The sequence below is a fragment of the Macrotis lagotis genome, chromosome 2 (assembly GCF_037893015.1).
Source record: "Macrotis lagotis isolate mMagLag1 chromosome 2, bilby.v1.9.chrom.fasta, whole genome shotgun sequence".
NCBI classification, from domain to species: Eukaryota; Metazoa; Chordata; class Mammalia; order Peramelemorphia; family Peramelidae; genus Macrotis; species Macrotis lagotis.
The window spans coordinates 116905104-117049282 of NC_133659.1; the positions used below are offsets into that span (position 1 = coordinate 116905104).

General features: G+C 36.1%; 1 protein-coding gene and 1 pseudogene across 1 annotated transcript; one reads left to right on the plus strand and one right to left on the minus strand.

Annotated features, from left to right (window-relative positions):
- The first annotated feature begins 715 nt into the window (after positions 1–715).
- CENPF (centromere protein F) lies at positions 716–83126 on the plus strand. Its single transcript, XM_074222662.1, is given in 21 exon segments — positions 716–799; positions 5294–5497; positions 6708–6904; positions 8443–8558; positions 10413–10504; positions 17668–17941; positions 20223–20425; positions 28312–28437; positions 37986–38114; positions 41760–41882; positions 50700–50835; positions 52970–56331; positions 57653–63025; positions 63027–63521; positions 65365–65517; positions 66408–66584; positions 73515–73676; positions 75396–75558; positions 76778–77272; positions 78945–79126; positions 82319–83126. Coding segments are annotated over 20 exon segments (12327 nt in total). The 5' UTR covers positions 716–799; positions 5294–5335; the 3' UTR covers positions 82526–83126.
- A 27498-nt stretch (positions 83127–110624) lies between these two features.
- On the minus strand, positions 110625–110894 carry LOC141511157 (small nuclear ribonucleoprotein E-like; annotated as a pseudogene).
- Between the last annotated feature and the right edge of the window lie 33285 nt (positions 110895–144179).

The window sequence follows — 144179 nt, forward strand, 5'->3', positions numbered from 1 at the left end:
AAATGCTTTTTAATCCCATTTTCCCTTTCCACTACTTCACCCAACCTTCCCAAAGCTTGTTTTTTCCCACCAGCCAAAGAAGACATCATCTTTTTTTCAGTTCTAAGAGTTTACGATTTTGGAGCTATTATAAATATTAGGGATTTATTAATGTAATATTATATTAGTAAAATGGTTTGGCGCTTGGCTTCCTCTTTGCCTCAATGTTGCAGCTATTGATTGACAGGAAAATAATTTCCGACACGTTTGAATCCGGAGCAGCTGGGTCCAAAGGAGGGTTTTAAACCGGTCAGCAATGCTGAACAACAGCCTCGGCCACAGGAGAAAGCGGGGCTGCGCTACACCGCGATGCCCGAGGGCACCTGCCCGGGAGGGCACCTGCCCGGGAGGGCCCGGGGGCAACCGTGCGTCATCCTCCGCCCCGACCTCGGACTCGGTGCCGGCGGCGGAGCAGCAAACACCGGCACACAGGCGGCGGGTTCCAGCCGGCTCCAGCCGGCTCCAAGCACTGCCCCGCCCCCCGACAGCCGCAGGCTTGTCTTTTTTAAATCCATACAAATACGCTAATCAGCGCTCACGTTCCTGGAGAGCGGGCGCGGATTGGCCCTTCCGGCGGAGGCGCCGGACCAATGGGCTACGAGATTGCGCCGCGCACGGTGCGCGGCCGGGGGCGAGTGACGTAGCGGAGGCGGCGCCCGGTTTGAATCTGCGCGTCGCCGGGGCTCGCGGGGTAGTGGACGCCGCGCCGCCGCTTTCGGGGCCTTCGGGGGAGGTCGGACGCCTGTCGCTCCGGAGTCAGGTGAGGGCTTCGGCCAGACCCTCGTCCTGCGGGGGCTGGCGGCCGCTGGTTGTTTCCATGCGAACGTCTCCTTCCCGTCCCCGCACCCCGGGACCTCTTCCCTGCCCCCTCCCTGGGGGTGGCATCTACTCCCTCCCCTCCCCCCCCCCCCCCCCCCCCCCCGCCCTCACCATCTTCACTTCTTAGAATCGCTATCATTTCTTTTAGGTTATTTAAGCGACTCCCCTCCCCTCCCTCGCCGCCCGCTCCCCCCAAATTGGAATGAATTTGTTGACAATTCCAGGCCCCCCCCTCCTCAGGTTGACCTCTGACCCTTGACCCTGTCTTATTATTTTTTTTAGTTTTTTTTGCAAGGCACTGGGGTTAAGTGGCTTGCCGAAGGCCACACAGCCAGGTCATTATTAAGTGTCAGGGATTCTTGCTCTTAGGGCCAATCGGTGCCACCCCGTACTCTTAAGAATTTGAGTCCGGATTGAGAATGCCCCAGTCAAATCGTGCCATGTGAAGGGCTTTAAACTCCTAGAAACAAGGATGCATTATACCTTTGCGCCCCTTGAGGTAAAAGCGTATTATCACATGGTTTGGGATCTTTAAAAAAAAGCACAAAATATTTGCTGTTGACTATATCGAATTGTTTTGTAAAAAAAAAAAAAATTAAACATAATGTTGTTTCCCATCTCCTCCCCCAATAAAATAAAAGTTGAATAGAATCATTGTAACAAATATGCCCTGTCAGACAGAAAAGCAAGGTCAAGCAAAACAAATTCCCCCTTTGGCCGTGACCTCTGATGTTTGTCTATTGCTGCAGCTTGTGTCCATCACCGTTCAAAAAGCTTGCTACGGGCCCTGGAGTCAGGAGGACCTGAGTTCAATGACCTAGCTGTGTGGCTTTGGGCAAGCCACTTAACCCCATTGCCTTGCAAAAAAAAAAAAAGGAAGCGTGCTTCCTCATGGGTTCAGGAATTGTGTTGGTCACTCCACTCTATCAATCAGAGTGCTTCAATTTTTTCAAGTTGTTTGTCTTTATGGTATTGCTGTTCTTTTACGAATCACTTTATTGCATCAGTTCTTTTTAAGTTTTGCCATGTCAGTGCTCCTCCAGATAGGAGAATGGGATGATGGTTGAGGTTTTTGAGATCTAGAGAAGGGATCTGTTGCAAGTCGCCTCAATTTTCATTAAGGATGAAAACCTTCAGCTGATAAGGTAGAAGGAGGTTGCACTGTGGGCTGACTTGAGAAGACAATTGAATAAGATTATGTAGGGAGTGAGTAGTAGGATCAGTTTAGGCAGGGATAAAGGAATTGCTTCATTGCTATGAGGATCCATTTGCTGTTAGATAAACTTGTGCTGTACATTGCTCAGTTACATGATTTCCTTTTGCTCTGTTCAGCATGAGAATAGATAGTGGTGGTAATAATAATAATAACAATACATGTTTTGGATTTGGCAAAGAATGAGTGGCAGTAAGACTAGGGATTGAAAAACCAATATCTTGAACTTTTAGTGGGTTGGCTAATAGTGTTGAGATTGAGAAGAAGTGTGGGACTGGAGGATACAATATAGGCATAAACCTACTATGGGTAAGATATGGGAAGGAGAGATGAAATATGTTGTGGTCAGAGAGATGTCAGTTATTTCAGAAGTGGAGCGCTTGTGGGTGATGGTCATACATGGTGGAATAGAAGAGTAAGCCTTTAGATTGAACAACTGAAAAAGCATTGGAGGGAGAATCAATTTGAATGTTGAAGTCTCCTGATATAAGGATTGGAGTCAGGGAGAAAATGAGTTGGATACTGAAATCCTTGGGAAAGAACAAAGTGGAGAAGGGCTCTGTGTAAGCAGCAGTTGACCATGAGTGAGTCAGTTGGTCATGAGAGATAGGAGAATGATTTGGACCTAGATAAAATAACTACCATGAGCTGTATTGACTGAAAAATTTCAATATAGGGGCAGCTAGGTGGTGCAGTGGATATAGCATTGACCCTGTAGTCAGGAAGACCTGAGTTCAAATCTGGTCTCAGAACATATACTAATTACCAGCAGTGTGACCTTGGGTAAGTCACTTAACCCCACTGCCTTGCAAAAAACTAAAAAAAAACCCCCAACTTTAATATATGGGCACTACTCCAGACAAACAGTTTCATATCTTTGCTCCATGGTAGGCATGATCCAGAATTTGGATTTTGGAAAAGGGTATTTATAAGCCTCAAAGGGCCCTCCCTTAACCTTTTGTGCAGGGACTTCCCTTTACCCTAGACCTTAGGATCCTTACTTCTCATCATCCCTCCTGAGCAAAGGGCCATGCCTAATTACTCTTTTGGATCTTCCCACAAGAGAGTCTCTTCATCTATCTTTTACCTTCCTGAGCATCTGTTATGCTAGTCCTTTTCTGATAATTTTCTTGCAGGTCCTTTTTTTCAGGGTTTCTACATATCCTCAGGGTGGTGGTGGTGGTGGTGTTGGTGGTGTCCTCATGCCTTCATTGAAACACACAGACATCATACACTTTACCTCTGGAACACTTTTCAAGATACTTTCAGACATACATGCATACACATACATTAGATATACATACACATACAGAGGCATTATACACATTCCTCTATTCATTGCTGAGAGTGAACTGGGAAGGAGATCTGCCTGGGTGACTCCCCCAGCCTTCCATGGAGGTCCCTGAGAATCTCCTCAGAATAATATTGACTGGTTCTATCAAACTGGAGAGAAGTTCTCATATTTTGTGAGTAGATGTGAGTATGAATGTACGTGTATCACTTCCATGTATGAATTAGAAACTCATGAGGTGATCTTAGGTTTGATAATGATGCTAGGAAAAACTTAAGTCCTAATGTTCTAGAGGGATGGAGACATAAAATGAAATTTGCGTTATCTAGATTTGATTCAACCAAACTAAGCTGTATACTTCTTGTGATAGGTTCTTGTTGTTTATCTTCATGTCACTCATCTAGGAGGGGATGGCATGACATACAAGTGAACTGGATTTCAGTGAGAAAGGTCTATGCAAAGTCACCAACCTCACTTTCTCCTCTAGAGCCATCTGAGTCTAGTTGTCAGATATGACCTGGGACAAGTGGAGAATGGCTCTTGTTGCATGGGAAACCTTGGCCTTTTAAAACTAAGGTCTTTCCTAGGTCACAGTTTGAGTGATTGAGTGATTTAGGGTAGGTAAGTTAGTTGAAAAAAAAATTAATTGTAGGGGTAAGACTTTCATTATAGCAGGTAAGAAAGAAATGAAACAAAGAATAGCCTCTTTTGAAAGTCCAAAAAAAAAATCTAGATGGGGAAGACCTCAGGGTTTCTAACCTTAGCAGAAACAATTGCTATTTACATGACTGAAAAAAACTCAAACAGTGGACTTAGTCTGAGACCTACTGTTGACCAGTCTAGGAGATAAAGTGCTTTGGAGAATATACATCCCAAGAAATGGCTTTTGGACAGAGCGTTCACAAGTAGGAAGGAAGGATATGGAGAGAGAAGAGAAGAAAAGAGGATCTGTGTAGCCAATTTGGCAGTAGTGGGGCTGCTCCTTTTTACTTACAAATGTGGTTTGTTTATCTTCTCGAAGACAACCATGACATATGAAAGGTGATGGTGGCTCTTGCTATGAATTGGATTTAAGGGGATTCAGGGGATGCTGGTAAGGACCAGGGCAAGCTGGTGGCTGAGCTGTGCAAAATCATTAGCCTCACTTTTTGCCATAGATAAGAAGCTTGAAGATATTGTTACCTTTTCTGTCATGACTCTCATTGTCATGTATCTCAAATAATTGAAATATTTTCATCTCTACTGCTCATTCCCCAACCCCTCCCTCTCTGCCCCTCTCCAAGATAAAAAGATGGTCTTTACAGTGAGATGACTGAGAGGGAGACAGATCAATTTGGTGTAAAAACTGCTGACACCTATACAAAAGAAACACTCCACTGACCTTGGGAACATGTAGAGTTTCCATGTTCAGAACAGTAACATCATGTATTCTCTATCCCTTTCCTTGTATTCTCTATCCCTTTCCTTTGGGGGGAAAATCAAATTTCTTATTATAGTAGTAAATGCATAACATTATCTAATAAGTGCCTTGCATCATAAGTACTGGAAAAGCAGAATATGATATTGGAGGGCAAAATTAAGATCTAAGAAAAGACCCAAGCTAGAAGAATCAAGAACAAAAAAAGAGAGCTGTTAGCAACTTGTTATTGTACCCAGAGAAGGGTCTTTGTTCAGAGTTATTACTGTCCATTTGATTTAGTGGAAAGAAACAAAATAGCTCATGTTACAGCTTTGGAATCCCAAAGCTGGACAAAGTTTTATGCCTGTTCTGTCTGGACATAATTTTAATTTACCTCTACAGAACCTAAATGTGAAAAGATTATTTAGTCTCTAAAATGAATTCCTTTTTAATTTTTATTTGTTTTTGTCATTTTTTCCCTTAATATACCACAGGATCAATGATCGGATTCTTCTTTTCCACTTGTTTTTAGATTTGTAAATGTTGACTGAGTAATAAACAAGATAAGAACAAAATGAGTTGGGCCTTAGAGGAATGGAAAGAAGGTTTGTCTACCAGAGCCCTTCAAAAAATACAGGAGCTTGAAGGACAACTAGACAAACTAAAGAAAGAAAGACAACAGAGACAATTTCAGTTAGAATCCTTGGAGGCTGCCCTGCAGAAGCAGAAGCAGAAGGTAATATATTATTGGTTTTTAGTATGGGGTGGGCAATGGGGAATATTACAATTTTTGCTTTCATTTTAATTTTCATGTCTGAACACACATATAAATGAGTCAATCTAAGTTTCATGTTTTGAGGAAAATGTTTTCACTACTTTATTATACATCACTTACTGTTTTTTTAAATCTTTTGTTTTCTTCAACTTTCTTCAATTTTTCTTCAATTCTAAATCTCTCAGCTTCCCAGCAGCAGTTGGAAGTTCCTGAGTCCTGTTCAGTCTTCTCCTCCAGATGTCTTGACTAATAAGCCAGAAGTTCTTGGCTTAGACACTAGCATGGCAGATCAGTGTTAACAAATAATGGAAAGGGAGCTGATAGTATTCTGAAGTTAGTGGGTGGTGGTATCTTAGATTTTTTTTTACCTTGGAATAATTAAATAATTTAGGACTTGAAAATGGAAGTATGAATGATAATTTCCTAATTGCATATTTGATACTCTAATTGCTGACACAGTTATTCAGATTGCCAACTAGAAGTAAATATATTTTAAAATTTGTGACTAAAAATGTACTTGCCAAGTAATTGTGTGTTGTTCTAAAATCATATATCTCTAGATATTTAAAAATCTGCCTCCTAATTTTTTTTTTGCACCAGACACAATTTTTTGCTTTTCCATAATGCCTTTTTATATCTGTGGCACTAGGAGAATGTACTCATGGAGCTATTGAACATTGGAATAGATTTTCTTATGAAAGTTTGGAAAGTTTCTTTTACTGAAGAATATAAAAAAATACGATGCAATCTAATTTATCTGTAGTAGTATAGGTGCAACCTTGTCTTAAGGCAGTTAACCATGCCTGGATGATCTTAAATGAAAAAAAAAAAACAACCTTTTTTTTCAGAATTCAAAAAAATGTTGACTTGAAAATTTTCTTATTTGAAAGAAATAAAACCTAAATTATTAATTAGGAGTAAATAATTTTAGTAATTGCTTTTCCTAGATTGTAAGTTCTTTGAACCTTTATATTTCAGAGATAGAAAACTAATGATTTGTGTGTGTGTGTGTGTGTGTGTGTGTATATATATATATATATAAATATAAATTTGTGTTTAGTATGTTACTTATTGATTAACAAATGCTTTAACTTTGGCAGCAAATAGAGTAAATTTAGAAAGAAATTCCTTATTTTAAATTCCTTAAATTATTTCTGATGATTTAAATTAGGTTGAAGATCAGAAAAATGAAGGGGTCACCCTCAAAAGAGAAAATCAAAGCTTAATGGAAACATGTGATAATTTGGAGAAAATGAGGCAGAAGATTTCTCATGAGCTTCAAGTCAAAGAATCACAAGTGAATTTCCTGGAAGGGCAACTAAATTTAAGCAAAAAGCAAATAGAAAAACTGGAACAGGAACTTAAAAGGTAACTCTTTAATTTTTTTCAGGGCAATGGAGTTAAAGTGACTAGCCTGAGCTCACTCAGCTAAGCAAGTATTGACTATCTGAGGCTGAATTTGAACCATGACTGGTGCTCTATCCTGTGCCACCTACCTGCCACTCTCTGATAAGTGTTTTAGAAAGTTGTTGTGGCTTTTAATTAAATCCATTGTAGTTTTTAATTTTTATTTTTTTGTGGAGGCTAGAATATTTTAATTTGAGAGGAATGTAATAGTAAGTAAATAAGGTATTACAACAGAAAAACCATTGGCATACCCTGTACATTAGTTTATTACATAGATTGGGGAAGTGTCATGATGTCATATTTGTGAAGGCAATCATTAAATGACTTAGGTTGAATTTGAACTCAGGCCCTCCTTACTCCAGGCCATTGCTCTAGCCACTGTTCCACCTTAGTTGCCCCTCTTGACTGTAACTTGACTGGGGTCAGACTTGACTTACAAAGTCTCTCTCAACTCTAATCTGTAAACCTGACCTAGCATTGGATTTTAAGATCCTAGTTTTAGAGCTGGGAGTGGGCCTTAGAAATCTTGGAGGCTTAATTCCTCATTTTACATGTGAGGAAACTGGCCCAGGGAGATCTGGACATTTTACTTCACATTATCTGGGCCTTACTTCCATCATCTATCAAATGAAAGGGTTAAATTAAATGAACAGTATCCTAAATTGGTGCTTTTGTGACAACTATGTGATTTAGGATCCGAGATCAGAGGATCTTAAATTTTCCATTATCTGACTCACTCTAGCATTCTTCTCTAGTACCACCATTGGGCCATACATTTCTTTGGCACTTTCCAATTCTCCACCACTAAGTAAGTGGCAGTGAATAAAGGTTGTACCTGGAGTAAACAATACCTGAGTTCAAATCCTGTCTCAGATGTGCATTAGCTTTTATCCTGGACAAATCACTTCATCTTGGACTGACTCAGTTTCCTCATTTGGCTATGAGGATATGCCTCAGTACCTTGTAATACTAATTGACTTTTTAAGAATGAAGAAACTAAGTTTTTTGTCATTGTTGTTCAGTCTTTTACAACTCTTGATCTCATTTGGGATTTTCTTGGCAAAGAAATTGGAGTTGTTTGGGATTTCTGTCTCTTGCTCATTTTACAGATGGAAAAAACTGAGACAAATTGGATTAAGTGACTAGCCCAGGTTCACACAGTTGATAAGTGGTGAACAGATTTGAGCTCAGGAAGACAGTAACTCTAACTTTTGGCTCAGCATTCTATTCCTTTTCCTGTCCAACTACCCAGTTTAATATTAACTATGAAAAATTCAAATAATATGCTCCATTTTCTTTTCCTGTTCTGTTTGATGCTGTGGTGTAATTTTGTTTGTATTTTATAAATAATAACAAAATGTAGGACATCATATTGGAATTTTTAGTTTGAACTTTGGAATAGGTAAATGTGATTTGTAATCTTAGACTTTTTTAAGAGGAGAAATGTTTAGTTTTCAGCTGTTTTCTATAACTCCATTTAAAAATTCCTTTTCTAACAGGTGTAATTCTGAACTTGAAAGAAGCCAGCTGGCATTGTTACCAGGAGATATTTGCACCCTAAACAATTCGCCACAGAAGGGTTCTTGTGCTTCTGTGCTACCAAGTCATCAGAGCGGTATGGATTTGGCACTTGGGTTTTAAGAGCTTAGTGCAAGGACCTCAGACAAAGGGTAGAGGAGAGTGCAAGTGTTGTCCAGTCCTGCTGAGCTTTTCTTTCCTTACTTTACTCCATAATAGAATGTTACTTAGAGTTCTGAATTCTCATCTCTCCCCCTCTCAGTGTCTGGCGTGTGCATGTAAGTGTGTGTTTGGAGAGTGAATCAGACAGAAGAGTACATTTACACATGCATCAGTTTTGTTGCAGGCTCTTTTTCTTCTATGCCTTTCTTTGTTTAACAGGATGGAGGATTTTGATTGGCACAACTAACCTGTACTTGCTCCTACCTAAATTGTATCTTTTATGTTCAGAATGTTCATTTTAGAGAAACTAGCCTCTAATTATTCCCTTCCAAGGAACAGTTCTATCTTCTGTTATTTTTTAGGTCAGACCTGGTGCTTCTTACTGTCTTTCCACCAAGTTTTGGGATTAGAGTACATCTAGATCATATTATTTTCCCATTTGAATAATTGGTAAAGACTAACACTAATTGGTTTCTATAAAATATTTACATGTCTTCTCAGTTTGAATTATGGCTCCCATTTCCCATCCTGTTGATACCTGCCCTTGTTCTGAGTGTCTATCCAGAATCCCTATATGAATATAGCAATTAGAAAATGTCATTTCCAACAACATTTTGAGAATGATAATTTCATTACAATTTCCTCCAGCTTAGAAATACAGTGTATAGAAATTGTTGACTGATTTAGTTTGAGTTTATTTGTTTTTCTATGCTCAGTGTGAGGTTTCTCCAAACTATAGCATGCAGGAGTTTTAGAGATCTATTCCTACCACAACAAAGAACCTATCCTAAATGAAAAATGTTTCTCATTTATAGTAGATGTTTTGTACATCTCTTCTCACAAGCAATTATCAGCAGTTTATAATCTCATACTTTTAAGTATCTCTATCTGCAAGTTACATCCAAGATAAACTATCACTTCAATTTAGGGGAAAGGATTAAATATCACTATCATGCCTATTGTGTGCCAAACACTGTGCTAATCAGTTTTTACAAATGTTATTTTATTTGATCTTTACAACAACCCCTATGAGAGTAAGTGCTATTTATTATCTTCAATTTATCAGTGAGGAAACTGGAGGCCTGCTGGAAAGGACTTACTCAGGGTCACACAGTCAGTTCTCTGTACATTCATACCAACTACTTATCTTTATACTCTTTGTACTTTGCCCTGGAAGGAAGAATGTAAAACATTGATGTAGAAGCCTTAGACTTAAGACCAAAGTAGGCAAAAAGGAATAAAAAAATCCTGCAGTTACAAAAAGGACACAGGTTTCTCTATTTTTCTAATTCCAAGTACTCTTTCTGTGTGGTGAGTCAGGTTTGTGAAAGTGTAGTGCCAAGATCCTTGAATATGAATTCATAACTAATCCCAATCCTTACTTTGACAGTAGGAATTGGTTATATAATTTTGAAAAAGCATATTGTCATTTTATCTTTTTTTTAACCTGGTGTATTTAAATGTATAAGACTAAAAATAACTGTTTAAGAGATATGCAGCCAGCCCTTATAAAATAAAAAAAATTCAGAATTTTACATTGATATTTTTTCTGTGCAGCCCTTGAGAAGTTTTTCTGCAACCTATGTTTTTAGTATCTTTTATTCTATATATTTTTTTAAGTTCTCAAGTAATTTAACAGCTCTCTTATTATGACATAATCATTTTGTTTTTATTTGGAATTTGAAATATTAATTCTTAGATTATCAGATATTGAGATAGATACTTTGTGTATTTTACTTTGTTGAACTGAAATTTTATCCCTAAACTTGGTTGTATTTCATGTGTTCAGCTTCTAAGTATGATGAGCTACAAGAAAGATACAGTAAAGAAGTTGAGGAGCGAAAAAGGTTAGAGGAGGAGGTAAAAGCTTTACAAATTAAGGTAAGTTAATTCAAAATGACTGGTTTTTGTTATAGTCTAAATTAGATTAGAATGTATTTTTCTCCAATTGTTGACCATTTTTATTTAGATTATTACTTAGAAAAGTAAGTTATTTGCTGTTTGTAGTATGCATTATTTTACATAAAATATGGGAATTTAATTGCCAGGTGCAAAACGAGAAATTAAGGGTAATAACCAGAATGATTTGTTTGTCTTCATCCTCACATAAAAATTTCAATGGAAGCCTCCCCCCCAAACATAGTTTAGTTTAGAGACTTAAACTCAACTGTGGAGTTATTTTTTTGAGACAGTGAAAAAAAATGGAAGAATGTTTGAGAAGGCTAACAACTTGATTTGTTAACTTGAGTTAGTTGTTTTCCATTTTGTTACTTGTACAAAATGCTTCTCACATTTATTTCAGTTCATATTGCTTTCTTACAATGCCTCTTCCTACTTTTGGGAAGTTGATAAGTTGTACAAATGATGTTTTTTTATACATTACTAAAATATTCTTGTTTAAGAGTAAACATAATACCCTCTCCCTCCAAAAAATATAGACCCTCATGAGCAATCAAGTAAAGAAATAAAAATAAAAATAATAGTAATAATAGAGGTGGCTAGGTGGCGCAGTGGACAGAGCACTGGCTCTTGAGCCTGGAGCAGCCAGGCTCAAATTTGGCCTCAGACAACAACCACCTAGCTGTGTGGCCCTGGGCAAGCCACCCAACCCCATTTGCCCCGTAAACCCCCCCAACCCAAAATAATAATGATAATGATAATAATAACAGCAACAATAACAATAAATGTGCTTCAGTCTGTGTTCCAACACCTCCAGCTCTGTAGTGGGTGGATCACGTTCTTTAGGATAAGTCCATCACAAAAGCTACTTCTGTATTTTTCCACCTTTGCCATTGCTGATCGCAACTCCCTCAATTCGTACTTTCCCACTACCATACACTATATTTTCTCTCTCCTTTCACTCTGTCGCTCTCCTTAAACGTTCTGTAGGGTAGCTGAGTGGTGTGGCAGACTGATTACTGGCCCTGGGGCCAAGAGACCCCGAGCCCACATACCACTCCTAAGGCCCAGCAACCACCCAGCCCTGTGGTCCCAGACAGGCCATCCAATCCCAGCCTCTTGTAATAAGTACAAATGAAAATGTGTTATATCTGACCACTCTCCTCCATGGTCCACCCTCTCCTCCATCACTCACATCCCCCCCTTCCCCCGTCCCCCCCTTCTGTCCTTCTTACTCTAGATGTCTATACCCCATTGAGTATATATATGCTGTTTCCTCTCTGAGGCACCTCCATTGAGAGCAAAGGTTCCCTCATTCCCCATTGCCTTCCCCACTTCCATATCATTGTGATGGCTCATTGTAATAAAAAAAAAACTTATATGAAATAGCTTATTCAACCTCTCCTTTTTCTTACTCCTATTACATTTCCCTTTTAGCCATTGACTCCATTTTTACAATATATTATATCTTCAAATTCAGCTCTTCTGTGTTTCATCTATAAAAGCTCCTTCTACCTGCTCTATTAAATGAGAAGTTTTGGGTTTTTTTTTTTTATTTTTTTTTTTAGATTTTTCAAGGCAATGGGGTTAAGTGGTTTGCCCAAGGCCACACGGTTAGGTAATTATTAAGTGTCTGAGACTGGATTTGAACCCAGGTACTCCTGACTCCAAGGCTGGTGCTCTATCTACTGTGCCACCTAGCCGCTTCTAAATGAGAAGTTTCTTGTGAGTGTTACGAGTATCATTTTTCTATGCAGGAATACATGTAGTTCATCATCATTAAGTCCATCATATTTTACCCTTTTACTCTCTGTGTTTCACCTGAGTCCTGTATTTCAAGATTAAACTTTCTGTTCAGCTCTGGCCATTTTAACAGGAACATTTGAAATTTCCCTGATTCATTGAAAGTCCATCTTTTTCCCTGGAAGAGGATGTTCACTTTTGCTTGGTAATTGATTCTTGGTTGCATTTTGAGCTCTTTTGTCTAATGGAATATTATATTCCAAGCCCTATGAGTCTTTAATGTAGTTGCTGCTAAGTCCTGTGTGGTCCTGACTGCAGCTTCATAATATTTGAATTGTGTCCTTCTGGCTGCTTGTAATATTTTCTATTTGACTTGGGAGTTCTAGAACTTGGCTATAATATTCCTAGGGGTTGGTTTTTTTTTTTTTTTTGTTTTTGTTTTTGTTTTTTTGGATCTCTTTCCAGGGGAGATTGGTGGATTCTCTCAATTTCTGTTTTGCCCTCTGCTTCTAGGATATCTGGGCAGTTTTCCTGTAGGAATTTTTAAAAAATGATGTCAAGGCTCTTTTCTTGATCATGACTTTCAGATATTGCAATAATTTTAAAATTATCTTTCCTGAATCTGTTTTCCAGAACAGTTGTTTTTTTCAGTGAGATGTTTCACATTTTCTTCTAATTTTTCTTTCTTTTGGTTTTGAAGTATTGTGTTTGGACTTTTTGTAAAGTCAGCAGCTTCCTTTAGTTCCATTCTGTATCTGAAGGTTTTGTTTTCCTCAGGGAGTTTTCTTTTTCTTTTTCCATCTGGCCAGTTCTGCTTTTTAAAGCATTTTTCTCCTCAATAACTTTGAAATGTTTTATCCATTTAGCCTATGTTGGTTTTTGACATGTTATTTTCTCCAGCATTTTTTTGGATCTCCTTGGCTAAGCTGCTGTGACTTCTTTTTCATGTTTTTCCTGCATCTCTCTCTCTCTGTTCTTTTCCCAATTTTTCTTCTATCTCCCTCATTTGATTTTCAAAATCTTTTTTGAGCTCTGTCATAGCCTGAGCCCAATTTCTGTTTTTCTTGGAGTCTTTAGATGCAGGAGCTTGTACTTCCTGATCTTCTGACTGAGTATTTTAATCTTTCTTGGGCTCATATGCAAAATATTTCTCAATTTTGTTCCTCTTTTTTTTTTTTTTCTGTTTACTCATTTCCCCAGCCTGTGCCTGGTCTTGGGGTGCTTCCTGAGCTTTTGAGTATTATTGGGACCGCCCCCCCCCCAAGATCTCAGTGTATGAAGCTCTGTCTTCCCTCGTGGTCTGTGAATGACCACAAGCGCACCCCTCTGCCATGGGGCCGAGGTGGGGGGGCCTAGACTGTGATCAAGATTTGAATGTGGTCAGAGCCCCAGAGTCCTGTTCCAGGGACAGTGAACAAATCTCAGAAGTCTCTTTCCACTCCCCTTCCTTTGGTAAGCTGAGCACTCAAGGCTCTGTTGTTTGGGGGCTCTTGCTTACTGGCTGTGCCTGCTTCTGTTTCCTGGATCCTGGATCTGGGCTGCTAGGGCCTTGCTGCTCTCTGAATACTTTGAGGGCTGGGTTTCATGAGTCTGGTCTGGCAGAGGTCCCACAACCGATCTTCCAAGTTGTGCCTGGTGCTCCCCGGGGTTTAGGTCAGGAAACTGCCCCCGCTGCCATGAGCCAAAGCTCCCAGACACCCTGAGGCTGCCTCTGGGAGGCTGAAGTTCCTTCACTCTGGCTGGCCCCTCTAACCCCATGGAGCAGAGCCCTTCCACTATTTTCCAGGTACCTTGGGCTGGAGAATTGCCTCACTGGATCCCTCTGGGGTTCTGTCTCTTGAAAATTTAGTTAGAGTCCTTATTTTTATGAGTTTGCATTAATGGATGAGAGCACATAGACAAGTTGTGGACAGGGAGCTATTCACAGGTGGAGTTCATAGGAAAGTTGATCGACATTTCCTTTCCAGGAGTATTTAAAGTAGGAGGGAGCTTAGTAGAAGTGATAATATTTTCAGAAGATAGCCTGAGTGTATCAGGGTTGGTCCTAGATATGATGTACTTTTTTTTGATCATTATACTGCTAAGAAGAACAAAGGTGATGACACAGTGTTTCTGTTAAGGTCTATACTTCACTCAGCATCAATTCATGTAAATTTATACAGGTTTTTCTAAAAACTTCATTTATAGAGCAAATATATTCCATTATTTTTTTATACCACAATTTGTTCAGCCATTCCCCATTTAATGGGCATCCCTTCAATTTCCAAATCTTTGCCACAACAAAAAGAACTGCTGTGAATGTTCTTGTTCATTTTGTGATCTCTTTAGGATACAGATCTAGGAGTGGTATTTGTTGCAAGATCAAAGGAAATACACACACACACACACACACACACACACACACACACACAAAAACCAGTTTTATGGCCCTTGGAACATAGTTCCAAATTGCTTTCCAGAATGATTGAATCTGTTTACAACTCCACCAGCAATGCATTAGTGCCCCAGTGTTCCCATATTCCCTCTTGTTTTTTTTTTTTTTTTTTAAGGTTTTTGCAAGGCAAATGGGGTTAAAGTGGCTTGCCCAAGGCCACACAGCTAGGTAATTATTAAGTGTCTGTGACCAGATTTGAACTCAGGTACTCCTAACTCCACAGCTGGTGCTTTATCCACTGTGCCACCTAGCTGCCCCGCCACATCCCTTCTTAACATTTATCATTTCACTTTTCTGTCATCTTAGTCAATCTGATAGATGTGAGGTAATAACTCAGAATTGTTTTAATTAGCATTTCTCTAATCAATAATTTAGAATATTTTTAATATGACTATAGATTACTTAATTTTTTTCATTAGAAAACTTCCTGTTGATATCCTTTGACCCTTTGTCAGTTGGGGAATGACCTGTATTATAAACTTGATGTAATTTTCTATATATTTTTAGAAATGAGTCCTTTATCAGAAATACTGGCTGTAAAAATTACTTTTCAGCTTTCTGCTTTCCTTCTAATCTTGGTTGTATTGGTCTTGTTTGTGCAGAACTTTTCAATTTAATATTATTAAAATTATCCATATTGTATTTCATAATGTTCTCTATTTCTTGTTTGATCATAAATTCTTCTCTTCCTCATAGATGTCATAAGTGGTACTTTACTCTTAATTGACTTAAGATATCACCATATATGACTAAATTATATACCCATTTTGATCTTCTTGGCATTGCGTGTAGGATAATATGTCTATGCCTGGTTTTTGTCATACTATTTTTTTACTTATCAGTTTTTGTGAATTCTTATCCCATAAGCTATGGCCTTTGAGTTTATCTGACAGTAGATTATTATTGTTATTTATTATTGTATCTTGTAAATCTAATCTATTCCACTGATCTCACCTTTTTCTTAGTACCAAATAGTTTTGAAAATTTCTGCATTTAATTTTTAGGTCTCATATGGCTAGGCTACCTTCTTTTGCAGTTTTTCCATTAATTCTCTTGATATCCTTGATCAGAGGTATCTAACCTTTTAGCTCCTCTGGAGCCACTCATAAATATAATGCAACCCATACCACCTAGATGCACAACAACAAATATACCATATGAATATATCCTGAGACCTTTGGGGCAGGTTGACACACCAGTTCTTGACTTTTTGTTCCTCCAGATAAATTTTTTTACTTTTTTTTTTAATATTTCAATAAAATAACATTTATATGTTCGATTGGTATGGCACTGATTAAGTAGATTAATTTAGGTAGAATTGTCATTTTGATTGATAGATGTGACTTTACCTTTTTACCCAAGTGAGACAGACCTCTCCAAGATAGTTTGAGCTGAAAAATTATTTCACTGTTTTTTTTTCTTGATTCTCTTGTTCCAGAGTCTTTTTTTTAAATAGGGTTTTGCAAGGCGATGGGGTTAAGTGGCTTGCCAAAGGCCACACAGCTAGGTAATTATTAAATGTCTGAGGCCAGATTTGAACTCAGTTCCTCTTGACTCCAGGGCCAGTGCTCTACCCACTGTGCCACTTAGCCATCCCTCCAGAGTCTTTTTAAAAGAAACTTCATTTTAAGTTGTTTCATAGGGAAACTGGGAAAGAAAGGCTCAGGGAACTTCATAGCTTCTCTTCACCAGCTTGCCTCTGCCTGGGAAGTCCAGTATGGTAAACTATCACCGGACTTCTCTATAACAGGAACTGGTGGTGTTAGTCTGAGGAGAGTAAAGGGAAATGACATGGTACAAAGATAACTTTAGTGCATCAGTGGGTCTGAAAGCACAGATATGAGCAGCCCAATCAGATGGTCATGGGGGGGGTCAGGGGGGTCATTGGAGCAACATGGCAGGAATGTAACTGGTGGATAATTGTTATGTTTTCACTTTCATCTAGTTAATTTAGTTAATGGAGGGGAAACAGTGTTTGTACTACTTTGAATCCTAATTTGAAAACTGTAGTGCACATAGATGTTTCTTTTCCAGAGGAAATTAGGAGGGTCTTGTCTATTACTGTTTGGCCTGTCTTACATTGACAAAGCAAGTCTTTGTAATTGAGAACTCTGCCAAACTGCAGAGCCAAGTTTGCTCCAAGATATCTAGATTTAAGTCTATTGTCCTCATCCCACTACAGGATGAGAACCATGTCTTATGGAAAAAGTGAATATTGTCTCTTATTGCTTCCATTTTGTACTCCTTGTGTTTCTTCCTTATATTTTTTAGAAGGATTTCCTATCAGTTTTTGTCAAATAGTGAATTCTTATCCCAGTTGCTCATCTTTGAGTTTATCCAAATCTCTCTTCCATTTCATTTGCCAGGACTGGTGTACCTTGGTATGTTGAGTACTTTTGACCCACCTCCCCCCCTTCCACTTTTGAGGTCTCACTTTATAGTTACAGTGTATAAACCCCTACATGAATGAATATACTAAGAGTGCACATTACTTACTACCTTTAGATTGAACTCCAAAAGGAATGTTTATATATATAATATGTACACATATGTACATATGTATATATATATTCAGATATGTATATATACATATTTATAAAATCTACCTGTTAAAGAGAGTGATCTTTTGTGTGTCATGATACTGTTACTTGTTCAAATTGCATCTTTATGTATTTTTAAAAATTAAGTTTTTAATGGATTCCTTGCGCATTATACTTCGGTCTGATTAGATGCAGCTAATGTAGATTTGTGCTGTATAAATGTTTGGCTCCCAAATATTGATATGCTGATACAAGTACATCTGTAGAAAAGAAAATAGATACTGATGTTTTTGGTTTTTGTTGGTAATTCAAACCTGATTGTTTTTAGGAATTTGGTATACATCAGTGATTGTGATTTTTATCTATAAATAATCAGCCTTGAATGTGATGACTTATTTAAAAGAAGCTATTTTATTATCTTTTCACAGAAAGCAAGTAAGACAGTTCCCCCAAACACCCTGAGTCATAGGGAAATTGCTCGGCATCAGTCTTCTTCATCAGTATTTTCATGGCAACAAGAAAAGACACCTACTCATCATTCAGCTAATGCTCAAGAAGCTCCACTTAGGAGAGGTTTTACTGCCTTACATGTTCCTTGGGAACAGGAAACAACACCTAATAGGATGTCAGGTTGGCAAGCAAAAGATACTGAGAACCTTAGTAATACTCATCTGCTGGATCAGCTAAAAGCTCAGAACCAAGGTAATTATTGAGTTTTAAAGTTTAAATTGCAACATGATTCTTAGAAAACTTTTAAAAGTGATTTTGGAACTGGAAGTATCAAAAAGTTTCAGGTGTTAGTATAGGCCTTAGAAATAACCTTTAATGTTAATTTTTAATGTTAGAAATATCAATCCCTTCATTTTATGGACGAAGAAACAGACTTCTTAGGCTTCAAGTTTCCTCTATCTCCTAGACAGCAAAATTTCCACCATACAATGTATCTTGTTAATCCTTTGGAGAACTTGAAGAAATTTCATTTTTCTGAACTCAATTTTTTTCAAAAACAAGCATTTTTTCTTTCATTACTACTTCCCCATTTGAAAAAGAAGGAAAAATAAAATTGTACATAGTCAAATGAAACCGATCCCTTATTGACCATTTCCAAAATTAAATTTTTCATATTGATTCTTGAGTCTTATTTATCTGTTTGAACATTTGAGTAGGATGCTTCCTCTTTGGACTTCTGTAATCGTGGTAGGTCATTATGTTAATTAATTAAAATTCCTAATTCTTACACATGAGTTTTCTTTTGCTAGCACTTTCAAGTGCTAGTTATTAGTAATGATTTGAAGAACTTTTTTTTCATAATCTGTTAGATTAAATTTTATCCTTTGAGAATTGCTTGTTTGGAGACATAATTTCTTGTAATATCCACCTAAGCCAAATTCCTGATCTGTTGCTTTTGCTTTATTTTTATTATTTATTTTGGGGAATGTATTGTCTTCTGTTGTGGATCCTTTCAGAAAAGCAGGTATTAGAAAATTTTGGAATGGGAGCAAATATTTGACCAAGTCTTCATTGTCTCCACATTGTAGTTAACTATGTCATATGGCTCACATGTTGTTTTTTATATGATTTTGTTGATTATGGTTTTTAATAATTTTTAATAATTTTAAATTTAAATTTTAAAATAATTTTAATAATTTTTAATAATATAAATATAATAAACAGTAATCACTGTATTATCGAATTTCCATCTTAAAAAGCATTTTAAGTAATAGTTATCTCACTTGAACTGCGCAACTCTGTTGGTGTAGGTCCTTCAACTATTCATTTTTACAATGGAGGAAACTGAATGAATGAATTGTATGTGGAGTCATAGTTTGATAAGCAGCAGAGGATTTGATTTGGATTTGAACTCAGGTCCTATGAGCTTTGATGTCAGCTCTCCATCCTCTGAGCTAGTCTTCATAAAGCCAAGACATCAAGATATCAGCATTGTGTGGCCAGCGCTGTTAGACTCAAGACGTGTGTTCTTTGGTGGCATAGTTATTTCAGAACAGGGATAGGGCTTCTTGGTGGAGATGCTGCCAAGGAAAAGTTAGCCATCATTTATAATTCATGTTGTGGTGCAAACACCCAGCCAGTCTTGGCAGTGTAGTACTTGTACAAATAACAAGCATTGCCCCATGAGGCAGGTGCTGTTAGAATCCCATTTTACACTTAAGGAAACAGTGGGTTTAGCAGACTGGTAAGGAAGGGTCTGGGGCTTGTGTGGACTTGAGTCTACTTGACTCCAGGCCTGGCTCTCTCCTGTGGGTCACCTCACTGCCTCATATTTTCCTACTCTGCCCCTGCCACCAGGCAGGCTCTTTTCATTCCTCAGCCTGTCCTGCAGAGAGGCTTATGTTACCCTTCCCCCAAATAGGGCCTTGGATAAGGCAGATGGCATGTGGAGATATTTCCCTGGGTCCGTAAGGCTGGTGCTATGTTATTTTGATAATGGGATACTAACTAGCGCCACATAATGTGCAAGGTCCCCCATATGTGCTCAGATCATTTCTGACCACATCATTTCCCACAGGAATTGGAGTAGATCTTGTTTCCTCACTTCATCCAAGAGAAGTGGAGGAGTGGGGGCTACAACAGAGGAGAGTAAGGGCCATATGATCCCAAGGCCCATATGTAGGATGGTGTTCAATATATTTTAATTCTGCATTTCCTTCACAGTATAGAAACCCTGTGAAATGCTTTGGAGAAAAGCTGCATTTCAATTAAAAGTGTGAATTTAATTTTTAGCTTTTCTAAATGTTTTTCATTTATATAGAAAAAAAGAAATCTATTTTGTTTCCTTTATGGAGAAAATGGAGAAGAAAACATAACTTAAACCCATTTTAAAAATTTATATTGTATTCAGATTAAATGGTCTAAGTGGAAACTAATTGCAAACTCCTTAGTTGTAAAGTTCAAATGAAAGATGCATTGTTAAACTAAGTTTTCAGTGTTTTTTTTTGTGTGTTGGGTTTTTTCATTATTTAAGAGTTAAGGTGCAAACTTAATGAATTGGAACATCAACTACAAGGACAAGAAAAAGAGATGAAAGGATACCAGAATAAATGGCAAGAGACACAGCTTCAGCTAGAGAAAGCAAAATTGGAGTTAATGGAAAAAGAGAAAGTTGTGAACAAAACAAGGGATGAATTGATGAGATTAACACTTCAATTTGATCAGACAATGGCCAAGGTAATTCTAGATGTTTTATTTTAAGATTTCCACTCATCACTCTCCTGCAAAAGTGTTGTGTAACAAAGGACACTAAGTAAATAGTAGTAATTACACTGGATAAAGCTGAATTTTAAGAAAGCTTTAAAGCTTCAGGACATAGGAAATATAATTTTTTACACCTGCATAAAATTACACTGCTCATCTGATCTTCCACTGTTTAACAGAGATCATAAAATCTTGGAAATTGAAGGAAAACTTGAGGTTAACCTAATCTACCTTTCCACCCATCTCCTCTTTCATATCTTTACTTCTTGATTATATAGGTGATTTTTACCTTAAATACATAAATTTTTATTTGGTTAATTTTGTTTGTAATGTAGAGCTTCCATCGGAGGGGTGCCCAGTTGTCAAAGGGCCTTGAGAAAATGCCATAAGAAGATTGAAAAATTTAGGAATTCTTAGGTTGGAAATCAGAATATGATAGGTATCTTGTGGTAGTTGAAGGATAATCATTTGGAAAAGGGATTATCTTTGTTTTACTTGACACTAGATAGCAGCATAAGCAATCTTGACAAGTTTAGAGGGACTCTTTTCAGTTGAATGTAAGGAAGAATCTTAACAATTAGAACTCTCTGGAGGTAGTGATTTCCAAAGTTTGGATAAGTACTTTGATGTTAGAAAGGTGGTTTTTGTTTAAATATGCTTGGACTCAATAGTCAATGAACTTTTTTCCATCTCCATTTCTAGGATAAGGTGATTGAAGGCAGGTGAAAACCTGAATGGCAGTAGGTGAAAAGATAATAGATTGATGGTGATTGAAGTTAGGAAATTGAATGACTTGGTAATGATGATACAACAGAAATTAGGACCCTGAGTGACAGGTTATGGTGTACTTCTAATAGTAAAATGAGTATTTGGATCAGATTTGGAGCTAGGGTAGAGAAAATCTAATCTATTTTTATTTTATTTCATTTTTTATTTTATTTTTTGCAAGGCAGTAGGGTTAAGTGGCTTGCCCAAGGCCACACATCTAGGTAATTATTAAGTGTCTGAGGCCGGATTTGAACTCAGGTACTCCTGACTGCAGGGCTGGTGCTCTAGCCACTGTGCCACCTAACCGCCCCAATCTTATCTATTTTAGACATGTTGAATTTGAGGTCTTAGTGAGATGTGGAACAGTGAGTTGGTACTGGTGGTTTGAAGAGAGATTAGGGCTAGATAGATGGATTTGGGAGTTTTTGTGTAGATAGCTGAACATATGGAAGCAAGTGATTTCACCAGAGACTGAGAAAGGTAGAAAACCTTGGGTGGTAACTAGGTAAGAGGGGAATGCTGAGTCAGCAGATAAAACTGAGAAGGATTGGTTAAGCACTGGTACAGGGAGAGCCAGAATAGAGCATAAGATCCTGGGATTGTTAGGCCACCTAGTCCAACTCAGTTTTTTAGGTGAGGAAATAGAGCCATAGAGGTTAAATGATTAAGTGTTTAGAGGTAAGATTTTTAACTCAGGTCTTTAGTGGAGGAAGTGGGTAGGAATAGTAAAAAAGATGGAGAGATCACAGAGTAGATGTGGACTATTTTAACATTTAAGAATCATTGATAGCCCTTGAGAGGTTAATTTCAGTAGTGGAAGAAGTTGAAACAAGGTGTTACAGGAAGTTGAGAAGTGGGTGATGAAGTTAGGGAGTTGTAAAAAGAACACTTTCCAGCAAATTGACAGTGAAAAGAATGATATGGCATTATTTTGGAGCATGATAAAGTCATTTTAAGGATATGAGAGCTGACAGATTTATTATTGTTAAAGATGAATCCTGTACATGGGAAGCTTGTGAAGATGGCAGCTAGGTTACCCACTGGATAGAACACTGGATCTGGAATTAGATAGACCTAAGTTCTCATGAAGCCTCAGGTCCTTAATAGTTGTGACAGTGGACAAATCTTGACCTCTGCCTTGATTTCCTTGTCTATAAATGGGAAAATTGTATTTCCTTCCAGAATATAAAATAATATAATTATAAAATGCTTTTCAAACCCTAAAAGTGTTGTATAAATGTTAGCTGTGTTAGATAAGTGAGGGGGAATTATCAGTAGACTAGGTATAAGCTCTTGTTTGGCTTTGATGCTCTTTATTTTAAACCCTTAAATAGGTATTATTAATTTTTTTTTTCCTCCTGGAGATGGCATGGACTTGAACTGAAAGTGAGTAGAAGGATTTACTTGGTAAGGAAAACAGGCACCTCTCTTAGAGAAAGTAGTGGTTCAGTGCTAATAGTTGAGATTGAAGATATCAATTTCATAATACATATCTGACATGGTGCTTATTATTCTCTTTTTTTTAACCTTTTAACATTTTGTTTTCAATTATATACAATAGTAATATGTACCTATCATTTTTTGTAAGGTTTTGAATTTTACAGTTTTTCCCCACCCCCCTCCCCCCAGAAAACTGTCTGATTAGTCTCTACATTGTTTCCATGCTATAGATTGATGTAAATTGAATGTGTTATAACAGTAAACATAAGAGTAAACATAAACCCCCTCCCCTGCCAAGAAGATGAGAAACCTCAAGAATAGAGAGAGAGGAAAAAAAATTGTATTTCATTGTGTGTTCAGATTTCAATGACTCTCTCTGGGGTGAGTTGCTTTCTTTATCATAAGTCCACCAGAAAAGTTGCTTCAATATTTTTCCCACAGTTACTATTACTAGCTGTACCTCCACTCTATTCCTCTCCACTCTTGTTTATTCTATTCTCTCTCTCCTTGTCATCCTGGCCTTGTCCAAAAGTGTGTTGAATCTGAGTACCCTCTCCCTTGATCTTCCCTATCCCCCCCCCCCCTTCCCCTCCTGGCATTTCCCCTCATCCCATCCCTTTCCTTCCATCCTTCTCCAGGGCAAGATAGATTTCCTCACCCTATTAAGTGTGTATGTTATTTCCTCTCTGAGCCATTTTTGATGAGAATGAAGGCTCACTCATTCCCCCTTGCCTTCCCCCTTTCCACTCTATTGAAAAAGCTTTTTCTTGACTCTTATGTGAAATTTCTTAACTTTATCTCTTTTCCCTTCCTCCCAGTACTTTTCTTTATCACCCAGTGACTCTATATTTTTATTATATTTTACCATTATATTCTGCTCCTTCCTATGTCTTGTCTATATATGCTCCTTCTAACAGCTCTTATAAGTGAGAAAGTTCATATGAGTTATCAATATCTTCTTCCCATGCAGGAATACAAATAGTTCAATATCATCAATTTCCTCATAGTTAGTACTTCTCTTCCAATCCCTCTATGGTTCATCAGAGTCCTGTACTTGGAGGTCAAACTTTCTCTTCAGTTCTGGTTGCCTCAGTAAGAAAGTTTGAAAGTTCCCTGTTTCATTGAAAGTCCCATCTTTTCCCCTGAAAGAGGATGTTTAGTTTTGCTGGGTAGTTGATTCTTGGTTGTAAATCAAGACCTTTTGCCTTCTGGAATATCATATTCCAGTCCCTATGAGCCCTTAATTTAGATGCTGCCAGATCCTGTGCAATCCTGACTATGGAGCCTTGGTAGTTGAAGTGTTCGTTTCTGGCAGCTTTTAGAATTTTCTCTTTGGTTTAGGAGTTTTGGAATTTGACTAAAATATTCTTGGAAGTTTTTCTTTTGGGATCTCTCTCAAGAGGTGACCAGTGAATTCTCTTGATTTCTTCTTCTTCTTCTTTTTTTTTTTTCTTTTTAGGTTTTTTTGCAAGCAAATGGGGTTAAGTGGCTTGCCCAAAGCCACACAGCTAGGTAATTATTAAGTGTCTGAGGCCGGATTTGAACCCAGGTACTCCTGACTCCAGGGCCGGTCTTTATCCACTATGCCACCTAGCCGCCCTGAATTTTTTTGATTTCAATTTTACCCTCATCTTCTAGGATCTCAGGGCAATTTTTCTGTATTATTCTTTGAAAAATGAAGTCTAGGATCTTCTCCTGATTGTGCCTTTTAGATAGCCCAATAATTTTAAAATTATTTCTTCTGGATCTGTTTTCTAGGTCTGTTGTTTTTCCAATGAGATATTTCACACTTCTAATTTTTGCCTTTTTTGGTTCAGTTTTATTTCTTCCTGGGTTCTCACAAAGTCATCAGCTTCCTTTAGTTCCTTTCTGCATTTGAAGGAGGTATTTTCTTCAGAGAGCTTTTTATCTCCTTTTCCAGCTGGCCAGTTCTGCTTTTTAAGGCATTCTTTTCCTCATTTGACTTTTGTTTTGCTTTTTCCATTAGGCCTAAACTGGTTTTTAACATATTATTTTCTTCAGTATTTTTTTGTATATCTTTCACCAAGCTTTTGATTTGGTTTTCATGATTTTTCTGCATCTCTCTCATTTCTCCTCTCAATTTTTCCTCCACCTCCCTTAATTACTTTTTAAAGTCTTTTTTGAGCTCATCCATAGTCTTAGCCCATTTTCTATTTCTCTTGGAGGTTTTGGATATGGAAGCTTCAATTTTTGTTGTCATTTGAGTATGTGTTTTGATCTTCCAGGGGACTAAAGTATTTATGGTCAGATTCTTCTTTTACTGTTGTTTACTCATTTCCTCAGCCCAAGACTAATTTACAGCACTTCCAAGGCTTTGGGGTTTTCTTTTTTTTTTCTTTTTTTAAGGACACCCCAACTGCCACCTTTATTCCTCCAAGGTCTTATGCTCTCTAGTGTGTGCTTTGATATGTAGATGGCCCTGGTACTTCCTTTTGCTCTGGAGCTATAAGGAGGGATCCAGCTTGGTTACTTTAGTATGGAACCCCAAACTGCAACCTGGATTGGAGTGTAGGCTAGCAGCAGAGTCCTGTGAGGAAGAGAAATCTCTGCAGACTTCCCTTACTGTCTCTGGGAGTGCAGGTTGCTTTCTCTAGATTCTTCTGCAGGTTCTGCAGCTGGTGCTCCTCACTCCACACTCATTCTGGTGTAGCAGAGTTCTCTCTGCCCCTTCAAGCTGTTGCTGGTGATCTCTGGGCTGGGCTGGGCTGCACTGTGGCTGAAGCTTTTTTCCAACCCCTTGTCCTGGTGAAACATACCTTTCCCATGGAACTTCTAAGTTATCTTGGACTGGGAAAATATATCACTTGGTCTTTCTGTGGGTTCTGCCCCTCTAAATTTTGGCTAGAGTCATAATTTGTTTTTTTTGGAGTTTGTGGGGGGAAGGAGTTCCAGGGAAATGCTGCCTTCACGTGACCACCTCATTATTTTCAAATCAATTGTTTTCCAGTAATATATTCTGCACAATCAATTTTCTTCCAGTGCAAAATATGTGTAATTTCAATTATTTTTTAGCTAAATATAATTTTTTATCAATGCCTTTTATGAAGTAGAGAGGATATAAAATAAGAAAGCTGAAATGTTACTGACATCCTGCATCTACAAAACTAGTTTTTAATTTCAAATCTTAAATCCCAGATACATATAAACTTCATGAAATTTGATTTTATATTTTTTTATAATGAATTAATTTTCTTATAAAATAACTCCTGGGGAATTGAGACATTTGCAAATTGAACACTACAAATTTAAAACTAAAACTTTAATTAAAAATAAAACCTCTTTAAATATGACTTAAATATATGTTAATAAGAGCCATTCAACAAGCATGTATTAAAACACTGATGCCAAAAACTATTAACTTGATATATTAAGAAAGGCAAATGGCAGCACCTTTTCTTGAGGAATTCAGTCTTAATAAGGCAGATAATATCCAGACAATCATATATAAAAAAATATAGACAGGATAAGGTGGAAAGCTTATAGAAGGAAAGTACTGTGTCAGAGGACCTTGGAAAAATCTTTTGGGGGATGGTGAGATTTTAGAAACTTGACCAGGGAAACCAGGAGGCAGAGATTAGGAGAGAGAATTTCAGGTATGGAGTGCAATCAACAAAAATGCAGAGAAAAAAGGTAGAGTAACAGGCCATTGTCACTCGATGACAGTATTCTAGATTGAATAAGGTATAAGAAAATTGTTAAGGTCAAGCAGTCCCTGGGTTATGAAGCGCTTTGAATGCAACATAAAAGGATTTTGTATTTGATCCTGGAGGTAATAGGGTGCTGCTAAAGTTTATTAGGGAGGTGCTTTAGGAAGATCAGGTTAACAGCTTAGCGTAGGATACACTGGAGTGGGGAGAGGTTTGTGGCAGAGAGACCAATAAGCAGGCAATTGTAATATTCCTGTCTGAGGCCTGTGTTCTTGCCCAATAACACACTTTTGTTAGAGGCTTTTTAACTCTAAAAACTATTTCATCTCTTAATTATTTAGTTTTTGCATTGGGTCTGTGAAGTAAGGCAGAATGGGGTTTTTTTGTTTGCTGTAGTCTAGACCAGTACATGATTGACTTAGGTACTGTTATTTCCATTTTATAGTTGAAGATACTGAAGAATGGGGACACTGAGAACAGTGTTTTATTATGTGTTAATATGGCAGAACAAGATACTTTTCAGTCGGATCATTTTGCTAGTTTCTTTTTAATAGCTAATGGAATTTTTGATTTGAATCTAGACCAGTATTTTATAACTTTTGAAATACTACAATGCTTTGAATCGATTTATAAAAAGAGTTGTCATAAAAAAATGGCCTTTTCATGTTTTTCTGAATATTTCTGTCCTTAAGTTAATTATTTGCCACTACTGTTTAAATAAGGGAGCCCTAAATCTTGTTGTTAAATAAGATTCAAGAGTAACTAGCAACATTGAATGGAAAATTAATATTTTATGTTTAATATCTTTCAAAATAAGAATAATGAAGCATTTTGATTTTTAAAATCCCCTATAAAAACTTAAGTTTACCATATTAGACTATTGCTAAAATATCAGGCTCAAAAGTAGAAAAGGAAGGAAAGGAACCCCTGTATAAATCAACTTAAGAAACTATTGTACCATTACCCCTTTTTTTATCAATTCTTTTTATCATGCACTCTGCAGTAGGAATGTCCTGATCTTTAAAAAAAAATCTATCTTGCTTTAGTTGTAGATTTTAACTTGATTTCTTTAATAAACTTGAATACTGTACACTTTGATTTATATTTACTTGCTAATTGACATTGAAATTCTCAGTTTTTGGATTAAAAAGTAAGTTATTTTAGGTTTTTCTTTTAGGTTAAATTCAGATACTTCCTATTTTATGTAAATTTGTATTTTACAAATTTGACTTTACATAAAGAATTCTGAAAGAAATTCTCATTCCAAAAAACCCCATATATTAACTTTTATGATACTATGCTCTCTCCACTTCTGTCTCTCAAGTTGATGCACATGGACTTCTTTCCTCCTACTGTTACCCCCCCCCCCCCCCCCCCCCAGCAAAGCAAAACAAAATCTACAAAACCCTCCAGGGGAAATCAGGACAGGTGTAGAGACTACTACCACTGCATTTGAGACTTAGCTTGAGACCTCCATCACAGAGAAGAGATCTTTTGTATGTTTAATTCATCTATACTTGGTTACCTCATATCTGTATCTAACTGCTGCATGCCCCCCATCCTCTCCTGTGTGTGTTTCTCTGTGTCCTGCCCTTATATGATTGGCTCTGGATTCTCTTGTTTCCTTCTCTTCTTACTGCTTCTTCGGCTTCTCTATCCCTGGCTCCTCGATGTCCTTGAACCATGTGTAGATCCCTTCTCTACATAAAGGCAGCCCCCTTCCTTCTTCCCTTTCCTATGTCTGTGGACAAATTTTCATCACATAAAATCTCTTTATGTAGAAGTCTGCTTTTAACTCTCCATTTAACACAATGTTTGTATTTTATTTCATATTTAGATTAAATCTTCCAAAATTTGGTGGTAGGGTTTAAATCTCAGGGCAAATTATTATCAAGAAAAGGAAACCCAATTAAAACAATTTTTTTCTTTTTTCGATTTTGTTGAACTTTTTATATTTTAGTAAAGTATTTCATTTATTGGCAGTGCACAACACTGGAACAAAAGTTGAAAAAAATGTCTGAAGATTTGAGTTGTCAAAGACAAAATGCAGAAAGTACCCGATGCTCTTTGGAACAGAAAATCAAGGAGAAAGAAAAGGACTATCAGGAGGTAAGAAAGAAAGAATAAGCTCTTCAATATTCTTGGTGCTTTTTATGTGAAAATAGGTGTAGTTTTGTGCATCTCTCTGGAATATATTCTGGGTTTGATTATGTAGTTTTTAAAACATGTTATTCTGGCAAAAAACATGATTTGATAAACAAATGGTTTTGTGATTCTAATTATCTTTGTTATTTTTATCTTCATGTTCATATTTTCACATCTTTAATACAATTGCTTGTAGAATAGACAAGCAAAAATCCTTTTTTTTTTTTAGTTTTTTGCAAAGCAAATGGGGTTAAGTGGCTTGCTCAAGGCTATACAGCTAGGTAAATTATTAAGTGTCCGAGGCAGGATTTGAACTCAGGTACTCCTGACTCCAGGGCCTGGTGTTCTATGCTAACTAGCTGCCCTGTAAAAATCCTTTCTATTTGGTGTTTTCTGTCTTTGTTGAGATTTGTTAACTGGTAAGAGAAAGCTATATTGCCTGTGAGACCTGCTGTGAAATAAATTATAATGCATTTCCTAGCTTTTGTAACTTGAAGATTATTTATTGTAGTTACTGGTCCTGATGAAATTCCAGGATAATTCTGTCAAACTTTTAATGAATTGTTAATATCCAAAATTCACAAATTATTTTCAAAAATTGACAAAGAAGGCGATCTTCCAGAATCCTTTATTTTGTTTTTGTTAGGTAATGGAGTTAGGTGATTGTTCAAGGTCATGCAGCTAGTAAGTATGAAATGTGTGAGGCTGCATTTGAACTCAGGTCCTCTTGACTCTAGGGCTGGTGCTCAATTCACTTTGCCATCTAGCTGCACCCCAGAATCGCAATATTTTAAGAGATTAATGTAGTTCTAAATAGTTAATTCTGGGAAAGATAAAATAGAAGAAAACTATTGATAAAATTTTCCTTACAAAATTCTTGTTATAATTTGTGTATGTCTTATGTGTTTCTTTTAATTTGTTGGATTTTGTTTTCTTATTTAATTTCACTTCTTTTTTAAAATTTTTTTTAATTTTTAATTTTTTTTAAGTTTTTTGCAAGGCAAATGGGGTTAAGTGGCTTGCCCAAGGCCACACAGCTAGGTAATTATTAAGTGTCTGAGGCTGGATTTGAACTCAGGTACTCCTGACTCCAGGGCCTGTGCTTTATCCACTGTGCGCCTCCTAGCTGCCCCTCAATTTCACTTCTTTTGTTTTATTGGATTGTTTGTTAACACTCGTGCTTAAAGTTTGTTTGCCAAATTATGATTTTTTTCACCCTTCTTCAATGCTGTAAATAGTTTTATGTTCCTTGAAGTTATTTTACTTTAATCTTTTTTTTTTTTAAGTTGCTACTTTTTCTACTGCACTCTCCTTTTTCTCCCTAGCTCTCCTCTTCCTGTTTGTTGCCCTTTCCCCTTCAGGATTTTTATTTTATTTTTTTTTATTCTCATTTTGTACAAATGTTTTTTTTACATTAATAAAATATTCTTGTTTAAGAGTAAATGAAATACCCCCTCCCCCCATAAATGTAGACTTGCTTGAGTGATAAAGTAAAGGGGAGACAAAAAAAAATTAAAATTAAAAAAAATAGTAATAATTGTAGGTATGGCCAGGTGGCGCAATGGAAGAAGCACCAGCCCTGGAGCCACGAGCACCCGAGCCCACATCCAGCCCCGTAGACCCAACAATTACCCAGCTGTGTGACATGCAAGCCACCTGATCCCTACTGCTCTGCAAAAACCAAAAAGAAGAAAAAAAAAGACCCAAAATAAAATAAAATAGTAATAATAGTAGGGGTGGCTGGGTGGTGGACAGAGCATTGGCCCTTGAGCCAAGAGCACCTGGGTCCAAATCCGGCCTCAGACAACCAATGATCACCCTGCTATGCGGCCCCAGGCAGGCCACCCAGCCCCATTTGCCCTGCACCCTCTCCCAAATAATAATAAAAAATGTGCTTCCGTCTTTGTTCCAACCCCAACAACTCTTGTCATGGGTGGATCACATTCTTTATGTAAGTTAATCGCAAAAGTTACTTCCATATTTTTCCAGCGTTGCCATTGCTGATCGCAACTCCCTCCTTTCATATTTCTCCACTACTGTGTACTATATTTTCTCTCTCCTTTCACTCTGACTCTGCTGTAGGGTCGCTGAGTGGCACAGCAGACAGATCCCTGGTCCTGGGGCCAAGAAGCCCTGAGCCCCCATACCACCCCTTAGGCCCAGCATCCACCTGGCCCTATGGTCCTGGGCAGATCTTCCAATCCCAGCCCCTTGCAAGAAGTAAAAAAGAAAATGTGTTATATCTGACCACTCTTCCCCCCCAAGGTCCATCCTCTCCTCCTTTATTCACATCCCCACCCCTTCCCCCTGCTCTCTGATTCTTACTCCAGATGCCTATATGGGGTCATTGAGTATATATGCTGTTTCCTCTCCTAGCCACCTCTGATGAGAACAAAGGTTCCCTCATTCCTTGCCTCCCCTCTTCCATAGTATTGCACTAGCCTCATTGTAATAAAGAAAAATCTTATTATATGAAATATCTTGGCCTATTCCCCCTTTCCTTTTTCTTTCTCACATTACATTTCCCTTTTTTCTATTGACTCGATTTTCTAGCATATTTTATCGTCAAATTCAGCTTTCTCCTGTGCTTCAACTATAAAAGCTTCTTCTACCTGCTCTATTAACTGAGAAGGTTCATATGAGTATTATCAGTGTCATTTTTCTACACAGGAATACATGCAGTTCATCTTTAAGTCCCTCATATTTTCCCCTTCTCCTCCACTCTCTATGCTTCACCTGAGTCCTGTATCTGAAGATCAAACTCTGGCCATTCCAAAAGGAACATTTGAAATTCCCCTGGTTCATTGAAAGTCCATCTTTTTCCCTGGAAGAGAACATTCAGTTTTGCTGGGTAGTTGATTCTAGGTTGCATTCTAAGCTCTTTTGCCTTCCGGTATATTATATTCCAAGTCCTACGAGCTTTTAATGTAGTTGCTGTTAATTCCTGTGTGATCCTGACTGCAGCTCCACGATATTTGAACTGTGTCCTGGCTGCTTGTAATATTTTCTTTTTGACTTGGGAGTTCTGGAACTTGGCTATAATATTCCTAGGGGTTGGTCTTTTGGGATCTCTTTCTCGGGGGGATCGGTGGATTCTCTCCATTTCTATTTTGCCCTCTGCTTCTAGAATATCAGGGCAATTTTCCTGTAGTAATTCTTTGAAAATGATGTCAAGGCTCTTTTCCTGATCATGACTTTCAGGTATTCCAATAATTTTTAAATTATCTTTTCTAAGTCTGTTTTCCATATCAGTTGTTTTTTCAATGAGATATTTCACATTTCTAATTTTTCATGTTTTGGGTTTTTGAAGTATTGATTCCTGATTTCTGGTAAATTCATCAATCTCCCTGAATTCTATTCTTTGTCTGATGGATTTGTTCTCCTCAGAGAGTTTTCTTATCTATTTTCCATCTGGCCAATTTTGCTTTTTAAAGTATTCTTCTCCTCAGTAACTATTCGAACTGTTTTATCCATTTGACCTAAGCTGGTTTTTAGCTTGCTATTTTCTTCAACATTTTTTTGGATTTCCTTGACTAGGCTGCTGACTTCATTTTCATGTTTTTCCTGCATCTCCTTTCTTTTCCCAGTTTTTCTTCTAACTCCCTCATTTGATTTTCAAAGTCTTTTTTTGAGCTCTGTAATAGCCTAAGCCCAATTTCTGTTTTTCTTGGAGTCTTTAGATGCAGGAGCTTGTGCTTCCTCATCTTCAGACTGAATATTTTGATCCTTCTTGGGCTCATTTGCAAAATAATTCTCAGTGGTCTTCCTCTTATTTCTCTGCTTGCTCATTTTCCCAGCCTTAGCCTGTTTTGAGGTTGCTTCCTGAGCTTTTGGGACACTCCCACAAGTATCTCAGTGTGTCAGGCTCTGTCCTCCCTCCTGGCCTGAATGACCATAAGCGCCCCCCTCTGCCACAGGGCTGAGGTGGGGGGGCCCTGCTGTTCTATGGGGGGGCCTAGACTGCGATCAGGATCTGAATGTGGTCAGAGCTCCAGAGTCCTGTTCCAGGGGCAGAGGACAGAGCTTGGCAGTGTCTCTCTCTTCACTCCCCTCCCTCAGCTCAATGGGCTCATGCCCTGGGGGCTCCTGCTTACGGGCTCCTCTTGCTTCTGTTTTCTGGTCTGGGCTGCAGAAAGACCAAGCTGCTGGCTGTGTGCCCTGAGGGCTGGGCTCCATGTGCTCCCTCTGGCAGAGGTCCCCCGCTGGTCCCCCACTTTGTGCCTGGTGCTCCCTGGGGTGTAGCTCTGGAGACTCCCACGCTGCTGTGAGCTCGGGCTCCAAGCACCCTGGGGGCTGCCTCTGGGAGGTTGAAGTTATTTTGCTCTTCCAGGCTGCCCCTCCAACCCCGGGGAGCAGAGCCTTTCTGCTCTTTTCCAGGTTACCTTGAGTAGGAGAACTGCCGCACTGGGTCCCTCTATGGGTTCTGTCTCTAAAGTTTAGTTAGAGTCCTTAGTTTATAAGTTTTATCAGAGAGCACCTAAGACCTGATCCTTTCTTGTTGCCATCTTGGCTCCACACCCCTCCCCTTCAGGATTTTGTTGTTACCTCTCTTCTGCTTTTATCTAGCAATAGATCTTGTCCTCCTTTTTTCCTTCTCTGTCAAGTAGATTGCCACTTTTCTCTTTCTCTTTTACAAGTTCTGTTCATTAGTTTAATTTCTTTTTCTTTTTTTAGGTTTTTTTTTTTTTTTTTGCAAGGCAAACAGGGTTAAGTGGCTTGCCCAAGGCCACACAGCTAGGTAATTATTAAGCGTCTGAGACCAGATTTGAACCCAGGTACTCCTGACTCCAAGGCCGGTGCTTTATCCACTACACCACCTAGCCGCCCCTCTGTGCCTCTTTTCAAAAAGAATTTCTTTTTTTTGGGGGTTCTCTTTTTGTTTACTTTAGATGATTCATGACCCTTATAAGTATTTGGCCTTTCTCTTTTAGCATTCTTTTCACCATCAAGGCTTCTAAGATGTCTGTTCTAGGTTCTACCCTCTAGGAACTTTTTCTGTCATTGAGTCCAGTGGACTTAAGAGTTGAGTCCATTGGATTTAACTCATGGATTTCCATTTTCTGTTGTTCCTCATTTTTAGATATCAGTTTTGCAGTTGTAATAGAGAATACTGTCCCATGATAGAATCCCCCTCCATTTTTCCCCCTTCTTGTTGAGCCTGCCTCCCTTCCTTTCACTCCATCATTTGCCTAGAAATCTCCTTTCTGTGTCTGTATAGGCTCTCCTGCTTCTTCAGGTGCCAGTTGCCTTTGGGGGTTTTACCTTTTCTCCTGGCCTCAAGAAATTAAGATCCTCATCTACTTTCACCCATAGGAGCATTCATTTGTGGATCCTTCTCCCCTCTTCAGTGTAATAATGCCTTCTACTTTCTCTATCCCTTTCTCTTTCTCAGTCTTTTTTAAAGTCCGTGAGGGTTATGTCTTTGCTAGCTTTTGTTTGGACTCAAGTTTACATTACACATTCTTTCTATATTCCTGCTTCCCTCTACTACTAAAAGAAACATTTCCATGTAGACATGAGGTTGCCAGTTCTGCACATGGTGCTTCTTGGTACTGCTTAATTGTTACTCCTGTTTCCTTGTGTACCTTTAAAAAGAAGTCTTTTGTCACTCTGCTGTTGTTGGTGTTCACTCCTTCTATTCTGTTGTTTGGAATGTTTAAGAAGTAAATAATCTGTTTAGGTCTGGTTTTCTTTCTGAAAATATTTTAAACTCTTCTTTATTATTGAATATTCATCTTTTATTCTCTATAATTAAGTTCAGATTTTAGGATAGCTCACCCTGGGCCCAATCCTGAACTCAATTGTCTTTTAGCACAATTATTCCATTTCCACTTTGTTTTTCTTGAACAATATTGTATTATTTAATGTTTTTTTCCTGATGGCTTGTGGCATTTGTTTCTGAATTGAATTGTTGGAGTTTGCAGCTTGTGGATTCTTTCAGTTGGAATTTCATTTCCATGTGCAAAAGTTGTGGAAATACTCTTTTATAAAGATTTCATTTTACCTTCTGGAAGACCTATAAACCTTAGGTTTCTTTGCATTGTCTTTGAGATCCATATATTTTGCTTGCAATAAATAGTGAAGAAGTTTTCTTCTAATGTTTTTAACTTTTGCTTCTCTTCTTTTAAGTTGTCCTTCATTTCTGTGTATTTGTATTCTCAATCTTTTTGTCTGCTCTTTTGTTTCTTTGATGAGACTTATAGATTCAACTTTTTTGTTGCTGGTCCTTATTTTTAGTGTGCAGGACATAAATTTTGTTTTCAAACCACTCAACAGCATGTTGTAATTCCAGGTTCTCCTCAAATTTCACATAAAGTATTGGATTATTTTCCTTCATTTTGCTGTATTTATAGATAACTGGTTTTCCCCCCTACAATCTGGATGTCATATTTGTTTCTGATACCGTTTTTTTTTTTTCTGTTTATGTTCAAGGATTTTGAGATTTCTTCCTAAAATCTTTGGTATTCTCAGTCATTCGCCTGCTGCTCTCCTATTTTTTTTATTACTCACTTCCTGACTCTGCTTTCTGATCATAGTTTCCTTGAAGATGGATCTCAAAGCTTCTTCACCTCTTCCTCATTGGGCAATTAAACATTCCAAGTCCCAGCTGAATGGTGGGTAGTCCAAACTGGCTCTGTCTGTGCTCTTTTCTCCGGGTTGGTGGAATGTTATACAACACCCACAGACAGTGTCCTGTCCAGTGACTGGGACTTCTGGGTTGTAGCTCCCAATTAGGCTTTTGTTGTTGGAGACTTTGGCAAATGGAGTTCTAAGCAAACTTAAGCAGCCTGGATCTGGGGAGGGCTTGTAAAGAGGGAAGAGATATTGCATTCAGCGATGGGTTTTGTGATATAAGCTGGTGTCTTGGATCTGCTAGTATAATTTTGCTACCCTAGTATGGGAGATGAACAAGGGATGCTGGCTGACCTTGGGGTCCGTAAGCATTAGTCTCGGTCTTTTTTCCCATTTTGGGGGGGGGAGTCTTGGGTATCCTCAACCATGGAAAGCGCTGAAGTTGCTTTAACTTTGTTGCACAGCGGGGCAGTTGGGTGGCATAGTGAATAGAGAACCAGCCCCAGAGTCAGGAGGACTGGAGTTCAAATTTGATCTCAGACACATAATTACTTAGCTGTGTGACCTTGGACTAGTCACTTAAACCCATTGTGTTGCTAAAAAACCGAACTTTGTTGCACAGGTTCTCTTTTGGAGATATTTTTCCCCCTAGGGTTTTTTATTTTATTTTATTTTTTTATTTTATTTTATTTTGTATTTTATTTTATTTTGGATTTTACAATTTTCCCCCTAATATTATTTCCCTCCCCCCACCCCCCACAGAAGGCAATTTGCCAGTCTTTACATTGTTTCCCATGGTATACATTAATCCAAATTGAATGTGATGAGAAAGAAATCATATCCTTAAGGAAGAAAAATAAAGTATAAGAGATAGTTTTTTTTTTTCTAAGTTAAAGGTAATAGTCTTTCGTCTTTGTTTAAACTCCACAATTCTTTCTTTGGATACAGATGGTATTGTCCATCTCAGATAGCCCAAGATTGTCCCTGGTTGTTGCACTGATGGAATGAGTGAGTCCATCAAGGCTGATCATTGTCCCCTGTTGCTGTTAGGGTGGACAGTGGTTTTCTGGTTCTGCTCATATCGCTCAGCATCAGTTCATGCAAATCCCTCCAGGCTCCCCTGAATTCCCTTCCCTCCTGGTTTTTAGTAGAACATTAGTGTTCCATGACATACACATACCACAGTTTGCTTAGCTTTTTCCCCCACTTGAAGGACATTTACTTGATTGCCAATTCTTTGCCACCACAAACCAGGATGCTATGAATATTTTGTACAAGTGAAGTTTTTACCCTTTTTCAGCATCACTCCAGGGTATAGGTCCACTAGTGGTATTGCTGGATCAAAGGATATGCACATTTTTGTTGCCCTTTGGGCATAATACCAAATTGCTCTCCAGAAAGATTAGATGAGTTCACAGCTCCACCAATAATTTATACTAGTGTTCAGATTTTCCACATCACTTTCTACACTGATCATTGTCCTTTCTGGTCATATTGGCTAGTCTGAGAGATGTGAAGTGGTATACCCCAGAGATGCTTTAATTTGTATTTCTCTAATAAATAATAATTTAGAGTAGGTTTTCATATAACTTGGATTATTTTGATTTCCTCATCTGTAAATTGCCTTTGCATTTCCTTAGACTATTTGTCAATTTGGGAATGGCTTGTTTTTTTTTTTAAATTTGACCCAGTTCTCTGTATATTTTAGAAAGGAGTCCATTTCAGAAATACTAGTTGTAAAATTACTTCCCAATTTACTACATTTCTTTTGATCTGGATTACAGTGGTTTTGTCTGTGGAAAAGCTTTGTTTTTAATGATATTCTCCATCTCTTCCTTGGTCATAAACTGCTTCCCTTATAGATCTGACAGGTAAATGATTCCTTGATCTTCTAGTTTGCTTATAATATTGTTTTTTATGTCTAAATCCTGTATCCATTTTGATCTTATCCTTGTATAGGGTGTGAGGTGTTGGTCTAATTCAAGTTTCTGCCATACTTACTGTTTTGGAGATGTTTTATGAGGTCATTGGGATCAGAGAAAATGTCTAGTTTGCTATATTCTTGTTTTTGAGATAGATGCTCCTAGTATGTATTCTTTTCAGAAATTTTGGATTTCATAGGTTCTGCAGTATTCAATAACTTGTATTCACTAATACAAAATCATTCAGAAACAGGAACATAAGGAGAATTAGCTCATTTCCATTCTAGAAGTCTTTTATAATCTGGCTCCAACCTACATTTCCAGATTGACTACTTTCCTTCATAATGGCTGCCTTTTTGTTTCTCATAAGTTCAGGATTGTAATTAATTTATCTTGTTTCATCTTTCAATTAATTCTATGTGATATTAATATGCACAGGAAGAGGAATCTCTAATGTTATGGTTTAGAACCTCCAAATCAAATGAATTTTTTAGTATTAAATTATATATTAGGTAAATTCTTTGAACCCTTTATAGTCAATTTTCTGACTGTAAAGTAAACTAATATAGACTGTTTTCCCAAGCCCCTCTGTTCTCTCCTCATATTTTCATTAAATATATTTTCAATATGTATGCTACATATGAGTTTTAAAGATTTTTATTTCTTCTTTTTGAACTGAATTGTTAGTATTCGTTATCTCAGTTGTATTCATGTATTCGAACTCCTTTTTGCATACAGTTCCAAAAATAAAATAAAATAAAATTAATACTCCAGTAGATTGTGTTAACAGAATACTTCCTGTCTATAGAATATTAGTACTTGTCTATTCCCTACCCAAGCAGTCCTATATTGATTACCAGAGCAGTACTAGTGTTAATTATATTTTCTTTAAAAATTGATGGTGAGTCTGGCTTTCTGATGTCTACAGCTCTTTCAGTGTACTGGTTGAATAATCGTTTTTTATTTAGCTCCCTCTTCCCTGGAACAGTAGCTATTATTTTTTTTCTTAATTTTTAGGAACTCTCTCATCAACAACGTACCCTCCAGTTGCTGGATCAGGAAAGCTCTCAGATAAAAGCCAAACTAAGCCAAGAGTTACAACAAGCCAAAAGTACTCAAAACATGTTGCAGTCTGAACTTGATAAAGTAAGTTGATCTTCACATTTCTGTTGCGCTACAACCCCACTTCTATTCTGTATACTAGCTTTAAAAAAAAAGTGCTTTTCATCCTCAAACACTTTAAAAAAAACTGGTTACTTGCTTTCCTCAACATCTGTCCTTTGAGTAAAATTGGAAGTGAATTATTTTGGTTTAATCTCTCTGGAACTTAGTTTCTTGTTTTTTAAAATTACCATTTTGTTTTCTGTTGTAAATTATTTTTCTTCTTTCTTCCCTTTCAAACTGTACTAAGTGTTTTACAAACATTTTCTCTTGTAAGGGATCCTGTGGGGTCTTTTTTCATTTCTTCCCCTCTTAAACATTTTATTATACATTTTTCTCAATTAAATATTTTTTTCTCCCTCTCCTTTTCAGTACCCTCCTCTAAATGAATAAACAAAACCTTATTTTATTTATTTATTTTTAGTTTTTTGCAAGGCAATGGGGTTAAGTGGCTTGCCCAAGGCCACACAGCTAAGTAATTATTAAGTGTCTGAGGCTGGATTTGAACTCACCGTACTCCTGACTCCAAGGCCAGTGCTCTATCCACTGCGCCACCTAGCCGCCCCAACAAAACCTTATTAAGAAGAAATTCTCCTAGTTATGCAAACCAAATTTCTGCATTAGTCATGTTCAAAAATGAATCTCTATCCTTTGATTTGCTTCATCATAAATTACTAGTGTCCTGTTTGGTTTTTGTAGGAATCAGAATTCTCAAGTCTTTCAAAGTTATTTTTCTTGGGATAGTTTTAAAAATTAAATAGTTAACATAATTATATAGTTCCCACTTTATTCTGTATCAGTTGATATTAGTCTTCTTTGCTGTCTCTTAACTGTTCCTGTTATTTCCTATGGTATAATGTTGTGTTACATACACTTGCCATAGTTTATTCAGCCATTCACCTGTTAATGAGTGATATCTTCCAATTATTTATTAAGGCAAAAGAGGTACTATAAATATTTTATGTATAAGTAAATCCTTTCTGTCTTTCTTTTATCACATGTTGGGAATGATGTTATCTCTAGATGTACACTTTTACAATTTTTGATGCATTCTAAAAAATGTCTATGGTTTTCGTGCTTGATTTCTTGAAATATAGTATCTCTTCTTGATTCTGACTTTTAAGTTTTATTATGTTTTTAAGTTATTAAAATTGTTTTAATAATCTTTATTATCTTGTATAATTAGTAACAATTGTTTGAGCTATTCTGATTTTCAGAGTCTGTTATTTGGATAAGGTTTTGCAAATATTGTTTTGAATGTTAATTCTTCTTTCTAGTTTTACTAGTAATATTATTTCTAATTCTTTTCTATTCTAATTTAATATAAAATGTGATTTTTAAATTCTTGCTCTTTTTCTTACAGGAATTCTAATTGATTTAATGACCAAACTGTTGTTCTTATTCTTTTCCCCTTTCCTTTTTCCTTTTCTTTGTATTTGTCTTATCTCTTGCAGATATGGGGAGATACTTGCTTCCTTTGGATTTTGTCTTGGTTATCCTGGCTCCATTATAGCTTGAATCATTAGTGTCATGTTTTGTTTGGGACATTTATTTTTTGGTGATAGGGTCAACCTCTGCACATTTCTGGATGGATTGCTTAGGGCCCTCTCTAATCATAATTTTTATTAATCTGGAGTACTTCCAGGACTTTCTCTGGCTACTGAATGTTCCCTCCAGGTTGTCTTAGGCATTGTGTGGCTCAATCAGACATCACCCAGTATTATTCCCTGTTCTGTAAGTGGTTGGGTTTACAAGCTCAGCATATTTATATCTTAATGAGGCATATAGTAAGTACATAAAAATTCAAAGAATAAATAAAAAGTGAATGTCAATAACAAATAACCAAATATAAAGTAGTTTGATATAGGGAAGGCTAATTTTTGGGACAGGCTGTGGAATAGATTTCAGAAAATGATGATTGAGTTTTAAATTGAAGGAAGAGAAGGATTTATATGAATTTGAAGAATGTAGGATAACAGTAATGATACTAATACTCCTCATAAGTTTTACATGACCCTTAGTATGTGCCAGGCACTACAGGTTAAGTGCTTTTATTATTTTCTTATTTATTATTATAATATCTCATTTGAGGGAGAGTAATATGTAACATAATTACAAAGATATTTGAAAAGGGATTTTAAAAATTAAACATGGGAGTTTCTTGTTTATTTTAAGAGAGAAAAGATTGTCAGTGGCATTGATTTCCTATGGAAATAACATGGTCAAATGGAACCGAAGGAAAATTACTTTTTTTTTTAGCATTATGTAGGTAAAATCTGGAGTAGAGAGAGACCATATATGAGGCTTTTAAAGACAAGGGAGCTATGTGTCAAGCAAAAAAAGGTTGAATTAAGAATATTTGTATAATATAAATTATATAATTGCATAACATGTTTTAACGGAGATTTGACAACTGATTGGATTTTTGGAATGAAGTAGAGTAAGGTAAACTTTTGTTTTTGTGGGGGTTTGATTCTTAAACTATATAGTTTGTAAGGTCTGTTTTATAGAAATGTTTGATGGTGTATACCTTAGTTTTTTGTTTTTTTTTTTAAGTTTTTGCAAGGCAGTGGGGTTAAAAGTGGCTTGCCCCAAGGCCACCTGTCTAGGTGATTACTAACTGCATGAGACTGGATTTGAACTTAGAACCTCCTGACTCCAGGGCTGATGCACTATCCACTGCATCACCTAGCAGCCCCTAAACCTTACCTTTTAATATTTTTTTTTTAGTCTTTTAATTTTTTCCCTAATCCTGCCCTATGCAGTATTTTTTGTTCTGATTAATTCATTTTTTAATAGTTCACTACTTAGGTAAGGTTTTCCACCTGTGTAGTAAACTATCTTTCCTTCATTATTTTCATATGAAGCTTAAATTTCCTTCATTTTTTTTTTTTGGTCACTTTTGTTTAAACATTTTTTTTCCCTCTAAGTTTTACTTATAGTTGTTGTGTATTTAGTGGAGTCTGTTTCTTCTCTGAGTTTATCTCCTGTTTTTTTTTAACCTACAGTTTTTATGGTTTCTTATCAGTATTTTCTTTTTTTTTTACTCATTTTCCTAAGTTTCAGTTCCTGGATTGGATTTTTGTGTTAGTGCCAGTCTCTCCTTTCTCATAGATTTTTGGATGGTATGGACAAGTCCTGCTTGGTTCTATTCCCCTCATCTTGAAGCTGTGGACATTCTAGGAGGGGTAATTGGTATCAGCTGAAATCACTTTGTTTTGGTTTTTTTTTTTGTCCAGGTGATCCTCATATACCTTTTAGTCATAGCTTATTTTTTTGTCTTATGCTTGCTCTCTCAGTCAACAAGCAAGAAATTTTTCCCCCCTTGTTGAAAAAACTCCTAGGAATGAAACAAGTTACTTCTGAAGACTTGTCAGTTTCCCTACTCATTAAAGGTCTTCATCAGAGTGTGCATGAAAATTATTGATAATGTCACTGGAGAATATTGTTGAGATATAGGCTGGACTAAGTGAATTTTAAGGTCCCTTATAACTTTGTTTAATCCTTGTTATGATGTTGTAAATTCATGCTTTCTAAGGTAATTTTTTTCTTTCAAGCATATAAATCATGTTTCATGTATTATATGTTAGGAAGAAAGGGGAAAATAGAATATGCTCTTCTCTTGTCTAGGTAGTAGCAGTGAAACAGCAACTGGAGAGAAATTCAGAGGAGTTTCAGCAGAAGCTCTACAGAACTGAGCAAGCACTGCAGACAAGTCAGACAAAGGAAAATGAGCTGAGGAGGAGCATGGAGGTAAGTGAGAACTCTCAGAATTCATCATATAACCAACCTGTGAGGTCAGTGATGAGTGTTCACATAGTTCTCTATAGCTATATTTGTAGGGGGCATTTTTTTTTCCAAATTTATCTTCTGTTTATCTTAAAACTATGGGTTATGTGTTTTCTGGCAAAAGGTAGCACAATAAAGTTTACCAAACATATGTTTACCCCATCAAGTATAACTTGAAATAATGTAACTATGGAAATTATAGAAATATGTGATGGTTCATAACTATTTTGTTTATATTAAGAATGTGACTCTTTGAGAAGGGAGGTAAAAAGCAAATTTGTAACAGAAATTCCAAGAATTCTTATTTCAGTTCTCAAATAGAAAGATCAAGTTATTGGTTCTTTACAGTAAAATTTCTTCACTGTTCAGGGTACTCTTTGGGTTCTATTTCTTTTTTGAAACCCAATTGAATGCCTCCTGTTATTAAAGGCCGCTTCCTTTCTTGGATCACCAGCTCTTAAAGAGCACAGATGGTATCATTTTTTGTTCTTGTACAAAGTTCCTTGCATATAGTAGAATTTAATGTTATAGAGTTCAGTTAAATAGAAACTTCTTGATATAAATGGAACATTGACTTATATCTGTAATCATGTTTGTTTTGTGTAAAATTTCAGTCAAGAGTTCAATTAAAATAACCTTATCATATGGTCTGTATAGCGTAGGAATTTAACTTTAGTATTCAGGATAACTACTTCTGTCCAGTGTTGACATGGTTTTTCTTTGTTACATAAACATGGTCAGTAAGAGAGATTTCTTGGCACAACTTGATATTTTTTTTTCTAGGCATGGTTTTCTATTGACAATTTTAATTGATAACCATTAGTTTTTTTGCAGTAGACTTAGGAGTTTTATTTTGTAACTTTAGTCATTTGAAGGCAGTTAATATATTGATGCTACATGAAGAGACTTGTGAATCAATATTGAAATTGTTAAAACCTATTTTTGAAGGAAGGAATAGCAAAAGAATGCCACTTTTTTTTTTGCTTCGTTAAAGATCTTTTTCTGACAACTTCGTGGCAAATTAACTGTTCATTAATCATGTGGCCCTTGGATAAATCACCCTGAGTCTATTTACCTCAACTTCCTCATCTTTAAAATGGTCTTAACTGTTAAGCAGGACCTGGTGCCCACATACATGTTAAGCAGTATTATTAGGAAGTGATTCTGAAGGGGATTCAGTTTCCTAATTCAACGATTATTTAGGTGCTTGGTCTTAACAATTCAAGATTTCCCCTCGTTTCTACTGATGTGTTAATTTGTTGTTGAGAATATATGGAATTTTAAGCCATGAGAAACATCTTAAGAGAAAACCTGGGGATCTTTGTGGCCAAGAAATAGAATGTTAGTGTAGAAAATAGTGGCTCCCAAGGAGTGTTTTGTATGGAGAAGTGAGTGAAAAGCTGCCAAAGCCAAAGTAGAGAAAACTTCATATCAAATGTTGGTTTTATTAGCAAACATTTTGAAATGGAAGTGTTTGTTTCAGCAAAACAAATGTTTGCCTTTTGGCCAGGGGGATCTACTAGCAGATGCTTCTGCTGACATAGCCACAGGCAGATTGGCATTGAACAGTGTCCTCTGTGAGCTGGATTTTGAGCCAGTTCTCATGTGATGTTACTGGCTGCTGGTGAAAACATTTTGTAAAAACAATCGATTGATTAGGATGGTTAAAACACTTATAAAATTAGTTTGCTTGGCCAAATCACGGTGGCCATCTAGGCCTCTGTGCAGTTATTTTCTTTTAAGATTTTTTTTTTTTTGTATCTTGTGCAAGATGTGATTTACTAGTGGAGATACAACTATAGAATAGCTAGCCACAATTAAGCTCTAGTTTCAAATGTTTCTAATACCTAATAAAACACTACTTAGAAAATGAAATCATAGTTTTACATTACATTTACAGTTTTCTTATAAAAAAGGGAACAGGGTTTTGGGGGGAGATTGTTGACTTATTAATTGCACTTTGCATTATGGGTTGGGATTAAAAATTGATTTAACAAGTGGTCCTTGGTTTTTGCCACTATAGTGCCCATAATATTCATTCTCACCCACAACAAAAGCAAAATTATGGGGAGCTGAGGCATATTTTATGTAGAGTAAAACATTTTAAATGCTGTTGTTATTTTTGTCTTTTGATTTTGGTAACTGCATTTTAAATGATTTAATTTTAGTGTAAAGTTTAATATCTTATAGATTTTTGAGACAGAAATAATATTAACATATACCATTTTCTTGTCCCCATTTAGTTAATTAATTTTGTACTTGCAGTGAGAAGTTAGGAACACTAGAAATGCAATATAGTAGTCTAATAATGGATAAAGTTACCCTGTAGTATCAAATTAGCGCAGAATTAACTATTCAACCAGGTTGCAGTGCCAACTCAGTAGCATTATGATGTAGTGCAGTAAAATGCTATCATGTTGACAATCCAAATCTATGAACATTTGCCTGGGGACTTTTCAGGCATAGATATCTGAATGACTAAGTTCTCTGAGGAGTTTGTCTTGGCACATAAGAATGGGTGAGATATATAGGAAGAAAAATAAGCCTTCCAATCCCCATTTCCATGATGATGCAGCCTTTCTCCATCAGGAGACATTAAATTTTATTCATGGATGGAATTGAGAAGTACCAAATAGAAACTAAAATTTGTCGTCTTTAGCCTTAGGAAATGATGCCTCCCTTGTTTCTCCTAAAAATAGTTGGATCTGGGTGGTTTTACTTGCTGAATACTACTGTTGGCACATAGTTATAGGAATTTTTGTTGCATCTTTTTCAGGGTAGGACCAAGTTTTGCAAATTATGTGAGGATGCCTAGGAGAATATATCCTTGTATATACTTAGATCATTGTTATTGACAAGCTACCCAATCAAGTCTAAATTAGCTATCGCCCCACTGAAACTAATTGCTTATGGATGCCAGCTGATATTGTATTTTCAGATGTTAATTTTTATTAATTTTGCCCTTTCAAAATTCTTGGATTTCATTAACAACTTTTTTATATTAGACTAGTGTTCTTAAAATTAGCTTTATGCTTCTTATAAACAAGAGTTTGAGGTAATTCCAGAAGAGGGGAAACTCAAGAAAAATTATCTTATGTTTGAGATTGACTTTATGTCAAAATGTTTCGGGAAAATAGATGCAGATAAAATTTTTTTGGGGGACTGGCTAATGATCAAATAGGATAAATTTCTCAATTTAAGAGATGCATTAATTGTGAACATTTCTACTATGTAATGATGAAGCTATACTTTAGTAATTATAGTAAAATTTTAATTTTTGTTATAAATTTCTTATCAAAAACATCAATCAGATAATTTTGACATTTAGTTTAAGTTCATACTTTATTCCTGAGATAGCTTCAATTTAATGAACTGTCATTTTGGTGAATAAAGGGACAGGACTAGGAAACACATGATTTAAAGTTAGATCAGATTCCATTTCAGTAACAAAATTAAAAATATATACTTGGACTGCTTGCCAGTAAGTTTCCAAGTACTTTTCCCTAGTCATCCTCTCTTTTCTTGCACTTGGCTTTACTACATTGGTACCCATCTGCTAGTAGTAACTAGGCTGATAATTGAAGGCAGTATTCCAACATAGCTTTGCCAACACCATCTGTTATCTAATAGTGTAGCAGGGTGTTGTTTAGAGGGCACTAATATATATTTTTTAAAGAATCAGTTTTATTTCATTTTTTGAGTCTTGGTGAGGCATTTAAAAAGTACAATTGTTATCAAGACAAATCTTGGTTTAACTGTTTTACAAATACCTCTCTTATCCTTGTAACTTGATTATAAAATTCCTGGAAGGAAGATGTTATAGTAAGCAGTAAATCTCTATGACTCTACAAATAGCCATAAAATAGAACTCCAAATCAACCTGGAATGGCAGGGCTAGCAAAGAGATGGGATGAAATAATCTTTTAGCCCAAGAAACTTGGATGATCACCAAATGATCACTCATTTTGGTAAAAGGGGAGCACAGAGCAGGACAGTAAGCATCCCAGAAAACCAGCAATAAGCTCCATCTCAGTGAACCACTGCCAGCTCAGTGTGGTGGAGCTGGCATATACCAACACCAGACACCACATGCTTCACCATGTCCCTGGAGAAATATAGAAACACCTCACCATCCTCAGTGTACCCCAGCAGCAGCATTAAGACCCTGACTCAGCCCTAGACTCCTGCAGCCTCCAGTCAAGACCTTTGCAACCTCCAGCAGGGCCACCCCTTTGTTGCATCATTAGACCTGAACCCCTTGGCAAAATTGATGCAACTCAGGGTAAATAGCCAGGACTGATCCTGCAGCCTCTGACACAAGAAACCTTAAGATGGTCCCCTTTCTACTCCAGGAGCAGAGCTCAAATTTAAAAGAAAGGAAAAAAGGCTATAAAAAAAAAAGATGAACAAAAAAAAATTATGGTGACTTCTGAGATTGACCAATATGACTAGAAAGGAAAATGGCCGATGTTGGATGTAGGAAATCTGGGATACTTAATGCATTGTTGATGGATTGTGAACTCATCCAATTATGGAATTATGTCTAAAGGACAATAAAAATGTGCATGCCCTTTGATCTAGCAATACCTCTCCTGGGTCTATATTCTTAAGAGATCATGAAAAAAGGGGTAAAAATTTGACTTGTATAAATATCTTCATAGCAGCTTTGTTGTGGAAAAGAATTGGAAATTGAGGGGTTGTCTATCCACTGGGGAATGGCTAAAAAAATTGTGGTTTATGTATGTGATGGAACACTATTGTTCTATTATAAATCACAAGGGATAGGATTTGAGAGAAGCCTGGAAAGAATTGCATGAATTGATGCTGAGCCAGATGAGCAGAACCAGAAGAACATTGTACAGGCTAACAACAGGGGATTTATGTATGATCAGCCTTAATGGACTTGCTTATTTCATAAGTGCAACAGTAAGGGAAAATTTTGGGGTGTCTGTATCCAGAGAAAGAATTGTGGAGTTTGACCAAAGACCAAAGACAATAGACCTTTAATTAAAAAACAAACAAACAACATTATCTTGTTATTTAATTTTGCTATTTTTATATTTTATTTTTTTCTTAAGGATTTGATTTCTCATCACATTCAGTTTAGATCACTGTATAGCATGAAAACAATATAAATACTAAGACTGCCTTCTTTGGGGAGGGTGGGGGGAGGGAAGCAAGATTAGGGGATAAATTGTAAAATTCGAAAATAAATTTATAAAAAACAAAAGAATTACCAATATTATCTTCTCAGCTCCATTGAATCCCTTATATTTTCCTTTCCTTTTCTTATCTTTTTAGGCTTCTCTTGAATCTGGAGTCTTGAATACTAGAAATTATATTTTTTGTTCAATTCTGAGGGTCTTATGAACTTCTGCAATCCTTGTGCTTAATTGCATGACCATAATTGTACCACTAATAGTACAGCTAGAAGAAATATATAAGAGAGTTTGGGTACAAATTGAATTTGAAGAATTGACTTAAAAAGATTAAGAGATGAGAAAAAGGAGTAGCACTGGGTGCAGAAGAAAAGGATAAGATTGAAATAGATAAATTATTTTACATGCAAAACCTGTTATAGTGGAGGGAAAGATTGGGAGGGTTGGTGAAAGGGGTACCTTACTTTCATCAGTATTGACTCAAAGAGGGAATAACATACACATGTTGAATATAAAAATGTTATCTTGCCTAGCAAGAAAACAGAAGGGAAGGAGATTAAGTAAAATAGGGTGGGGGGAGAAAGGAACTGACAGACAAAGTGCAGAGGGGAAGGTAGAAGAAAGAAGCAAAAACCCTGTCAAGGAGGGAAAGGGTGAAAGAAGAGGACAAGCTGGAGGAAATTTAGAAGGAAGGGAACTACATCCTTAAATAATCATAACTGAATGTGCATGGGATGAACTTTACCATAAAATGGTAGTGGATAGCAGAGTGGATCAAAAGGCAGAATCTACAATGTATTTACAAGAAATGTGAAGCAGACATACAGAAATAACAGAATTACATAATAAGAGTAAGACTCTGAATCAGAATCTATAACTCTTCAGGTGAAGTTTAAAAAATAGGAGTAACAATCCTTATCTCAGTCAAAGCAAAACTAGACCTAATTAAAAGAGATAAGGAAACTACAGTCTTGCTAAAAGGAACCATAGCCAATGAGAGAGTATCATGTACTCCCAAGTGGTATAGCATCCAAACTGTTAAAGGTAAAGTTAATTTGAGTACAGGCACAAATCAGGTAATCTCAGTAATCTCAAACCACATACCAAGATAAGGTCAAAATGGATACATGATTTAGATGTAAAAGGGGACACCATAAGAAAATTAGTGCAAGGAATAGTTTGTCAGATCTATGAATCTGATAAGGGAGAGCACTATAAAATGTAAATTTGATAATTTTGATTAAATAGTTTTTGAAGAAATTTAATGCAGCCAAGATTAGAAGGAAAGCTGAAAATTTGGTGGGGGGGGAATCTTTAGTGTCTCTGATAGTGGCATCATTTCTCAACTAGTGAATGTGGGAAAATTAGGACATGTTGATGGAGTTATGAACTAATCATTCTGGAGAGGAATTTGGACCTATGTCCAGAGATCAACCAAATTGCATAACTTTTGATCCAGCAAAACCCCCAACTGTTTCTATTTGAGATCATGGAAGCCTTACATTTCCTTTAATTTCCATTTCTTTGTCTTCACGAAAAGAGTTGCTACATATGTGTTCTTCTTTTCTGTTGATCTACTGGTGATATTGCTGGCTCAAAGAGTATGCACAGTTTTGTAATCACTTAGGCATAGTTCCAGATTGTTCTTAAGAATGGTTGGACCAGGGGGCAGCAGCTAAGTGGCACAGTGGATAGAGCACCTGCCCTGGAATTCAAATCTGGCCTCAGAAACTTACTAATTGCCTAACTGTGTGATCCTGGGTAAGTCACTTAACCCTATTGCCTTAAATAAATAAAATTAAAAAAAGTGGTTAGACTAGTTCACAACTCCCCCAACAGTGCATTAGTGTCCTAGTTTTGCACATCCTCTGTAGCATCTGTCATTTTCCTTTTCTGTCCAATTGGCCATCCTGATGAATGTGAAGTGTTAATACCTCAGAGAGGTTTTGTTTCCCTAATCAAAAATGATTTAAAGCACTTATTCATTTTTAGTTTTTTATCTGATTATTAATAGCTATGATTTCTTCTTTTGAAATTGCCTGTTCATATCCATTGGATATTTTATCAATCAAGGAATGTTCTTATTTGTATAAATTTGACTCCCATTCCTGTGTATCTGGGGAATGAGACCCTTACTAAAGAAAATTGCTACAAAATTATCATCACTTTCTTGCTTTCCTTCTAATTTTGACTGCATTATTCATTTATTGAAAACTTTTTTAATGTAATCAGAAATAGCCATTTGTTTCTCTCTGACCCTCTGTCTCGTAGGCATGTCCTTTTTCTTTATGGATCTGACAAGTAGTTTTTTCCATGTTCCTTTAATTTGCTTTTGAAATCACCCTTTATGTGTAAATCATAGTAACTTTTTTAATCTTATATTTGAATATAGTGTGAGATGGTGGTCTATGCCTACTCTCTGTCAGACTGCTTCTAGTTTTCCTAACAGTTTTTGTCTAATTGTTAAGTTCCTGTTCTTGCCCTAGTAGTTTAGAACTTTGAGTTTTTAATCCTTGTGTATGTATATAATTTTCTTATTTCTGCTTACTTTGAATCCATTTTTATAAAAATCATCTCAACTTTTTTGAATATCATTTTTCATTTAGTTTCTTAAAGCATAATAATATTCCATGTATTCATATGCCACATTTTATTGGTACCCCCTTTCAATCTTAGTACTTTGCTGACCTAAAATTCCTGATATGTATTTTGGCCTTCTTTCTGTGTTTAACCTCCTTGAAAAAATAGGTTCTTTGATTCAAGGAGTGTAAATACTTTGATCATTTTAATTTTTTTAATTCTAAATTATTTTTAGTAATTATTGGACTAATTTTAATCCTTTCCAGCTGTGTGTTTGTCTGATTGTCTTTTCATGCCTCTCAAAGGACTTTTATTTAATGTACTAAAATAACATTGTGATTATGGGATTTCAGTTATTTGGAGAGTTCCATGTATGGGTTCTGATTATAGTGTTACATCAAGTTTCATTAAATTTTAATCTTTACCAAATGAATTCAAGCAATATAAAGTAATATTTTACATTGTGGTTGGCTGAGATTTAGGAGTACTGTGGTATTTTCCATTTGAACATCTTTACATCTGATTTGTTTGCTTCCTCTAAAGGAAGCTCAAATAGTTAGCATTTTTTTTGTGGTACTATATATAGATGAAAAAAACATATCAGATCCCATGCCCCCCAATACTTACCTTTTCCTTTCTATTCTTTTTTTTAAGTGGCTTGCCCAAGGTCACACAGCTAGGTAATTTATTAAGTGTGTGAGACCAGATTTGAACCCAGGTACTCCTGACTCCAGGGCTGGTGCTTTATCCACTCTGCCACCTAGCTGCCCCATTCCTTTCTATTCTTAAGGCTTATTCCTTTCTATTCTTAAGGCTCATTATTTAAATTAAAATATCTGCCTTCTTTAAGGAACATAGCCTAAAAGTTTTTGAGTTTGTATCCATTGGTCATAGTTTAGATTCCATTACCAAATCAAGATAGCAGCAGTTACTTCAGTTTGCAGTGACCACTTTATTAATCTCTTAAGGGTCAATTTCACATGTTCTTTTAGAAAAAAAATTTTTTTTTGTTTTTAATCAAATTTTGTTTATAAAATTTTAGGAAATGATTCAGGAAAAACAACATTTCAGCCATCAATTAGATAAAAGAACAAGAGATTTCTACCAACTGGAGGAAGAACTCAAGAAAACCAAACATTGTTTAAAGCAGAATCAGAATCTTGCAGAAGAAATGAAAGGTAAGTTGAGTACTGTTTTAAGTTTTTGTTATTTAAATTGTTATTTTCACTAAGAGAAGAAAACGTAAATCTTTGAATATCCTGGAGATGAAGTAAATAAAGTTTTCCTTGGATAATGCCTTAATTTTTGGTTAGATGTAGGGAAGAGAGCAAGACTTAATGTATATTTTTACATGTAATCTATTTTAACAATTTTATGTTATCATAATTAGAATTATTTTATATTAACTGTCCCCAAATGACTGATTTGCAGGTCTATAAAAGCAAAATGGTAAATATCTTCAAATAGAACTATGTGGTCAGTAAATAACTTTTCCCATAATGCTTTTTTTTTGGTCTCAAATGTGTTCATTATACCAAGGGTATTCATTTAATTATTCGTTATAATTTTTATTATGAATATTGGGGATACAAAATCAATTCTATTTTTTTCTTGATTTCATTCTTTTATCATTGACATTTCTATAACTGCCTGTGTCATGTTTCATTTGTCTTAAAGTTTGGAAATCCAGCTTTCTTGTAAATCATCTTTGGGCTAAGTTTAGACGTTAAGATCTGCTGCTAATCATTGTTCTGGTCTTGTCTTAAAGAAATCTCTTTATCCTTGAAGTATGCAGGCAAATGCCAAAAAGTCTGGTCTGACCAGGATGTCCAAATTAGTCTTCTTCACTATCACTAAATTGTCCTTGCAAGTGTATTTATTAAATCATGAATTTTCTTAGCAACAGAATGGAAGGAGGGGTTGTTTCTAGTTCCTCATTTTTGGTTTCCTCCATAAAGAACAATCATATTGTTCATCATACCTGTGATGCAATAAGCTTTGTAACCAATTATGATGTTTCTGCATTATGTGGCTTTCTATTCTGGATGCTCCTCCTTAGCCTTACCAATAAATTATATGTGCCCAGAGCTTTGTACCTCGGTTTACCTGTTAACCAACTTTTATTTAACTGTGTTTTTCCTAAGTCTTTAATGACTCATTCAGTCAGGTAAGAAATCTAAGAAAATATTTTTGCAGCCAAATAATGTTCCTTTAATAACACCTGAATTTACAATTTAATTTTTGTGTGTATATTTTTCCTTCATTTTATCCATATATTATTTTTATTTGTTTACCTCATTTACTGATAAAGGTACTATCTTTTTCTGTGAACTTCAGAGTCACTTATCATTTCTAACTATTCTAAATTTGAATGCTTTTATTCCTTCTTAAAACAACTTCCCATTTTCCTTGATTTCAAAACAACTGGTAGAAATGTCAACTTTTCTTTTGTTTTCCTGATAGAAATGTTAAAAAAAAAAAAAAAAAGAAACTTGGAAAGATTGCCATTACCATTTCCTAAATTAGACTAGAGTGTTGTCAGATATCAAAGACCTCTTCTCACTAGTTTCCTAGTTATAATATTGGAATAAATAGAGGATCTTCCCCTCATTATAGTTGGCTTGTTATTTTCATGTATCATATTAAGATTTATTGTTGAGAAGTCATTTTTCAGTTTTGTCTGACTCTTTGTGACTCCATTAGGAGTTTCCTTGGCAAAGAGTCTGGAATGGTTTTTCATTTTCTTCTCCTGTTCATTTTAAAGATGAGGAAACTGAGACCATATAGCTTAAGTGACTTGTCCAGGTTCAGATAGCTAGTTGTTAAGTGTCTGAGATCAGATATGAACTCAGAAAAATGAGTCTTCCTGACTCTAGACCTAGCAGTCTGTTTAATGTGCCACCTAAGCTGCCCCCATGTTATGATATATGCTTGTACTCTGCTTATTCTGATTATAGGTGAATTTAGAAATTTCTTTCTCAGAATGGCAAGGATAGTATCATTTTAAATATTTAAAAAAAAATGATCAGAACACTACACATTGGGAAGTGGTGTGATCTCTTCCTGACTCTGCTAAGGTCTCAATTTGTTTCATTGTCAGTGACTTATTAGTTAAATTTACTGTGGAAAAAAAATGTAAAAGTTATCAAATACATTGAGAAGGAATGATTGGACATATGTGTTATCTGATTTCCCAAGTATGATAGTTTCCCTCTTTAAGCTGTACTAATAATTTGAATTTATAATTCACTGAAACCTGGCATATGTAAATTTATTATCCTATAAATTAATCAAAAGTATTTTGCTTTTTAGATAAGAATGCCACTCAAGAGGAAGCTTTAAAAGCTCTTGAAGAAAAAATTAATCAGCAGGAAAAATCTTTGATTTTGGAAAAACTAAAGCTTGCAGTGACTGATCTAGAAAAGCAACGGGATTGTTCTCAAGATCTTCTGAAAAAAAGGGAACATCATATTGAGCAATTGAATGATAAATTAAGTAAAAGAGAGAGAGAATCCGAAGGGCTATGTAGTACATTAGAAGTAAAGGAGAAGGAATGTGAAGAATTAAAAAAAGAAATAATTTTATTTTCTCAGTGGAAAAGTGAGAAAGAACATCTTTTGAATCAGCTTTTCTTAGAAAAGGAAGGCTTACAAAGCACTATTAATCATTTGGAAACATGTTTGAAGACTCAGCAGATGAAAAATCATGATGCCTATGAAAGCTTCAGATTAATGGAAATTGAAAAAGAAAATTTAGGCTTGGAAATCAGAAACCTTCAGAATGCAATGGATGAAAAAAATGTAGAATTGGAAACACAGAGAAGAGCCTATAATGAACTGCAGCAAAAAGCAGAATGCTCAGATCAGAAATATAAAAAGGAAATAGAAAATCTCTCTTTGAAAATAGTTCAGATAACTGAGGAGGTTGATCATCTGAAACAGAAACTTCAGTTAATGTCTAGTGAAATCCTTGAGAAAGATCAGCGCTATGATGAATTGTTTATACAGTATGAAAGGATTAATAGCCTAGTAAAATCCAAAAATATATCTCAGATAACAAGTGATGATCACTGTGGGGATCTTTTGATTTTAGAACAGCCAGTATTGAACAATTCTTTTTCAGATATATTTGAAGTTCAAGGAGGTTTACCTTTAGAAGAGGGAGATAATAAATCTAAATTACACTTAGAAGACCAGAGTATGAAAAGTGCAGCTACAGCACATGAAGTTTCTTCATTTGAGCTTTCAGTAGATTCTCACAAACAAATGAACTCAGATTCACAGAAACATTGTGAAGAATTGGTGCAAATAAAAAATTTAATAGAAGAAAATATGATTAAAGCAGAACATATGCATGAAAGTTTTGTGGATAAGGAATTTCAAATGTTGAGTGAACAACTGAAATCTGGACAAGCAGAGATTAAGGAATTAAAAACCAATAACAGCTTACTTGAAGAGTCAGTAAAGGAACTCCAGTTGCTGTCTGAAACCCTGAATTCTGAGAAAGAGGAAATTAATTCCATACTCTTTGAAAACAAGAAAGAAATTGAAGAACTAACTCAAGAAAATAGGAATTTCAAGGAGATTAATACAATTTTAAATATGGAAAAAATGGACTTAATACAAAAAAATGACAATTTTTTAAACTGCTTAATGGAAAAAGAGAAAACTATTTCAGAGCAATCTGATAGAAACAAAGAGGAGCAACTTCTTTTGGTAAAGAGATGTGAAGAAGCTGAAAAGGGACTTGAACTTCTTAAAGAAAAATACAGATTAATAGAAGAAAAGAACACTAAATTGGAATGTCTCTTAAGTGAACATAATACTGGACTTTGTGGAAACAGAAATAATGAATTAAAGGACCTGGAAGGAGCTTTTGTAAGAGAACGTGAAGATTACATCAATAAGCTAGCCCTGGCTGCAGAACAAAATGAGAAGTTAATTACTGAGATGGAGACAATGCAGTGTGGACTGAGAGCTGAGATTGCAGCTATTCAAAATAGTTCAAAGATTGAGTCTGATGGCTTAAGACAAGAAATTTCAAATTTCAAGTATGAACAAAGCAAAATAAAAGAACATTGTCATGTCTTGCTTCAAGAAAATGATCGACTGATGAAATTTGTTAAGGCAAAACATGTGCAGAGGAATGAATTGGCTCTTGAGTCTGTAAATGAAAATAGGAATGAATTAGATAATTGTAAGATGATTCAAATGGAAATGTTTCACATGAATATGGAAGCTAAGGATAGTTCTTTAAATACTTATAATGCTCAAGTGGTACAACTTGAAGAAGTTATTGAACATATGGAACTAAGACTTAAAGAAAGTGAAAAGGAGAAAGAGATCTTAAAACAAGAATTAGAATTGACTAGAAAAGAGTTGGAAACTAGGGACTCAAAGGTAATGGAAACTAAGCAACTTGGTCAGTCTTTTGAAACTAATAGTTATGATGACTGTAAAAAAGAAATGGATGAAAAATGTATTTCAGTTCTTCATGAACTATCAACAAGCCAAAATGATAATGTTCAGCTGATGACTTCACTGCAGACAGCAGTAAATAAGCTAAATGAGTTAGAGAAAATGTGTGAGATTCTGCAAATTCAGAAGTTAGAACTAACATCTGAGCTGAATGATTCAAAATCAGAATGTATCTTGGCAACTACCAAAATAGCAGAAAAAGTAGAGAAACTAGTAAATGAAGTTAAAACACTGAATAATGAAAATAGTGACCTTCCTTCAGATATTATTGCAGAGAATGATAAAGATGTATTCGGGAAAAAGTATAGTAAACCAAAGTCTTTTTGCTCAAAACATCTAGAAGACAGTTTTGAAGATGGTGATGACTTTGAACTTTTGAAACTGTCAAACAAAGAAGTTCAAATGCATTTTGTTGAGCTACAAGAAAAATTTTCTTCTTTACAAGTTGAGCATAGAATTTTACATGACCAGCACTGCTACATGAGTTCTAAGTTGTCAGAACTACATTCTTACACAGCCACTCTAAAGGCTGAAAATTCTGTCTTATCAATGAATCTTAAAACCCTACAAACTGATTTGAAGCAGCACACTCCTGGTAAAGAAGAATTTGTACTAGAAGGTGATGAATGTTTATCATCATCTTGTATGAATGAAACCCCCAATTTTACAAGTTTTGTGGAATCTTCTTTTTGTAAGGGCTTCTTTGAAGAAACAGGAGAGTCATCTTCTTTGAACTGTTTAGAAGAGAGTATTTTAGACAATCAGTCCTATGCCAGTATAGATGCAGCCCCTTGTAGTAGTCTTGTGGTAGATTGCAATTCTAAGAAAATTGCTAAATCTGATGTCAATTTGAATATTGAAGAACTTGAGACACTTTGTCAGACTTATCAGATATCTCTAAAGAATCTTGAAGACAAATATCAAAGCCAAGAGATTATGAAAGAAAAAGAGATTCAAGAGCTTAAACAACTGATAGATTCTGAAAGAAAAGAGCTGGAATCCCTTAGAGAGAAATATTTAACAGAAAATGAACAGTGGCAACAGAAGCTGGCAAGTGTGACTGTGGAAATGGAGTCTAAATTGGCAGCAGAAAAGAAACAGACTGAGTCCTTGTCACTTCAGCTTGAAGTAGCAAGACTTCAACTTCAAGGTCTTGATTTAAGTTCCCGTTCAATCCTTCTTGCTGAAGGTGAAGATGTAAGTATGTTTGAGAAGCATATTTCCCCCTACCATATCTAGGGCTATTCAAAGGAAAAAAAGGCATTATGTTGCCTTAAATCCAATATAATGATTAAAAGTTTCCTGAATATTTTTTTTTTTAGTTTTTTAGGTTTTTGCAAGGCAAATGGAGTTAAGTGGCTTACCCAAGGCCACACAGCTAGGTTAATTATTAAGTGTCTGAGACCGGATTTGAACTCAGGTCCTCCTGACTCCAGGGCCGGTGTTCTATCCACTGCACCACCTAGCCACCCCCAAAAGTTTCCTGAATATTAATGCAAAAAAACCAATTCCTATGTTATTTAAAACTTGTTAAAAATTACTACTGCAGGAAAATCCAGTCATCTAATTTTTTTTTTTAGCAAATTAATACTGTGATTGGCATTACCACAACCACACTACATAGGAAAGTATTGATTGTGTCTGCTTTTTATGAATATGTTTGAAGGAATTAGTTCATGTTATTTACCACTCATGAGTAGTGACTGTATAGTCATCTTGCCTAATATTGTTGTTTCCATGATGATTAGATATTAATTGAAGCAAATTATTTGGAGCTTAAAGAAGTTAATTTTTCTGGAGTACATTAACTATTAGATCAGTGATGGTCATTTAATGTGTATTCTAGGTGACTGGTTAACATATTTTATGTGAATTTGATTAAAATACTAATGACAAATTTTACATGATGTTGGTTAACAATATTTGCAGGTATGTGCTTGTTAAAATTTGGCATGAAAATACAAAGTCAATTATAGCAATTAAAAAAGAATACCTTATAATTATTACATGTATTTGAAAATTTTTGACCTGATTTAATTCTAACTCCTTAGAACACACCTTTGCTTTGTTGAACAATTATTTAATCAGATATATTTTAATTTTTAATTACATTTTAAACATTTGTTTTTGTTTTTTAGATAACCAAAATTAAAAAAAAAACTAAGCTAAATTAACACTTACCAAGTGAAAGATGAGTAGGTTGGAAATCATCTACCAATTTTATTTTAAAGAGGAAAAGGGAAGTTTTATGTTTCTACTATTAATGTTTCAAACTCCTTTCCCTAATTGTGTCTAATAGATAGGTTACAATTATCTACCTTAAATCAAAATATGACATTTAAAGAGATTGCTTTGACATTACTAATGGAGAGTTGAGGGCTAGTTTGGGAGAAGAGTAGGAGGAAAGTTGCATTTTAACCTACTTAGTGTGGGAAAAATTTATCTAGATATTAATTTCTGTCCTGTAATTCTTTGTGAAAAAATAAAATGCTTTCTTGTTGGTGTTCTTTAATTACAGGGAATTAAGGATGCTCCAGAAAACAGTGTTTCAGATAATTCAAAAGGACATGTTTCATTCATTGATGAAAAGATAATTAAAAGTGATAGACTACCCATTTGTGAGCAAAATGTTCAACAAACCTTAAATTTGCAGTGTGAGAAAATAATTGAAATTGATGGTATTCATTCTGCATTAGAAAATGAACATAGAGATTCATCAAATAAAACCTCAAACAGTTCAGAATGCATTCGTGAATTATCATTTTCTAGTATTGATACTTCTGCAGCTATAGATTTCCTGGAAAATCAAGTGCTTGTTCAGAATCTACAAATGCAGGTGAAAGAGACTTCAAATGAAAACTTGAAGTTACTCTGTGGCATAGAGGAAAGTAATAAAAAAATTGATACATTGCTTAGTGAAATCAAAGAATTAGACTACAAGCTGCATTTGCAAAAGACTGAATTAACTTCTAAGATAGGCATGTGTTTAGAATTAGAAAAAGTAGTTCAGGAACTTAAAAAAGATAAATCAGATCTGAGTGAGAAATTGGAATCCCTCTCCTATGATAACCATCAGTTACTTCAGCGAATAACATCTTTGGAAAAGTTAAATTCTAGTTTGGAACCATGCAAAGTTCCAAAGACAGACACTCCAGATAACATAACAGTGGTGAATCGAGACTGGAAAGAACAATTTCTTGAAATTGAAAATGAATTGAAGAGGATAAAATCTGAAAAGAGTAACATTGAGAATCATGCTTTCTCCATAGAAGCTGACTTGGAAAACCTTCAAACAAAGAATATCTATTTAGAAAAAGATAATGAGAGCAAACAGAAAATAATATCTGATCTTGAAGAACAGCTCTCTGTGGTCATATCTGAGAAAAAACACCTTAGTGGAGAACTAGACATTCTTTTAAGAACAAAAATGCAAATTGAAGAAATTAGTGAAAAATTGAAGGAAAAAATTGAACTGTGTGAGTCAAATCAAAGGGAATCTTTGCAACATATAGAAATAATGGAGTCTGAGATAAGAGACAAAGCGCAGCACCTTCAGACTGTGTCATCTGATGTAAATCAACTGTTAAAAGAAAAAAGTCATCTTGAAGAGCAGCTTCAAAATTTAGAGAAGGATGCACAGATGCTTCGTTTGTTAAATGATGGCTTGAAAATTGAATTTGATCAGTTGACGAATGAGAAAGAACTTCTTATAAGAGAATCAGAAAATATGAAAGGCAAGTTGAATGAATCAGAAGCAGAAAATGTAAAACTTTGTAAGATTTTAGAGAGTTCACTAATTGAGAAAGGAGAGATTGCAGCAAGGTTGAATTCAACACAAGAAGAAATCCATCAGCTAAGAAGTGGCATAGAAAAACTAAAAATCCGCATAGAGTCTGATGAAAAGAAAAAACACTATGTTTTAGAAAAGCTAAAGGAAAGTGAGCGTAACACTGACAAATTTAAGGACAAAATTGAAGTACTTGAAAGAGAATTGCAGATGTCAGAAGAAAATCAAGAAGCAGTGATTCTTGATGCTGAGAATGCGAAGTCTGAATTAGAAACACTGAAAACACAAATGGAAGAGTTAACCAAAGGCCTAAAATGTTCAGAATTGGAATTATTTGCTTTAAGGTCAGAAAACAATAAATTGAATAGTTTACCAGAAAATCAAGGTCAGCATTCTGAATTCTCAGAAGGGTTGAACCAAACCATAAAATGTTTGGAAACAGAGATTATTGCTTTAAGGACAGAAAAAGACAATATATTGAAAGAATTACAAGAAAAGCAAGTTCAAGTGTCTCAATTCGAACAGTTGACTGAAAACTTAAAATTTGTTGAAGCTGAAGTTTTTTCTCTGAGGTCAGAAAAAGAAAACACAATTCAAGAAATACAAGGAAATAAAGATAAAGTGTTTGAATTAGAAAAGTTGACTCAAACTTTAAATTGTTTAAAATCAGAACTTGTTGCTTTAAAGTCAGAAAAAGAAATTATTTTGAAAAAACTGCAAGAAAAGGAAAATCGTGTGTCTGAATTAGAAGTGTTCATCCAAAACTTTAGATCTGTAGAAACTGGTGTTGTACCTTTAATTTCAGAAAAAGGAAACAAGTTGAAAAACCATCAAGAAACTTCTGACTTTGATGAGTGCACCCAAACCCTCAAATGTTTAAAACCTGAATTTGTCAATTTAAAGCCAGAAAAAGAACATATGTTGAATGAAATACATGAAAATCAAGGTAGAGTATATGAATTAAAGGCATTGAACCAAGTGTCTGAATTAGAAGAATTGACTCAAACCATAAAATATTTAGAATCCGAACTTTTATCGACAAGGGCAGAAAAAGAGTCCATGGCAAATGAGCTATTAAAAGAAAAGCAATGTCGAGTGTCAGAATTGGAGGAGTTGACCCAATCCCTTAATTATTTGGAAATTGAAGTTGCTTCTTTAAGATTAGAAAAAGAAAGCATATCAAAGGAATTACACAGAAAACAGAGTCAAGTGTCTAAATTAGAAAACCTGACTGAAACCTTAAGCTGTGCAGAGACTGAAGTTGTTTCCTTACAGTCAGAAAAGGACAATGTATTGAAAGAACTACAAGAAAATAAAGATAAAGTAAATGAATTAAAAGAATTAGTTGAAAGCTTAAAACATGTAGAAATAGAAGTTGTTGCCTTAAGGTCAGAAAAAGGAAATATTTTGAAAGAATTAAAAGAAAAGCAAGATCAATTTTGCCAGTTAGAAGATGCAATCAAAACCCTAAAATGTTTAGAAACAGAAGTTGTTTTCTTAAGGTCAGAAAAAGACAATACACTGAGAGAATTACAAGAAAATCATCAAATCTCTGAATTAGGAGAATTAGTTCAAATGTTAAAATGCTTTGATTCACAATTTATGAACATAACTTTAGAAAAAGAAAACATTTTGAAATACCTACAAGAAAGACAGGATCGAGTATCTGAATTAGAGGAGACGATCATAAACTTAAAACATTTGGAATCTGAGGTTGTTTCCTTAAGGTTAGAAAAAGAAAATATGTCAAAGGAGTTAGAAGAAAAGCAGAGTCAAGTGTCTGAATTGGAAGGGTTGATGATAAGCCTGAAACATTCAGACACTGAAGTTGCTTCTTTAATGTTAGCTAAAGACAATATGTTGAGGGAACTACAAGAAAAGCAGGATCGAATATGTGAATTAGAGGAAATGACCATGAACTTGAAATGTCTGGAAACTGAAATTGTTAACTTAAGATCAGAAAAAGAAAATACATCAAAGGAGTTACAGGAAAAGGAAAGTCAGTTATCTGAATTAGAAGAATTGACCAAAAATCTAAAGAATTTAGAATCTGAAGTTGCTTCCTTAAAATCAGAAAAAGACAATATGTTGAAGGAACTGCAAGAAAAGTGTGATCAAGTTTATGAATTTGAAGAGATGGACAAAAACCTAAAATGTTTGGAAACTGAAGTTGTTTCCTTAAGGTTAGCAAAAGAAAGCATGGCAAGGGAATTAGGAGAAAAGCAGAGTCAAATATGTGAATTAGAAAAGTTGACCAAAAGTCTAAAGAGTGTAGAAATGCAATTTGCTTCTTTAACATCAGAAAAAGAAAATCTGTTGAAGCAGCTATATGACTTAGAAAAGTTGAATAAAAACCTAAAATGCTTGGAAACTGAAGTTGTTTCCTTATCATCAGAAAAAACTAATATTTTGAAAGAACTACAAGAAAAACAGGGTCAGGTGTCTGATTTAGAAGAGTTGACCAAAAGTCTAAAATCTTTTGAATTTGAAGTTGTTTCTTTAAGGTTAGAAAAGGAAAATATTTTGAAGGAGCTAAAAGAAAAACAAGGTCGAATTTGTGAATTAGAAGAGATGAACATAAACCTAAAATATTTGGAAACTGAAATTGCTGCTTTAATGGCAGAAAATGACAGTTTGTTGAAGGAACGGCAAGAAAAGCAGGATCAAATTTGTGAATTAGAGGAGATGAATACAAACCTAAAATGTTTGGAAGTTGAAGTTGTTTCCTTAAGATTATCAAAAGAAAATATGTCAAAGGAGTTGGAAGAAAAGCAGAGTCAGATGTCTGAATTAGAACAATTGACCAAAAATCTAAAGAGTTTGGAAACTGAAGCTGCTTCTTTAACATCACAAAAAGAAAAACTTTTGATACAGCTGTGTGAATTAGAAGAGTCAACTAGAAACTTGAAATGTTTGGAAACTGAAGTTGTTGCCTTATCTTCAGAAAAAGAGAACATTTTGAAAGAACTACAAGAAAAACAGGGTCAGTTGTCTGGTTTAGAAGAGTTGACTCAAAGTCTAAGATCTTTGAAACCTGAAGTTGATTCTTTAAGGTCAGAAAAGGAAATTATGTCTATGGAGTTAAAAGAAAAACAAGGTCAAATTTGTAAATTAGAAGAGCTGGTCAAAAGTCTAAAGTATTTAGAATCTGAAGCTGCTTCTTTAACAACAGAGAAAGAAAATCTGTTGAAGCATTTATGTGAATTAGAGGAATCAACTAAAAACCTGAAATATTTGGAAACTGAAGTTGTTTCCTTATCATCAGAAAAAGAGAACATTTTGAAAGAATTACAAGAAAAACAGAGTCAGGTGTCTGATTTGGAAGAGTTGACCAAGAGTCTAAGGTCTTTGGAACCTGAAGCTGTTTCTTTAAGGTCAGAAAAGGAAAGTATGTCTAAGGAACTGAAAGAAAAACAAGGTCGAATTTTTGAATTAGAAGAGTTGACCAAAAACCTAAAATGTTTGGAAACTCAAGTTGCTTCCTTATCTTCAGAAAAAGAGAACATTTTGAAAGAATTACAGGAAAAACAGAGTCAGGTGTCTGATTTGGAAGAGTTGACCAAGAGTCTAAGGTCTTTGGAACCTGAAGCTGTTTCTTTAAGGTCAGAAAAGGAAAGTATGTCTAAGGAACTGAAAGAAAAACAAGGTCGAATTTTTGAATTAGAAGAGTTGACCAAAAACCTAAAATGTTTGGAAACTCAAGTTGCTTCCTTATCTTCAGAAAAAGAGAACATTTTGAAAGAATTACAAGAAAAACAGAGTCAGGTGTCTGATTTGGAAGAGTTGACCAAGAGTCTAAGGTCTTTGGAACCTGAAGCTGTTTCTTTAAGGTCAGAAAAGGAAAGTATGTCTAAGGAACTGAAAGAAAAACAAGGTCGAATTTTTGAATTAGTAGAGTTGACCAAAAACCTAAAATGTTTGGAAACTCAAGTTGCTTCCTTATCTTCAGAAAAAGAGAACATTTTGAAAGAACTACAAGAAAAGCAGGGTCAAGTGACAGAACTGAAAATGTTAAATGTTTCATTTGAAAGCCTACTGGAAGAAAAAGAAGAGGAAAAGAAAAAGCTTAAGGAAGAATCAAATCATACAATGGAATTTCTTCAAAAAACAATTGAACAATCTAAATGAGAAAATAGAATCTTTACATGAAGAACACAATATATATAAGGTCAACGAACAGCATCTAAATTGTCAAGTGGATTGTCTAAAAAATGAGAAAGTTCATTTGCTGCAGCAGCTTGAAGAGAACAAAAATAATAATGTTGTTCTGAAATCTTCTATGAATGACCTTATTCAGGAAACTGAAAGCAGCAAACATAAACTAGAGAAGACAATAGAAGAAAACAGAATGCTGCAAACACAAGTTAAAGACCTCAGAAAATTCTCCTGTATGGTGACCCAGATGGAGGCAGAGCAGCAACTTTGGGAGAAAGAAAAATCACAGCTGCAAAATTTTACATTGGAATTGCAACAAAAAATCCAAGAACTATCCAAGAATGAAACTTTGTGTGACAGTTTAGAAGCTCTACAAAATTCTTATGCAAACCTGGAGAATGAACTTGAGTTGACAAAGAGGGAAAACTCCTCTCTTCTTGAAAAGGTAAATTATGGAAAAGTCATTTATACTATTTGAAACTTTGTAGGTATTCTATTTGAACAGGGTACTTTGAAAATCTTAAAATTCTGAATAAATGTTTTCATTTTGAATAATAATAAGTGGAAAAATAGTTATGGAATTTCCAAATTACAAACATTATATATATATATATATGTATATATATATATATACATATATATATATATATATATATATATAAAATTTTAAAATTTCATTTAGATCTTGGATATTCCCAATGTGGAAACTTTTACTAGTACTGATGGTAACTCTTTTTCATCTTCTAGTTTTTGAGAGTTTCAAGAGTTTCAGGGAAATATTCAGGTACATATAGTAAATTTATATCAGAGGTAAGACTTGGTTGCTACTCATCCTGATTACCTACTGTTTTTTCTATCTCTTATTTATAAATATAGAATCACAATAATGTGTTATATATTCTTATGTTTTTAAAGTTTGAAGGACTAGAGAGATGTATTGAGGATTATGGGTAGTATCTATTCTTGATATTTTGTAATATCTTTAATTGATATTTACCAGAATTATGGTAAATAATAAATTTAAGCAGAACATTTGGTGCATTATTTTGCTTTTTTGAAAGAGATAAATATGAGACTATAGTATCATATATGTTTCAATATTAAGATGGTTTTTGCCCAACCTATTTTTACCTTATGCTTGCACAAATTTTTTTTAGAGAAATTGATGTTAAGAATGAGGACCTTGGGTTCATGATCCTTAAATTATCTAAGAAATATTATATTCATTATATTTTTATTATTAAAGTAAGAAAGGTATAGAGCTTATTTCCAGCCTTATTTCACACTATCCCCTTCATGTTTTAGCTAGACTGAATTGTTCCCAATGATTTCCTATTTATATTTGTTCTTTCATTCAGACTGCCTTTTGTGCCTTGTTGAATTACTTCAATGCTCAATTCAGTGTTGCTCCCTTCATAAACTTATTTCAGTGTGATCTCCCAGTTCCTTTCCACCATAGACATCCGTGTGCTGGAGGCAGCTGGTGGAATAATACACAGACTTCTGGGATTGAATCAGGAAGATGTGAGAACAAATTCAGATATTTTCTAGCTATGTGAACTTGGGAACAGTCACTTAACCTCTGGTTCAGTTTCCTCATCTGTAGAATGAAAATAATAATCTCTATGTCATAGGGCTGGGTTGAGGTTCATGTGAAGTATTTGTAAAATATTTGCAAAAGTCCTTAACCTAGTGCCTTTAATGGTGTCCCCCCCCCCACTTTATAACAAGGGTTAAAGCACACAATAGTATATTTTCAGCAGAAAACTTTTTTTCTTAAGGCATTTGATACTTTTTCCAAATTTATCCAGAGATAGCTGTTACTTTAGAGATAATTAAAGTCTTTTATCTTTAAGTATGCATAAAAGTAATGCTATAATAGGTTCTAATAAAGATGCTTTTTTTTATATCAGCACATAATGGGGATTAACACTAAATCTAGAGCTGATCAAATCCAAGAAACTTGCATGCAGTTTTTTTTCCGTATCCTTTTCATGAGTGTTGCATAGGTTTAATTTGTAATGGCATGTTTGTGAAGGGGAGTTAAAGACTTAAGTAGTCTCCTTTGACATTATTTCTCTCTGTATTATGTTGTATCTTCACTGAAAAGGAAATAATGCTTTGAAAATTATTAAAATGTCTAATGAGTTGAGAATTTTTCAAGTTCTTTTGTATTTTGAAGGCTAAAGTAATTATCCAGAATAAATTGTAGAGAAGTAGTTAGTTTGGTTTAAAATCCTCATACCATCAAAGCAATATTTGGAAGATTAATGAAAATTCTTTTCCAGATAAATAAAGTTAAAGATAATGAAGCTCTGCTAAAGAAGGAAATGAATGAGATGATACAAAAGATGACAGTGTTACAAGGAGAATATACTGGAGAGAAGAACAGGTTTGCAGATTACATAAATATGAAAGAAGCAGAAGCAGAGAAGAAAAAAGTAAGTTACTCTCTGAAATAATGACTACATTTAAATTACTTCAAATGAATGAAACCTACTTTTATGACAAGAAATATCTTGCTTTCAAATACAGATACCCAAAAGTTAATGGTATCTGTCAGATCTGCTTAAAAGAGTTTTTATGGGGTTCAAGTGAGATAATCAATATTTTACAAACTTTTAACGCTACAGATAAATGTCAGCTACTGAATTATTGTCATTTTTATTCATTACTCAACTCATTCAACATGTTACAAGAAGGCTAAGGAATAGTCAAATTCCTAAGAATTTGTTCAGAAGAGCATTCAATGAAAATACAGCCCAACTTTTTTAAGACTCTCAGTGCCTCTTGGAGAGACTTTATTTTGTCACAGAATTCCTGTAATCATGATAGCAAGTTTTGTTGCTTAATTCAGGTTAAAAGCTGAAGAAAATATCATATTCTTTTCATGTTTCTTTAACTAATAGCTTTCTCTGATTCATACTTAATGTAAAAATATTGTGTGTGTTATATTAATTGATATGTAATACTGGTTTAAGTTTAATAACATTTTTTTAAAAGTGACTATAACATATTTCTTTTTAAGTTCCTAGGTAAAATTTTTTCCCTTCAAAACTTATATCATGGGGCGGCTAGGTGGTGTAGTGGATAAAGCACTGGCCCTGGAGTCAGGAGTACCTGGGTTCAAATCTGTCTCAGATACTTAATAATTACCTAGCTGTGTGGCCTTGGGCAAGCCACTTAACCCCATTTGCCTTGCCAAAAAAAAAACCCTAAAAAAAACCTTATATCATGGATATTTGCTTATTTTTTTTCAATTTGTTTAAAGGAAAATAAAGTTTTATCAAAAAAGTGATAAAATTGGCCAGCATAATTTTTTTTCATTTAGATACAACTGGATGAGCTCATCCTGGAAAAATGTGAACTGAAGAAGAGTTTGGATTGTGTACAAAAAGAGCTGAAGGAAAAAGAAGAGAAAATAAGAAAAGAAATATCAGATTATCAGTGCAGACTTCAGGATGCCAATAGGAAATATGAAACATTACTCACAGAAGCAAACAAAAAGGTAAAAATCTCCATTTAGAACTAATCTCTTGAAATTTTAGTTAAACCTATTTTATTCTAGTATTATTATCTGTTGAAATTATAGGGAAAAAGTTTAAGTGAAAGACTTTGTTACAATCAAAGCTGTCCAAAAATGAAATGGATTGGTCATTTTCCTTATTATGAGTCTCCAGTTGAACTTGGAAAGTTTCTTGATTTTTTTTTCAGCTACCAAGTATATGTATAGTTAAGAAATATTGATCCAGTTATCCCATTGAAGATCAAAAAAATGTATATTAATAGATTACCTTAACTCCATCATCTTTGATGAGCTGAGTTGTGTGCTTCATTTTGTTCTTGTGAAATTGTGGTTTGTATTTACTGAGTTCTCAAACCTTTTAGTTATTATTTTTAAATATAGTGTAGCTATTGTATAAATAGTTCTTAGTGCTCACTTCACTCTATTGGTTGATAGAAATCTTTCCATTTTCCTCTGAAAATGTCTTTTTCATCATTCTTGTGATACAGTAATATACATTCACATACTATAATTTGTAAGGTGAGCATTCCCTTAGTTTACATATGGGTCTTTTTCTTCTTTTTTTGATCTTTGGTTTACCTAGTTGTGATATAACTGAGTCAAATGGCAATGACTTTGGTGTCATCTTTCTAAATTGCTTTCTGCTTATTTTACTGTAGATGCACCATCTTTGTTTCAATCTTTGCTGAGCTGGTTGGGTGTGAGGTGGGACCACAGAGATAATATGCTTTAATTTTAATTATTCATGATTTGTAGCATTGAAAAAATAATGACTTGAATGTCTTCCTTGAGATCTGCCTTTTCACATTTTTTGACTTGGATAAATAAATTTCTTTAATATCTTATGTATCTTGGATATATAAACTTACTACCATTATTTTCCCAGTTATTTCTATTTGCATTATTTTATTTGTGTAAAACCTTTTAAATTTACATAATAGTCATTTTATCTTTTGTGATCTTTTTTATTATTTCTTTTTCCTGTCAATAGATTGCATAGATAATTTTATTTCATTCCTTTTGCTTATGATGACAATCGTTCCATTTTACTCATCTCTCCATTTGGAAGCTCAAATTGCTGTCTATGAGGTTAGAACATTATTTGTAACTGGAATTTTTGGATTTACTACAGTCTGTGCTATATGTGGTGGATCTGTTAGGTTGAGCACTTAATTTAGACCTCAGATTGATTTATCTACTTGTTAGCCAGTACCAAATCATTTTGATGATTTCTCCTTTTTCATAGCCATAATTTTAAGAACTGATATTTCACCACTTCTTTTCATTTCTTCCCTTGAGATTTGTCTAGATAATTATTGCTTTTGTTTTTTTCTTACTCTGTAATATAAACTTTTAGTAAATTGATTCCTCAGTGAAAAAATTAATTTAGAAAATATTTGTCTTTTTAATTATATTGGCATGAACTACCTGAAATCATTTTTAGTCTTTCTAAAATTATTTAGTTCTGTCTGTATTTCTGTAGTTCTATGTATGTTATGGTAGATTTCACCCCTCCCCATATTTTTATAAATTCTGTAAATAATATGCAATTTTTCTTATAGGAATGCTAATGATTTATACATTTTTTTTATTTTGACTAATTTTCATTGCCATTGAGGTTCCTTTTATTTTTGTTTTGTGGAATCTTTCCCCTACCTTTAACTCAGTCTGTAAATACCTTTTGTTATACCTTTCAGTTCTAATGTATCTTTATGTTATGCTATTTCTTCTGATAGGAAATTTTCATAGTAGAGCATGTTAGATGTGTGAAGACTGTAATAGGGATGTTTAGTTCTATTTAATTTATATTTGTTACGTGAACTTATTTTTTTTTTGTAAGGCAATGGTCTGAGGTCAAATTTGAATGTAGGTCCTCCTGACTCCGTATGGGTGCTCTATCCGCTGTGCCACCCAGCTACCCCTTAGCTAACTTGTGATTTAAAGTTGTAAATTTAGATGCCAATGTAATTTTTTACATTACTCAGTTATAACAGAACTTCAGTAAAATAATGACTTTTCAGTAGATTATTTCTTTGACCATATCTAAATAGTTTGAGTTGTAAAAGTTTCAAAGGGAGCTGGCTCTGCCACTGGTCTTATTTTTGACCCAGAACTAAAAATCTTATCAGATTCAGGTTTTAATATTTGGCAGAGTTGGAGTTGAGATTAAAATTAGGATTGGAGAATGTGTGTGTGTGTGTGTGTGTGTGTGTGTGTGTGTACATATATATGTATTATATATATGCATATTCATAAATACATTCATACATAGAGAGTTTTACTAAAAAGATAAATTTTTTTAAAAGATTTTATTTGAGTTTTGCAAATTCATCCCTAGTCTGTCTTCCTTCCCCATCCCCCCACAGAAAGCAGTCTGTTAGTCTTTACATAGTTTCCATGGTATTCATTGATCTAAGTTGGATATGATAAGAGAGAAATCATATCCTTAAGGAAGAAAAATAAAGTACAAGAGACAGCAAAATTATTACATAATAAGATAATGGGTCTTTTTCATAAATTATTCAAACTCCACGATTCTTTCTCTGGATACAGATGGTATTCTCCATTGCAGATACCCCAAAATTGTCCCTGATTGTTGCACTGATAGAATGAGCAAGTCCATCAAGGTTGATCATCACCCCCGTGTTGCTCATCTCACCCAGCATCAGTTCATGCAAATCCTTCCATGCTTCCCTGAATTCCCATCCCTCCTGGTTTCTTTCTTTTTTCTTTTTTCTTTTTTGATTAATATGACTTTATTCATACATTACTAAAGTATTTATCTTGTTTAAGTGTAAACATACCCCCCCCCCAATATAGAACCTCACGAGAAATAAAAGTAAAAGAAAAAGAAAAAAAATTATTCCAGTCTGTGTTCTGATACCATTAACTCTGTCTTGGGTGGATCACATTCTTTATCATAATGATACTTTATACATAAAGATATCATAGAAGTTACTTCCATATTTTTCCACATTTGCTGTTGCTGATTGTAATTCCCTCCATCCATTCCTCCCCACTACCATATATTTTTTTCTCTCTCCTTTCATTCTGTCCCTCTTCTAAGATTTGCTGTAGGGCAGCCAAGTGGTGCAACGGACATAGTACTGGCCCTGGGGCCAAGAGGCCCCAAGCCCACACCACCCCAGAGACCCAGCAACCACCCGGCCCCGTGGTCCCGGACAGACCACCCAATCCCAGCACTTTGCAAAAAGTAAAAAAGAAAATGACTATTCTCTCCTATGATCTACTCTCTCCACTATCACCTACCTCCCCCCCCCTTCCCTCATTCCTTTTCTCCCATCCCCTTTCTCTCCTTTTTCTTCTAGATTTCTATACCCTATTAACTAAGTATGCTTTTTTTTCCCCTCCGAGCCACCTCTGAGCAAAGGTTCCCTAATTCCCCTTCGCCTTTCCCCTCTTCCATATCATTGCAATAATTAATTGTAATAAAAAAAATCTTATTATATGAAATATCTTAGCCTATTACACCTCTCCTTTCTCTTACTCCCTTTCCATTTTCCTTTTTAGCCACTGACTCCATTTTTACTATATATATATATATATAAATTTTTTTTTTTAGGTTTTTGCAAGGCAAATGGGGTTAAGTGGCTTGCCCAAGGCCACACAGCTAGGTAATTAAGTGTCTTATTAAGCTGCCCCAATATATTTTATCTTCAGGTATTCCAATAATTTTTAAATTACCTTTCCTGAATCTGTTTTCTGGATCAGTTTTTTTCAATGAGATGTTTCAAATTTTCTTCTAATTTGCCATTCTTTTGGTGTTGAACTGTTGTCATCAGTTTCCCTTAGCTCCATTCTACATCTGAAAGATTTGTTTTCCTCAGAGAGCTTTTTTATCTCTTTTTCCATCTGGCCAATTTTTCTTTTTAAAGCATTCTTCTCAGTAACTTTTTGAACTGTTCTATCATTTGACTTAAGCTGGTTTTTAACATTTTATTTTCGTCAGCATTTTTTTGCATCTTTTCCTATTTTTTTTTCTATCTCCCTCATTTGATTTTCAAAATCTTTTTCGAGCTCTGTCACAACCTGAACCCAACTTCCATTTTCCTGGAGTCTTTAGATGCAGAGGCTTGTACTTCCTCATTTTCAGATTGAGTATTTTGATCCTCCTTGGGATCATAGACAAAGTATTTGTTGATGGTCAGGTTCCTTTTTTTTTTTTTCAGTTTATTCATTTCCCCAGCCTGTGCCTGGTTTTGGGGTGCTTCCTGAGCTTTTGAATTTTATTGGGACACCCCCACAAGGACATCAGTGTGTGAGACTCTGACTGCTCTCCTGGTCTGCATCCCTTTGCCATGGGGCTGAGGTGGGGGTGGTTCCCTCTTCTATGGGGGGTCCTAGACTGCGACCAGGATCTGAATGTGGTCAGAGCCCCAGAGTCCTGTTCCAGGAACAGAGGATAGACCTTGTAAGTCTCCCTCTATTCCCTTACCTTTGGTTCGCTGAGCACTCAGAGTGCAGCTGCCTAGATGATTCTGCTTGCTGGCTCCAAGGGCCTGCTTCTGTTTCCTGGATCTGTGCAAGCTGAGTTTTGCTTGACTGGCTGAGGACATGGGCTTTGCAGTTGCTCTGGCAGAGGTCTTCCTGCTGATCTTCCAAGTTGAGCTTTGTGCTCCCTTGGTGTGCAGGTCAGGAAACTGCTTCTGCTGCTGGGAGCCATGGGCTGCCTCTGGGAGGCTGAAGTTTCTTCACTCTGGCGGGCGTCCCTCCTACCCCGTGGAACAGAGTTTTCCCACTATTTTCCACATTACCTTGGGCTGGACTGTTTCCTCACTGGATCTTTTTGTGGGTTCTGTCTCTTGAAAATTTAGTTGGAGTCATAATTTTAAGATTTTTGAAATATTTTGGTGAGAGCACCTAGAAGAGACTCTCTGCTGCCATCTTGACTCTGCCCTCTAATGCACCGTTTTTAATATTTTTTTCTTTTCGTGATATTTTTAATTTTTGTTCTTTATATATCTAGTTCCTTTTTTTAGCTTTCTAGACTCCATCACACCCAGTGATTTGACTAGTGAGATTGTATAGTATGATTAGAAGGGTACTGATTGAGGAGTCAGGTGGCTTAGATTTTAGTGCTAATTCTAGCTAGTTGAGAACTAAAATCTTTTCCTTGGTAAGTGAACTTATTTGTTTTGCAAGGCAATGGGATTAAGTGACTTGCTGAAGGTCACATAACTAGGTAATTATGAAGTGTCTGAGGTTGCATTTGAACTCAAGTCCTCCTGACTCCAGGGTGGTGCTCATATCCACTGCACCACCTAACTGCCCCTATTGGAGGAATTTTAATGAGTAGATGGGCCAAAAGCTCCCTCCCAATAGCCTCATCATAGAGATGGGGGAGGTCAACTGACAGTGTGACTGGGTCATGAATTATGAGTCTCCTTCAGTACTGTGGGCATCCCTGTCAGGTTCTCTCTGTTTTGATTTCTTCTTCATGTGCTGGGTCCACCCAAAATCTAATGAAGCAGGGGAGTAAGGACAGCAGCTATTCACCCTGGCAAAGGACATCAATCAAACTGGATCCCATTTATTCCATTAGTCTAGATGGTCATGAGAAGAACTGCAATGCTTATGACAATATTTAGCCAGGAAGGGACTTAGAATAGGAAATATTACAATTATTAATAATGAAATAGAATAGCATTAAAATTAATTTCATAGTCTAAAGATAGTTATGATCTATCCAAGGTCACACAAGTGAGAGGTTGGGATTTAAACTCAAGTCCTATGACTCTGAATCTAGGGGTTTTTTTCTTTTATTACCTCTCACTGTATCATACTACTTAGTCCTTTTTTTTCAACATGACAACTCTTCATAAATTCTTGAAGATATTCCCATTCTTCCATATTTTTTTTTTAAGGTTTTTGCTAGGCAATGGGGTTAAGTGGCTTGCCCAAGGCCACACAGCTAGGTAATTATTAAGTGTCTGAGGTTGGATTTGAACTCAGGTACTCCTGACTCCAGGGCCGTTGCTCTATCCGCTGCGCCACCTAGCTGCCCCCATATTCTTTTATCATGTATCCTTTGACTATTGATTCATTGTGGAATGATTCTTTTTTTATATCAGTTTCTTGTAGATCTTGAATATTAGATCTTTATTAGATAAATTCTCTACAAAGAGTGATTTTCTTTTGGAGGATGATAATTAAATAACTCTGAACATCTATGATGAACTTAAACTCTCCTTGAAAAGTGTTTTGCTTTATCTGAATTGTTCTTGACACTATTGTATGGGTGACATTCTGCTTAGAGGGAACTGTTTTTATCTATATCCAATGAATAACTCATTCTCAAAATACTTAAAGAAGTCTTAGATAAGCATGTGTATGTACATATATGTGAATCTATGAATAAACCAAGCACAGAACTGTTAAACTCTTTGTGATAATCAACATAAGAAAGAATATTTATTCTGTTTATTCAATAGCTATTGAATTAAAGAGATTGCTACCCTTTGAGCTTTTTGGCAAGTCCCTTATACCCTTAAATTTACTCTTAAATGGCAGTCTTTTGCCCTTTCCAAGGTACAGGTTGGCCTAGATGATCTCTTAGTGATCTCTAAGATCTCTAAATCTTTAATCTTTAAAACTGTAGTTCTATTAGGACTTTTTGGAGGGATCAGTGATTTCAATGGGGGGGGGGCCCTCCAGTGGGGGATTTTCTTAACCAAAATAGATTGTCAACTTCTCTACAAAATCTAGTTTTATATAGCATCATGAAAGTTTAACTGATTTGCCAGGTTCACATAGGTATTATATATTAGAAGTCGGACTTGGCACAGTCTTTCTAAATCTGAATGAAGCAAATGTTTTGCTTTGACTATGAGATTTTTATATAAATTTGCTCTGCTGAGTTACTTGACCACAATTATATTTTATATTTCTTAGTATGAAACGGAAATTGAAGCATATCAGGAGAAACTAATTTGTAAAGACCAGGATCTCAGCTCATACAAGTCAGAGATGGAAATTTTAAAGTCTACTAAAGAAGAATTAACTAATTCTCTGAAATCTACTAGTAACATATTAGAAGAATTGAAGAAAACTAAGGTATTTTCCATCAGTGTGTTCAGCCCATTTATAAGGCATATATTAGTGACATTAATGATATAGTGATAGTAATATGAGAATTTGGTTTACATTGATTTACAGTGTGAAGTTTAAATGTTTTTTCACTTTGAACTTAACTTCATAATAACTCATGCTCAAAGAGGCCACTACTGAAGTCACAGGCCACGTTCAAAAGACTGAAAAATGATTTCCAGTCTGTGCACATGTAAACGTGTTTTGCCAGCCTTTTCCCCTGAGGCTGGATTTGAAATCAGGTACTCGTGACTCCAGGGCTGGTGCTCTGTCCACTGCTCCTGAGTTCTCTTAAAAAGGAGATTAAAGTGTTGTGGAGATGAAGGTGAACATGGTGCACAGAGCTTCTCAATCATTTAGATGTACCAGCAAGCCTTTTTTGTTAGTCCTATTGCTAAATTAGTTCCTTCAGTTTCATCATAGGTGTCTGAGGTTTGTGAGGAGATAACCAGGTCAGTATCTTGTTCTTTCAGCACTTTCATGTATGAACCTATCATAAGATAGTGGATAAGAACTAGAGTTTTTTTTATCATGAAAAATTTATTATAGCAAATGACACAGTAATCCCATACCTTTGGAGGGAGGTTATTAAGTGACAGAATTAAATATTTTTTTTAAATCCTGAAATTTCATAGATATGTAGGAACTTAAACTAGAATAATGGAGTATTTTTTTTTCTTAAGAAATTTTAAAACTAAATAATTTCAAAGCTTAGAAAGGATCTCAGTGGTTATTTTAATTTTTATTTATATAAGGATCTTTTCTTAAAACATTCTTGACAAGTTCTTATCTAGTTTTTTTTGAATAATTATACTTTTATATGGCTTAAATTTTGGATAATTTTTCCTGCTCAGTGTACTGATTTGTCCTCTTAATGATACCATTAATATTTGACTTTAAAATACTTTAAAACTCATTACCATCAACTTCAGTTTTCTATATAGTAATAGTTCCCACTCCTTAGTCTATGATTTTGAGTTGTGATCCAGCGTAGTTCCTTTATATATACCGTTCACTCCAGATCCTTGTAGCAGAGATTTGCTAGACCTTAAATCTTTATCCCTTTTTCCACTGGGAGTTTAGTGTTCTTTTCCATTCCAGCTCAGCCCTTATAATGAGGGAATCAAGGTAAAGTCTCTTTCTTCATTTCTTACATACTACCTCTAATGATTTTTTTGGATTTATATTCACAAGTTTCATTCATGAATCATATATTATGCAGTTAATCTAATGGTGTGAATATTTATGGTATAGGATCATAGATTTAGAGCTAGAAAGGATCTAGTAATTTAAAATTAAAGGAACACTACTTAAAACTTATATTTTACCTTCATGTCATGATTCTTATTGTTTCCATTGGTGAGGTAGCATGGTAGTAGCATAGACCATATGGTGTAAAAGTCACTGAACTGGATGGAATTTGAGAGACTTAAGCTTTGGATCCTTAGTCACACAAATGTTATGTAGTATGCTCTCATCCACTTCACTTAACTGACTTCAATTCTCCTGTCTAAAATGATTGATGATAATAGTTGGGGTACCCATCTTGTAGTACTATTGTAAAGGAAGCAATTCATGTACTGCAAAGTGTGAGTTCATTATAGTTGAAATCCATTGAAGACACTTTCAGCATGTATAGAGATATAAGTGTATAAGGCTTTTAATACAAGTGTTTTTGTTTTGTAGGTGGATAATATGAAATATGTAACTCAGTTGAAGAAGGAAAATGAAAATGCTAGAGGAAAAATACAATTGTTGATCAAAACCTGTAAACAGCTGGAGGATGAAAAGGAAGCATTACAGAAAGAAATTAGTGACCTTGAAGCTCTTCAAGAGAATCAGAAACAAAGTAGGTGTTAAATGGAGGAGTAATAACTAGAATTCTTTTATAGCAGAGAATGCTTTTACTTTTGAAATATGGTAGTATTTGAGGCATATTTTCCTTTGAGGTGTTATTTAATGATACAATAATTCATATTCTTCTAAATTTGTTTTCAAATTTTAATTAAGAGGGAACCACATTTTTTATGCTGTCTTAACTAGACCTTTAGGTTCAACAAACAATTATTGAGTTTTTAACCTATTAAAGAAACAGTATGTTTTTATTCATATATATGAATAAAAACATACTGTTATATATATATAAAAGAAAGAGGGGGAGAAAAACAGAGAGATGGGGGGGAGTAAGGTAAAGATCTATATAAGGTATTATAAGAAAATTTTAAGTGAGAATCTTAACATTTGAGGGAGACTTCTTTAAGGGATATGAAGATTTCAGCATGTAAATTGGAACAGAATTCATGAAGGGGAGGCATTGTGATTTGATCCTGAAAAGTTAGGTTGCTTCCAAATTGTTATAGCCTTGATAACTGCAGAAGATTTTTGAGCATGAGAATTATGTGGGTCAGACTTATGCCTTGAGACAATTATTTTGATAGCTTAAAAGAGGTGAGATTGGAAGCAGAGGAAAGGGGCAACCTCATTTGTTCAGATTGGTGAAAGGCAATGAATAGCTGCACTTACAAATAAAGTGGAAAACTTACATGTGATTTATTGGGAGATAGAATTGACAGGAATGCTGTCTGGGCATAGTGCTGTGTGGGCATAGTGACTAGGAGAGAACAGGAGTCTAAGGGAATAACAAGATTCAAAGGAATTTTTTTAAGTTGACCTACCTTACAGATTAGTCATTGTATTGTGGATAGCTTTGACTTCTAAAACATATACTTGCCCATACATATATCCATGACACAGTTGAACAAGGTTTTATATATGGCCATGGTCACTGCAGATTGTATTTCTTTTAATTGTGCAGTGAGCTGAATAGGCCACATTTGCTAGGAGTTGAGGCTGGTTGATTTAGCTAAGCTCATATGTTGAATTAGCTGTGGATTTTAAATAGGCCATTTACATTTTCAAACATAAACTAGGGTTTGGCTAATCTTTATCAGTATATATTTGGATAGTTGTAATTTTGTTCTAAGGCTACCTTTTTAAATGTTAATGATTTATATTAACAATTAGAATCTCTTCAGTTACTTAGCTATAATATATTTCCTTTTAAATAGATAATGCCCCAGGTGTTAATGTAGAAGAACTGATGACTGAGGTGAAAGAACTGAAAGAAGCTATTGAAGAAAAAAATAAAGAGACAGATGAATACTTGGATAAGTATTGCAACCTTCTTGTTAGTTATGAAAAGTTGGAAAAAACTAAAGATATGTTAGAAACACAAGTTAATTTTCTGAGTTCTCTGCAAGGAAAATTTACCTCTCCGACTTCTCCTTTGCCAAACTCAGTTGATTTAGTGCCCTCTTCAGGTGATTCTGTTAATGCTGTTACTGAAAAGAAGACATTAGCCAGTCAAAATAAAGTTTCCAGCAAGAGAAGAAGGTCGTCTTGTGTCGTCAAGGAAAGTGATGGAGAATCGATGCCTTCTACACCAGAGACTTTTACTAAAAGGATTAAAAAGGGAGTGGCATCAAAAAGTATCACATGCCCCTCAAGGGGCTTTGAAAACCCGGAATATGAACCAGAAGGACTACCAGAGGTGGTGAAGAAAGGTAATTCTTTGCTTCTGAAATAACTTTTTTCTCATATCTCTACCCCCCACCCCCCTGTTTCAATGTGTGAAATAAAATCCTGTCTGATATGACAGAAGTATATGGTCTCTAGAACATTTACGATTATAAGTATTTAATTTGATCTTTATGACCTGTAAATGATTATTTAAATCAGTTTAGACTCTTATCCTCTTTTTTTTTTGTAATAGATTTAAAACTTTGTGCCAGAGTGCAAGAAAAGGTAGGTTCGGGGCAGCTAGGTGGTGCCGTGGACAAAGCACCGGCCCTGGAGTCAGGAGTACCTGGGTTCAAATCCAGTCTCAGACACTTAATAAACCTATCTGTGTGGCCTTGGGCGAGCCACTTAACCCCATTTGCCTTGCAAAAACCTTAAAAAAAAAAAGAAAAGAAAAGGTAGGTTGATTTGAATAAATAAATAAAAGTAATGGTTTGGATTAATCTCCAAATTTCAGTTCCTGGCACTCAACCCTCCCCCACTAAGCCCTGGTAATTCTTTTTAATTTTTTTTTTTTTAGATTTTTTTTTTTCAAGGCAATGGGATTAAGGGTCTTGCCCAAGGTCACACAGCTAGGTAATTATCAAGAGTCTGAGGCCAGATTTGAAATCAGGTCCTCCTGACTGCAGGGCCCCTGCTCTATCCACTCCACCACCTAGCCTCCCCTAAGATGATGTTGGGCACTGCCTATTAAAACAATGATCATTTAATTTCAATTTCCCCCAACTCCTAGTATCCCTTTCCCCACTAACTACCTTTATTTTAAATGTATTTACTCTGAATATATTTCTTTTTCATGTAGTGGAAAGACATATTGGCACTCCAATTAGTATCTAAACTCCTTAAAAATGGAATTATTTCATTTCTTGTGTTTGCATCTCAAGCTTGTAGCACAATTTTGGGTGTTAAATCGTTTTTCATTGATTTATGGATATATTATCCTGCCTTATACTATTTCTTCATATTCCATCTATTCTTTGATTCTCTTAAAAATTATTTATTGATTCTTGGAACATCTAGATGGCACAGTGGATAGAGCACTGGTTCTGGAGTCAGGACCTGAGTTCAAATTCGGCCTCAGGTTTTTAATAATTACTTAGCTAGGGGTGGCTAGATGGTGCAGTGAATAGAGCACCGGCCTTGGAGTCAGGAGTGCCTGGGTTCAAATCTGACCTCAGACACTTAATAATACCTAGCCATGTGGCCTTGGGCAAGCCACTTAACCCCATTGCCTTGAAAAATCTTAAAAAAAATAATAGTAATTACTTAGCTATGTGTCCTTGGGCAAGTCACTTAATCCCATTGCTTTGTAAATCAATGATATAATCATTGGGGGCCATTTGAGTTTGTGGCTTTCTTTCATTTTCTACTTGTAAATTATAGGTTCTCTTTCTGTTTCCTCTTTTTCTCCTTTTCCTTCTGTTCTTCCCTAACTGTACCCTAACCTAGAGAAACACAGCAAATCATCCACAGAATTTTGCTTCATTTCTTGTTAGAATCTTCATGTATATGTGTGTGCAGACACGTATATTTATTTTCTTATAATCTTTATTTCTACGTGAAGTCTGAGAAAAGTTCTTAAGAAAAGATAAAAATGGCTATTTTTTTCTGTCTCATCAAAGTCATTCATATTTTAAAAATAAACTTGTGTTATAGGATTTGCCGATATCCCAACGGGAAAAACAAGCCCTTATATCCTTCGGAGAACAACCCTGGCCACGAGGACCAGTCCCCGTCTGGCTGCACAAAAGTTATCACCTCTGAATCTACAGAAGGGACAGTCAGAAAATCTTGCTGAGACCTCCAAACTAACAGCTGGTGGCAGCAAATCACAGAAGGTAACTGTTCTCTCATCTGAAATCAAGGAATTCATATTGCTTGTATTTGGGGGGGGTGGATTGAATATTCTTTCTCCAGCTTTTATACTTATTGACTTTTAACATCTCCCCTTTCCTGCACTGTGGTGTAAATAAATCAGGAAATGAATGCCCAGTGGAAATGCCTAAGGAAAAATATTGCACTGTTATTGTTGTACAGACAAATCCTTGACCATATTGGATATTGCAGTGTTATATAGAAATATTTAATAAGGAATAGCATTACTTCAAAATCTCAAAGGAGATGGTGAGATAAAGATAGTCAAGTTAGTAATGAGGACAGTGAGGGAGCTAGGTAGCACAGTGGATAGAGTACCAGACTTGGAATCATGAAGATGTGAATTCAAATCTAACTTCAGACACTTATTAGCTATGTGACCCTGGCAAATCAATTAACTAATCTTTGTCTCAGTTTCCCCCATCTGAAAAAATGAACTGAAGAAGGAAATGTCAAACCATTCCAGCATCTTGCCAAGAAAATCCCAAATAGGACCTTGGGGAGTTGGACATGAATTAAAATGACTGAATAACATTGAGGGTGTGTGTTTTCCCTTTGCTCCAGATGCTGATAATCTGCTTATTAAGGCCCTTTGTAAATACTTGTAGCTCAATTGTAGTCCCTTTTATTTCCCATGAACACTTTTCCTTCCCAAGTGAACTGTCTAGCTCTTTATACAGATCCCAGATGTTCCCCAGCATTTTCATGTCTCTGCGATTTCTTGTTCCCATGTTTGTGATGTCAGCTTCTTGAGGCTCAGACCTTACGGTTTAATGCCTTTTTTTTACCCCTAGTTAACTTTGCATAATTTTTGGTACAAGAAAAAAAAAAGCCCTTAATATAAATACTTACTGAGTAATTTCAGATTGGCTTTGTTACTAATTTTTCTTATGATATTGTGGGTCTGTGTATGTATGTGTATATATTTATCTGTGTATATTCCAGACATAGCATTGCCTGTGAAAAATGGCCATTTGGTTATTTTCTTTTTTCATGTGTGTTATCATAGATTTGAGATGGCAAAGTTAATTTGAATGTGATTTCTAGGATTTGCTGTTTAAGAAAAAAAGCTGCACACTATCTGACTTTTTGTTTAATTTTATAACTAACTTGCTAAATGAGAGAATTGTTTAGCTCAAGTTAAGTAAAAAAGTGAAATACTACGTTTGTGGTATAAGCTAGTAAGTCAAAGTGGCTCTCAGGTGATCAAGGATTGGCCATGTCTTTTCAATTCAAGTTTATTCTCAAGCATCTTCCTTTAGTAATAAATACTCAAGAATTTAATGATAATAATAATTACTATAATAATATTACTATAGTAAATTAATATTACTATAATAATCTAATCTTTTATAGTTTTCTCATATTTTGAAGCTGGACTGTCCTGACCACTATTGATCATAAGTTTAGCATTTGGTTTAAAATGTTTCTTTCCCTTAGCCTGGAGAGAATAAGTTTTTGTATTACAACATCTATGTATTACAGCCTGTTCTCCACTGTGATAAGCAAAGAATCTTATGCTGAATTTGAAGAAGTCTAGTAAAGCTTAATTGACCATTATGAGGAATAAACCTAAAATTCAAGTTTTAATTATAGACCATAATTTCATATCAGGATTCATGATTGTAGAGAAGTCAGCCTAAACGTAGCATAGGATTTGACTCTGTAGCTGTCTGGGTTTGATAACAACAATGTAGTTTTGATGATCCACTTTTGGTAAACCTTGAGATGGTTTTGCATTTGTTTCATGATGATTGGGATTCCTTATTTTATTTTTATTGCTCCTATTTTTTTTTAAGGATTTTTTGCAAGGCAATGGGGTTAAGTGGCTTGCCCAAGGCCACACAGCTAGGTAATTATTAAGTGTCTGAGGCCAGATTTGAACTCAGGTACTCCTGACTCCAGGGCCGGTGCTCTACACACTGCGCCACCTAGCTGTGCCCTATTTAGGTATTATCTTAACTTTGCATTAGTTCATATAAATCATCCCATGCTTTTCTGAATTAGTAACATTTGTTATTATAATACATTTTGTTTTTGTATTCCTTTACTCCAATTTTTTTAGCCATTCTTCAATTGATGAATGTTTTGATTGCAAGGAACTGGAAACAGAATGTTGCTAATGAATATTTCAGAATATCTGGGGCATATTTTCTGACTTTTCCTTGAGTTATATGTGTAGCCATAGGATCTCTGGTTCAAAAAGGCTATGGACATAGCCTTTGTCATCTTCTGAATTTTCCAGGTGACCAAAGTAATTTCTATGGTCAGATTCTTGTTTTTTTCTTTTGTTTGCTCATTTCCTCAGCCTAAGACTAATTTACCACACTTTCAAGGCTTTGGGAGGGTTTTTGGACACCCTCCTGGGACTTTAATTCCTCCAAGGTCTTATGAGAGGCTCTGACTGTACTCTTGCCTGTGCTTTGGCATGTGGATGACCACAGGCGCTCCCTTCTGCCCTGGAGCTGTGAGGATGGTCCCTGCTTGGCTGTGGTGGTATGGAAGCCCAAACTGAAACTTGGATCTGCGTGTGGGCAAACAGCTGAGTCCTGTCCCAGAGAGAGCAGGGAGACCTCTGCTGTCTCCCCTACCCCCCCCCCCCCACTGTCTGTGGGTTGTGCTCTGGAGGTGCAGGCTGGCTTCCCTGATTCATACTGCAGGCTGCTCTGAGGCTGGTGCTTGCTCCACATTCACTCTGGTGCAGAGGAGTTTTCTTACCAGCCCTTCAAGCTGTTCCTTGTAATCCCTGGACCAGGAGGTCTGGAAACTGTCCCCTCTGCCATGGATCCAGGCATCCCAGGGATCTAGGCACTTGGCCAACTGCACTGCACTATGGCTGTGGCTTTTTCCAACCCCAGGTCACAGTGAAACAGACCATTCCTGTGGAACTTCCTAGTTGTCTTGGACTGGGAAATTGTATCACTCAGTGTTTGTGTGTATTGTGCCCCTCTAAATTTTGGCTAGAGTCATAATTTTGTGGCTTTTGGAGTTTCTAGGAATTCCTGCCTTCATGCCACTATCTTGGCTCCACCCCACATACACTTTCTTTATAGAATGCATTTGACAGTTCATTTGTTATGCTTTGTTCTTAATTTTGCAGCAATGTTTATAGTCATTAAGACCAGGTTATTAAAACAAAGATGTTTCTGTTGTAGGCAAAAGATGTCCATCAGCACCAAATGGAATCACTTGTGACAGTTGCAGAACCTACCATGAAATCTCCACTTTCTACAAATAATTTTTCAAAAAAATCTCCTGCTGACATCCCTAAAGAGAATATGAGAACCAAGCGAGTCAGACATTCCCCAGGCCAACAAGCTGAACCTGAGCAAAGCAAAGAAGAAAACTGTAAAGTTCAGTAACTATTCCTATGGTGTATCAGTGCTAAGTAAAAAAACAACAACAAAAAAAACACTTTTTTTTTAAGCCTTCCATGGAAGTTTTTGTTTAGTCAGTCCTGGAATTGTTGAATCTGTTTTTTTTTTTTTTTTATGGAAAGGTTAGATCAAGAATGATTGTCTTGCCTTTGCATGTCATTTTTATTGTGCCTCCATGTACAGTAATGTAAATAGTTCTATATATAGCTATATGGTAAAAGTTGTAAAATTCTTAAGTATTAACTATACAAAAATACCAGAATTGTATATTGTAGTTTTAGTCTGTGGCAGGAGACGAGAGATTTTTGAGGGAAGAATTGTAATGACTCATATGTCCACTTGAATGAATAAAAAGAAAACCATGCATTTTAGAAGTAAAAATGTTTATAGTTTGTTTATATTGAAATTATGATTTTTGAAGTATCTTAACAAATGATTAAAAGTAAAAAATAACATTACTTGTGGAAATGTATAATTCCTTCTTTCTGTCGACCCTTGGTGTGTGAAGTGAAAATGCTTAGAAATTCTGTTATTATTCAGAGAATAGGTGTAATGGTTACATAAAAGTCAGTCCTTAAGAAAAAAACCCAAATTAAGATAAGTTGTAGTCAACATTGTCAAAGACTAATAGAGAAGTCAAGGAGGAAAGGATTGGGAGAAAACCGTTTGATTTAATGTTTAGTCAATCAAAAATGCATTTTATTAAGTCCCTAGTAGGAGCCAGGCACGGCTGAATGATGAGTGAGAAAATAAGTACAAACTGTGTGCAGGATAAAAGAAGGCATAAAAATTAAAAAGAATTGAGAAAGGCTTCCTGTGGAAGATGTGATTTTAGTTGGAACTTGAAGGAAGCCAGGAAGAGGAGATGAAGGGAGCAGTCCAGAGGTGGGGGGCAGTCAGTGGAAATGCCTGGAACTAGTAAGGAGGCTAGTGGGTATTGATGGTGATGATATTAAAGATGGAAGGGCTTAAGGGATCATTGATTATTTTGGAAAGAGTAGCTTCAGTTGAATAATGTGGTTGCAAGCCAAGGCATGAAATGTAGATAGCTTTCTTAGATTAGGGAGAGAGAAGAGATAAAAGTATGATAATAGGGCTGTTTGGATCAAGTTAAGGTATTTTAAGGGTGAAGGAAGAGATGGGCATAGTTGTAGGCAGGAGGCAAGTAATAGATTGAAGAAAGGGAGGGCAGATAATGAGGCAGAAATCTGCTGTGAGAGAAAGAATAGAAAGGAGATTGGTGGTTTACCTTGGCAGGGTATAGTGCCTCCTCTTTGAAACATGGAGGAAGGAGGTAGTGGTAGAAGGCATCTGGAAAATATAAAATGAAGAGAAGGTTCTTGGCTTATGACCAATATTTTTCAGTGAACTATGAGGCAAGATTCTCACCTGAGCAGGTGAGAATTTTATTTAGTAGTGTTTATAAGAAGAATGGTGGGAGTAATACAAGATAAGATCTTCAGTAATAAAAGGGGACAAGGGACTTTGAAGAAAGCATAGAAATTGAATTGGTGAGGTTCACCAGAGTCAAGTTTAGGAAGAAGAGTATTACTTAATATAGGGGTGGTGGCCTGGGAAAGAAGTGAAGGTAATGGGATTGAAGGTGATGAACAAGTAGTATTCCAATCATCTGGTTAGGACCAAGGATTTGGAGGTAATGAGTCAACATGCAAGAACTGCTGAAAAGCGTAGCCAGGAAATATTTAACAAGTCCCCTTATATTTGTATCCCTAGCACAGTATCTAGCGCAAAATAGATGCTGAATGTTTACTAAGAAATTTGAACATTGTTGAAGGATGGGAGAGTGGAGGAAAGCTTCCCCAGGAGGATTAAGTTGCAAAGGGTGGGTATGGGGTAATCAAGAAAGAGTTGTTTTGGCTGAAGTTTAGGATAGATGATAAATTTGAAGAAAGATTATGGAGGACCTAGACTGTTAGGTTAAGAAGTCTGAATTTTACTCAGACAATAGGAAAGCCTTTTTGAAATGGCATGTAATATGATCACAGGTATGTTTTATGAAGATCTGTCAAGGTTTAAGGGGTGAGGAGTTAACAATATAGATGAAAACCAAAGATTAAAGTGGTGAAAGTGGTAATAGAAAGAGTGGGATGAATGAGAGGAGGCATTGCTTCAGATTTAACTGCTAAATGGATTTGGTGGATTGGGAGGAGGAGGAAACAAAGATGACTGAATAAGACTTTTTCAATCTGGAAGATCATTTTATCTATTCTCTGCCTGGCAAAATTCCATAATTCGTTAAAGAGGGGGCTACTTCAGCTCCTACCTTGCCTTTCCAACTCATTCTTAAATTGGGTCCAACTCTGACTGCATTTAGGATTTTCTTAGGAAAAATACTGCATTGATTTTCCATTTTCAGCTCATTTTACAGATGAAGAAACAGGCAAAACGATTAAGTTACTTGCTCTCAGGGTCACTCAGCTAATAACTTGACTGCAGCCTAATTTGAAGTCAGGTCTTCCAGATCTGGCACTATCCATTGTGCCATCTTGCTGTTCAGATTTTAATAACTAAAAGCTAGATTACTGTTTGTAACCTTATTATACCTTCATATATACAGCCACATGTCTTTCTGTGTATGTCTTTTTATGTCCATTAATCTTAAGCATATTTTATAAAGATAAAATTTTCTTTCCAAGTAGATTCAAAATCCATAAGAGCAGGAGTCTTTTATCATTCATCTGTTAGTTTCTTGAATAAGCTGCAAAATGAAAACATTTGGAAATTGGATCCTGTTTCTCCCAAACAGGAGAATTTTTATATTTGATTTCTTAGCATTGAGTGCAATGCCTGACCCATAATAAGAGATGAATAAATGCTTATAAATTGATTGGTTAAATTTTCTCAGTTTATAAGAAGGATGGTTGACACTGTTGAACTATTCCACATGTCAGGGTCAAGTGAGGCAAAACTGAGGGACAAAAAGTGCCAAATCTACCATGCTGTTGGGATATATGGGCATATTTTGGACTCCTGCTTTAGGTTCAAAGTTAGCTATTTATTGTGCTGGTCAGAGGTTAAGTTTGACTTATTTGTGCTAAGACCAAAGTTAAATATATCTTGGTTACAATTCTTTTTCTTTCTTTGAATGCTGAAGTAGCCAAAAACCATGGTTACAAAGTAGTGTCCCTGAATCCCCAAAAGATACTTTTCATTGTATCACAATAGAGTAATACATATATCCTCCCATGTTCAAGGGAACTTTTTTACTTGCCTTTTAAGGCAGCAAATTGCAAATTTAAAAAATTTAATATTTTATTTTTCTCCATTTACATGAAAGCATTTTTAACATGTCTTAAAAATTGAATTCCAAATTCTCTCCCTTCCTCCCTTTTCACCCCCCTCATTGAGAATTATAGCCTATACATGTGTAATCATACAAAACATTTTCCTATTAGTCATTGTGAAAGAAAAGATAGGTCTCCAAAAAAAATCAAGAAAATTTGCTTCAATCTGTATTTTTTTTTTCTGGGAATGGATAGTGTTTTTTCATTATAAATCCTTCTGATTGTATTATTTTGCTACTGAAAAATAGCGAAGTCATTCACAGCTAATTATATTAAAATATTGCCATTATATTGTAGATAATACATTTCAATTTAAATTGCAATTTTTTTGAAGCAGGTCAAGATGGTCTGTTCTCAAAGGTTCAGTGATGAAAGGTCAGAGAGTTAGAGCCTTGGTCTTCTGCCACCTGCCTTCTGCTAGTAGAGGAACACAGACTCTAGAGCATCTCAGAAGTAAGACCTCAGAGATCACTTAGTTCAACCTATGCCTGAACAAGAATCTCCTCTATAGCAGAGTGGTATGGACCCAATAGAGGCAACTAGATAGGTAGAGTACTGGACTTGGATTCAGGAAAACTTGTTTTGAGTTCAAATCTGACCTTAAACACTACCTATGTGACTACCTAGGCAAGTCACTTAACCTTTTCTGCCTTAGTTTTTTCATTTGTAAAATGAACTGGAGAAGGAAAAGACAAATTACTCTAGTCTTTGACAAGAAAACCCCAAATGGAGTCATGAAGAGTGAAACATGAATAAACAACAACAACAACAACAATGGGTTAAAATAAACTGTATCCTATAAACAGTGAGGCAGGTAATCTACTTGACCTCTGGTGACAAGAAACCTACCACATCTTGTCCCATCTCATTCTACTTTAAGGTAGCTCTGATTTTTTTCAAAAAAGTTAACCTTAAGGACAAATTTACCTCTCCACAACTTTTTTCCATCACTCCCACTTATGGCTAATAGGGACAAACAAATCAAATCTAATCTCTCTCCCCGTGTAACAATCTTTCCAGTATTTGAAGGTGATGACATGTCTCCCCTAAGACATCTCCCCCAAACTAAAGATTCATGACAACTCCTTGTATGGTATGGTGTGTGTCTAAGCATTTGGAATTTGTGATGGTTTAAATACAAATTGGTTAGCAGCTATGTAGTGCAATGGAAAGAATATTAGGTCTGAAGTCAGTTAAAATCCAGCCTTAGACAATTATTAGCTATTTGACCTTGGGCAAGTCTCTTAACCCCAATTTACCTTAGTTTTCTCATCTAGAAAAGGGGATAATAATAGCATCTATTTCCCAGGGTTGTTGTAAACATCAAATGAGATAATACTTGTAAAGTGTTTAGCATAGTGATTGGGAAGAATTAAGTACTATAATTAGGGAGGGGGGGAAAAGAATGAAGTTTACTTTTGTATGATCTAGAAAAAATGACTTCTAAAGAAATGAATGGTTTAAAAAAAATACACCTAGGAAATAATGCCTAACCTAATTTTAACAGTGACAATAGCCAGAAATATGATGGTAAAAGTTTAATTACTAGTTGTCTAGAAAAAAGGAGCACACATTTTTAAGTTATATCTGTTTTATTAATTTTTTCTCCATTACTTAAGGATAGAGAAATAATAATTCAAACCCTGATCTGTCACATTTACCTGATTTCCAAAGTGTTGTAAATGTTCTCACCTGGAAATTTAACAATTGACTCTCGAGCCAGTTTGAGCTGACTGCATCATACCCCTGACTGACCGCTCATATTTATATAATAATTTATAGTTATCAAAGTGTTCTCCTCACCAGGACATATTGAGTGAGGTAGTACTGATATCATCACTCCTATTTTATGGATATTGAAACTGAAGCTCAGAAAGTGTAAAGAGGTCCATCAGATGACATAGGTAGGGAAGTGGAAACTAGCAAACCCTCTTTTTACTGTGAGTTTAATTTTCCCTGTTTTTGAGTACATTGACAAAATCTGTTAACCAATTAACATGGTTAATGATTCTGACTTAAATGTTTACTACTAGCTTCTTCCAGAAAAGGGAGAAAGTACAATAGAAGAGAGAAGGATTTGAGTTGAGTAAGAAGGAAATTTAGGAAGGTAATTTTGAGAGATTTGATTTTGTGCAAGTCAAAAATGAATCTGGGGAGGAGATATTTGTTAGGTTTTTGAGGAATATGTGAAAAAAGAATAGTCTGTATGTCCAAATTCTACTTTCACTTTTGCAAGGTGTATAATTTTAGGAGCAAAGACTTGGGAAACAGCCATGATGGGGGAGTAGAAAGAAGCAGTACTGCCTAACTTCCCTACCATTACATGACTTAACCATTAGCTAAGCCATTTTTTTGTGTGTGTTTTCTTTCACAACATGGTTAATATGGAAATATATTTTGCTTGACTTCACATGTATAAGTTATATCAAAAACATTTGTCTTCTCAAGGAAGAGTGGAGAGGAGGGGAGATAATTTGAATTGCACAATTTAAAAAATGTATGTTAGAAATTATATATAAATAGAACAAAATTAAAAAATTAAGTGCCTCTATAAATGTTTTGGTGTATATGGCACCTCCCTACCTTTGACTTCCTTGGACCATATGTCCAGCAACAAGATCCAGGAAAAGGATGTGCTCATTTTACTTTATTTTTTGCAAGGCAATGGGGTTAGGTGGCTTGCCCAAGGCCACACAGCTAGGTAATCATTAAGTGTATGAGACCAGATTTGAACCAGGTCCTCCTGACTTCAGGGCTGGTGCTCTATCCACTGTACCACCTAGCTGCCCCAATGTGCTCATTTTAAATCAATGTCTTGGCATAATTCTAGAATTATGTGTTCCAAATGGCTGGATTAATTAATTTTTTTGCAGCAGGGAAGGTAGTTTTAACAGGAAGTTTTCATTTGTCAGAGAGGCATTGGAACAAAAAGCCTTCCCAGTTTTTTACTCCTTGGTCAAAATTCTGTTACTGTCCAAGATTAGGGAAGATGCTCACAGGGTCTTAACTGGCAATAAACAGTAGTTATTTTGGTGTCCAAGTCAAAGGGTTGAATGGGTTTGGCATCCCAGGGAGGACCCTCTTAACCTGGCACTAAAAGAAGCAAAATGTCAGATAGGAAGACCTGAAATCCCTAGGATCACTGAAAAGGGTTAACTTAAGTCTGTTTTCTTTAGCACCTGCCCTCCCTTCACCTGCACCCATGCAACCTCCTTTTCTGCAAAGAGAAGCTCAGTCTTGGGGGTTGTGGTATCAAAGAAAATAGTTGATTGCACAGCTGTTTTTGGAGACAGACTTATCAAATGCACTTCTCAGAGAGCATCTCCAAGGCTCCAGGTGTAGATCATCAGCTATTCAACTTCAGCCCAGTTATTGTTGCTGTTATTGTGTGACTGTAGGTGAGATGGAGTTGAGCCCTAGAGAAGATGATGAAGCTCTAAACAAAGGAAAGAGTGGGAGAATTGGGGGTATTACCCAGATAATTTCAGGGAAAAACTAGTCATAATTTCAGTTTAAGAGAAAGTAGGTTTAGAGCATAAATTGTTTGAAATAACCCTTAATTCCCAGCCATCCTCATTAATGAACATCTGGTTGGAGGAGGAAAAGTCCTTATTTCTGAAGTTGGTAAACTTTTTACTTCAGAGAAAAATCACATTTTCACTGCTGTAAAGAAGAATTCAGTTCTTTGGTTCTGAATTTTTGTGATTTTGTGGTGGAAATCTTTTTTATATGCATGAATTTTCATTCTATTTTCATTGTATTTTAGTCAAATGTTAAAAAAAATAATTTTTTGAAATATAGGCTGTTTTCAGTTTCTCATTAGCCAGAATATGATTTCACTAATCAATCTGATAAATTTTGGGGGGAGGGGGTTTAATTATTTAGGATTTTTGAAAGCATTTTTCAAGAGGGAATACAAATATATATATATATATATATATACATATATATATATATATATGTATATGTTTAAACTTTGTAGAGAGGGCTAAAGAAATGTGACTAAGTTTCAAAGAGTGATTTTTTTTTGCTCCAAAGTTGAATTAGCTAGCTTGGAGCGCCACCTTGGAACACCTGGAGAATAGGTTTCATTGATGGGACTGTTCCAGGATGAAGTGAATTAGTCTCAGGTAGTTGGGAAAGCAGACTCTAATAGAAGGAGGCGCCCCTTTCTGCTGATCTATGAAATGGACTCAGGTAAAATTCATCTGCCTTTTCCCTTTTTTTTCCCTGTGAAGATCTTTCAAGTAAAACTGGTTTCACTGAGGTTTACCCATATTGAATCTCGCCCAGAGTAGCTGTTGGTGGCAATTTTTTTTTGCTAGGCAATGGTTAAATGACTTGTCCAAGGTCACACAGCTAGGTAATTATTAAACTTCCATCCGAGGCTGGATTTGAACTCAGGTCATCCAGGGCTGGTGCTCTATCCACTGCCACCTAGCTGCCCCCATGAGAGTTTGGGCATCTATCTTTTGAGATGGGATGAGAGAGGAATATTATCCATATTGGCAGTTAATGTTTATAGGAAAGTAGTCATAATATTTACACAAAGGATCTGAACTTTATTATTATAATGAATTATTTGGACAATGTGGGTCTAATGGGAAGGGGATTGCCTTTATAGCAACCTTAAGTACATTTCATTTCTAGTCCAAGCCCTCAGAAAGTTAGGGTGTTGAGATGTGTGAGAAAAATTATTCACTAGAATATTGCTAAGGTTTGACCTGCACCCTCCAGGTGGTGCAGGGGATAGAGCACTTGTCTTGGAGTTAGGAGGACAGGAGTTTGAATTTGGCCTCAGACAGTTGCTGCTAACTAGCTTTGTGACCCTGAGCAAGTCACTTAACCCTGATTGCCTCAAATCCAGGACCATCTCCAATAGTCCTGATCCATATCTGGCCACTGAACCCAGATGATTCTGGAGGAGAAAGTGAGGCTGATGACTTAGCACAGCACCCCCTCACTCAAATCCAATTCATGTGCTTGTCATGCCATCATTTCCCTGATGTCATGGTCTTCTTTGAGTAGGACAAATATTATTAAACCTCAGAAAGTATTGGGAATCTTGGTTGATTATTGCATAGTGCCCTTACAAGTTGGGGTATAAATTATATTGTGGTGAACTTGGGAGTTTCTGCTATTTTTTGAATTGTTTCAGTTGTGTCTCACTTTTTACAACCCCAATTGAGTTTTCTTTTTTTTTTTTTTTGGCAAAGATACTGAAGTGGTTTGCCATTTCCTTCTTTAGCTCATTTTACAGATGAGGAAACTGAGGCAAAGAGTATTACAGGACTTACCTAGGATCATGCCACTATTAAGTTACTGAGATCACATTTCAACTTAGGGCTTCCAGTTTCCAGACTTGGTACTCTATCCACTGCCCCACCTAAATTCTGAGAACTCTAAAAAAAGTAAGACCTATTAGAAAGACAGGAACATAGTACTGATTTCAGACTACTGTGATTACTTTATGTAGTTTTCCTATTATTTATTTTTTCCAATAAATCCTTTCCACCCTCTGTATTTTCTGTGGGTTGAAATAATGATTGTCCTGTTCTCAGTTTCATTTGTTACCTTTATTACTTGTATAGGATCATTCACATTTGGGAGACCTAGATGTGAAATATTCTGAGATTTCCCAGTAAAAACTCTAGGTGAGAATATTATGGGCCCAAAACAAGTGATCTTTTGAGTTGCCTTTCAAGATAAGCTCATAGCTAGGGAATCCTAGGCTGTAGGGTCCATATGCTTTTTTGTGACAAGTTTTATAATTTTCTCAGTTTATTTCTGAGAATCACCATTCCATTGTCTTAATTCTTAATTTATCCTCATTAATTTATCCTCCTTTCTGTTATTCCGTTCTTTTCTTATTCATGAAATTGTTAGAAAGGATGCTTTATTACACACAAATTCAGAATTTTATGTCCTCATAAAATGTATTCCTCCAAAGAAATATAAATTACTTGAGGGAATTGTGGGCTGAGAAACATTAATGCAGAATGAATACCTATAGAAGGGGGGGGGCTGGGAAACATTAATATCTATAGAAGGCAAAGAGTGTCCTGAAAGCTGCCTTCCCTGGTTCTACATTCCACGTGATTTGCATTGGTTTTTTACTAGAACTGGTATAAATCAGTAGATGTAGTTTTGGTTTTGGAACTCAGTTTTCCTGCTAACTTGAGCATAGCTAATATAGAACTCTAGAAGATGCAGAGGAAGACTCTATGTTGGAAGATTAAAGAATATCATAGTTGAATGAGACTTAGGTCACTGAAGTCCAGTGCCCTCATTTTATAGGCAAGAAACAAGATTAAATTAAACAAAATTAAATTAACTCATTGAATTGGGACTTGTACTCAGATCTTCTGACACCCAGACCAATATTTAATTTACTGTCTCCTACTCCTTGATAACTTTCTTAGTCTTATGAGATCTTCAAGTGGAGCAGGAATTGAGATCCTCTGAGAAATCATTTGGTCTAGTGCTGCCAAGGTAACCACAGGTGGGACTTGAAACTTAATAAATCTAGGAGCTTTTTTAGAGGTGAATTAATGAAATCTTTGACCAAATATAGCAGGCTAATTTTTAAGTTGATAATTTTGTATGGCCCTTAACTGTTGTTATAAATATCTAAATGACTCTTGGCAGAAAGAAAATTCCCCACCCCGAAGTAGTGGTTGGATAAAAACTTTTTTTTTTTTGAGGTCAGGGTAGAAGAGGAAATATGATTTCAAAGGATTAGAAACATTAATTTATAAAATTGCAATGCTTGTACAACAGTTGTGTAGGGTACTTGCCTATAGTCCCAAATCTTGCATGTGTCAGAGGTAAGGTTTGAACCTATCTATGTCTTCTAACTCTTAAATCAACTCTCAATCCTTTCACCCAGTGTCCTCCTATACATTACTGATTATTATGAAATTATATCATTGGTGAACCACTACAGAAATCTAAAGATTTTATGACATTTTTTTTTTGGTTTAGGCAAGACATTTAGAACAGAAAAGTAAGAGGAATAAGCTTTTTAAAGCACTTTACTACTTACTGATTATTTGTATTCTTTACAAAAAGTGAAAATCTGCTTTTTTTCTATAGAATACCTACTGGAACAAAAACTTTGTATATCTGTAAATTCTGCCTCAATTCTGGCTAAACAGAAAGTTCCAGGAAGGACTTTAGCATTTAAACCCAGTGATAAATTGTAAAACACAGTGCCCACTTATAGCTGTTATTGTTATATATGCTCATTAGTGCAAGGGAAACACTAATTAAATGTACACTTTTCAATGAATGCAATGAAACTTTATTAATAGAGGCAAACCAAAAAAACCTTCCCAAAAGAATAAAGCACTAACCAGAGTCTTAGAGGATCTGATAAACTTCTTTTCCTGTCAACTCTTGTGCAGAGTCCCTCAATGGCTGGTCAGATGCTATATGTATTTCCTTCCCAGATAGTTGTGTGGCAGGTTTCTGTAGGTCAGCACTAGTCCTCAAGGGAGCAGGGACTGCTTGAATCTAAAGTGTGGAGAACACAGGCACCTATCTCAGATATACAAGCACAGGCTGTTGACTAGAATCTTTAGTGGACTTTTTATAGTTTTAGCTGTGGATGATCTTAGTTAACCATTGTTAACCATGATCTTGTTAACCATTGAATCTGTGGTGTGGCTCCAGGAACACTTTCTCCCTTTCTAAAGAATATCCAGAACATTTTTGGGAGTGTGTGTCTCCCTCTTAGAATTCATTAGCCAAAGTTAATTCTTCTCTCTACCCCATTTCAACCCCCCCCATACCTATACATGCTTAAATAGACCTATTCATACAAATACACACATAGAATTGCTTCCCTTCCTTTTACTGCCTCCACTTCCTTGTTTCCTAGTTACTGAATGACTGCTAATTCTATTTATTGTTATTATGTCCCAACTTCTATACATTGCTTGAAATAGCATTTTAAGAATTTGTAAAAGATTGGGAAGATATATGAATTAATGAAAAGTGAAATATGCAGGACTGAGAAAACAAAATTTAAAAAATGATGAGATTATAAACTCAAGTTTATATTTGCCTCCCAACCTCTTCTCTTGAAATACTCCAAACATCTCTGAAGTTGATTTTCCCCACATGCATTTGTATTATACATGACTCAATGTTCTTAGTCAATCAAGGGTCATATTCTCATACATCTATATAATATTTCCTCTTTCCCTTCCTTTTCCTTTCTGTTGCTTACAATAAAACTTTGCACAGAACTGACTCCTATTATTTTACAAGTTGTTCTCAGCATCCTAACATTTAAAAAGGTTATTTTCCCCCAATGTCTCTGACTGATGCATGGATATTTTCTTTAGACATAAACTGGGTACTGGGACAAACACTTAACCTATTGATAACTGCACTTTTACTGGGGAAGTCTGACCCAGAGAGTCCAAGGAACTCCAGTTATGCCAGAACACTGTATGCCACAAAACAATCTGGCATACCAGGAGCTTAATAAATGCTTGGTCCCATCACTTCCCCTTCTTCCCTTTATGTTTTTCAGATTATACATATATATATATATATATATATATATATATATATATATATATATATATATATATATATATATAATTGAATTCAACTGGATTGGAATCCCATAATTATAATCTCCTGGCAATCATTTATTATAAGTACCTACCATATAAGGGGACAGCATGAAATGCTGTATGCTGTACGCCTTCCCTGTCTCCAGTAAATACTGATCTTAGATGGTCACTGACCCATCCATATTTTTTCTTTTTCTTGTGTTTTTTTTGTTTACCAAACTCATTTGTGTATAACAACTTAATAGTAATAGAATTATACCTATCATTTTGACATTACTGCTCTGATTTATATGGCCTGCTTGTTATTCTTCATAATTGTTTTTTTAACATTTGCTGAAACCTTCAGGTCAGAGTGACATTTTTTTTCCCCCTGTTCCTCCAGTCTTTAGCAGTAACTCATTCAGCCTGGGATGCAAGAAGAGAAAACATTTCCTTTTCCTTGTGGTTACAGACTCAGCAGTGAGCAATGGTAGGAATGCAATTCTGATTTCTCCAAACAAGGCCAGAGTCCTTAGGCAATCAATAATTATTCTTAACTGACTGATTCTTGGAAGCAATCGACTAGTTCTACTTTCTATCAAAACCCAAGCACTCACCCAGATAATTATTTTATTTGATTTCCAGTTTCTCTCAATTGACATTTTTCATGGTAGAACCTTGTTTAAGTGACATTTGTCATGGCTGAACTTTGTTTAAATGTATGAAGAAGAACTAATTGTTAATCTACTTCTTCTTTTGACTTCATTATCACAACATTCATGTTTAAATAGACATTTATTATGTACCCGCTTGTGCCAAATACTGTGCTAAGTGATGGAGATACAAAAGGAAATAAAAAGATTGGTCCTTGCCCTCAAGGAACTCACAATCTATTGGAAGACCACAACAAATCCAGTTCAATCCAATAAACAGTTATTAAGTATTTACTATAAAGTGACTTTGTGCTAAGCTTTGGGGAAACAATGGATAAAAAGAAAAAGCAGTTCTGCCCTCAAGGAGGTTGGAACTAGTGGGGGTGGGGGAGACAGCACACAAAAGAAGACAGGAAAGGAAGTGGTAGGTATCCAGCATAGGAACACTTGTTTCTTGGAATTGAAACCAAGCCCAGAAGAGTGAATTGAGAGTCCCACATCTTCCCTCTATAAAGGAAGACATTGAAAAAAGTTTGGTGTTCCATTCTCCAACACTTCAATTCCATCACTTGAAGAAAGTGGTGGCAATCAAGTCTTGAGGTAGCAGAATAGTGGTGAGTTTAGAGAGATAGAGATAGAGACAGATAGAAAAAAGAAGAGTTTCACCTAGAAGGGGCATCTTCTTCCATGGAAATGAAACCAGAGAGGGAAACAGATGGCAAGTGTATGTGCAAATAGGCTCTATACAAGATAAAGAAAGAAAGAAAGAAAGGCATTAGAATTGAGAGGCTGGGAAAGGCTTCTTGAAAATGAGATTGTGACTTGAATCTAATTCTATCTCTAAGATCACTTTCCAATTATGATATTTATGATAAGATTTATAAAATGCTTTAAATCATTCTTATCAGATCCTCACAATGTTCCATGTTGTTATTTATTAATAACATTTATGCAACACTTACTAAGTGCCAAACATGAAGGACTTTTACAAATATTATCTCATTTGATTTTCACAAATACTTTAGGAGGTGGATACTATTATTATCCCCATTTTATAGATAAGGAAACTGAGGCAAACAGATGAAATGACTTGCCCAAGGTCACACAGCTAGTAAGAATCTGAGGTTAGATTTGAACTTGGGTCTTCCTGATTCCAGGTCTGGGACTCTATCCACTGTGCCACTTAGCAGTAGCAACTGTTGAAGATCAATCTGCAATTAAAGTTCTGAAATAATGTGATTTGAACTCAGGTCTTCCTGACTCTAAGTCCAAGTACTCTATTAACTGTGCCACCTAGTTCCCCTTTCTACTTATTAAGTCGGAATCAGATTACCAGTATTGTATCAGCCGACATGGACTGGGAAGGAAAAGTCAGTTTTGCTCCCTGTATGTGGTATTGAAACCCTAACCCAAAATGACTACTCATAGTCCTCTCAAAATGGCAGGAAAGAGTTAAGATTTAGTTTGCTTCTTGCAAGAAGCAGGGTAGTTCCTAACTCTGTATGAAAGAGGGAGCAAGAAAAGCCAAATTATAGAAGCTGAAGCAGGGTTTAAAAAAACCACAACCCATTTCCCCCTCCTCTTTTCTGCTGCCCCTTACAACAGTTGGTCAAACGTGATGGTCCAAAGATAAGGGAGGTGTACCTAAGCTTACCCAGGAGGGTCTGTCTTTGTTTACATCTTACATAGTTAGGGTGACATAATTTTTCTAGCCGGAGATCTGGGTTCTCATGCTCACCTGATTCTTGAGAAATAGAAACTGAGGCCTTTGGCTTAGACTAATTTAGTACTATGTTTCTGAAAAGTCAGCACTTTTGCCCCTCACACTCCCAAATCCTCTTTTAAATAAACAAGCATAAATGTATAAATCACACACACATATATACATATTTACATATTTTTACCCACCAATTCTTTTCCAAAAGCTGTGAAATACATTTCATCATTAGACTTCTGAATTCATTACTGGTGGTTGCATTTATTGGATTTCTTAAATCTTTCAAAGTTGATTTCCATTACAATATCTAATCATTATATAAATTGTTTTCCTGATTTTGCTCATTTCACTCTGTGTCAGTTAATACAGATCTTCCTAGATTTCTCTGAATCCTTCCTTTTTGTAATTTCTTATCATATTATAATGTCTTTACATTCATACATCATAATTCAGTCAGATATGTCACAATGGATGGACACTGTTATCAATGACTCATAAATACTTAGTCTAGAAGCAATTAAAATGGCTTTTTATTAAAATATCTCAATAAAAGGATCACCTTTCTGGAGGAAAAAGGTGCTAAATCATGACAAGTCCGTGTCTTATATGCAGTTTGAAAGACTTGTTCCTTCCCCTTCATGCCAGTCATTGGCAGGGTCACATTCTAATTGATAAAATTGACTTCATATGTTTTCCCCGCCCTACTTATCTTACTAATGAGCACAGGGGAGTGAACAGTAATGTCCTTGAGCATGAGCAATGGAGAACATAGATCCTAGGTTAACTAAAACTAGGTGGGGGCAGACTAGATCTAATCTCAAATTTTGATCAGGTTGAGGCTAAATCTTTTGTCTTCACTTATGTACCTGCCTAAAGGCTCCAATATAGGCAGACCCCAGTCTTTGTAATGTAAACTAACAATCTTCTTTCACATTCTTGTGGAGACCAAACACCCCCATATTCCTCAAAGATACCTTCTTAATTTCCTTATAACAAAAAGTGCTACTCTAAATTTTTTTGTATATTTAGATCCTTTTCTTATTTCTTTAAACACTTTGAAGTTAAATGCTTGGTAGTAGTATTTAGGTATTTTTTTAGGTTTTTTTTTTTTTTTTGCAAGGCCACACAGCTAGGTAATTATTAAGTGTCTGAGGTTGGATTTAAACTCAGGTACTCCTGACTTCAGGGCCAGTGCTCTAGCCACTGCACCACCTAGGTAGTAGTATTTAGATAGATCAAAAAGTATATGTAGTTTAGTGACTTTTTAGATATAGTCAAATTACTTTCCCAAATGACTGGATCAAACATACAGCTCCACCAAATGAGCCTTAGTCTGCCATTCTTTCAAAGTCCCTGTAATAGTTGTTTCTTTCATTTTTCCCCCAGTCTTACATGTGTGAAGTAGAACCTCAGAATTGTTTTAAATTTGATTTCACTTATCATTAGTGATTTGGGACATTTTTATTTTTATGTGGTTGTTAATAGTATCATTTCTTCTTTTGAGAATTATTTGCTAGGTTCCCTTGAATGTTTATTTAATAACTTGATTTTATATAACATAGATTAAACCATTATCAGAGAAAATTGCTACAGATTTTTCCTCTAGTTATTTTCTTAATTGTTTCTTTTAAGAAAATATTTTTTCCCCTCTAGTGATGAGCCCAGATAAGATTCTTATTCACTGACCACCCCCCCATTTTCTCCTTTCACTTTTGTAAGGAAAAATTTGAATAGTGAGGATCAGGGGACAAAAGAGGAAAATAAAAGAAAAGCCTTTTTGGATGAACATGTTCTAATCTCATAATCCCTACTAGCTTGAACAAAAGTGCTAAGTAAGGACAGTGTGTGCTTTCAAATAAAATGAATAGATATAACTGGCCTTGGTCATATGCTGCCTTTTCTCCCCTCCTTCCCTGAGGGACTCTCATGGAAAATAGGCTGTCCTCTTCTATCACCTCATTTCCCCCACTTCTGCAGGAGTTCTTGTCCTCCGCATAAGTAAGTGTATTTTCCAAATAAACACAGAGTAGTAAATTTAAAATCCACAAAGAACTCATTCTTCCTGATAGTAAACATATGGAGAATCTTCCATCAAGAGAAAAGACAGTATCCCAACTGCTTACTAATCATTCCTGTTGTGGTCCAAGAGACATCCATTTATCCACATAGAACTCATTGACCAAGTCCCTGCTGGTTTAAAGAACAGAGGGTCAAGTATATCCCTCTGGACCAGTTGAGGAGGTTACATGCAAGCCCTATCACTAATTCTGCTACACTTATTTGTTGCCAAAAGCAACTGCCACAGAAGTCAAACTTTCTCTAAACTAGACTTAGGATGCAAAATGTCCTGAATCCAGGCTGAAGCTACTGCATACAATCATCGGGACAACCTTTTCATGCACTCTTTAATATTCTTGCCCTCCTTAAATCACCTTTTATCTACTTATATTTATTATATGTCTATGGTAGAATGTAAAGACCTTGATTGATGAGACTGAATTTTGCTTTTTTAAAAATTTGTATCCTTTGCACCTAGAACAAGTTGCATATAGATATGTAATTACTGAGACACTAAGAGAAAGGAAGAATAAAATATTAAAAAATAGCATTTACAATTTGCTTCACTTTATTTAGGTCCAAGTTTCCTTCTCTAGAAAATGAAAGGGTTGGATCAGATGAGCTTTAAAGTTCATTCTTCCTAATACAATCCCATTCAACATACAATTATTAGGTGTCTACAATGAGCAAAGTAATGTTAAGTATGAAATTTAAAGGCAATGAAAAAAAATCCTTGCCCTTAAGGACTTTACATTCATAGAGAGGAAAGAGTAAGGAGGAAGAAAATGACTAAAATTAGCCACAGAATATAATTGTAGCTCAAAGACAAAAGTAACAGAGAAGATGGTATAGAGATTGTCATGGAATCCTAGTCAGAGCATTGCCTAAACAGTATTAACATTCATTTGATTCTCATTTTTTTAGCTTGCTTTCCAGCTCATTTATAAGCTGCTTCACTGCCATCAACCCTGAATGAACAAGACTATGCTTATTTTGAAGTCAGCTTTTTGAAGTGCCTTTTTTCTTGTTTCCATTCATTTTCCTTCCAATTTTCAATTATAACTTTTTAACAAATTTACTATTTTTGTATATAGTGATTTTACTCATATATTGGAACTTCATAGGTTCATTTTCTTGGTGGGTTGCTTCTATTATTGCTATTTGGTTTGTCTGTTGTACAATTTATGTTTAGAGAGTTGTGTTGTACTCTATAGATACCCATATTTCCTTGTACCCCTTCTTTGCCCTTTAGTCTTTCCACTTTAGTCTTCCACATGACCCCTAACCCTGTCTCTTCATGATATTTTGAGAAAATAGATATCATCAACTCCCTTTTCTCTCTCCATAACTTCAAGCCCAGTCTTCGCTTTTACTTCACTCTCTGATGATCTGTTTGCAAAGTGTAATGGAGTTAAGTGACTTTCCCAAGGTCATACAGCAAGGTAAATAAGTATCTGAGGTCAAATTTGAATTCAGGTCCTCCTGACTCCAGGGCTGGTGCTCTATTCTCCTGCTCCACCTAGCTGGGCCTCACCTCCCATTTTTTTTTTTTGGCATAAAAATCATGTCTAGCATCTACCCTGTTAAGTATAATAAGATTCTCAAAACCACATTCCTGATAAAGAGATTGATTTCTTTAGAGAGTGTTCAGTCTTCACATGTCAGTCACCTTGTCAATTTGGGTTGACTGCTTTTTTTTGTTTTTGCAAGGCAATGGGGTTAAGTGACTTGCCCAAGGTCACACAGCTAGGTAATTGTTGTCTGAGGCTGGATTTGAACTCAGGTCCTCCTTGCTCCAGGGCCAGTGCTTTAACCACTACATCACCTAGCCGCCCCTACAATTGTTTTTTTTCTCACAGCATCGTAATATTCCACTGCAAGTTGTTTATCAGTTTTTCAAGTGATGGGCATCTGCTTTGTTCTTGCTCCTTTGCTACCATAAAAGTGCTATTATAAATATTTTTGAGTATATGATATATTTCTCCTTTTTAAAATAAATTACCTCATTTTGTTATATGTCTAGTGGTAGAACTTCTGTCAAAGGGTATGAATTTTTTAGCCCCTTTATTCTAAAATAGTTGTAACAAAATCACAGCTCCACTAACAATGTATCAATATGCCTACCTCCTCAGAGTTGCTTCAATATTTATTATTACTATTGTCATCTTTGACAATTTGTTGGGTGTGAGGTAAAATCTCAAGGTCATTTTAATTTGCATTTCTCTTGTTTTCAGTAAGTTGGAGCATTATTTCTTATAGTTAATAATTTGTAATTCTTCTTTTGAGAATTTACCTCTTATCTACTGGAGAATTGCTTTTGGTTTCAAATATTTTTGTTAGTTATCTATATAGCTTGGATACAAACATTTATCTTAAATATATGACACAAAGATTCTTTTTTCCCTACTAGACTGGTTCCTTTCTTATCCTTGATGTATTAAATTTATTTGTGGAGAAGTCTTTCATTTTATATAATTGAAATTACATATTTTATCTTTTGTAATTTCCTCTATCCTTGGATAAAAATATTTCTTATACTGTTAGCTATGGAAGGTTTATACTAATAATAGTAATAATAATAATAATAATAATAATCATAACACATAGAGGGTTTTAAATTTAACAAAGTATCACTTAGTTCCTCATAACATTTCTTGGAAGTAGATATTATTTTCCTGATTTTGCAGATGAGGAAACTAGGACTGGGAGAGACCAAGTGACTAGCTTAAGATCACAGGGCTAGTAGTGTTCAAGGAAAGAATTTTTTTTTTTAGGTTTTTGCAAGGCAAATGGGGTTAAGTGGCTTGCCCAAGGCCACACAGCTAGGTAATTATTAAGTGTCTGAGACTGGATTTGAACCCAGGTACTCCTGACTCCAGGGCCGGTGCTTTATCCACTGTGCCACCTAGCTGCCCCTCAAGGAAAGAATTTAATCCTAATTTAAAAAATTCTAGTCTAGTACTTTATTCACTATGCTACAAAGGGATATAACCAGTCTTCCTAGATGCTTTCTTCTTAATGGTTTTTGGAACACTGATCTCTATGATCATTTCTTCTACTTGACTGACTTTTCCTTTTTAATTTCTTTTTGCTGGATCATATTTCCCTTGACTATAACATTGTACCCCAGATCTCTGTCCTGGTCCTCTTTTTCTCTATGTATTATCACTTAATGATCTAATTACCTTCCATGGATTGAATTATTATATCTTTATGACTTCCAGATCTATATATCTAGCTCTACTTTCTCTTTCTACTTTCAGTTCCAATTTTGCATCACCAATTGTCTGCCTAGTGGATGTCCCTTAGATATCTCAAACTCAACACATCCAAAATAGAATTCATTCTCTTTTTTCAGTCCTCTTTTGAACTTCTCTTTTACTCTCAGATCACTACAATTCTCCCATTTACTCCATTTTTACAGTCTTAGTGTCATTTCCATTTTTCTCAATTTCCCTTACCTCATAATTCAATCACTTGACAAATCTTATGATTTCGTTTCCCCTAACATTTCTCTTCTAACAATCATCTCTCTTCAATGGCTACCTCCCTAGCTCAGGTCCTCATCGGTTCTCACCTGGTTTATTGCACTAACCTACCTTTATATTTGATCTTCCTACCTAAAATCTTTTCACACTTTAATCCATCTTCTTCATTGCTGCCAAAGTGATTTTTTTATCTAAAGTATAAGCCTGACCATGTCACTCTCTTCTCAAAAAAAAAATTCCAATGATTCTTCATTAATTCTAGTATAAAATATAAATTTAGATGGATACTTAAAGCCCTTCACAATCTTATCTCAACTTGCCTTAACCTGCCTTTTTAACTTTGTTATCCATTGTTCAATTTTCTATACTCTGTGGTTTATTCCTCATACATGGCATTATTTTCTCGATCTCTGTTTCCGAATTGATTGCTTCCTATGATTGGGCCACATTCTTTCCTCACCTCTGTAGAATTCATGGTTTCCTTTTATAGTCTTTTCCTGCATCTCTTCCCATAAGAAACTTTTTCTTTGCTCTCCTCCTTCTCCAATCACCTTCTATCTTTCTTGTTTATGTCTGTATTTGTACATATTGTTTTACCTGATGTTGCCCAAATTACAGTAGAGTAGGGATTGTTTAACTTTCTATTTGCATCCCATTATTCCCTACTTATCAAACATTGCCTGTTTAATAAATGCTTTTTTATTGGATTGAATTGACTTTTAGGTAAACCCAGACACCTGAGAACTACACAAAATTAAAAGCAAACTAAAAGCCTTTTTTTTTTATTGGAGGAGAATAATTTCTCTGCAAGCATGTGTGATTTTCTCCATGGTAATAGTGTAATGGAAAGAATACTGAATTGAAAGTCAAGAGAAACCAGGCAAAGTTGTACTGGTATATGTTTAACAAATGATCTGAAAACCAGAACATGCTTTTAATTTAATTTGCAGCAGTAACCCTTTCTCTGTCACTTACTTAATTCTATGCAGTCAATACACCAGTAAATGAAGCCTTAGTAGTGTTGACTGATTGCTGAATTTAGCCATCAGCTCTCATGAGACAGTAGAAGTGGGCTCTAACCTAGTCCTTCATCCAGGTGAGTGTCCTCCCTTAAACTCTCTAAGCAGCTTTGTGACTTTGGAAACATCATTTTGAATTCCTATGTCTCTCTTCACTTATCTGTTGTTGTTTGTCCTTTATTTTTTAAAAAATTTAATTTAGGGGTGGCTAGGTGGTACAGTGGATAGAGCACTGGCCTTGGAGTCAGGAGTACCTGAGTTCAAATCTGGCCTTAGACATTTAATAATTATCTAGCTGTGTGGCCTTGGGCAAACCACTTAACTCCATTTGTCTTGCAAAAAAACCCTAAAAAAATTTTAATTTAATTTTTCCAGTTATATGTTATGAAAGTTTTTCAGCATTCATCTATTATATATTTATGTTACCCATTTTTTTTATCATCCTCTCTTCCTACCCTCTTAGTGGTGAACAGTCCAATAAAAGTTTATATAGTAGTCATTTTGTATATGAGGATAGGAATAATGAAAAGAAAGAAAACCAAGGGATATGAAGGAAAAACATAAGAGAAATTTTCTAAAAAAATGTACTGTTTGTATGTTTTTTGTTTTCCTCTGGATGAGGATGGAGTTGTCCATAACACTTCTCCCAAGGTTATTCTAGATTTCTGAACTGCTGAGAGGAACTGCATCCAGCATAGTTGATCAACTCACAATGTTGTTAATGTACAGTGTTGTTAATGAGCAATGTTCTCTTGGTTCTTCTCTCTTCTCTCAGCATCAGATTGTGTAATTCTTTCTGTGCTTCTTTAAAGTCTGACCATTCATGGTTTCTTATAGAGTAATAGCACTCCATAACACTCATATATACCAGAACTTATTCAGCCATTCTCCAATTGATGAGCATCCCTCAATTTCCAAATCTTTGCCACTTCAAAAAGAACTGCTATAAATATTTTGAAACATGTGAAATTTTCCCCATTTTAAAAAAATTTCTTTTGGATGTTGGCTTACTAATAGTATTATTGCTGGGTCTGATCAGTTTTATTGCTCTTAGGGTGTAGCTCCATATTGTTTTCCAGAATGGTAGGATTAGTTCACAACTCTACCAACAATGCATTAATGTACCAATCTTCCCACAATTTCTCCAACATTGATAGTTTTCCCTTTTTGTTATCTTAGTCAATCTGATAGATGTGAGGTAGCACCTCACAGTTGTTTGTTTTTAAAAAAGTTATTTACTTATTTATTTTGAATTTTACAATTTTTCCCCTAATCTCACTTCCTTCCCCCCACACCCAGCCCCCACAGAAGGCAGTCTGTTTATACATTGTTTCCATGGTATACACTGATTTAAGTTGAATGTGATAAGAAAGAAATCATATCTGTAAGGAAGAAAAATAAAGTATAAGAGATAACAAAATTATATAATAAGATAACGTTCTTTTTTTTAAATATAAAGGTAATAGTTTTTGGTCTTTGTTCAAACTTCACAATTTTTTCTTTGGATACAGATGATATTTTCCATTGCATTTACCCCAAAATTCACAGTTGATTTAATTTGCATTTCTCTAATCAATAATAATTTGGAGCATTTTCTTATATGTTTATATATAGCTTTAATTTCTTCATTTTAAAATTGTCTATTCATATCCTTTTACCATTTTTCAATTAGGAAATGACTTATGGCCTTCTAAATTTGATTCATTTCTCTATATATTTTGGAAATAAAACCTTTATCAGAACTCTTAACTGTGAAAATTGTTTCCCAGCTTTTTGTTTTCCTTCTAATCTTGGCAGCATTAGTTTTATTAGTGCAAAACCTTTTTAATTTAGTCAAAATTCCCCATTTTGCCTTTTATAATGCATTCTATTTCTTGTTTGGTCATAAATTTCTCCCCTTTCCACAGCTCTGACAGATAGAGTATTTCTTTTCCCCCCCTAAAGTTTAATGATACATATCTCATTTATAACTTTATTAATTTTTCACATGTATTAACTTTCAGAAAAAGTGAATAATTGTAAATCACATTTAAATAGCATTTTAAGAGTTGCAAAGCATTTTTTCCTTAACAAACCCTCTAAGGTAAGTAGTACAACTATTATCTACATTTTATTTATTTTTTTTCTTCTGGTAGTTTTTAAATTTATTGATTTTATTCCCCCCCCCCCCCCCCCCCCCCCGGCTCTATACAAAAACAAGTTTCCACATTTACTTCCAAGACCTTGAGTTCCAAATTCTCTCCCTTCTTCCTACCCTACTCCCCCTATTGAGAAAATAAGTTACTTGATATAGGTTAAAAATGTGTAGCCATGAAAAACATTACTACAATAGTCATATTGTAAAAGTAAACATAATCCTTGCCCCACCCTCCACAAAGGAAGAGAACCTCAAGATAAATAAAGTGAGAAAAAAATTTGCTTCAGTCTGTATTCAGACACTGTCATCTCTGTCTTTGGGATGGATAAGTCCATCAGAGAAATTGCTTCAAAAATTTTTTTCCCATAGTTGCTATTGTTAGTTGTAATTCCCACAAACCTATTCCACCCCCCCCCCCCATTTTATTCTATCAATCTCTCCTTTCACACTGTCGCTCCTCAAAAGTATGTTGTATCTGACTACCCTCTCCCATAATCTTCCTTCTCTTCTATGACCTTCCCCCTCTTTGCCTCCCCCATCCTATTTCTCCCATTCTTTTCTCTCCTATTTTCCTTTAGGGCAAAATGGATTTCTATACCCAACTGAGTGTGTATGTTATTCCTGCTCTGAGCCACTTATGATGAGAATAAGGTTCATTCACTGCTCCTCACCCCCTGCCTTCTACTTCACTATAAAAGCTTTTTCTTGTGTCTTTTTTGTAAAACAGCTCATTCTAGTCTATCTCTCCTTTCCCTTTGTTGTTTGATCCACTCATTCTTTAAAATTATGTTATTTAGTTTCCAATTAATTTTTGGTTTATCTTTCCATGGCCCTTTCTTACATATGGTTTTTATTGCATAATGATCTAATAAGCATACATTTATTATTTCTGTCTTCCTGTATTTGATTTTAAGGTTTTTGTGCTCTTAGAACATGGTCAGTTTTGGTATAGGTGCCATGTACTGCAGAGAAAATGATATATTCTTTTCTATTCTCCATTCAGTTTTCTCCAGAGTTCTCTCATATCTAAGTTTTCTGAGATTTTATTCACATTCTTAACTTCTTCTTGTTTATTTTGTGGTTAAATTTATTTAATTTTGAGGGAGGGAGGGGTGGCTAAGCGGTGCACTGGCCATGGAGTTAGGAGTACCTGAGTTCAAATCTGGCCTCAGACACTTAATAATTACCTAGCTGCGTAGCCTTGGGCAAGCCACTTAACTTTAAAAAATTTTGAGAGAGAGGGAGATTGAGGTCCCCCGCTATTATAGTTTTGCTATCTATGTTTTCTTGAATTCACTCAGTTTCTCCTGTAAGAATTTGGATGTTATGCCACTTAGTGCGTATATATTTAAAATAATATAACTTCATTTCCTTTTAAGAAGATGTAGTTTCTGTGGGATATGTATGAAATGGAACACTACTATTCCATTAGAAACCAGGAGGGATGGGAATTCAGGGAAGCCTGGAGGGATTTGCATGAACTGATGCTGAGTGAGATGAGCAGAACCAGAAAATCACTGCATACCCTAACAGCAACATGGGGGTGATGATTAACCTTGATAGACTCACTCATTCCATCAGTGCAAGATTGGGGACAATTAAGAGCTATCTGCAATGGAGAATACCATCTGTATCCAGAGAAACAACTATGGAGTTTGAACAAAGACCAAGGACTACTACCTTAAATTTAGAAAAAAAGCATGGAGGAAAATACAGAATCAGTTATCTTAATTTAAAATGTGAATGGGATGAGCCTTCCATAAAATGGAAGCAGATAGCAGAATGGATTAAAAACCAGAATCTTTTAATATAATGATTACAAGAAACACATTAGAAGCAGAGAGATAAACATAAAGGTAAAGGTAAAAGGTGGATCAAAATATATTATGCTTCAATGGAAGTAAAAATATCAGGGGAAGCAATCCTAATCTCAGGCAAAGCAAAAACAAAAATAGATCTCATTAAAAGGGATGAGGAAGGAAACTACATCTTTTTTTTTAAAGATTTTATTTATTTATTTTGAGTTTTACAATTTTCCCCTAATCTTTTTTACCTCCCCACCCCCCACAGAAGGCAGTTTGCCAGTCTTTTCATTGTTTCCATGGTATACATTAATCCAAATTGAATGTGATGAGAGAGAAATCATATTCTTTTTTTTTTTTTTAGGTTTTTGCAAGGCAAATGGGGTTAAGTAGTTTGCCCAAGGCCACACAGCTAGGTAATTATTAAGTGTCTGAGACCGGATTTGAACCCAGGTACTCCTGACTCCAAGGCCAGTGCTTTATCCACTATGCCACCTAGCTGCCCCTAGAAATCATATTCTTAAGGAAGAAACATAAAGTATAAGAAAAAAATTGATATCTTAGAACAGACAATAAGATATCAGTTTTTTTTTCCTAAATTAAAAGTAATAGTCCTTGGTCTTTGGTCAGCCAGTCCATCAAGGTTGATCATCACCCCCATGTTACTGTTAGTGTATACAATGTTTTTCTGGTTCTGCTCATCTTGCTCAGCATCAGTTCATGCAAATTCCTCCAGGCTTCCCTGAATTTTCATCCCTCCTGGTTTCTGATAGAACAATAGTGTTCCATGACATACATATACCACAGTTTGCTAAGCCATTCCACAACCGAAGGACATTTACTCGATTTCCAATTCTTTGCCTCCACAAGCAGGGCTGCCATGAATATTTTTATACAAGTGATGTTTTTACCCTTTTTCGTCATCTTTTTAGTGTATAGACCCAGTAGGGTATTGCTGGATCAAAGGGCATTCACATTTTTGTTGCCCTTTGAGCATAATTCCAGACTGCTTTCCAGAAAGGTTGGATGAGTTCACAGTTCCACCAACAATGTATTAGTGCCTCAGATTTCCCACAACCCTTCCAACAATGATCACTGTCCTTTCTGGTCATATTAGTCAATGTGAGAGGTGTGAGGTGGTACCTCAGAGAAGTTTTAATTTGCATTTCTCTAATAAGTAACGATTTGGAGCAATTTTTCATATGACAATGAATCACTTTGATTTCCTCATCTGTAAATTGACTTTGCATATCCTTTGACCATTTGTCAATTGGGGAACGACTTGTTTTTTAAAATAAATTTGACTCAGTTCTCTGTATATTTTAGAAATGAGTCCTTTGTCAGAAACACTAGTTGTAAAGATTGTTTCCCATTTACTACATTTCTTTTGATCTTGGTTACAGTGGTTTTGTCTGTGCAAAAGCTTTTTAATTTAATGTAATCAAAATCATCTAGTTTGTTTTTAGTGATGTTCTCCATTTCTTCCATGGTCATAAACTGCTTCCCTTTCCATAGATCTGACAGGTAAACTATTCCTTGATCTTCTAGTTTGCTTATAATATTGTTTTTTTATGTCTAAATCCTGTATCCATTTGAATCTTATCTTGGTATAGGGTGTGAGGTGTTGTTCTAGTCTAAGTTTCTTCATACTAACTTCCAATTTTCCCAGCAGTTTTTATTGAAGAGAGAGTTTTCATGCCAATAGCTGGACTCTTTGGGTTTATCAAACAGCAGATTATTATAATCATTTCCTGCTTTTGTACATAGGCTATTCCACTGGTCCACCACTCTATTTCGTTTTTTTTTTTTTTTAGGTTTTTGCAAGGCAAATGGGGTTAAGTGGCTTGCCCAAGGCCACACAGCTAGGCAATTATTAAGTGTCTGAGACCAGATTTGAACCCAGGTACTCCTGACTCCAGGGCTGGTGCTTTATCCACTGTGCCACCTAGCCGCCCCCATCACTCTATTTCTTAGTCAATGCCAGGCAGTTTTGATGACTGATGCTTTATAATATAATTTTAAATCTTGTAGGGCTAAGCCATCTTCTTTTGTACTTTTTTTTTCATCGAATCCCTGGAAATTCTTGACTTTTTATTTCTCCATATGAATTTATTTTCAAGTTTTTGTAACTTTTTAAAGTAATTTTTTGGAATTTTGATTGGTAGGGCACTAAACAAGTAGTTTAGTTTTTTTGTTTTGATTTTTTGAGTTTTTTGCAGGGCAAATGGGGTTAAGTGGCTTGCCTAAGTTCACACAGCTAGGTAATTATTAAGTGTATGAGACCAGATTTGAACCCACGTACTCCTGACTCCAGGGCCAGTGCTTTATCCACCTAGTTGCCCCAGTAGTTTAGTTTTGATAGAATTGTCATTTTTATTATATTAGCTCAACCTGTCCATGAGCAGTTGATGTTTGCCCAGTTATTTAAATCTGATTTTGTGTGAGAAATGTTTTCTAATTGTTTTCAAAAAGTTTCTGAGTCTGCCTTGGCAAACAGACTCCCAGATATTTTATATTGTTTGAGGTTACTTTGAATGGGATTTCTCTTTCTAGCTCTTCCAGCTGTATCTTGCTAGACATATATAGAAAAGTTGAAGTTTATGAGGGTTTATTTTATATCCTGCAACTTTGCTAAAGTTCCTAATTATTTCAAGTAGTTTTTTGGATGATTTCTTTGGATATTCTAGCTATACCATCATTTCATTTGCAAAGAGTGAGAGTGTTTTCCTTCCCAGTTCTAATTAATTCAATTTCTTTTTCTTCTTTTATTGCTGAAGCTAACATTTCTAATATGATGTGGAATAGTAGTGGTGATAATGGCATCCTTGTTTCACCCCTGATCTTTTTAGGAATGCCTCTACCCTCTCCCTGTTGAATATAAAGCTTGTTGATGGTTTCAGATAGATACTACTTATTATTCTAAGGAATAGTCCACTTATTCCTACACTCTCTAATGTTTTTAGTAGGAATGGGTACTGTATTTTGTCTAAAACCTTTTTCAGCATCTATTGATATAATCATATAATTTCTGATAGATTTGGTGTTGATATAATTAATTGTACTAACAGTTTTCCTAATTTTGAATCAACCTTGCTTTCCTGGGATTAAATCCTACTTGGTCATAATGTATTATCCTAGTGATAACTTGTTGCAATTGTTTTTTTTTTCAATGTGGAATTTTTTAATAGAAACAAACCCCAGAACAGTCCATTTATTGTTAAACCATAAAAGACCAAAATAACATGAAAAAATATGTAGCACTATTGCTTCCCAGTGAGTGTAACTAAGAAAAAAAAATTGCCTTCCAAGTGTCTTCTAACTTCACTCACCATATACTTCTAGTTAGAGACACTTTGTAGTAGAGTAATGTTGCCTCCTTTTAGCATTATCTGGCCAAGTTGTTTTCTTGACTTTGTTTTAGAATGAATCTCCTCCAATCCAAGATTCATATACTCATCGAAACCAATTATGCAGCCTTCTATTCGCATATTTACTTGCTCATATAGCCACACCTGAATTCGGGACTGGTTTTGGAGGTATCTGAAGATGAGGTTTATGGGCTACACCATCACCTTCTGCACCTTCTGGCCCTGGCAGTGGTATGCCATGGTGGGAGTGCACAATGAGAGTGCTGGGCATGGCACCTCCGGGAGAGCACGAATGGAAGCAGAAACGCCCTGTTACAATTGTTTTGCTAAGATTTTATTTAAGATTTTTGCATCTATATTCATCAGGGAGATAGGTCTATAATTTTATTTCTCTGTTTTAACTCTTCCTGGTTTAGGTATCAGCACCATATTGGTGTCATAGAAAGAGTTAGAGTTAGGCAGAGTTCCTTCTTCCCCTATTTTTCCAAAGAGTTTATATAGAATTGGAACCAATTATTCCTTAAATGTTTGATAGAATTCACTTGTGAATCCATCAGCATTGGAGATTTTTTCCTTAGGGAGTTCAATGGCTTGTTGAATTTCTTTTTCTGAGATAGGGTTATTTAGGCATTTAATCTATTCATTTAACCTGGGCAATGTATATTTTTGTAAATATTCATCCATTTCTCTTAGATTATCAAATTTATTGGCAAAGAGTTGGCCAAAATAATTCTGAATTACTACTTTAATTTCCTCCTCATTGGTGGTGAGTTCACCCTTTTCATTTGTGATACTAGCAATTTTGTTTTCTTCTTCTTTTTTTAATCAAATTGACCAGAGGTTTATCAATTTTATTGGTTTTTTCATAAAACCAACTCTTGGTTTTATTTATTAATTCAATAGTTTTCTTGCTTTCAATTTTATTAATTTATCCTTTAATCTTTAGAATTTCTAATTTGGTATTTAATTGGGGGTTTTTAATTTGTTCTTTCTCTAATTTTTTAGTTGTATATTTAGTTCATTGATTTCCTCTTTCTCTAATTTATTCATGTAAGCATTTAAAGATATAATATATCCCCTGACAGACACTTTGAGTGAATCCCATAGGTTTTGCTATATTGTTTCATTATTGCCATTATCCAGGATAAAATAATTAATTCTTTCTATAATTTGTTGCTTGATCCACTCCTTCTTTAAAGTGATGTTATTCAGTTTCTAATTAGTTCTGGGTCTATATCTCCCTGGCCCAATATTAAATATGATTTTTATTGCATTATGATCTTAGAAAGATATATTCACTATTTATGCCTTTCTACAATTTATTATTAGATTTTTATGACCTAGTACATGGTCAGTTTTTGTGTAGGTGCCATGTACTGTAGAGAAAAAGGTATATTCCTTTCTATCCCCATTCAATTTCCTCCATAAGTCTATCATATCTAGATTTTTAACCAATCTATTTACCTCCTTAACTTCTTTCTTGTTTATTTTATGATTTATCTAAATCTGAGAACAGGAAGTTGAGTTCTCCCACTAGTAGAGTTTTTCTGTCTATGTCTTCCTATAGTTCTTTCAGGTTCTCCTCTAAGTATTTGGATGCTGCCCCATTGGGTGCATAAATATTCAGTATTGAAATCACTTTATTGTCTATGGTACCTTTTAGAAGGATCTAGTTTCCTTCCTTATCCCTTTTAACACTATCTATTTTTGCAACTGTTTTGTCTGAGATAAGGATTTGCTACCCCTGCTTTTTTCATTTCAACTGAAGCAAAATATATTTTGCTCCAACCTTTTACCTTTACTCTATATGTATCTCTCTACTTCAAATGAGTTTATTGTAAGCAGCATATTGTAGGATTCTGGTTTTTAATTGTCTGCTATTTGTTTACATTTTAAGGGAGAGTTCATCCCATTCACATTCAAAGTTATAATTACTAACTCTTTATTGCCCTCCATGCTATCTTCCCTCTGTTTGTATTTTTCCCCCTTTTCACTTTATATGGATTCTCCAGTATTTTATTTCTGAATACTGCTCCCTTCACCTATATCTACCCCCCTCCCCTTTCCCTATTTTCCCTTTTCCCTTCCCTTCCTTCTCTTAGTTTCCATTTTTCTTCCCCTCCCTGTCTCCTTCTTCCCCTCCCCTTTTCCCCTTTTAATACTTGAAAGGTAATATGTTTTTTTAAGTTAACTGAGTTTGTATAAGTTAACTTTAAGCCAAATCTAATGAGAGGAAGATTCAGGTGTTTCTCATCTCCTCCCTTCGATCCCTCTATTACCATAGGTCTTTTGTACTTCTTAATGTAATGAGATTTAACCCATTGAATACCCTCCCTACTCCCATCTCCTTCATGTCCCCCTATTTAAGGAGGATGTGTTTTTAAATCATTCTATCTGTGATGTAGAAAATCCTGAGTATCCATCCCTTTTGTCTAAGTATTTTCTTTCTAATAGAGTTACAGTTCTTGAGAGTTATTAGAGTCTTTCTGCCAAGTAGAGATATAGCCAATTTCTTTCTTTAGGGTAGCTGTCTCATGGATAAGTCTTGAGTGTCCATCACTTCTGGCTAGGTATATTCTCTCTTTAGAGTTACAATTCTCAAGAGTTATGAGAATCTTTTTCCCATGCTGGGATATAGCCAGTTTCATCTTATTGAATAACGGTTTTTTTCTTTACCCCCCCCTTTTTTTTTAACATTTTCATGTGTCTCTTAAATCTCCTGTTTGATGTCCAAATTTTCTATTTAGCTCTGGTTTTTCAATCAGGAATTGTTGGAAGTCTTCCATTTTGTTAAATGTCCATCTTTTCCCTTGAAAGAAAAGGCTCAGCTTTGCCAGATAGTGAATTTTGGCTGCATTCCAAGCTCCCTTGCTCTTCGGAATATCTCATTCCAGTCCCTTTGATCCCTTAATGTTGATACATCCAGGTCCTGCATAATCCTTACTGTGGATCTTTGGTATTTAAATTGTTTCTTTCTGGCTGCTTGCAGGATTTTCTCTTTTATCCGATAGTTCTGGAATTTGGCCACAGCATTCCTTGGTGTTTTCATTTTAGGATCTCTTTCCAGAGGGGATTGATGTATTCTTTCAGTAACTATTTTGCCTTCTGGTTCCATGATATCAGGGCAGTTTTCCATCACTAAATCCTGTAATATTAAGTCTAGGCTTTTTTTTTTCCTATTTAATGTTTTCAGGAGGACAAATCATTCTCAGGTTGTCCCTTCTCGATCTATTCTTGAAGTCAGTGGTTTGCTGATGAGGTATTTTATATTTTCTTCCATTTCTTCTGTATTTTGGTTTTGTTTAACAGACTCTTGCTGTCTCATGAAGTCATTAGTTTCCACAGACTCCATTATTTTTTTTTTAGAGAAGAATTTTCTTCATTTACCTTTTACAACTCCTTTTCTGGATACTGAGACTTCTGGCCAAGATGGCGGAGAGAAGACAGGCACAGTTCTAAAGTCTCCTGATCTCTTCCCCATCTATCACATGAAACAAACCTCTTAAAAGAAATCTGACCCACAAAACCCAGAAAGAAAAGCCAAGAGAAAGAACATCTACCTTAGGGTTTGTCTCCTGCAGCAGCTTTGGCCGAATTTGGGCAGGTGAGTCTAGGCTCAGCCGGATCAGCCAGATTAACAGCTGAATTGGAACCAGGAGTCTGAGGGCCAGAGAGCTGGACCTGCTGGATCAGTGGTGGGGCTGGACAAAAGGGGCTTGGGTCTGTGGGGAAGCAGAGGCGCTGGTGTTGGTGCTGTCCCCCTGAAGCTTGAGGACCAGGCTGGGGGGAGAGTTCTGGTGCAGGAGAGCTGCAGACACCATCCCTAGGCTTCTCAGGTCTGAGAAACCCTGAGTGCACACCTCCATTGCACAGAGGCCTCTTCCCAAACAAACAAATGCAAACTACTTCTGCCTCAGGCCCAGGTGTGTGAGCAGAAGAACCAGCGCAGCTGAGGAATGACCTCAGGCCAGGGTAAAGTCCATCATTGATTGAAGGCAAAAGAATTCAATAGTTCCAACTCCTCCCTTCGGGCAAAGGGAGAAGGCCTCTCAACCAAGGTCACAGATACTCCAGAGAGGGCAACCAGCACCTCCTACTGGCCAGTCAGAGAAACTGCACTCAGTAAAGCCTTTAGTGATTCCAAGCCCAGCCCCTCTCAACTCAAAGTCTTAGCATAATGAAGAAGGGTCAGCGGAAAGGTGGATCCATAGAAAAATTCCTGGAAGGGAAAGACCCCAACTCAGAGAGACCTGGAACCTCTGAGGAGAATACAATCTGATCTCCAGCATAGAAAGACTTCCTTGAAGAAATAAGGAAGGAACTTAAAAATTTGGGAGAGATAATTAATACCTTGCAACAAGAAAACAAAACCTTAGAAAGTACATTTGGACAAACACAAAAGGAGAATAAATCTCTCAGATCATCAATTGGACAATTACAAAAATGAGAATAATTCTCTCAGATCCTCAAAGGAGCAAATGCAAAAAGAAATTAATTCTCTCAAAACCTCAATTGGTCAAATGGAAAGCTCTTTCAAAAGTAGAATTGACCAATTGCAAAAGGTGTTGCAAAAGGTTAATGAAGAAATCTCCTCCCCCCCAAAAAATAATGGAATCTACAGAAACTAATGACTCCATGAGACAGCAAGAGTCAGTTAAACAAAATCAAAAAATAGAAAAAAATAGAAGCAAATGTTAAATACCTCATCAACAAAACCACTGACCTTGAGAATAGATCAAGGAGGGGCAACCTGAAAATTATAGGACTTCCTGAAAATATTAAAGAGAAAAAAAAGCCTGGACTTAATATTACAGGATCTAGTGATGGAAAATGTTGGGAGCCAGGGTCTCTAAGCTGTTTGATACAGTCGCGGCAAGAAGACTCAGGGCAGTCACACTGCCTGATGGAACATTTCCTTCTTTTTTCTTTTCTACAGTAAATGCACCCCAATCATTATTATATCTAGCTGCTTCATCTTCCAGATCCTCCTCTTCCTCAGGAGTTAATTCATCAGGAGGAGGATCTTCCTCAGGCTCATCTCTAAGAGATGCCCTTAAGTTATTTCTAGATTTTATTAATACAGGAGTTTCCTCAGTTGCAGTATAAACTGCAGATGATAACTTAGTATTTATTTTTGTAATTTCATGGTCAGAATTGAGAGTGTCCTTGACCAGGCTCCATAAACTGAACACATCTGTAGGAACTTTCTCTGGTCCTTGTTATATATAATATTTTCTGATGTATTCTCCTATTTTTTGCCAAATATCAAGATCTATAGACCCACTTTCAGGAAACCAAGGACAGCAATTATGCACAAATGAGATGAATTGAGTGACTCAGACCTTAGAAATCTTGATTCCACTTTTATGTAATAAATGAGTCAGAATTTCAATAAAAAGAACTCTTTGCCTACTTTTACTATTACCCATGATGTTCTTAAGATTACTGCCCTTTCTTGCCTGATATAACTCTCATCAGGGGGCCTGCAGATTCCCCGAGCAGAAACCTATCTATCCCACTAAGAAAATAAAAAAAAGAGGGGCTTTTTCGCCCGTCCAGCCATCGTGGTGGAAGCTCGGCTGTCATCTCATCATCATGTCCTCTCATAAAACATTCAGAATCAAGAGGTTCATGACCAAGAAACAGAAGCAGAATCGTCCCATTCCCCAGTGGATTCAGATGAAAACTGGCAATAAGATCAGGTACAACTCAAAGAGGAGACACTGGAGAAGGACCAAGCTCAGGTTATAAAGAATGGCCAGGGAAATGAAAGACATTCTACACCAAGACCACCTCCCCCTCCCTACCATTGCACCCATCCATCCATCCACCCATTCATTCATTCATCCATTCATCCATCCATCTATCACTTAAATCGCTTCATTGCCCCCAATAAGAAGTAACTACTACTGCTGCCCCTCCCATTTTGGAAACCTGTCTGCCAAAGTGCAGACGTCAAAGAAAACCAGCAAAGTATTCGACTTGTCTTGCCCTTGAATGTGTTCATCTCTTGCATCCATTCATTTGGTAAACTGTGTATTGTGATATAGTTTAAATTACTGTTCTCTCCATCTCTGTGTGGCATTTGTCTGTTTGAGGTTATGCTTAAGAGGCAGAGATCATCCTGCAACAAGTTATTCCTGTCAGGAAAAACCATGCTCAAGCCCTGCCTCAAACAAGCCTTCACAATAACCTCTCTGTGTTTTGTTTTGTGTTCTAAGGAGTTAGAAGAGAGCACCTACCTCACAGGGTTGTTGTGGGGATCTAAGATTTGCAAGCCTTCAGCCGAAGCCTCCAGTGCTGCTAATCCGGAGCTGTCTCAGCCAGATTACGCGGAGCTGACTGTGTTCATTTCTCTAACTCAAAGTCAGAGAAGTAGCCTGTTTGACCCCCTGCTCATTTCACACAATAGGCCGTCTTCGTTCCTTGTTGGGAGGTGGTAAATTAAGTGTTGGCAACTTTCTTAAAAGTTGTCGGTTATTTGTGTGTTTGGGAAAGCCCAACCTTTTTGTTAGGAACTAGACCTGGTCCACGTGAATGGCTTCATAATTTTCTGAAGATGCAATTCTGCTAATAAAAGGCTTCTACCAAAAAAAAAAAGGAGGGGGCATATTACCTGTCAAGTCCCTGTTCAGGCGCCAATCTGCAGGGGTCCAGCCTCTGCGGGGTCCTTGGAACTTGACAGGAGGGATAGAGTCGGTGAAATGAGTTGAGTCAACAAGTGGGTAAAGGCAGGAGCAGGTTGACTGACTGTCAGCTGCTTAGATTTATTTTTATAGTCTTATAATCATATGAAACAAGCAAACTAAAATCATTTCCTTGGTTCCAAAAGCATACAATTTTCATCATTAATCATATAGTTCATATGGTTACAAGTTTGATCATGTAGTGGTTACAAGTGTGATTATCAATCATGTAGTTAATTTTCTTGTCCCTGCTCAGACCGCCATGACCTCAACCTGCCTGTTGCCTAGTTTGTTCCCACATAGTAAAGTTATTAATTAAACAGAACTTTCCTTAGAATAATCTTTGATATAATTTGTTTAATGGAATGCTTCTATGTTTTTGTACTGCATATGTAATGTTTTTCGATATGCTCCCTTGACAACCTATAGTGAGGGTAGCTATGTTTGTCCACCTGTCCGTTGACTCCTTCAATAACTAATTTTCCTTTCAGCCCTTGTTGGTAGACACTACGGTTTCTATGACTTTTTATTCTTTGCCAATAAACTAAGGCTGTTAGAGTTCACATATTGGTTCACATATACTAACTGTTCTCTCACCATCTTTATCATATGTTCCTGTGTATGATAAGGGGGGGCAAAACTGTTAATTTCCCTGGAATTCTATCTGACCCATCTTGTATCTGGTTTCTCTGTATATATTCTGACATCTCCCTGGAACTCCCAGTGCTGTATCTTCCAAAGATTTCATAATACTGAAGTCTTTTGTATGTCTCAGGGAGAGGCAGTCCTGTTAAATTTGGACAGAGTTCACAATCTATTTTATTCAAGGAATTGCTCTGAAATCCTTCCTTTATAGTCATTTCACTATTAGGATGAGTAAGTTTTGTGATCAATAATAGACCTATAAATATGGGTATACATGGAATCCCTATATATATATTGAAGAAAGAAATGTTGTTCCATCAGGCAGTGTGACTGCCCTGAGTCTTCTTGCCACGACTATGTCAAACAGCTTGGAGACCCTGGCTCCCAACAGGAAAACTGCCCTGATATCATGGAATCAGAGGGCAAAGTAGTTATTGAAAGAGTACATCGATCCCCACCAGAAAAAGATCCTAAAATGAAAACACCAAGGAATATTGTGGCCAAACTGCAGAACTATCAGATAAAAGAGAAAATCCTGCAAACAGACAGAAAGAAACAATTTAAATATCAAGGAGCCACAGTAAGGATCATGCAGGACCTGGCTGCATCTACTTTAAGGGATCAAAGAGCCTGGAATGAGATATTTCGAAGAGCACGGGAGCTTGGAATGCAGCCAAGAATCTTCTTTCCTGCAAAGCTGAGCCTTCTCTTCCAGGGAAAAAGATGGACATTTAACGAAATGGGAGAATTCCAAAAATTTCTGATGAAAAGACCAGAACTAAACAGAAAATTTGGACATCAAACAGGAGGTTAAAGAGACACATGAAAAGGTAAAAAAAGGGGTGGGTGGTAAAAGAAAAAAAATGCAATCCAGTAAGTTGAAACTGGCTATATCCCAGCACGGGGTGGGGGGGAAGATTCTCATAAACCTTGAGAAATGTAACTCTAACAGAGAGAATACACCTAGCCAGAAATGATGGACATTCATGACCTATCCATGAGACTGCTATCTAATGGGATGTAACTGGCTTTAACCCCACTTGGGAGAAAGACTCTAATAACTCTCAGGAATTTTGACTCTATTTGATAGAATATACAGAACTAGAAGGGACAGACACTCAGAATTTTCTATGACTTAGATAGAATGATCTAAAAAAAACACTACCTCCCTAAAAAGGGGGACAGGAAAGAGATGGGAGGAGGGAGGGAATTGAATGGGGTAAATCTCATTACACTAAGAGGTACAAAAAACCTATGGTAATAGTGGGGAAGAAGGGAGCAGAGGAGAAACACCTGAATCTTCTCCTCAGACTTGGCTTAAAGTCAACTACACATACTCAGTTAACTTATAAAACATCTAACCTTTCAAGTATTAAAAGGGGAAAAGGGGAGGGGGGACGGAGAAAGGGAAGGGGAGTGGGGGGAAATAAGGGGAAATAACAAAAGGAAGGGAAAGGAAAAGGGAAAAAGGGAAAGGGGAAAGAAAGGGGAGGGTGTGATATAGGAGGGCAAACACACTGAAGGGGATGAAGGGGGTGGTTTTCAGAAACAAAAGACTGGGGAATATGGATAAAAGGGGGAAGGGGGGAAATACAAACAGAGGGAAGATAGTACGGAGGGCAATAAAGAATTAGTAATCATAACCTTGAATGTGAATGGGATGAACTCTCCCTTAAAACGTAAGTAAATAGCAGAGTGGATTAAAAACCAGAATCCTACAATATGCTGCTTACAAGAAACTCATTTGAAGCAGAGAGATACATATAGAGTAAAAGTAAAAGGTTGGAGCAAAATATATTTTGCTTCAGCTGAAGTAAAAAAAGCAGGGGTAGCAATCCTTATCTCAGACAAAGGAGCTGCAAAAATAGATAGCGTTAAAAGAGCTAAGGAAGGAAACTTTATCCTCCTAAAAGGTACCATAGACAATAAAGTCATTTCAGTATTTAATATATATGCACCCAGTGGGATAGCACCAAAATTCTTAGAGGAGAAGCTGAAAGAACTACAGGAAGACATAGACAGCAAAACTCTACTAGTGGGAGACCTCAACCTCCTGCTATCAGATCTAGATAAATTGAATTATAAAACAAACAAATAAATTAGGGAGGTAAATAGATTGTTAGAAAAATTAGATATGGTAGACTTATGGAGGAAACTGAATGGGGATAGAAAGGAATATACCTTTTTCTCTGCAGTACATGGAACTTATACAAAAATTGACCATGTATTAGGACATAAAAACCTAATGATCAACTGCAGAAAGGCAGAAATAGTGAATACATCTTTCTCAGATCACAATGCAATAAAAGTCATATACAATACTGGGCCAAGGAGATATAGACCCAGAACAAATTGGAAACTGAATAACCTCATTTTAAAAAATGAGTGGACCAAAAAACAAATTATAGAAAGAATTAACCATTTTATCCTAGATAATGATAATGAAACAACATACCAAAACCTATGGGATGCATTCAAAGCAACTCTCAGGGGATATATTATAGTTCTAAATGGTTATATGAATAAATTGGAGAAAGAGGAAATCAATGAACTAAACATGCAACTAAAAAAATTAGAGAAAGAACAAATCAAAAAATCTCCAATTAAATACAAATTAGAAATTCTAAAAATTAAAGGAGAAATTAATAAAATTGAATGCAACTCCTTTTCCAATTGGTCAATTCTATTTTTGAAAGAGTTTTCCATTTGCCCAATCGAGGTTTTGAGAATATTATTTTCTTTTTGCATTCGTCCAGTTGTATTTTCCAATGGTTTGTTTTCTTGTTGCAAGGTGTTATTCTTCTCTTTGGTTTCTTTTCCCAAATTTTCCAATTAATTTTAAAACTACTTCCTTATTTCTTCAAAAAGATCTTTCTTTTTTTAAATCAATAAATAATCATTTATTAAGCATCATTGTGTGTATGACACTTTACTGTGAATTAGAAATGAAAAAAATGGAAGTGAAATAATTTCTCCCCTCATGAAGCTTATTTATGTTGGATTGGGAAAAATAGCATGTCCACATGAGATGATGATAATGATGATGTTAATGATTATAAATGATAATTATATAGAAATTTATATTTATATAAAGTACCAAAAAGTTTATTTTATGTGCCAGGACCTATGCTATAAATGTTTCATTTTATCCTCACAATAACTCTGCAATGCAGGTTTCATTATTATCCCCATTTAACAGTTGAGGAGCTAGACATTTAGAGTTTTAGTGACAGATAGTATGTGTCTAATCCTTGATTTGAACTCATATCTTTCTGATTTCATGCCAAATGCTATATTAAAGAGCATATCCAAGAATAAGTAAACTATATTTTATTGAATGGGTATCTTTTGGTATTTTTCAAATCATACAGCTAGAGTGGAGTTATCTTATCCAGCCTTTTCATTTTATAATTGGTGAAACAGAGACTAAGGGAGATTTTATAATTTGTGTAGTCATACAAGTAATATTTCAGAAGGGATTTTTAAATAATGATTCCCTTATTACTGAATATATAACAACGGTTGTTGACTTTGTCTCATGATTTATAGCGTGTTTGTTGGTGTTTATACAATTTCTAAAAAATATCTGAGGGGAAAAAAAGAGATACAGGCCCTTTGTAATAAAACATTTTTTTCTATATACAATTGGTTTTCTAGATATAACCACATAATAACAGCAATTGCTACTAGCTATTTTTCTGTTTTTTTATTATATTTATTTTATTTTTGTACAAATGATGTTTTTTATACGTTACTAAAATATTCTTAAGAGTAAACATAATACCCCCCCAAATAAAGACACTCATGAGCAATAAAGAGGAAAAAATAAAAATGAAAATGAAAAAATAATAATAATAGGGGAAGCTAGGTGGTGCAGTGTATGGAGCACTGGCCCTGGAATCAGGAGCACCTGAGCTCAAATCTGACCCTAGACACCCCATGATCACACAGCTGTGTGACCCTGGCAAGCCACCACAACCCCATTGTGCTGCAAAAACAAAAAAAAGCCCCAAATAAAATAATAATAATAATAATAATAATAGTAATAATAATAATGATGATGATGATGATGATGATAATAGGGGCAGCCAAGTGGCACAGTGGACAGAGCACCAGCCCTGGATCCAGGAGCATCTGGGTTCAAATCTGGCCTCAGACCCCAAGCAATCACTCAGCTGTGCAGCCCTGGGCAAGCCACCTACCCCCATTTGCCCCTCAAACCTGTCACCCCAAAATAATAATAACAATAACAATAATAATAATAATATAATAATAATGATGATGATGATGATGATGATAAATTTGCTTCACTCTGTGTTCCAACACCACCAGCTCTGTAGTGGTGGATCACATTCTTTAGGATAAATCCATCACAAAAGCTACTTCTGTATTTTTCCACTGTTGTGTACTTTCCTTCTACCATACACTATATTTTCTTTCTCCTTTCACTCTGTCCCTCTTCTTAAATGTGCTGTAGGGCAGATGAGTGGCACAGCAGACTGATCACTGGCCCTGAGGCCAAGAGACCCTGAGCCCACATACACCCAGCTAAGGCCCAGCAACAACCTGGCCCTGTGTTCCCAGACAGGTATCCAATCCCATCCCCTTGTAATAAGTACAAACGAAAATGTGTTATATCTGACCACTCTCCCCCATGGTCCACCCTCTCCTCCATCACTCACATCCCCCCCTTCCCCTGTCCCCCTTCTCTCCTTATTTTAGATGTCTATACCTCATTGAGTATATATGCTGTTTCCTCTCCGAGTCACCTCTGATGAGAGCAAAGGTTCCCTCATTCCCCCTCACTTTCCCCCCTTCCATCTCATTGCAATAGCTCATTGTAATAAAAAATCTTATTATATGAAATATCTTAGCCTATTCCACCTCTCTTTTCTCTTACTCCCATTACATTTCCTTTTTTAGCCATTGACTCCATTTTTACAATATATTATATCTTCAAATTCAGCTCTTGTGCTTCATCTATAAAAGCTCCTTCTACCTGATCTATTAAATGAGAAGTTTTTTATGAGTATTATCAGTATCACTTTTCTATGCAGGAATACATGCAGTTCATCATCATTAAGTCCCTCATATTTTACCCTTCTCCTCCACTCTCTATGATTCACCTGAGTCCTGTATTTGAAGATCAAACTTTCTGTTCAGCTCTGGCCATTTTATCAGGAACATTTGAAATTTCCCTGCTTCATTGAAAGTCCATCTTTTTCCCCCTGGAAGAGGATGGTTTAGTTCTGCTGGGTAGTTGATTATTGGCTTGATTCTTGATTTCTAGCTCTTTTGCCTACTGGAATATTGTATTCCAAGTCCTATGAGCCTTTAATGTAGTTGCTGCTAAGTCCTGTGTGATCCTGACTGAAGCTCCACAATATTAGAATTGTGTCCTTCTGACTGCTTGTAGTATTTTCTATTTGACTTGGGAGTTGTGGAACTTGGTTATAATATTCCTGGGGGTTGTTTTTTTTTTTGGATCTCTTTCCAGGGGAGATTGGTGGATTCTCTCCATTTCTATTTTGCCCTCTGCTTCTAGGATATCTGGGCAATTTTCCTGTAGGAATTCTTTAAAGAATGAGGTCAAGGCTCTTTTTCCTGATCATGACTTTCCAGTATCCCAATAATTTTAAAATAATCTTTCCTGAATCTGTTTTTCAGATCAGTTATTTTTTCAATGTGATGTTTTATATTTTCTTCTAATTTTTCATTCTTTTGGTTTTGAAGTATTGTGTTTGGACTTTTTGTAAAGTCAGCAGCTTCCTTTAGTTCCATTCTAGATCTGAAGGATTTGTTTTCCTCAGAGAGTTTTCTTATCTCTTTTTCCATCTGGCCAATTCTGCTTTTTAAAGCATTCTTCTCCTCAATAACTTTTGAAACTGTTTTATCTATTTGACCTATGCTGGTTTTTAACATGTTATTTTCTTCAGCATTTTTTTTTTGATCTCTTTGACTAAGCTGTGGACTTCTTTTTCATGTTTTCCCTGCATCTCTCTCATTTCTTTTCCCAAATTTTCTTCTTTCTCCTTCACTTGATTTTCAAAATCTTTTTTGAGCTCTGTCATAGCCTGAACCCAATTTTCATTTTTCATGCAGTCTTTAGATGTAGGAGCTTGTACTTCCTCATCTTCAGATTGAGTATTTTGGTCCTTTTTCAATGGTGTTCCTCTTTTTCTCTGTTTACTCATTTCCTCAGCCTGTGCCTGGTCTCGGTGTGTTTCCTGAGCTTTTGAGTATTATTAAGACACCCCCCCTCCAAACAAGGATCGCCATGAATGAGGGTCTGTCTTCCTTCCTGGTCTGTGAATGACCACAAATGCACCCCTCTGCCACGGGGCTGAGGTGGGGGGGCCCTGATGTTCCATGGGGGTATTAGACTGTAATCAGGTTCTGAATGTGGTCAAAGCCCCAGAGTTCTATTCCTGGTACAGAAGACAGACCTCAGAAGCCTTTTTCCTCTCCTCTACCTTGGGTATGCTGAGTATTCAAGGCTCAGTTGCCTGGGGACTATGGCTCTGTCTGCTTCTGTTTTGTGGATCTGGGCTGCCACAGCCATGCTTCTTCGCTGAGTGCACTGAGGTCTGGGCTTCACATGCTCTGGCAGAGGTCCCCCCACTGATATTCCAAGTTGTGCCCTGTGCTCTCCAGGGTGTAGGTCAGGAAGCTGCCCCAGCTGCTGTGAGCTGTGACTCCCAGGCGCCCTGGGGCTGCCTCCAGGAGTCTGAAGTACCTTCACTCTGGTGGGCCACCCCTCTAATCCCATGGAGCAGAGCCTTTCCACTGTTTTCCAGGTTCCTTTGGGCTGGAGAATTGCCTCACTGGATCCCTCTGTGGGTTCTGTCTCTCAAATTTAGTTAGAGTCCTTATTTTATAAGTTTTGAAATATTGTAGAGAGAGAGAAAACACCTACGAGAGGCTCTTCTCCTGTCACCATCTTGGCTCCACCCCCCAAAGAGGTCTTTCTGTGTTGGAGACCAGATCATATTCTCCTCAGACATACTAGGGCTCTCTGAGTTAGCGTCTTTTCCTTCCATGAATTTTTTTTTATGGACCCTCCTTACTGCTGGCCTCTCTTCATTTTACTAAGACCTTGTGTTGGGGAGGGGCTGGTTCACAGAGATTTGATATTGGAATCCCTAGAGGATTTACTCACTGAGAGTAATATCTCCAGCTGGCTGGTAGAGGGTGCTAGAGACTTTACTCATTGAATGTAGTGTCTCCAGCTGGCCAGTTAGGGGGTGCTGGTTGCTTTCTCTAGAGTGTGTGTGACTGTGATTGAAGCCCTCTACCTTGGCCTAGAGGGAGTGGTTGAAGCTGTTAAATACTTTTATCTTCAATCACTGGTGGGATATGCCCCGGGGTGAAGTACTCACTCTCCTTATTGTCAGCTGAGGTGGTTTTGCTGCTCACACACCTGTGCCTGGGGCAGAAGTAGTCTGTAATTGTGTTTGTTCTGGGAAGAGGTTTCAGCTGAAATGGTGATGCAGACTCTGAGTTCCTCCTGAACAGAGGACCCCAGGGATTGATGTCTGCAGCTCTCCTGCACTGGGACTCTCCCCTCCAGTCCTGCCAGCAAGCTCCAGAGGGTCAGCACCAACACCAATGCCTCTGTTCCCTAGTTGACCCAAGCCCCACTGTAGTTGACCAGGCTCTAGTCCCACCAGTGATCAAGCCAGTCTGTTCTTGGTCCCTCAGGCTCTGGGGTTCCAGCCCCTCCACTAATCAGCCTAATCCATGGCTAATCCAGGTTCCCAGGCTCTCACTGGTCCATGCTCCTGGCAGAGTCCACCCTCTGTGCCCGGACTCACCCAAGATTTCAGAAGACATATCCTGAGGTGTATATTCTTCTGGCTTTTCTTTTTGGGTTTTGTCAATTGGATTTCTGTTAAGAGGTTTGTTTCATATTATTCATGAGGGAAGATCAGGAGACTTTAGAACTGTGCCTGTCTTTTCTCTGCCATCTTGGCTGGAAATCAGTAGGATAGATTTTTAAACCCATTTGGGAATGTATGTTATTCTCTCTCTCTGGGCCAATTCAGTGTTCATACCTTCCCTTATTTCCCTCTACCATAATAGGTCTTTGTTCCTCTTTACCTAGTGTTATTTTTTCACTAATATCTAGCCTTCTCCTAGTACAGTTGTTCTTTTTATGTTTTTATTGTTTTACTACCTTCAACCCCTTTGTCAAAATGTACTCCTTTTATTTGATAAACAAAATTGCCTCATAATCACTCAATACTCTCCCCTCTTTTGTCTCATTAGAAATACATATCTAAGAGTCATGAATAACATCAATTACAGTCAATTTATACCACACTCCCTTTTCTAGAACCCTCCATGTACAGATAATCCTCATGAGCCAAAGCATCATGCAAAGCCAAATCATTTCATGAACCATTTATAACCCCCCACCCCCACCAAACACACTCCTTCCAATTGTAGCCAAAGTGTTAAGCAAACCAAAAATCTCTTCATGATGTTTTCATGTCCAGTTCCTGTAAATACTCTCTCCCTCTGTGTCTCTATAGTACTCCACTCATAGCCCTACAACCCTCCCCAACTGAAGTATTCAGTACATTCTCTCTCTGTCTCTCTCTGTCCCTTTCCAGACATGGCACTAAAACTCTCCTTAACTAAAGTAAGGATTAAGACAAGATTAATTCTCAATCTATTTATGTCCAACCCTTCTAAGTGCCCTTCTACCTTCTGCCCCTACTGTATTACAATCCTCCTTAACTAAAATATCTAGTAAAGTAAGGTCACTTCTGATTTAGTTATATATAGAGTCTCTTAAGTACTAGGACACCATGGACTTTAGAGTTGATTGTAAGGCATGGGAGACACTGACACAGGATCATCCAGCATAGGGTGCCCTCATCAAAGAAAGTGCTGAGTTCTATGAGCAAGGCAGAATCAAAGTAGATCAAAGCAAATGAGGCATAATGAAATTTAGAGTAATTATCCCAGGTGTTCACCTGGACTCTTTGTGTCTGACCTGTCTGTGGTAGAGCATTCTGAGCTCAAACTGGTCAGAGTAGCCATAGTTGAACACACTATAATTTGTTGCAAACATAATGAAATGATTTTGGTTTTCTTTGATTATGAAGAACAAGAACCAACCATATCCATATCCTCTAAGTATAAAACCATTCAACTATATTCAAAACCCTTTAACCATCCTAAGAGAAATACAGTTCTCAAGAGTTACAGGTATTATCTTCCCTCATAGGGATGTATACAGTTTAAAGTTGTTGACTAGCAATTTTTTCTCCCTTTTCCATATACTTCTGTTTTTTAGATTTTTCAAGGCAGTGGGGTTAAGTGGCTTGTCCAAGGCCACATGGCTAGGTAATTATTAAGTGTCTGAGGCTGGATTTGAACTCAGGTACTCCTGACTCCAGGGCTGGTGCTCTATCTACTGTGCCACCATATACTTTTTAAAGCATCTCTTGAATCTTGTATTTGAAGATTGAATTTTCTGTTCATTTTTGGTCAGAAAATATTGGAAGTTCTCAATTTCATTGAAAATATATCTTTTCCTCTGACAGACTATGTTGAAGTTTGCAGGGTAGTCAATTTTTGGTTATAATCCGAGGTCCTTTGCCCTCTTAAATATCATTTTCCAGGTGCTCTGATCCTTTAATGTTGAAGTTGAGAAGTCCAGTGTAATTCTGATTGTGCTTCCTTTGTATTTAAATTGTTTCTTTTTTTGACTGCTTGCAATATTTTCTCCTTTAGTTGCGAATTATGGAGTTTGGCTATGTTACTCTTTGGAGTTTTTATTCTGAGGTCTCTTTCTTTTTTTGTTTTTAATTTAATGTTTATTTATTCTCATTTTGTACAAATAATGTTTTTTATACATTAATAAAATATTCTTGTTTAAGAAAAACAAAATAGCCCCTCCCCTCCAAAAATATAGACTCACTTGAGCGATAAAGTAAAGGGGAGGGAAAACAATTAAAATTAAAATTAAAAAATAATAGTAATAATTGTAGGTATGGCCAGGTGGTGCAATGGATGTAGCACCAGCCCTGGAGCCAGGAGCACCCAAGCCCATATCTGGCCGCATACACCCAATAATCACTCAGCTGTGTGTCATGCAAGCCACCCCAACCACACTGCCCTGCAAAAACCAAAAGAAAAAGAAAAAAACCCAAAATAGAATAGTAATAATAGTAGGGGTGGCTGGGTGGCAGACAGAGCATTGGCCTTTTAGTCAGGAGTACCCAGGTCCCAATCAGGCCTCAGATACCCAATGATCACCCTGCTATGTGGCCCCAGGTGGGCCACCCAGCCCCATTTGCCCTGCACCCCCCCAAATAATAATAATAATAATAATAATAATAATAATAATAATAATAATAATAAATGTGCTTCAGTCTTTGTTCCAACACCAATAACTCTGTTGCGGGTGGATCATATTCTTTATGATAAATCCATGGCAAAAGTTACTTCAATATTTTTCCACTGTTGCCATTGCTGATCACAACTCCCTCCTTTCGTATTTCTTCACTACCATGTACTGTATTTTCTCTCTCCTTTCACTCTGACTCTGCTGTAGGGTAGCTGAGTGGTGCAGCAGACAGATCCCTGGCTATGGGGTCAAGAGGCCCCGAGCACCCTTACCACCCCTTAGGCCCAGCATACACCTGGCCCTATGATCCCGGACAGGTCATCCAATCCCAGCCCCTTGCAAGAAGTAAAAGAGAAAATGTGTTATATCTGACCACTCTCCCCCATGGTTCATCCTTTCCTCCATCACTCACATCCCCCCCTTCCCCCGTCCCCCCCTTCTTACTCCAGATGCTTATACCCCATTGAGTATATATGCTGTTTCCTCTCTTAGCCACCTCTAATGAGAGCAAAGATTCCTTCATTCCCCCTTGCCTTCCCTGCTTCCATAACATTGTGATAGTTCATTGTGATAAGAAAAATCTTATTATATGAAATATCTTGGCCTATTCTCCTTCTCCTTTTTCTTTCTCCCATTACATTTCCCTTTTTTCTATTGACTCCATTTTACACCATATTTTATCTTCAAATTCATCTTTCTCCTGTGCTTCAACTATAAAAGCTCCTTATACATGCTCTATTAACTGAGAAGCTTCATATGAGTATTATCAGTGTCATTTTTCTATACAGGAATGCATGCAGTTCATCATCATTAAGTCCCTCATATTTTCCCCTTCTCCTCCAATCTCTCTGCTTCACCTGAGTCCTGTATTTGAAGATCAAACCTTCTGTTCAGCTCTGGCCATTCCAACAGGAGCATTTGAAATTCCCCTGGTTCATTGAAAGTCCATCTTTTTCCCTGGAAGAGGACATTCAGCCTTGCTGGGTAGTTGATTCTCGGTTGCATTCCAAACTCTTTTGCCTTCCGGTATATTATATTCCAAGCCCTATGAGCTTTTAATGTAGTTGCTGCTAAGTCCTGTGTGATCCTGACTGCAGCTCCATGATATTTGAATTGTGTCCTTCTGGCTGCTTATAATGTTTTCTCTTTGACTTGGGAGTTCTGAAACTTGGCTATAATATTCCTAGGGGTTGGTTTTTTGGAATCTCTTTCTCGGGGGGGATCAGTGGATTCTCTCCATTTCTATTTTGCCCTCTGCTTCTAGAATATCAGGGCAATTTTCCTGTAGCAATTCTTTGAAAATGATGTCAAGGCTCTTTTCCTGTTCATGACTTTCAGGTATTCCAATAATTTTTAAATTACCTTTTCTAAGTCTGTCTTCCATATCAGTTGTTTTTGCAATGAGATGTTTCACATTCTCTTCTAATTTTTCATTTTTTTGGTTTTGAAGTATTGATTCCTGATTTCTCGTAAACTCATCCATCTCCCTGAGTCCTGTTCTTTGTCTGAAGGATTTGTTTTCCTCAGAGAGCTTTCTTATCTCTTTTCCCATCTGGCCAATTTTGCCTTTTAAAGCATTCTTCTCCTCAATAACTTTTTTGAACTGTTTTATTCTTTTGGCCTAAGCTGGTTTTTAGCATGCTAGTTTCTTCAGCATTTTTTTGGATTTCCTTGACTAGGCTGCTGACTTCATTTTCATGTTTTTCCTGCATCTCTCCCATTTCTTTCCCCAGTTTTTCTTCTAACTCCCTCATTTGATTTTCAAAGTCTTTTTTGAGCTTTGTCATAGCCTGAGCCCAATTTCTGTTTTTCTTGGAGTCTTTAGATGTAGGAGTTTGTGGTTCCTCATCTTCAGACTGTTTTGATCCTTCTTGGGCTCATACGTGAAATATTTCTCAATGGTGTTCCTCTTTTTTCTCTGCTTGCTCATTTTCCCATCCTAAGCTTGTTTTGGGGGTGCTTCCTGAGCTTTTGGGACACTCCCACAAGGGTATCAGTGTGTGAGGCTCTATCCTCCTTCCTGGTCTGTAAATGAGGTGGGGGGGGTGGCCCTGCTGTTCTATTTGGGGGACCTAGACTGTGATCAGGATCTGAATGTGGTCAGAGCCCCAGAGTCCTGTTCCAGGGGCAGAGGACAGAACTCTGCAGTCTCTCTTCACTCCCCTCCCTGAGTTAAATGGGCTCATGCCCTGGGGGTTCATGCTTACTAGCTCTGCCTGCTTCTGTTTCATGGTCTGCCTTGGCCATGCTGCTGCTCCCTGCTCACTGTGTGCCCTGAGGGTTGGGCTTCATGTACTCCCTCTGGCAGAAGTCCCCCGTTCCCCCAATTTGTGCTCGGTGCTCCCCGGGGCTTAGGTCAGGAAACTCCCCTGCTGCTGTGAGGCATGGCTCCCAGCGCCCTGGGGCTGCCTCTGGGAGGCTGAAGTTCTTTCACTCTGGTGGGCCATCCCCCTGGGGGCTGCCCCTTCAACTCCGGGGAGCAGAGCCTTTCTGCTCTTTTCCAGGTTACCTTGAGTAGGAGAACTGCCTCCCTGGGACCCTCTGTGGGTTCTGTCTCTCAAAAATTTAGTTAAAGTCCTTAGTTTTGAAGTTTTATGAGAGAGCCCCTAAGAGACTTTCCTCTCTTGTTGCCATCTTGGCTCTGCCCTGAGGTCTCTTTCTGTAGGTGCTCTGAGTATTCTTTTTTTTTTTTTGCAAGACAAATGGGGTTAAGTGGCTTGCCCAAGGCCACACAGCTAGGTAATTATTAAGTGTCTGAGGCTGGATTTGAACTCAGGTATTCCTGACTCTGGGGCAGGTGCTCTATCCACTGTGCCACCTAGCTGCCCCTCTGTGTATTCTTGTAAGGATTATTTTGACTTCTTGATCTGGAATGTTAGGACAGTTTTCCATGATTATTTTTTGAAAGTTATTTTCCAGGCTCTTTTTTTTTTGATCTAGATTTTCTAGATCAATAATTCATAAATTATCTCCAGTGTATTTCTTTTCAAGGTTGTTTGTTTTTCCTAAAACATACTTCACATTTTCTTCAGTTTTTCAGCTTTTTTATTTTTTTGGATGGAATCTTGATGTCTCATAGAGTCATTAATTTCTATTTATCCAATTCTAATTTTTAGGGTATAATTTTCTTCAGTTGACTTTGTGTTTTCTCTTCTGTTGGTTAATTTTACTTTTAAATGAATTGTTTTCCTTTTCTAGTTAGCTAATTTGACTTTCTGTTGAATTGCATTTCCTTTACAGATGGTCAATTTGACTTTTAGATGAGCTGCATTCCTTTTCTATTTGGTTGATTTTATTTTTTAATGAGTTGCATTCTGTTTTGGTTATTTTTACTTTTAAAGGAAATGATTTCTTTGGCCCATTTTTTCATAATTTTCCTGCATTGTTCTCATTTCTTTTTTCTATTTTTCTTCTTTCTCTCTTTGGTTTTTAAAATCTTTTTTAAGCTCTTCCATGAGGCTTTGAATTTGAGTCCAATTCATCAGCTCTTTTGAGACTTGCCATGTAGGTAATTTGTCACTGCTTTCTTCTCCTGAGATGACATCTTTATCATCTTTTTCCACATAGTGATTTTCTATAGTTAGGGCTCTTTTTTTTGTTCATTTGGACAGTTGAACTCTGCTCTTGGGGTATAGGGAATATAATCCTGAGATTTTTTTTGCTGGGGCTGAGGTCTGGTCTCTGATATATCTCTTGCCAAGGTGTTGCCTATGCAGCCAGGCATTATCTATGAAGTGATTTGTTCCCAATCCAGTCCTGTTGCCCTAGTGTTCCCAGGGTTCAGACTTTGTCTGGAGATGAGACCCTTCCTGCTGGTCTGCTATCTAACTGCTGCTGTCCAGCTGGGCTGGGCTGTAGCTAGAAGCCTTCTGCTGGCTTTGCTACTCTCTTGCCTAGCTGGGTTCTATTTCTTTTCTCCTGAAGAGGCAGACTTTCACTGAAGATCCTCCACATTGTATAGTTGAGGATTGCTTTACTTTTTAAATTTTTGGTCAGATTTGTAGCTCCAAGAACATGTTAGCTTCATGCCACCATCTTGGCTCCACCTCAGAAGTCTCTGTCCTTTATTCTTGAAGAAGACCATGATGTTAGGGATGTGATGGTATGACATATAAGTGCATTGGATTTGAGACTTTTTTAGGGGGGTTTGCTCTGCAAAGTCACCAGCCTCACTTTCTCCTTCAGAACCATCTGTGTCCAGAGGACAGATATGGATCAGGGTGACTGGAAATATTCCTGGGTGCAGAGGGAGACCTTGATCTTGGTCTTTTAAAGCCACTGGGAAGGCAACCACTTGGCCCTTTAACATTGGGAAGGCAAGATCCACAGGTACAAAAGATATGAAGCAAAAGGGGGTTGGATAGGATGAAATGTTTTCTAAGGTGTCTCCTAATATTTTAGGACCTATGTTTGGGCAATTGATGATTTACAGATTACATCATGGTTTCATGATGCCCTTGGATAGGAATAGGGAAGATGGACTTGCTTTCAGACTTGTTATACTGATTACTCTGTTTAAATGTATGCAATAGTGATGGTATCTGACAATTGAAATAAAAACTGATGAATAGCATACTCTGTACGTAGGAAATTATGTCTTTATTGAGGATAGGCTCTGACCTTCATGTTTTGGATGCAGCACTTAATTGCTGTTATTAAAAAAAATGAGCTTTCAGGGGTTTTGGAGGGGTTCTTTTTTTTTTTTAGTTTTTGCAAGGCAATGGGGTTAAATGACTAGTCCAAGGTCACACAACTAGGTAATTATTAGGTGTTGGAGTTCAGATTTGAACTGAGGCCCTCCTGACTCCAGAGCCCATGCTCTATCCACTGTGCCACCTAGTTGCCCCAGGTGTTCATTAATCGTACTGATTGTTCCTTCTGTATGCATGTTTTATAAGTTGTCATTTTCTAATTTCCCAAAAAAGAAGTCAGATAAGCAAAATTGGGGTTATATTATAAAATTAATGATGGTGAAAATTGTGTAGAAAACTTATAAAATATAGGTATAAAAAATTTGTTACTGGAGACCACAGTGGATGGGTGGAATATTGGGAATTAGATGTCTTTGATCTCACCAGGTTTTAGTTCTAAACAGATGATTGACAGAATACTCACAGTTGATTATGGACCTAAGTAAGATGTTGGAGGTTTTTATATTCCTTGACCCCCTCAAAGGATCAAAATTCTTGGCTAGAAGAAAGGGAAGGAAACTTAGCAACTATACATGCTTCTCTGTCTTCAAAGGTCTTCCTTATGGCCAAGACTTTTTTGCATCTAATCTTTCCATTTTGGTGTCTTCTTACACAGTTGCACTATTTTATAACCCAACATAAATGATCTTTGATAGTGAGGTATTGGAGGGGCATGAGAAAGGCAGGATCACTGATACCTGGATGAGTTGGGTATCGGGAAGTTGATGCTATGAATTTTAGTTAGGGAAGGTAGTCCCCTTATTTCTTATCTTACAAGAAAAAGTATCTTATTTTTCGTACCTGCCAAATTTTCAGATATTCATTCTGAAAATTTCAATGGTAACAAAGATCAAATGAGATCTTCATGTTATATAAAATTCTAGCTCTTATTGCATTGATGAATTTAATATTTACTTATTTAAAAATATTTTGTCCAATTAACAGTTATTTATTTTCTCTCTTTAATCCCTTTTCCATTTTAGGAAAAAAAGAGCAAAACTTTTGTAACAACTCTGTAAGATCAAGCAAGACAAATTCCCACACTGATAATATCTAATCAAAGCTTTACTTTAAATACATTGTTTTTCCCACAGCCGTTCTATCATTTATCATTTTCCTTTTTTTGTTAACTTTGCTAAATTGATGGGTGTGTTAGGATCTCAGCTACCTTAATTTGTAGTTCTCTAATTATTAGTGATTTGGAACATTTTAAAAAAATTTTTCTTTCTTGTTTTTAAAATTTTTTCTTTATTTAAGGCACTGGGGTTAAATGACTTGCCCCGGGTCATATAACTAGGCAATTATTAAATATCTGAGACCAGATTTGAACTCTAGTTCTCTTTATTCCAGGGTTGGTGCTCTATCCATTGCATCACCTAGCTTCTCCCTTTTAATTTTTTTTCTGCATTACTCTAAAAGTCTTGTTGTAAAAGTAAAAATTACCCCCCCCCCCACAGAGATAGAGAAACCTCAAGAAAAATAAGGTGAGGGATAAAAGTGTACTTCAGTTTATGTTCAGAAACCATCAACTCTGTTTCTGAGATGAACCACATTCTTTATCATAAATGCATCAGAGAAGTTGCTTCAATATTTTTTCCCATAGTTTCTATTGGTAACTGTATTTCCCTCCATCCTATTCCTCCCCACCCCCATTTATTCTATTCTCTCTCCTTTTACCCTGTCCCTCCTTAAAAGTGTGTTGTATCTGATTACCCTCTCCCATGATCTTCCTTTTCTTCTATCACCTACATTCCTCTCCCCTCTCTCCCTTTTCTCTCATACTTTTCTATACCTAGATTTCTATACCTATTGAGTGTGTTTGTTATTTCCTCTTTGAGCTCCATCTACTCCTTGAAAAAAGCTTTTTCTTGCCTCTTTTATGAAAAATATCTCTGCCCATTCTACTTCTCCGTTCCCTTTCTCCTAGGACATTCCTTTTTTTCCCATTAACTCCATCTTTATAATATATTATACCTTCATATTCATCTCCCTTCTGTGCTTTGTCTATATATATATTCCTTATATCTGCTCTAATAAATGAGAAGATTCATATGAGTTATCAATATCATCTTCCCATGTCATTATACAAGCATTTCAGCATCATTTAATGTCTCATAATTTTCCTTTCTTGTTCACCCTCTCTATAACTTCTCATGAGACCTGTACTTGAATATCAAACTTTCTGTTCAGCTCTGGTCAGTTCAACAGGAAAGTTTGAAAATCCCTTATTTCATTTAATTTCCATCTTTTTCCCCCTGAAGAATATGTTCAATATAACTGGTAGATGATTCTCAGTTGTAATCCAAACTCTTTTATCTTCTACAATATCACATTCCAAGCCCTTAATGTAGAAGTTGCTAAATCAAGCGATAGCCTGACTGTAGCTACAAGATATTTGATTTTCTTTCTAATTGATTTTAATATTTTCTTCTCGAGTTGGGAATTCTGAAATTTGGCTATAATATTCTTGGGAGTTTTTATTTTGGTATCTCTTTCAGAAGGTGATAGTGATTTTCCTCAATTTCTATTTTACCCTCTTCTTCTAGGATATAAGGCAATTATCCTGGAGAACTTCTTGAAAAATGAAGTCTAGGCTCTTTTTTCTCCTTTTCCTTCATGATTTTTAGGTAGTTCAATACTTTTTAAATTATCTCCCCTGTATCTGTTTTCCAGGTCAGTTGTTTTTCCAATGAAATATTTAATATTTTCTTCTAATTTTTTCATTCTTTTGGTTTTATTTTATTGTTTCTTGATTTCTCACAATGTCCTCAGTTTCCCTTAGTTCCTTTCTACATTTGAAAGAATTATTTTCTTCAGAGATCTTTTTTTATCTCCTTTTACATTTGGTGAATTCTGTTTTTTAAGGTGTTCTTCTCCTCATTGACCTTTTGGACTACTTTTTCTGTTTGACCTAAACTGGTTTTTAAGATGTTATTTTCTACAGTATTTCTTGTAATTCCTTCACCAAGCTGCCAATTTGGTTTTCATGCTTTTCCTGCAACACTCTCATTTCTCTTCCCAATTTTTCCTCTTGCTTTTCATAATCTTTTTTGAGCTCTTTCATAGCCTGAACCCAATTCATAGTTTTCTTGGAGGCTTTGAATACAGAAGCTTTGACTTTGTCATATTCTGAGTGTATATTTTGATCTTCCAGGAGACCAAAGTAGTTGTCTGTGGTAAGATTCTTTTTCTTCTGGTATTTGCTCATTTCCCCAACCTATGACTTTATTTTTACTTGTTATTAAGGTGGGGCTTCTGCACTGTCCCAAACTCTTGAGGGTTTTGGTTACAGTCCCACTCCCAGGACCTCACTTCCTTCAAGGTCTCATGAGAGATTCTGACTACTCTCCTGATCTTTGAATGATCACAAGCACCCCCATCTGCCCTGGAACTGTAAGGAGGATCCCTGTTCTGCTATGGCAGTTTGGAGCCCCAGACTGCAACCTGGATCTGAGTATGAGCAAAGCAACAGAGGCCTGTCCCAGGGATAGCAGAGACCTCTGCAGTCTCCCCTGACATCCTTACCATCCATGGACTGAGCATTCTGGAAGTAGTTGCTTGGTGGCTTTGCAGGTTCCTGGGAGTTACCTTGGCACATTGTCCATGGCAGTCCTTGAGCTGAGGGGTCTGGAAACCTCTCCCACTGCCAGGGACCCAGGTACTCTGCCAGTTGTTTATGGATGGCTGGAGACAGTTTGCTGGCCCTTTCCAACCCTGGTGGAACAGTCATTTCCTGCAGATCTTCCAAGTTATCTTGGGCTAGAAAATTGCTTCACTCAATCTTTCTGTGGATTCTATCACTCTAGAAAATGGTTAGAATTATAATTTTAAGGCATTTGGAGTGTTCTGGGGAAGAGCTGCTGGGGTTTTCTGACTTCACTCTGATGTCTTTTAGAACATTTTTTTTTCATATGAATATTGATAGCTCGAATTTCTTCCTTTGAAAACTGAATATCCTTTGGCAATTTTTCAGTTGGTAAGTTAGGAAGGTATCTACCTGAAGCATATGAAGGTTTCCCCTGCCAGAATGGGTGACTGAAGCAGGTGCTGAAAAGATTGTTCTGTCACTGAACTTTGAAGTTGACCATGGGAGAGAGAAGAAAGTTGACAACTTTGTATAACTCTGCCTCATTAATCCAATTCACTTGCACATTAAGACATTATCAAACACTCGGTATTTTACCCCAACATCATGATGTCATTGATCTCTTCAAAAATAAAGGTTGAATAAGAATGATTGGGGAATGGCTTTCATTAATCTGAATCTGTCCCAGTGGAAATTTGGAATTTATCAGAGAAACTTGCAAAAATTATTTTCTCCATTAATTTCAACAAACACTTATTAAAAACCTACCATGTTCTCAACATTAAAATAGGTCAATGTAGATTCAAAGACAAAAATGACAATTCATACTCTCAAGGGGTTTATATGCTTTTGGAGATAGATATGGCATATAGATGTCAAAAATGTCTATCATACTCACAAGTCTCTTCAGCTGCTTCTGTTGATCCTACTTTTCCATGTATAGGATGCTAAGGAACTTGCTTCCTGGAGGGAAATGCCTTGGAGAGACTATTGATTACATGTAGACATTCTAGAGCTAGTTCTGTTGTTATCTAAGTAGTGAAGGGGAGACCAGTTGGCTTTGGAGATATTCTAAGAGATCTGTCAGCCTCATCTACTATCTCTTTTGTCTTAGTCACTTTTGAGAGATCTTAGTTATTCTTTGCTCACTATGTTCAGTGAGAGGCCATTTTCTAGGGGAAAGGGCTTAAGCCTTCTTCCCTCTGAGGTCTTATAGCCCTGAGAGAAAGAAAGGCCCTGGTCTTTTGCCTTTTGCATTTTTTTTTCCATTCTAGGTGTAGGAAGTGGAGTCTTATAATCTAGTGAGTTTGAAAGATTCTGTCCTGAGGGTCCCAGTGTCCCAGCATCCCACAGTGAGGCTTTCAGGCCAAGTGTTACAGTTAACATACCACTGATGCTCCAAGGAACAGAGAATGCTCTTTTGGATCCAGTTTGGAAGAAGCTGTGTCGAGGATTCAATCAAAAGTCACACTGATTCTGGACATGAATCTGGAGAGATTCATCCTATGCTGAAACTTCATTGCCCTGTGAAAATAATTTTTTATTTTTCTAAGGCAGCTGTAACCCTTGTCTTACTCTTACATAATGATACCAGGAAAAGATTACTATTAAAGCAATAGAATTTTGTTTTCAGAAGTTTGGGGTCAGCAAAAGAATTTTGAAATGATTCAATCCATTCTTGTCCTGTTCAAATATGGACCCAACTCATTTCTCATTTCTACTGTTGGACCCAGATATACTGGATTTTCCCACGTATAAGACACTCCCATGTATAAGATGCACCTTAATTTTGAGGCTCGGAATTTTAAAAAGTGGGAAATACAAGTAAAAAAATCTACTTCCAGTTTTTAGATCCCAAACTTTTCAAAAAAAGGCTGCATCTTAAACATGGGGAAATATGATGCATTCTGCTGAATATGTCTCACAATGTTCATCCAACATGCATGTGAAATCTAGTAAATAGATCTTTTTTTCATTTACTTTTTCTTGTGTAAATGGACAGACTAAATACCCTTGAGTAATTGTAGATTGCTTCTTTTTTTAAAGAAAGATTTTATTTATTTTGAATTTTGCAATTTTCCCCCTAATCTTTCTTCCCTCCCCCCACACCCCCACAGAAGGTAGTCTATTAGTCTTTATATTGTATAAATTGATCTAATTTGAATGTGATGAGAGAGAAATCATACAGTATAAGAGATAGCAAAGTCACATAATAAGATAACTTTTTTTTCTAAATTAAAGGTAATAGTCTTTGATCTTTGTTCAAACTCCACAATTCTTTCTCTGGATACAGATGGTATTCTCCATCACAAAGGCCCCCAAATTGTCCCTGAGTGTTGCACTGATGGAATGAGCAAGTCCATCAAGGTTGATCATCACCCCCATATTGTGTAGACTGCTTCTAAGAGATTCTGTAATATTCTGGATCTTAATGTGATCAGTACAATGTCATCTACTAAGAGATGGAATTAGATAACTTCATTATCCACAGGGAATCCCTCTTCAACCTAGGCTCTGTTCTGGAATTCCTCCTTTACAGTGATAGATATCTTTGGAGAATATGCAGTTCTCTATTTCATGATTTGTCTGATGTTTATTATCATAGGTAGTTGATTTTTGTTATGTCTTTCAAGGAATCTTAAATGTTTATTCCTTTCTATTTGTCCTCCCTTGCTAATATTCTCATAAAAAATGCCCTCAATAAATGATCCTTATACAGATTTTTGAATATATAGGAGAGTAGGCATATAGGTTGGTAGTTATTAATGTTTCTCATTTGTATATTTTTGATATTAATGTAGTCCAAGATTTTTTTCCATCTCTTTGGTTTTTTCATCTCTTTTGATAATTTTTATTTAAGTCCATTTATATTGGAGGTACCTTATAAAAGAAGCTGAAAAGTGTCATTTTATTTTATCAAATTAAAGTGTTTATTTGTAATAAACAATCACAATGTAATATTACAATATCTATATCTTCCAGTTAATTGTGAGATGGTAAAGATATGGTGTGTTGTTAAGAGACAGTGACAGCTAGATGATACAATGGATAGAGCTCTTGTCTCTATGTCAGAAATACCTTAGTTCAAAATCTAGCCTCAGATACTTAGGTCTGACTTCTGGACAAGTCACCTAATCTTTGTCTGCCTCAGTTTCCTTAACTGTAAAATGTAGATAATAATAGAGGTGAGCTAATATTTGTAAAATGTTTAGTAGATACTTAGTAGATACAAGATAAATGCTTTATTCTTTCTGATCCTCTTTCCCTGCTAATACAACATCTTATCAAAGCTGTCTTAGATAATCTTTATACAGGTTTTTTGAATATATGGGAGAGTAGGCATATAGGTTAGATGTAATTCATGTGCTCAGTTGCATTTTTTGGTATTGATAAGGCTCAAGATTTTTTCCACATTTTTTGGTATTTTCCTCTCTTTTAGATGATTTTTATATAAGTCCATCAGTGTTCTCAATTCTTTCACCTTTGACACTGAAATCATCTATATATTCTCAATCCAACTCTGTTTGCTTTTTGTGATTTTTTTTCTTTCTTTAGTTTGATTTCTACATTTCCTATAAGCACATCTGATATTTTGGTGGTAGGCCTTGGCTGTTAGGGTTCTATTGTCTTAATGGAAAACACAATTTGTCATAATTTTTTCAAATCATTTCCATTTTTTGTATATGGAATCTTTTTGTTTTCATCTTTGAATGCCCTTGAGATGAAATTTCTTAGTTGCATATCTTTTTTTTTATAAGTATCTTTGGCTAGATTTTTAAAAATTTCTATTAAAGATTTCATTTATTTTGAGTTTTACAATTTTCCCCTAATCTTACTTCCCTCCCCCACCCCCCACAAAGCCATTTGTCAGTCTTTACATTGTTTTCATGTTGTACATCGATCCAAATTGAGAAATCATACCCTTAAGGAGGAGACATAAAGTATAAGAGATAACAAGATCAGCCAATAAGATATCAATTTTTTTTCTAAATTAAAGGGAATAGTCCTTGGACTTTGTTCAAACTCCACAGTTCTTTCTCTGGATACAGATGGTATTCTCCACTGCAGACAGCCCCAAGTTGTCCCTGATTGTTGCACTGATGGAATGAGTGAGTCCATCAAGGTTGATCATTGCCTCCATGTTGCTGTTAGGGTGTACAGTGTTTTTTTGGTTTTGCTCATCTCACACAGCATTAGTTCATGCAAATCCCTCCAGGCTTTCCTGAATTCCCATCCCTCCTGGTTTCTAATAGAACAATAGTGGTCCATGACATTTAGTTGCATATCTTGCCAAGCTATCTTTCAGCTGGTTTTATCCTCCACCTTTTCTTGCTTGTTTTGTTAGATTATATTTATTATTGTCCATAATTCTTTTTTGTAAGATTTTACAAATGTTTATATTCTAGCCTACTGTTGCTTTTGGCAATCAGATATCTTTCTCCATTTAGCAAATGAGCTGTTCTCTGGGATTTTTTTTAGGGGTGCAAATATCTTAAATTAGTCAAACTTCTGGATAAAAATATTGGAATTATTGTTAATGTCACTTTTGTTGCCCATTTCCATTTTTGATTTTCATTTGCATATTTAAATTGTTAAGGTTTAAGTTGCTCAATTTGCATGCCGTGTCTTTTTCTCATTATTATACTTTTAGTTTTTTCTTTTTCCTATATTAGTTCTGACATATTGATATTCTTACTGTGTACCCAGATGACTTTACAATTCCAAATCAAGAGTAAAACTTTTTCTGCCTGTTAAAATAGAATCTATTTTTTCTTTTTAAATTACTTATTTCTTTATTTTGTGAAAAATATTGTATGTCATTCTAAGTCAGACATATAAACTATGTGCTAGTTTAATTAAATGACAGCTAATCATAATCATGTATTTGATTTCATGATCACTTTCCTCTGCTCTGCAATATGTCCTTCAAAAGGATGAGCACAAATGAAGGCCTGCTTATTCAGTATCTACTAGGCAGCTTTTTTTGGTTGTTTTTGTGAGGCCATAGGTCAAGTTGGTAGTAAGTTTCGAGTACCTGAGGCCGGATTCGGACCCACGTCCTCATGACTCCCAGGCCCATGTTCTATTCCCTGCTGCTTAACCACCCCTGCTATGCAGCTTTTAAAACAAATTCATCTAGATTTTCAGAAAACTATTTTTCAAACTGAGACTTGTTATAAAAGTTCTGGAAATATACTTTTAGGCAGAAAATATTCATGAACAGAACTTCATGATCATGGTTGTGTAGCCTTATATAAATATAATTATTGACTTTGGAGGGAAAAGCTTTTCCTGACATAGAGATTAATCACAGTATCACTCACTTCATGGCCTCCTGCCCTTCCACAGTCAATCTTGTCAAACTGTCCTTCAGGCTTTCTACCCAAATTATATACATTTTCTTCCAGTTTGTACTATGCCCCTTGTCAGGATGTGCTGATTGATTTCTTCCTCTTTGTGCCAAATAGATCATACTGCTAGCCTATCTCCAAATCTCTTCAATGTCTGTTGCATTGCAATACCTCTATTCTTTGACTTTATCTCATTGATTTCTTCCATTAAGACTGAATATTGAAGTCTTATTGGGCATTTTACTTGTGGAAAATCAAATTTGTTGCCTTAAAAATCAGGAGACTTCAAGAGATAGGACTCATACAGGCAATCTTTCATTTATCTTGAGCCTCCAAGTGCGGACTTTACTCACAGAAATCCAGGCTGTTTCTAAGGTGAATACCTTTACCATGCCTGCCTCCCAACATGCATTTGGATGGTCTGTCCAACATCCTTGAAATAAAGTAGGCTGTGAACAGTCTCTTTCTTGACCATCAGAGCATATTTTTTTTTTCAATTAGTCCAAATCCACTTGGAGGCCTGTTGGACTTTGTATAAATATATTGATGTCATTCTGATCAATCTCTTTGACCCTTGATCCACTAAACTCCTCATGCCCACTCTTCACTATCTTATAGCTGTTTCCTATTCCTGATATTTACCACCATCTTCAATTTAGTTCATATTTCTCCAATTACCTTTTCAAGGAACCAATTTCATGTGTGTCAGTTGCCTAATATGTTTTCAGATTTACCATTAGGGAAGCTCCCAAATTCTCTTTTAATGAAAGATAATAATTTTTTTCCTTATAAAAGTCATCTGAATCAGGGTCTTTATCTTGGTTCTTGGGAAGCACTATGAATGTTTTGGAAACTTTAAGATTTGGAACTTTTGATCTTCACCCAGTGTTGCTTTGGTTTGAAGAAATGCAGCATCACTCCCATTTCTCCACTCTTAATATATCCCCCAATTGCCAACTTAGGCAAATGTTTTGGTTTTTGATATTTGCTCTATGTCAAAAGGATGCTCTTTAGCCATATCACTTAACATATGTCAAAGTAACTGCAATTACCCCTGAGAACAGATTTCTCCTAAGCATGTGTACATTGTATTTGAAAAACCAAGACCATCGTTTTCTTTTGGAATCTTTATGCCAAAGGGTTCCAGTTTTTCTTTAATTTATGTAAAATTTCTTGAGGGATTATACCATCCCAATACATTATTTGAGTCTACTTCTTTGTGAAAGTTTTTTCTTCTGACTTCACATACTACTTGATATCACTTAATTCATCTAAGTTCAATTCTGGATTTGGAAAAAATTCTTCTCAATATTCTTAGGGCTACTCCATGGCATAGGTTTGGGTCTGCAGGCCCTTTACTGACTCACTGAGGATTGTCCACTATTTGCCACAAGTTTTTCACTCTGTGAGGGCATCTAGAGTCCAGGGCCCCAGCCTAAAGCTCATAGCACTCTGCTTGCTAGTTTGCCCACTCCCAACAACTCCAAATCACCAAGGTATTCCTAACCCTATTTCATTCTTTATGATGTTTTTTGTTTTTCTCCATGTACATACCTTCATAATTAGATTTTTTTTAGGTTTTTTCATGACAAATGGGGTTAAGTGGCTTGCCCAAGGCCACATAGCTAGGTAATTCTTAAGTGTCTGAGACTGGATTTGAACCCAGGTACTCCTGACTCCAGGGCCAGTGCTTTATCCACTGCATCACCTAGCCACCACTAGAATTAGTTTTTTAAAGAATGTGTTTATGACATAAGGATGTGAGGCTTCTTGTAGTCTATAAATCATTGGCCACTCACATTCTTCCTTTCTTTACCATGCTTTCCTATATATTTCTTACCTTCTTTACCTTTTCCTAGCTATTCATTAAAGTTACCAAGTATCAGATTATATGGCAATTCAATTTGAGTGATATCAAGTTCATCATGGAATTTCTCTGTCACTTCATCCTCAACAACCTAGTAAATACATAAGGTACAATACACAATGGTCAAATAGCTCATGAAAAAAAATTGTTACTGCCATTAGCAGTCTGTTAAAACTCACTTGCTCAACTCCTTTAAAAGTAAAGAAAAAATAAAGACATGGGGGTAATCTCAGATCTTAATAATGCAAAATAATGCAACTAAGAACATGAATTACTATTTGCCTATACGCCTGCTCACCCAAATATTACAAAAATCTGTAAAAGGATCATCCAGGATTG